The following is a 144,179-nucleotide window of genomic DNA, read 5'->3' on the forward strand; positions in this document are numbered from 1 at the left end:
CCCACACCACGCTGCTTCCTGTATCCCCACACTGGGCTACACCAGCCCATACCATACTGCTTCCTGTATCCCCACACTGGGCTACACCAGCCCACACCACGCTGCTTCCTGTATCCCCACACTGAGCTACACCAGCCCACACCACGCTGCTTCCTGTATCCCCACACTGAGCTACACCAGCCCAGACCATGCTACTTCCTGTATCCCCACACTGGGCTACACCAGCCCACACCATGCTGCTTCCTGTATCCCCACACTGAGCTACACCAGCCCAGACCACGCTGCTTCCTGTGTCCCCACACTGAGCTACACCAGCCCACACCACGCTACTTCCTGTATCCCCATACTGAGCTACACCAGCCCACACCACGCTGCTTCCTGTATCCCCACACTGAGCTACACCAGCCCACACCATGCTGCTTCCTGTATCCCCACACTGAGCTATACCAGCCCAGACTAAGCTGCTTCCTGTATCCCCACACTGAGCTATACCAGCCCACACCACGCTGCTTCCTGTATCCCCACACTGGGCTATACCAGCCCACACCACGCTGCTTCCTGTATCCCCACACTGAGCTACATCAGCCCAGACTATGCTGCTTCCTGTATCCCCACAGTAGGCTACACCAGCCCACACCAAGCTGCTTCCTGTGTCCCCATGCTGGGCTACATCATCCCACACAATGCCCCCTCCAGTGGCCCACTCCATGGCTATGTATGAGTCCCTCTCCAGGTTTCACAGGCCGACTGACTGACTTTGTAGCCTGGCTGCCTCTGAAGTTATGCACTGCTGGTCTGGAAGCCATCGAAGCCACATTCCTGCTGAAGAGCTCTCTTTATCAGGTAGCCTTGAGGACAAACTAAATAAAACGGAGAACAGAAGAAGGGGAAGATAGGGCAAAGAAAAAGAAAATGGAATCTGAACTGACCAAGCCCAGGCACTGTCCACCATTGTATTGCGGTCATATTTTACTGTATGTTTAAGGGTTTATTTTAGAGTATATTTTTGGGGTTTTCTTTAGGGTTTATCAATTGGTAGTTCTTTTGCTGAAGGTGAGCAGATGCCTTCACCTGATAATGTGATTTGTTACTTCAAAGGAGCAATCAAGGCTTGGAGATCTGCTTTTAAATCGAGAGAATGAAGAGATCATTTTGATAATGAGACTTTATTTCCCTCTCCTCTACTCAGCTCATGGATTCTTGTTGGGTTATGTTATGAGCAGGCGCAATGGGAGACTTTGGCTCCCTAACAAAAATTGAAAATGCTGGAAAAACACAGCAGTCCTGTCAAAATCTGTGGAGAGAAACTAGAGTTAGCATTGAATTGAGTTCTGAGGAAGGATCACTTGACCTGAAACATTAACTTTCATGTCTCTCCACAGGTGTTGCCAGACCTGCTGAGTTTTTGCAGCATTTTCGATTTTTATTTCTGATTTACAACATCCGCAGTTCTTTCAGTTTTAATTTGTCTCCCTACCTTTTTCAATTCCCTCTTGTCGGTTGCAAAAAATATTTTAAACTCGTTTTAGCACGTAGCTATCATGCTTCAATTAAAATGTATTTAACAAAAGAAAATTGAAAGAGACAAATGTAAGGTTTTCTTGAGTGAGCTGTAAAATGGATTTTATAACCTGCTAACCCCAAAGATAAATAATAAGGTGAGACATCAAACACAAACATTTACAAAGGTGATAAGTTTTTACAAGAGAGTGTGTCTGGCACAGACAGGAAGAACGAAGGTCATGTAGTCCTTAGAACATCAAACATTACAGCGCAGTACAGGCCCTTCAGCCCTTGATGTTGCGCCCACCTGTGGAACTAATCTGAAGCCCATCTATCCTACATTATTCCAATATCATCCATATATTTATCCAATGGTCATTTAAATGCCCTTAAAGCTGGCAAAGCAGTGCGTTCCACGCCCCTTCTATTCCCTGAGTAAAGAAGCTACCTCTGAATTCTGTCCGATATCTATCACCCCTCATTTAAAGCTATATCCCCTCATGCTAGCCATCACCATCTGAGGAAAAATGCTCTTACTGTTCACCCTATCTAACCCTCATATTATCTTATATGTCTCAATTAAGTCACCTCTCAACCTTCTTATAGTCCTTGAGGTATTGGATTTTTTAACATGAGCCCATGGGTGCTTAATTATTGACTGGTTTCATCAGCAGTGGCAATGTTTGTAGATACTGAGTTCTTGGTGAGTGGTTGATTGCCCTATTTGCTTTTTTGCTGGTTACTGTCTGCTAAGATGATGAAAGAAACAGCAGGGAGAAAGAGTATTTAGTCTTTACTATTGCAAACCCCTTTCTTTCTGGCTTCTCTGTTATTGAAAAATGACCCAGTTGTTGAAATATAGTTCACTGTATCTTTCCAAGCTGGCTAAGTGGTAGGCTTGGCTTTCATCACACAATATGTAAATGTATCCTCTAACTCTGACTTAAAGCAGATGTGGCGATGCTGTAACTTTAAGTACTTATTTCATCCTGGATTCTTTTACAAGAGAGATTGAACAAGAGGTGACAAGTTAAGAACCCTTGTGTAAATAGTGTAGGATATGTTGTGTTTTTTTTTAAAATGCAGCCTGAATGGGCATGTCCAGCTTTCACAGATCTAGATTTCTGGGTTTTGGTTTCTCGTAGCATCAGAAGCTATTGGGGTCTCAACAGAGTTGGAAGCTAACGGGCTTGTATCCTGGCTGTTACTCTCTCTGACTTTTCTCTTAATGTTTCTTCCTCCTGGATGGGACAACTGCATGTGAGAATCTGTGTCTGAATTTGTCTTCTTTGCTAAGGGATGTATTTATGGGATGTTACTGTATTAGTACAGTTAATTAATAACAGTTACTGTATCTTTTATTATTCTGTTAAGTTTCCAATAGAGTTATCCTAATTTCCCCTTTCTTTGGTTGTATTTTAACTAGTGTTTAAATAAATTGTGTTTTGCTTAACATTGATTACTTTGATGAGTTGTATTGCATCTGGTACACGGCACTTCACATTTGCCTTTAAAATAAGAAAACAGTAAGGACTAGGCTACCTTCACAATATACTTTGAGGAGCTCTGGTCTGGTCCATAATATAGGAGATACATATCAAGTTCTTGATGACTGACTCAATTGTCTGATTTCAGTGTTTTTAAAATGATAATTTCTGTGCTGCATTTATTTCACCTTAATCTCTTGGCATGCCTCATTTCTTGTTCAGGCAATCATAACAGCCTGTTCGGTCAGAAAATACTGACCTAACAGGCTCCTATTTTCTATGTTTCTGCCCTTAAGGTTATGGTGGTGAGCTCTCTTCTGGAACCACTTCAGCCCATGCAGCATAGGTAAACCCACAGTGCTATTGGAAAACAATTGACTCAGCAATCCTGAAGAAATGGTGATAAATTTCCAAGTCTGGATGCTGAACATCTTAAGGAGGACTTTGTAGGTTTCTGTGCTCCCATTTATCATGCCACTGCCCTTGTAATTGGCCGTGGTTCCGGGTTTGGAGGATGCAAAAGGGCCTTGGAGTATTTTTTTTCATTGCATCTTATCAATGGTAAACGCTGCTACTATTGAATGATGGTGGAGCTTTGTACCAGGTGGTATCAAGCCTCTTAAGTGCAGTTGGAGCTATACCATTCCAGACAAATGGGGAATATTTCATCACATTCCTGACATGTGCTTTGTAGATAGTGGACAGGTTATGTGGACTCAGGAGGTGAATTACCTTAAATAGGATTCCTAGCCTTTGACCTGCTTTTGTGGCCATGGTATTTCCATGATTAGTTTGGTTCAATTTCTGGTCAATGGTATACTCTGGAAGTTGATCATGGGGAGATTCAGCGATGCTAATGCCATTGAATGAAGAAACGAAGATTAGGTTCTCAAGAAATACCTTAGCTGAGATTCACTATGTCAGGAGAAACCAGCTACAGAACTTCACTTTTTCCTGTCTGTAGCACCAGACAATGGAGCCCTGATTCATTGGAGCATGGGAAAAACTTTAAGATATGACTTAGTGACAACTATGTAGAAGGAACTGCCTTGGAAAGAATTTAAAAACAAATTGAAAGTTTCTTTTTAAAAGGTAAACTTTAATATGAGTCACTGTCAAGGCTGGCATTTGTCATATACCCAGAACGGTCTCCATGGTGATGGCAAGCTTCCTTCTGGAACTGCTGCAGTCCCACCATATTGCATTGGAATATTCCAAAAAACTGGTTGCCTCTGAACTTGGTGGTAGAGTTAAAAATATCAGGTGTGCTCAACAGCTTGCTGCATTGAATCCAGCAGGTAATACAGTTGGCAGACAGTATGGAGGGCAGACATTTCAGACACGTGGAGGGTTGGAGATTTGGGTTAGTGAAGTGGAACAGCTGGGAGTCACTGAGCCAGAGTCTGTTTTTTTTACTCATTGTGACTATTTCCAATCTGAACCTCAGCTCCAGCCAGCTGTCTTGTATCCTTTTGTCCACTTTCACCGATTTTACACCGACATCTCCAAATCCTGACCAATTAAAGAGATTTTGCACTAACTAGTCTAGCAATTCATTTGAAAAGCTTAAACAAATCCAACCAAACTTGGAAATGCACAAGCAAGCAACAGATAAAACCAAACACAGAGACGTATGAAGCATTCACTTTAAGTCATGATATGGGACCAGTAATCCAGAGGCTCAGGCTCATGATCTGTGGAGGCAGGTTCAAATCTCACCTGGGCAGCTGGTGAAATTTAAATTCAATTAAATTAACAAAATGAAATATAAACAGAGTCTCTGTAAGAGTCATCAATTGATGTAAAAAACAGTCTGTTTCACTGCCGTCCTTTACAGAAGGAAATATGCCATCTCCATCGGGTCTGGCCTATACATGACTCCAGACACACCGCAAAATGGTTGACACTCAAATACTGAAATGGCCTGGCCTGACCCCCTGTGCAGGGGCAATTTAGGATGGGCAACAAATGCTGGCCTTTTCAGGAACACCCTGATCATGACAATATCAGGCAATATGAAATAAAGGGCCCAATCCAACTGGGGCAGTGGAACAAAAGGATATAGGAATATGGGAACACAAATCATTGAATGGACAATGTGAGTGGTGAGCATAGTTAATAGAGGACATTAGATCCTGGTCTATATAAATGGGGCATAAAGATCAAAAGTAAAAATAGTTATGATAAACCTGTAGCAGACACTAGTTTTGTCTCAACTAAAGTATCAGATCCAGAACTGGACACTGTTAGAATCATAGAATAGAATGCCTAGAGTGCAAAAACAGGCCATTTGGCCCACTGAGTCCACATTGACCCTCTGAAGAGCATCCCACCCAGATCCCCCACCCCATCCTTGTAACCCTGCATTTCCCCATGGCTAATCCACTATTGGTAATTTAGCATGGCCAATTTATCTAGCCAGTACATCTTTGCACTGTGGAAGGAAACCTATGCAGTCATGGGGAGAATGTGCAAACTCCACACAGACAGTTGCTTGAGGGTGGAATCGATCCCTGGCGCTGTGAGGCAGCAGAGCTCACCACTGAGCATCCCCTGATGTGAAGACATCACAACGGGATCAGAAGTGATTAAGGAGAGCAGTTGCAAGGATAATGAACTTCAGCTATATAAGGTAGATTGGAGAAGCTGGGACTCTTCTCATTCCAGAGAAGGTGGAGTGGAGATTGGATAGATATTCAGAATTGCGAGGAGACCAAGAGGAGCAGAGAGAAACAAATCTCAATGGCGGAGCCTGGAGGGCAGTAGTTAATTTAATTAGCAAAAAGAAGCAATAGCAAAATGAGGAAATCAAATGTTTTTGATGAAGGTGGATTCAAACTTGGCATTCAAAACACAATGGGATTGTCACCTGAAAATGAAAATCACTGGGTTATAAAGAAAGAGGCAGTTGAGTGACACCAGGTGAATTGCACTTGGTAAACTAGCACAGATACAATGGGTTGAATGGCCTCCTCTTGTGTTTTAATTGTTCAATTACTCCATGATTACAGGGAATGCAAACCCTATTTGAAGCAATCTTTCCTCATAAATGCCAACAAGTAGATGCGTCTGCTCTCTCAGGAGTGTACCTCTCTGTAGAAGGGCTTTGGGGATTATAATGGTGAACCATGTTCTACAGAACATCCGGATTTCCACATGCTTCTGCAGCATGTGGTATTCAAAAGCACTGTTCAGTTTCTATCCAATGGTGATCTCCCATTCCCAGGCTGTCATTAATGCGGTTGCCAGCAGATGACAAGGATGATCATTTTACAGATTATTAAGAGTGTATCTGATCCCATTCCTGCAAAAGGTTTGCTGTCCTTCGGTGGTGGGATGAGGGGAATGCCCTTTGAGGTCTGCTTAATGTCCTATAGTGATAAAGAGCTCAGACTGAATGCTGCTTCCCAAACTGTTGATGTAACTTATGTTCATTGTAAATATAAAAACTGCAATGAGGCAGCAATACTCATTTAAATCAACACAATTTGTCCAACACTTCACCCAAATGGAGCTTTCATGAAATGGTTTTGTGTTGCATTTCACTGTCCTTGGTGACACAGAGAGATCACAAATTCAAATAAAATTATTAACCCACTTCTGTTCCTCAGCATTAATGTGGAGTTGCTGGTGTTGGACTGGGATGGACAAAGGCAGAAGTCACATAACACTGAAATAGTTATCGTCCAACAGGCTTATTTGAAAGTACAAGCTTTTGTAGCTACCTGACGAAGGAGCAGCGCTCTGAAAGCTTGTACGTCCAAATAAACCTGTTGGACTATAACTTCTGACTTTGTTGCTCAGCAGTCACATCTATGGCTGCGCAAAGCAGAAAATGGACAGCAAAGGTTGTAAATCAACTGTGTATTTATTAATAGATCCAGAACAATTTTTCATATAAAATATCCAACATGTTTTTGGTTGTGATAATCTGAAACCCATCGACTCTGCCTCAATCCCTACACCTCTCCAGTTTGAGCTTCATTAACTGCTCCAAGAAAGATGTCATATCAGAGACATGTCAAATGGTAAACAGCAAGTTTGACTATATAAAAATAATGTATTTACTGTTGAAGGGCACACTTGAAATATTTTGTCTTGCACTCATCAGAACCATTTGCAAGAATACCAATTCAAATGGAAACCCAACAGTCACAGGAGGAGGGTGGTAAGTAAAGTTTGGCGGTTAACCGTCAACCACTATTAATGGGTGCATTTGCCATGGCAACACATCTACTAGAGCCCACTTGTCACCACTTTCTCATGTAGCAGAAAATGTTGCTTCCCCTTGAAATTGTATTCTTGTGAATTGTCCTGACAAGTGCAAGACAGAAAGCTTTGACAAAATGTCTTTCAGCACCACAGGCTTTATATGATCAATTTGTTTTATTCATAAAAGTTCAAACAATGCTGGTTTATATTGACTATGCCACATAACGTTTATTTATTTGGGAGGGCTGTTTTGTTTTTACGGGTAGTGGGATGGGAATGAGGCGAACAGAGTGCGATGAGCTTAGTGCAATCTCCTACTTTGTATTATCAGTTGGCTAGAGCTGAGCAAGAGAGGCTTATTGCTGCCACAGAATCAAACTCAAACCTGTTCATGACTTCCTGAAGAAAATATTGCATTTAAAAATACCATTAACAATTTAAAAGGCTGCAGTAAAGAGGGACTTTGGGGGTGGGGAATGTTGACATACAAATATTTTAACATGGCAAGACCAGTTGAGATGATTATTATATAAAACACAGAATTCAGGGCTATATCAACAGAACAGAATGCAAAAACATTACAGTAAAGCTTCAAAAATCATTAGTCAGACCTTAGCCAAAGGATTGTGTTCCATTCTAGGCACCCACAGTTTAGGTAAAAGTGAGGACTGCAGATGCTGGAGATCAGAATCTAGTTTAGAGTGGTGCTGGGAAAGCCCAGCAGGTCAAGCAGCATCCGAAGAGCTGGAAAATCGACGTTTTGGGCAAAAGCCCTTCATCAGGAAGGTTCATTCCTGATGAAGGGCTTTTGCCCGAAACATCGATTTTCCTGCTTCTCAGATGCTGCCTGATCTGCTGGGCTTTTCCAGCACCACTCTAATGTAATCCCACTGTTTAGGAATAGTGTGCATTGTAATGGAGAGGAAAATGATAAGAATGGTCCCAGAAATGAAGGACTTTAGTTTCTGGAGGTGTTAGTGAAAATGCAAAAGCTTTCTTTACAGCAGCGCAAGTTAAGGGACCATTCAAAAGTACTTGAAATTACAGAAGGAGGGAGAGAGAGAGAGCGAGAGCGAGATTGCTCCAACTACAATTTGAAATTTGTTTCAGTTTAAAAGCACCATGTTTTAAAATGTCAACTGTATCACCAGATAACTCCATAGCTGGAGAATAAATCAAAATAACTAGTACAGGACAGAATTACGCAAACGACCAGCTGAGGGGATTAGGGATTTACTGAAAAATAAATTTAGTCTGCGGATAGGTCATGCAACAGAAAGCAGAGAAACAGAGCTTTGTCAGAGTGACGCTGCTGTGTACTCAGTACATCAACTTGGGATCCTGTCCTGTGTAGATCCAAGAGCTTGAGGTGACCTTATAGAAGTTTGAAAAATCATGAGGGGTATTGATACGGTTGACGGTAGCTGTCTTACTGAAGTAGTGGTGGATGTGGGCACAAAAGATACATGGATAAGTTCATGATTAGGAAAGACATGGAGCGATATGGATCAGGAGCAGGCAGGTGGGACTGGTTTACTTTGGCATTACGCTCAGCATGGACTGGTTGGACCGAAGAGTCTGTTTATGTGCTCATAGAGAAATGGTCAAGATACAGTAGAACACAATCTGAGAAACAGAGCATCAGCACATACTGAGTCAGCTGTTTCCCCCTGAGAACTTAGGGAAGAAAGGATGGATAATGGATAAATCACCTGCTTGTAAATGTGCACTCAGCTATAATGCTCACAGCTCCCCACCACCCCCCCAATTGTGAGGAAACGACATCCTGCGTGAATTGTGGGAAGCAGGACTGGGGTGCAGGATTTGATGGGAGGTGGAGGCAGAGGGGATGGAATGCAGTTTAGTTCTCTACCCCAATAATGATTTGATTCTGTTCTGACACACAGTCTGTCGTTCAGATAAGATAGGGTGTATCCAGAACGGCCACACCGGCAGATACTCCACCATCTGCGAACTCTGTACTCTTTGTGCGAAGGAGGTGGCCAGGACTTTCATTCATGATCAGCTTCCGGCACTTCCTGCAGGGCAGAAACACACAGAGAGGGTCAACAAAGAGAAGCAAAGGCAAGGACTTCACACACTTGCATAACACTCCATTACAAGGTAAAAACAATGACTGCAGATGCTGGAAACCAGATTCTGGATCAGTGGTGCTGGAAGAGCTCAGCAGTTCAGGCAGCATGATGCTGCCTGAACTGTTGTGCTCTTCCAGCACCACTGATCCAGAACACTCCATTACACTCTACCTTCCTCATCACCACCCCAATTTCCTCCCTTGCTTGAATAAAAATGTTGACTCTTTTCTGAGTCAGTATCAGGTGCATCTCTCCTTTGACACCTTGCCCTGACTGAGGATTCCTCATGTGGGAATATTGACAGAATTTTACCAGAATAACCAAAACAGCAGAAACCCTAGAGAAGTACAGAATGAGCAAGGGAATTTCCAGGGAAATCAGGAGAGCAAAACGACAGTGTGAAAGAATAATAAGTGATCCAAAAGCAAAGCAAAACAAAAACAGAAATTGTTGAGAAAACTCAGCAGGCCTTGCAGCATCCGTGGAGAGAAATCAGAGTTGATGTTTTGGATCAGGAGTAAACAATAGGTGGAGATAGAGCCCAAAAGAGAGAAAAGAACACTTGGACAGACCCCAAAGGGAGTGGATAACGATCAGGCTAGGAGGGTGAGTAGTATTTAATCCAGACTATTAGTGGCTAACAAGGGGTTGTGTGTAATAGTAGACTATGCGGTGTGGTGTGTGGAGTGTTGGGATAAGAACATGGGACAAGGTGGCTTAAGCTCAAACTGTTGAATTCAGTATTGGGTCCACAAGGCTAGAGAGTTCCCCAGTGGAAAATGAGGTGCTGTTCTTCCACATACCACCAACATACCACCTTGTTCCCTGGCTAACACCTGTCTCAGGCTCGCTGCAGTGCTCGGGTGAAGCTCAATGCAGAAAAAAGTATATGTTATTGCTATAAGTTTTCACCCTGCTCTCTCGCTCTCCCTCAGGAAACACACAAGACATAAAAATTGGCCTTTGAAAACCTTTCAGAAAAAGCTGCATAGTCAGAGTAAGGGAGACTTCAGTGGAATGAAACAGATAGAGCCAGGAAGTAACTGGGAATATGGGTTAAAGTGGGAGTTTAACTGGTAAAGTTTAATAATAGTGTAAAAGTCAGATTAAGACTCAAACCAACTGCTTATAAGGAAAGTAAAGCATTCCACTCAAACAGAAAGCTGCCTGATAGTGGTAGGCAGTTATCAAACACCCGAAATTCCTTGTCGAAATAAGGTTTTGATAGCACTAAGCTAAAAACAAGTGTCTCATGAGAGAGGCCATTCAAAACACATGGTCAGTGTAAGTCAGATGGTCAATGTGACGGAGACTTTGCTCAAATTTAACATGTGATAAAACAATCAGCATATCATGTACTTAGCTTGACCAGGTTAGTGGGCGGCACGGTGGCACAGTGGTTAGCACTGCTGCCTCACAGCGCCTGAGACCCGGGTTCAAATCCCGACTCAGGCGACTGACTGTGTGGAGTTTGCACGTTCTCCCCGTGTCTGCGTGGGTTTCCTCCGGGTGCTCCGGTTTCTTCCCACAGTCCAAAGATGTGCGGGTCAGGTGAATTGGCCATGCTAAATTGCCCGTAGTGTTAGGTAAGGGGTAAATGTAGGGGTACGGGTGGGTTGCGCTTCGGCGGGTCGGTGTGGACTTGTTGGGCCGAAGGGCCTGTTTCCACACTAAGTCTAATCTAATCTAATCTAATATCTCGTCTTACACATTGGTCAATATGGTTCTCAGCTGAATTCCCAGAACTACCTGCACTGACCATGGTCTGCCACTAGATGGACACCAGGAGCATAATGTGAGTTCAGTGAGGAGAAGAACCCCGAGGTCAAAGGACACAGGGTGGGAGAATGAGGCAGGAGGTGCAGTGTGGAGGCTGGGGGAGAAAGCACATTGGGCAAGATAAGGAGCAGAAAAAGGTCACTTGGCCGCTTGAGGCTACTCCACCATTACTAAGAGCATGTCTGTTCACATGACTCCACGTTCCCATCTGACACTGATCACCTTTCACCCTCCTGCTCAAAAATCCACTTCCACGTTACAAATAACACTACGTCCATCAGCCTTTGACAAAAACAGAATGAAAGTAGTGGCACCTCTTTAATAATTACATTAAAGTATATCAGGGGTGTCATGGTTATAATAAGGCCAGCCAGGTGGACCTCAGAATAAGAGTTCCCTGATTGGGGCAGTTAATCTAGTCCCAAAAGGGAGCCCTGGCTGACAGACTGAAACAGAGTGTCAGACGTTTTGCTCTGTCTCGGAGATGGTGCTGAGAGCTGGGTCAGTGTAAATAAAGGGCGACTTGGTACTGGGATACCAGCCTTCGTGGAGTTATTTCAGGGGGATTTGCTTTATTTCACAGAGTATGATTCCACAAACAAAGCAGTACGGGGAAATGACCGGATAAATTTCCACCATGACACAGGGAGAACTTCCTGCTCATCTTTGTGTCCCTGACCCATTGGAACAGGGATAGCTGCTGCCTTCTGCCGCCCAGCGCTGGGGCACTCCAGTCCCGGGGACAGGAAATGGCACACCCAATGGTTGAATGTGGGCATGGGGGGAGTATGAGAAAGGTGATGCTATGATGAAGAGATCATGGCCTTTACTCACCTGATGTAGACCCCAAACACTCCCAGCTCAACCACGCAGTCCGACAGTTTTGAAGGTGTTCCTGGATGCAGCAGATAATTCTTCACAGTCTGAGGCTTGATCCTATCCATCAGAATATAAGCTGATCTCTTTGGTCCATCTTTAAAGGTTCCAAGGAGCTGCCTGAGCTCTTCCCCAAAAATGTTATTTCCTAAAACAGAAACACAGACATGAGGATCAAAGATAATACTTCCAACAGGAGGGAAAAGCAGAAAACAAGATCTGCTAACTAATAGACTACATTCACCAACAAAAACTGACATAGCTGGGAAGACTGAAGACTGGCAGCATCGGTGGAGAGTAAAGCTGAGTTAATGTTTCAGGTCCAGTGACCCTTCAGAACTGGATTAGAAATGTTTACTTTCTCTCTCCGCAGATGCTGCCAGACCTGCTCAGTTTTCCCAGCTATGTCAGTTTTTCTTTTTTTATTGCCAGAATCCAGAGAGGTTTGTGTTTTTTTTAATATTGAGAGAGAAACAGAGACACAGAGAGGATAGATAGGTGAGAAATGAACATGGAAAAACTCAGTGGTAACTGAAAGCATGAAAACACTGATGAAGGAAGCAGTATACCCGAGCTTGCTGCTACATACACCATCCTAACACAGTCACCATGCTCTGTATTCATGTCATAGTATGGTATTGAGCATGGCCCAAACTAAATAGGTTCTGGGCACCCTCCTAGCCCTGATCTTTGGAATACTAAGATTAATTTTCATGTCTCAAAATACTGCTCAAATACCACCATATTAAACATCCTGCTTAGGCCAGAATAAAAAGTTTGGATTGACAAGAGTGTTTCGTCTAAACAACATTGTCAAGAATAAAACTATCCTTGTTAAATCACTGGCCAAAAGGCTCTGTAATAAACCTCCAACTCCAAGACAGCTTTGCCAGACCAATAATCCACAGCCTGAATGTAAATCCTGAGCCAAGCTCCAAATTGGAGCACTAATTCCCAATCCCTCAGGACATACCAACCTTTAAGGGCCTCCCAATCCCCTTTGCATTGGTTTCCTGGTCTGTGCTGCTTGCCTTCTGGCTCTGCAACTTCCATCCTTCCGATGCCCATGGACACACACTTTCTACCTCCAACTTCTTCCATTAGGAACTGCCCAATTGGAATTATCATAAGATTATTTGATCCAGACACCCAGGTAATGGTTTGGGGAATCTGGGTTCAAATCCCACACCACAGAAGTGGAATTTGATTTCAAGAACAATCTGGGGTTAATGACCATGAAACCATTGTCAATTGTCAAAAAGCCAATCTGTCCAATGTCCTTTAGCCCCTAACTAGTCTGGCCTACCTGTGATACCAGACCAAAAGCAATACGGTTGACTCTCAACTGCCCTCTGGGTAACTGGGAATGAACAATAAATGTTAGCCGAGGCAGCGGAGATTTTTTTAAAAAACTTCCACCATTTTCGAAACACCTCTTTTCAATGCAAGCTCTTCGAAATGTTTCAGTCATCACTCCTGTTTTCACAACTGCTCACCATCATTTCCATTTCTGAGAAGGGTCTGGGGACCCCCAGATCTCTGGCTGCTCTATCTCAGCTGATCACCCACTGACTTCCTGCTAATGCCTCCATTTAAAAATTCACACCCTGCCTTTCAATTCCAGCCATGGCTTTCCCCTGTCCTGCCCCATCTCTGTAATCACCTCCAGCCCCACAACCAAAGCCTCCCTTCTCTTCCCATTCTGACCATGTCCCTTTCCCTGATTTTCAACACCATACTGTTGGTAGTGTTTTCAACAGCCTAGGCTGGGAGCTCTGGAATTCCTTTCCTAATTATTTCCACCAGATCCACCCTGACAAGGCTTGTTGGCCTGGGGTCAACTGAGAAGTTGATCAGAGGACTTCAGGAAAACAGGAACATTTATCTCGTACAGATGTATACAGAGAGGAAGCCTGTGACTGGGAAGAATAAAGCTCACTCTGGTGGGTTACAGAACTCCTCCAAATTTTAAACAGATCACAGCAGGGCATCACAACTTCCACTCTTCAATGTCCACGTGCCTCATGTTATCTTGGGTTTTCCCACAGCCATGGTATGATCTTTCATTTAAGATTCCGAATGCGACTTCCAACTATACTGGCCTCTTTGACAGTCCGAACGTATCACTTGTTACTAATTTCTCAATACTGGTAGACAACCCTTTACCAGAAATCCGAAAAGCTCCATAAGTCCGAAGGTTTTTGGGAAGTTTTTCCTCATTAACAAGGTTGTTTGGCTTGCAAACAGCTAACCCAAGTCCACACCCACTCGACGTGTGTCACTCAGATGTGGCGTCTTGGGCAGGGGGGGGGAAGGAGAGAGAGGTGGCCCAGCAATGGCAGGCCTCAATTCTGTTTCAGAGCCCGTTTTACTCACAGTGACTCTATTATTTGGAAAGATTTTTTAAAATTTCACCATCTAACTGCCATTTATTCTGAAATTTGAAATATTCTGAATTCCGAAAACTAGCTGGTCCCGAGCATTTCGGATAAAGGATTGTGTACTGGTACCAGCTTTGACTATACGGCTAAAGGCTTAACCTTTAACTAATGACTACTTCTCTCATCAAGTTTTCTTTTAGCTAATCACGACATTGGGACATTTTGGCCTTAAAGATATGAACACATACAAGTTGGTTTAATAAACCACTCACTGAGTGAGTGTTTGGAAATGCACAGCAATATAAAGAAAGAAGGGGGTTTACAAGGTGGGAAAGTTTAGGAATAGTTTGAGACTTTAAAGCAAGGTGGGCGATGGTGACAGGGATAGGGCAAACAGGCAGAGTGTCGACTGGCTTTGGTTTAACCTCTCAACCGAAGGGTGACTTCCCAGTGCCGAAAGTGTCGCTTTGGATTGTGCGCTCCATTCACTGGAATGGGACTTGATCCCACAACCTCCTGACTCTTCCACTGAGCCACAGCTGACATCCAGAACTCCAGTGAACTTCACAGACAGTCCGGACCAGGGGTGGAACTCCAGTCAGGTTCTGTTACACCCGGGTTCTTCCCTCACAGGTGCCCATTTACAAGAGCACACCTTGCTCCGGAATTTAAAAATCACCACCTTACCTCCTCCCTCCCGCTGTGGCTTCAGCACAAAACTTTCCGGATCTTCCAACGCTTTCGTTATTACTTCATCACCTTCAGGACCCTGTCACCATAGAGAAAGTCCCAGTTATACAGAATCTGAGCAGTCGGCCATTCAGCCCTTCAAGCCTGGTCTGTCATCCAACTCAGTCCCCTGATCCCATTTCTCCCCATACCCTTTGATCTCTCCAGCTCTAAAAACTGCATCTAACTTTTTCTTGAACACATTCAGCGTTCCACAGGCTCACCACTCTCTGGGCGAAGCCACTTCTCCTGATCTCTGTTAAATGTTCATCATCCGACGTACAACACTTTTGACTTTCAGGTAGCTAATGTTTCTGCCATTTGCTCTTGGGAATATCCCAGTTTTAATCTTCACACTTATTGCATTCAGGTTACTATTAGGGTGGCATGGTGGCTTAGTGGTTAGCACTGCTGCCTCACAGCACCAGGGACCCAGGTTTGATTCCAGCCTTGGCTAACTGTCTGTGTGGAGTTTGCACATTCTCCCTGTGTCTGTGTGGGATTCCTCCAGAACAGTTACCGGAGGTTGGAATCGAACCTGGAACCCTGGTGCTGTGAGGCAGCAGTGGTAACCACTAAGCCACCGTGCCACCCTAATAGTAACCTGAATGCAGTGAGTGTGAAGATTAAAACTGGTTTTCTCCGGGTGCTCTGGTTTCCTCCCACAGTCCAAAGAAGTGCAGGTCAGGTGAACTGGCCATGTGAAATTGTCTATGGTGGTAGGTGCATCTTTCAGAGGGAAATGGGCTTGAATGGGTTACTCTTCGGAGGGTCAGATTCTCTGTTTCCGCACTGTAGGGAATCTAATCTAACCTAAATTGTCCACAGTGTTCAAGAATGTATAGGTTAGGTCCATTAGTTAGGTGTAAAGTTGAAATAAGGTAGGGGAATGGGTCAGGGGTGGGATATTCTTCGGATGGTTGGTGTGGACTTGTTGGGCCAAATGGTCTGTTTCCACATTGGATGATAACCTACACCAAAAGCAGGTAGAAGGATTCTGGAACTGAGCTTTAGAAATGCCATTTGAGAGCATGAGGGTCAACTGGAAATTTCAAGATGAAGGTGCATAGATGCTTGTTCAAGATGGTTTTGAGGGATACGCTTGCAACAGAAGATGGAGTTATCATATAGATCATCCCTGCTCTAATTCAATAGCTGAGGACTGACAGGCTGTAACAACTACTCATTTGCACAGAACAGTTAGCAAATGCTTTAAGTAGCACTCTTTAAAAAAAATAACATTTTCTATTTCATATTAACATACCCTCCCTTCCAATGCGCTCAAGATATATTTACGTTTCTGTAAACCATTCACAAGATCAGGATCTCACATTACATCAAATCAAGGGCTTCTACCATTAAAATGTCAAGTTTTATTTTCCCATGAGATTAACAGGAAGTTCTCAGTGCCACAGTTGAAATAAAGTGATCAAAAAGCAGGCAGAGCTGCTGCACTGAACGAGTGTCGTTAGTCCCGGTTTCAAATGGTATTTGAACAGCAAACGTTCTACTGCAGAAAATCAGCATGTGTTTACAGATTCTGGATCAGTGGTGCTGGAAGAGCACAGCAGTTCAGGCAGCATCCAAGGAGCAGCGAAATCGACGTTTTGGGCAAAAGCCCTTCATCAGGAATAAAGGCAGTGAGCCTGAAGCGTGGAGAGATAAGCGAGAGGAGGGTGGGGGTGGGGAAAAAGTAGCATAGAGTACAATGGGTGAGTGGGGGAGGGGATGAAGGTGATAGGTCAGGGAGGAGAGCGTGGAGTGGATAGGTGGAAAAGGAACTAGGCAGGTAGGACAAGTCCGGACAAGTCATGGGGACAGTGCTGAGCTGGAAGTTTGGAACTAGGGTGAGGTGGGGGAAAGGGGAAATGAGGAAACTGTTGAAGTCCACATTGAAGCCCTGGGGTTGAAGTGTTCTGAGGCGGAAGATGAGGCGTTCTTCCTCCAGGCGTCTGGTGGTGAGGGAGCGGCAGTGAAGGAGGCCCAGGACCTCCATGTCCTCGGCAGAGTGGAAGGCGGAGTTGAAATGTTGGGCCACGGGGCGGTGTGGTTGATTGGTGCGGGTGTCCCAGAGATGTTCCCTAAAGCGCTCTGCTAGAAGGCGCCCAGTCTCCCCAATGTAGAGGATACCGCATCGGGAGCAACGGATGTGCAGGTAAAACATTGCTGGAAGTGGAAGGCTCCTTTAGGGCCTTGGATAGAGGTGAGGGAGGAGGTGTGGGCACAGGTTTTACAGTTCCTGCGGTGGCAGGGGAAAGTGCCAGGATGGGAGGGTGGGTTGTAGGGGGGCGTGGACGGAGGGAGTGGTCTTTGCGGAAGGCGGAAAGGGGTGGGGAGGGAAATATATCCCTGGTGGTGGGGTCCGTTTGGAGGTGGCGGAAATGTCGGCGGATGATTTGGTTTATGTGAAGGTTTGTAGGGTGGAAGGTGAGCACCGGGGCGTTCTGTCCGTGTTATGGCTGGAGGGGTGGGGTCTGAGGGCGGAGGTGCGGGAAGTGGACGAGATGCGTTGGAGGTCTTCTTTAACCACGTGGGAAGGGAAATTGTGGTCTCTAAAGGAGGAGGCCATCTGGTGTGTTCTATGGTGGAATTGGTCCTCCTGGGAGCAGATACGGCGGAGGCGGAGGAATCGGGATTACGGGATGGCATTTTTGCAGGAGGTAGGGTGGGCCCTTCCCCCACCTCACCCTAGTTCCAAACTTCCAGCTCAGCACTCTCCCCATGACTTGTCCGACCCGCCTAGCTCCTTTTCCACCTATCCACTCCACCCTCTCCTCCCTGACCTATCACCTTCATCCCCTCCCTCACCCACCCATTGTAATCTATGCTATTTTCTCCCCACCCCCACCAGCTTATCTCTCCACTCTTCAGGCTCAGTGCCCTTGTTCCTGATGAAGGGCTTTTGCCCGAAACGTCAATTTCGCTGCTTGTTGGATGCTGCCTGAACTGCTGTGCTCTTCCAGCACCACTGATCCAGAATCTGGTTTCCAGCATCTGCAGTCATTGTTTTTACCTCGTTTGTTTACAGATATACAGACCAACAGCAGGTGGCAGCATTTACTGTTCATGTAGCCATCACAGAGAGCTTCTTAACATCTCTGCTTAGGAGGAATCACTTGGCATTCATTTTCAGTTTACCTCATCGATGCTGTACAGGCCGACAAATGTTGCGCGGATCCGCTGAGCCGATTTCGGACACTCGGTTAGGTATTTCTCTACTACTCCACTGCGTGCTAATTCCTGCTGGACTTTCTTGGTTCCCACAAGGTGGGTGGCAATATCAGGACATTTAATTGCTTTGGAACGTTCAATCAATAACCGAGCTTGCCAGCACTGAAGCAAAACAAAAGGGAAGAAGAAATTTCAACGGGTATAGTTATTGCCTTTCAACACAGCACGTTACCATTTATCCAATGTAAACCACACACCAAACAGTTCACAAACTCCACTCCCTACTCCTCAATTTCTGTCAGTGTTCCTGAAACACAGGGAAGGATTTTCCAATATCCCCACTCCCCGAATAGCCCAGCTCTAGTTTGGGCACCGTACCCGTGTTGCACCAGAGGACGTACTCTTTGCAAATATGATGTGGATGAGCCAGTGTTGGACTGGGGTGGACAAAGTTAAAAATCACAACACCAGGTTATAGTCAAACAGGTTTATTTAGAAATATAAGCTTTCGGAGCGCTGCTCCCTCGTCAGGTCGCTACTAAAAGCGTGTACTTCCAAATAAACCTGTTGGACTATAACCTGGTATCGTGTGAATTTTAACCTTTGCAAATAGTTAGGTCAATATTTCCAATGCAACTCTGCCACCATCAACTGAACTGATGCAGACCCTGGGCACTAGGTGGCCCTGTGGACCATCTTTTCATCAGATCACTGGACCCGAAGATTTTAACTCTACTTTCTCCATAGACGCATCCAGACCTGCTGCGTTTCTCCAGCAATTTCTGTTTTTGCTTTAGATTTCCAGCATCTTTGTTTTATTTATTATGGTATTATCAGACCTGTTGATTGTGGTCGAAGGATAAGGAAACTAAAAGAAAGCCTTATCCTCTGATAAAGCCTTATCAGAAGACAATAGAATATCATAGAATACCTACAGTGTGGAAACAGATCAACAAATCCACACTGACCTTCTGAAGAATACCCCACCCAGACCCATCCCTATAGCCCTACATTTCCCAAGGATAATGCAACTAACCTACACATCCATGGATACTACGGGCAATTTCGCATGGCTAATCCACCTAAGCTGGGTATCTTTGGACTGTGGGAGACAACCAGAGGACACAGCAGAAACCCACGCAGACACAGGAAGAACTTATAAACTCCACACAGACACTTGCCTAAGACTGGAATTGAACCAGAGTTTCTGGCACCGAGGCAACAGTGCTAACCACTGAGCCATCACCTCTACCCAACATTGTTGAGGTAATACCTTTCGTAACCTTAGAATATCTTTAGTAAAGTGCTTCTGTCATTGTAGTGCTGGAAATGCAGCAGCCAATATTCAACACTGCACAAATAACCAATTTGATTAGGGCCAGATTAATCTGTTGTGATAATGGCAGTTGGCGGGGGTGTGGGGGGGTGAACATTGGGAATTATACTGGGGAAAACTTCCTTGCTCTTTTCTACATCCACCTGCGAAGGCAGATGTGGTTTAATTTCTCATCAAGGGCAGCTCCCCTGACAATCCGGCACTGCATCTATGTGTCAGCCTAGGCTTTGTCCTCAAGTCTGCAGTCAGGACCCTGACCCCTCTGATTTTCTCACTCAGTACAGAGTCAGCTTGAAACATCCATCAGATGGTGGCTCAGTGGTTAGCACTGCTGCTTCACAGCACCAGGGACCCAGGTTCGATTCCGGTCTCGGGCAACTGTCTGTGTGGAGTTTGCACGTTCTCCCTGTGTCTGCGTGGGTTTCCTCCGGGTGCTCTGGTTTCCTCCCACAGTCCAAAGATGTGCAGATCAGATGAATTGGCCATGCTAAATTACCCGTAGTGTTAGGTACATTGGTCAGACGGAAATGGGTCTGAGTGGGATACTCTTTGGAGGGTTGGTGTGGACTTGTTGGACCGAAGGGCCTGTTTCCACACGGTAGGGAAACAAATCAAAATGCACCCTCAACCCAAGAGATAAAGCAACTGCCGCAATACTTTTAACAAGTAATTATACAAAATTCACAGAGTTTGTCTGCCAAGAACAAATCCAAGATAATTCCTGAAATTATTTTATCGTGTAACATAGGGCTCTGTAATTCCACTCGATTGGTTAAGGCAGTGAAATGACAAACAACATAGAAACTCAAATAAGCGAAAGAACTGCAGATGCTGGAAACTGGAAACAAAAACAGCAATTGCTGGAAAATCGCAATGGGTCTGGCAGCATCAACATTTGTGGAGAGAAAGCAGGGTCAATGTTTCAGGTCAAGTCACCTTTCTCAGAACAGAAACTCCACCAGTTATGGTCTGAGGGGATTTGAAGTAGATTCAGTGGTAACTTACAACAGAATGGGTAAAAATCAAAAAGAGGGGAAAAATTCAGGGTAAAAGCAAAGTTAACAGTGCAAATCAGATAGCTCTTTCAAAGTAGCAGAAGAGGTTTGATGGACCAAATGTATCACATGAGAATCATAAATGAGACACCTTCCTTTACTCAGTCTTACAAACGTTTTAAATTAACCTCTTCACAGATGTTATTATACTACTCCAGAATAGATGGGACTTGAACCCAGACCTCTTGGTCTACAGATACTCCAGTCTTACAGCTCCTTCAATACAGCAGTCCCACTCTGTTTCCCTCTTCAAATCCGCCCAACCCATTAAGCTCAATCACCTGCTTAACCAAATTGTTCTCTTAACAAAATAGGGCCACTTCTGTACTCAGGGTCATTGGATACCATTCCAACTCAAAAGGGATGTCAGGGAACAAATGCCTCCAAAAAAGGTTTATAGGATCATAAGGGACATGGATAGTATATATAGACACTGTCTTTTCCCTGGGCTGGGGGAGTCCCGAACTAGAGGGCACAGGTTTAGGGCGAGAGGGTAAAAATTTTAAAAAGGGACCTAAGTTGCAACTTTTTCAAACAGAGGGTGGTGCTTGTATGGAATGAGCTGCCAGAGGAAGTGGTGGAGGCTGATACAATTACAACATTTGAAAGACAATTGGATGGGTATATGAATAGGAAGGGTTTGGAGGGATATGGGCCAAGTGCTGGGAAGTGGGATTAGATTAATTTAGGATATCTGGTCAGCATGGACAAGTTGGACTGAAGGGTCCGTTTCTGTACTGCACATCACATCTCTATGACTCTATAAAAAGTCAGCATTCTCTTAATCGCCTTTTGCACTTGTGCTGAAAATCACCCAATGTGCCCTGATTAATGTGATATTTGACAGAAGTCAAAAAGGACTGGCTCTGCATCACTAATCCCTCGCTGTCTGTCACGCTCAGTGTGTTTATCCAGGGATAAATCAGGCCACCTAAACCAGGAGTGTCCTGCATCTGAACTCTGGTCTGCACGGCATCAGATCACCAGAACAAAGGCGTTGCCACTGGACTAGCCCTTGAGCAAACATCAACAGAAAGCAAAAAAGGAATTACACACTCACATTTTCATTTTGGTAATCTTCTGGACTATATCCAGTGCGAAAGTAAGCGACCGCAATTTCATATCCATCTCTAAACATGAGCACAACAGGACAGTTAATATTGCTTTGTAACTGGCTACGATTACAGCTTTCACGTCAGGCATCAGCATCTTTCAGAAATGCTTTGAGCAAGGCAAGTGGAACTAGTCTAGTTTGGTCAGCATGGACGAGTTGGACCGAAGGGTCTGTTTCCATGCTGTTAACTCTTTGATTCTCTGATACTACTTGTACCAAATAGAAGTACAATTGTAACATAACTTTTAAAAATGAAGAGTCAATTAAATTTATTTTGGCAAGAGTTTTCTCTCTGACTCAGTAGTTCACTTGAGTAGGCTAGGCTAAATCCTCAATAGCACAGACTGGAATTAAACTCACACAAAAAGTTTCTTATCATCATCCAGGGACCCCCTCTCATGTATGTCCACAGTCTGTCTTCTTATGACACGAATGTTTCTGTACGGATAAAGAAAAAGTTAACAGAATTACTCACAATGCTGAGAACGTTGGTAATCTGAAATACAAACAGGACATACTGGAGAAACTCAGCAGGTCTGGCAGCATCATTGGAAAGAAGAACAGAGTTAACATGGAGTCCTGGATTCAGAAGAAACTCGATCAGTTTCGAAGAGTCGTCTTTGTTGGTCTTGAAATGTAAACTGTCTCTCTCCCCACTGGTACTGCCTGACCTGCTCAGCACATGTTTTTTTAAAAAGGAGCAATTTTCCTGCACTTGGAAATGGGAGAAAATAGCAGACACACAGTTCTAAAACCTTCAAAGACCAAAGAAAACTACTGAAGGGAGTCAGGTTGTAAAAACTTTTCACCCTGCAGTTTAATTTCAGTCTGAAATACAAATTGCTCCAGAAAGGTAAAGTGTCTCAACAAAAGAAGTGGAAAAACAGGCTGGACAAAGTACTTAAGGTCACTTAACATTATATGTCACAGCAGCAAAATGTTCTGTCAGCTCAAAAAGACTTTCCGCTGGCTTAGTGCCAGGTACATAGTCAGTACAACCGCGTGACACTACCGACATGATTGCAAAGCCAACGATATGTTTTCCTCTGTGCCGAATGTCTGTTGCTTGCTGGTTATCCCCCAGTTCCCAGCAGGCAGTTAAGAGTCAACCCCATCCCTGTGGGTCTGGAGTCACTATGCCCCCTAGGTATAGTGGGTAAGGACACCAGGTATCCTTCCTCAAAAGGACATTAACGTGACAGTGGCTCAGTGGGACCCAGGGAGTTAATGAGCAGAGAGATCAGTTGGAGACTGATACAGTTGGAAAAAGGAGTAGGTCAAATAGTCAGGCACGAACAAAGCAGAGAATAAGGTATGGCTGATAAATTAAACTACAATTTATTTCAAAGCAAGAGGACTAACAGCTAAGGCAGATGAACTCGGTATGGTTGGGAACATGGGACTGGGATATCATAGCAATTACAGAGACGTGTCTCAGGAATGGACAAAACTGGCAGCTTAATGTTCTGGGATATAGATGTTACAGGAAGGATAGAAAGGGGAGCAAGAGGAGAGCGAGTGTGGCATTTTTGACAAGGGATAAACATTATGGCTGTACTGAGGGAGGATATTCCTGGGATATTTAGGTGGATATTCCTGGGATATTTGGGTGGAACTGAGAAATAAGAAAGGGATGATCACCTTATTGGGATTGTACTATAGATCACCAAATAGTCAGCAGGAAATTAAGAAAACAATTTGTAAGACAGTCTCAGTTATCTGCAAGAATAATAGGGTGGTTATGGGAGGGAATTTTAACTTTCCAAACTCAGATTGGGACGGCCATAGTGCTAAGGGTTTAGATGGAGAGGAATTTGTTAAGTGTGTACAAGAAAGTTTTCTGATTCAGTATGTGGATGTACCTACTCAGGAAAGTGCAAAATTCTCCTACTCTTGGGAAATAAGACAGGGCAGGTGACTGAGGTGTCACCGGGGGAGCACTTTGGGGCCACCGACCATAATTCTGTTAGTTTTACAAGTGAATGAAAAGATAGACTGGATTTAAAAAGTTGAATTCTAAATTGGAGAAAGGCCAATTTTGACGGTATTAGACAAGAACTTTCGAAAGTTGATTGGATGCGGATATGCACAGGTAAAAGGTCGGCTGGAAAATGAGAAGCCTTCAGAAATGAGATAACCAGAGTCCAGAGACAGTATATTCCTGTCAGGATGAAGGACAAGACCGGGAGGTGTAGGGAATGCTGGATGACTAGAGAAATAGAGGTCAGTATAGACAGAGATCAAGTGGTTCCCTATAAGAGTTTAAAGACAGCAGGAGTATACTTAAGAGGGAAATCAGGAGGGTGAAACGGCAACATGAGATAGCTTTGGCAAACAGTGTCAGGGAGAATCCAAAGGGTCTTTATAAATACATTTACAAGGACAAAAAAGGGTAACTAGGGAGAGAAGAGAGCCCCTCAAAAGATCAGCAAGGCAGCCTTTGTATGGAACCACAGGAGATGGGGCAGATACTAAATGAGTATTTTGCATCAGTGTTTACTGTGAAGGACAGGGAAGATAGAGAATATTGGAGATAAACAGCGACATCTTGAGAAATGCCCATATTACAAAAGAGGTGGTGCTGAATGTCTTAAAAAGGAGGATAAATCCCCAGGATCCGATCAGGTGAACCCTAGAACTCGGTGGGAGGTGATTGCTGAGAAATTTCTATCACCGGTACCCACAGGTGAGGTGCCAGAAGAGTGGAGGAAGACCTGTGCATATCCGCATCCAATGTGGTGCCACTGTTTAGGAAAGGTGGTAAGCCAGGGAACTATAGACCAGTGAGTCTGATATCAGTAGTGGGCAAGTTGTTGGAGGGAATCCTGTCCCCCAGGATTCAATCTATTGGGAAAGGCAAGGGCTAATTAGAGAGTGTCAACATGGCTTTATGCTTTGGAAATCATGTCTCTTGAACTTGATTGAGATTTTTGAAGTAACAAGGAGGATTGATGAGGGCAGAGCAGCAAATGTGATCTATATGAACTTCAGTAAGGGATTCAACAAGGTTCCTCACTGTAGACTGGTTAGCAAGGTTAGATCATGTGGAATATGGGGAGAACTAGCCATTTGGATACAGAACTGGCTCAAAGGTAGAAGACAGAGGGTGGTGGTGGAGGGCTGTTTTTCAGACTGGAGGCCTGTGACCAGTGGAGTGCCACAAGGATCGGTGCTGGGTCCATTGCTCTTTGTCATTTATATAAATAAATACTATGGAAGTGAACAAAGGAGAAATTTGCAGATGACACCAAAATTAGAGGCGTAGTGGACAGTATCGAAGGTTATCTCAGAGTACAACAGGATCTTGATCAGATGGGCCAATGGCTGAGCAGTGGCAGATAGTTTAAATGTGAGGGGCTGCATTTTGGAAATGGAAAAGTCAGGGTAGGATTTATACACTTAATAGTAAAAAGTTCTAAGGAGTGCTGCTGAACAAAGAGACCTTGGAGTGTAAGTTCATAGCCCTATGAAAGTGGAGTCACTGCTAGATGGGATAGTGAAGGCAGCATTTGGTATGCTTTTCTTTATTGGTCAGAGCATTGAATATAGGAGTTGGGAGGTTATGTTGTGGTTGTGCAGGACATTGGATAGGCCACTATTATAATACTGCATGCAGTTCGGATATCCCTACTGATAGAAAGGATGTTGGGAAACTTGAAATGGGTCAGAACAGATTTACAAGGATGTTGCCAGGGTTGGAGGGTTTGAGCTATAGGGAGAGGCTGAATAGGCTGGGGCTGTTTTCCCTGGAGTGTTAGAAGGGTGACATTATAGGTTTATAAAATCATGAGGGACATAAGGTAATTAGCCAAAGTCTTTTTCCCCAGTGTGTGCAAGTCCAAAATTAGAGGGCATAGATTTAAGGTGAGTGGGGGAAAGCTGAAAAGGGACCTTTTTCACGGAGAGGATAGTGAGTGTATGGAATGAGCTGCCAGAGGAAGTGGTGAAGGCTGTTACAATTACAGCATTTAAATTGCATCTGGATGGGTATATGAATAGGAAATGTTTAGAGGGTTATGGGCCAAATGCTGGCAAAGGGACTAGATTAATTTAGGATTTCTGGACAGCGTTAATGAGTTGAACTGAAGTGTCTGCTTACATGCTGTACATCTATATGACTCTAAGTGACGACAGTGGTTATGTCCCTACGAAGATCACAATGAAACTTTTGTCTGACATTCTAATGAACTAAACCCAAAGGTCACCAACCTACCCCAGCAGACACATACTTATTCCACAGCTCCATTTCCAAGCAGCGTTGGTCAAAGATGTTCCTGGAGACCTTTTCCACTAGGAAGAGAACCACTGCCCTAGAAAAGGAGAGGTACAGTTAGGGCTGGGTTTACACATCATGCAATCATCAAGTACCTTCGAATTGCTGACAAACAGAAGTCTTCGTCTGAAATTGTAGTCTAAAGAAACCAAATGTACTGACTGAGTCAGAAGGTTAGGATGAAGGATTACTGGACCCAAAACATTAACTCTGATTTAGGGTGTAGGTTTGCTCGCTGAGCTGTAGGTTTGATATCCAGACGTTTCATTACCTGGCTAGGTAACATCATTAGTGGTGACCTCCAAGTGAAGCGAAGCTGTTGTCTCCTGCTTTCTATTTATATGTTTGGCCTGAAGGGGTTCCTGGGGTTTGTGGTGATGTCATTTCCTGTTCGTTTTCTGAGGGGTTGATAGATGGTATCTAGATCTGTGTGTTTGTTAATGGCGTTGTGGTTGGAGTGCCAGGCCTCTAGGAATTCTCTGGCATGTCTTTGCTTAGCCCGTCCCAGGATAGATGTGTTGTCCCAGTCGAAATGGTGTTTTTTTTTCATCCGTGTGTAGGGCTATGAGGGAGAGGGGGGTCGTGTCTTTTTGAGGCTAGCTGGTGTTCGTGTATCCTGGTGGCTAACTTTCTTCCTGATGCCGTCTATCAACCCCTCAGAAAATGAACAGGAAATGACATCACCACAAACCCCAGGAACCCCATCCAGGCCAAACATATAAATAGAAAGCAGGCGACAACAGCTTCGCTTCACTTGGAGGTCGCCACTGATGATGTTACCTAGCCAGGTAATGAAACGTCTGGATATCAAACCTACAGCTCAGCGAGCAAACCTACACCCTAAACCTCAACCTGGGCTACAAACCTTCACAAACCTTGCATTAACTCTGATTTCTCTCCACAGATGCTGCTTTTCCACTGAGCTTTTCCAACAATTTTTATTTTTGTTTCTAATATTATTTATTTTACATAGTCATTGTATTATTTTATATATTTGCACAGCTGGTTACAGAGAGCAGGTTATATCAAGCCTTAAGCAGCATGCTCCAGCCAGCCATGGTGTCATGCCCGAGGTTTAAGGGTGTGCAGATCCCTTTCTAGTCCCACTCCGCTGCTGATCATAAAAGGTAACATTTGACCAGAATGGTTGTACTGCATTAAATTACCTGGCACCTATGGGACCAGGAGTATACCCCAACTGATCAAACATTCTGGATAATCAAGAGATCGATGCAATCAATGTAAAAACAAACACTAAGTGATAGAAATGTAATGCAAAGGGTATACCCATCACCATTAAAGTTTATTTACAGCACAAGTCACTTAATTAACTTAATATTTCATGTGAATATACCTGTACATGTATATTCACCCTTAAGTAAATAAATTAACAATTATAATAATTGGACAGAATATATTAATATATTTTGTGGCGTTTGAGAGTTATATAATTTTTGCCGGTTTATCAAGAGTGCCAGGTAAAACAAAGTTTACTTTACACTGGTGTCAGACTTTAACTGGTTCAGTATTGATAATAATTCAGCCAGGATTCTTTTATCTGCAAGTAGTTTATTACGAAACGCACAAAAATTCAAACATGCAAAGATTATTGACAAAGTAAAGCTTAGATGGTACAAAGATGGAGAAGACTTAGCCAGCAATGTCGTCTTTCCATGCCACGAATGAATAAAGACAAAAAGGTCTAACACTCCACAGTCAACAAATCTCTAACACCTCACAAAAGATGTATGATTCTTCATTTTTGATTACTGCCTCCAAAGGCCATTCCATCACAGGCTGCCTTAGTGACTGCTCACAGTTTGGCGGTCCACGTTTTCCTGAAACCACACCTCCCCTGGAACCTTAGAAACTGCATTCCAACACTTTGTCTCTGGCACGACTCCAGCTTTTCACAAACCCCCCTGTCAGCTTCATCAGTCCAGCGCTGCTCCAGGATTTGACTCCTGAGTTCTAGTTGCATGGGGCAAAAACTGCATATAGGCTTTCAACTCCTAGCCTCTGCTGCTCTGAACTATTAACCGTGCAGTGGCTTCTTCAGAACACTTCACAGCTCCTCGATCCTTCAGCCTTCACTACACAAAAGCTATTCAACTGTTCTTGGATTTCAGAGTCCTTGTCACACTGAACCCATGTCTTTCAGTTGCATTTAGCAGCACAGGTAATAGTAGCCCCCCTCATCTTCTCCAAGTCACAGTGACAAAATTTATTGACCCCTGAACTGCCCTGAGGAACTTATTGAAATGCTCACCTCTACTGGTAGGCAGAACTGAATGGAATGGAACGGTCAAATGTAGGAAAACCCTTGGAACTGTTCCACATTGACGGATTGCTAGCTTACGGCACAAAGTGAACACAAACAAAAAAGGAATGCACCACAATTGAGAGTTTGCTGATCTCAGCCAGCGTGCTCCATTGATCGTAGCTTTTCATGCAGAAGAGAAACAAATTGAGCAGTGACCTTACAGAGAATGATAAAATCTTTAGGGGCGTAGATAAAGTGAATAGCAAGAGTCTTTTCCCTCGGGGGCGGAGGAATTCAAAACCAGGAGACATATTTTTAAGGTGAGGGGAGAAAAATTTGAAAAGGACATGAGGGAATGTGTTGTTAATAACACGGTGGTTTGTGAAGTACCAGAGGAAATGGTGAATACAAACAGTTACAGTAGCTCTTCTATACCTGATGGTTGTGTTCTAGTGTAACCTCGCATTATAGAAAAACTGTGCTTAAGAAACAGCGTTTAAAGTGTTGGTGATGTAATCACATTACAGCCAACACATGTTTTAAAAAGTTCACATTTTTAAAAATTCATGCTTTTGAAACAGTAATGCCAATTCGTCAATCTCGTTACAGCAAATTCATGTTAACAAAATGCACATTACAGCAGAATGCCCTGTATAACATTTAAAAGATACTTGAACATGTATATATGAAATGTTCAGAGGGATATGGGCCAAACGTAGACAGGTGGGACTAGTTTAGTTTAGTTTAGGAACATAATTGGTATGGACTGGTCGGACCGAAGGATCTGTTTACATGCTATATGACTGTGACTGTAAGTGAATCCAGGGTCCCCACTCCAGACTGCCAACTATTGTTAGATGTGTAAAAGGAGGGGGAAAAATATCTTGCATGCATGGACCGGGTTGGCAAAATGGCCCCCTTTTCTGTGAGCTGTCAGAACAATTTACATTTCCCTTCCCAAAGGTTCTTTACATTGTGAAGAGTAGCCACAACAACTTGCATTTATATAGCATTTTAACATAAAGCAAGCAAATGTGCTTTACATGTCCTAACAAAACATTTGCAAACATCTACTGCTGTTACATCAGAGGTCGTAGCCAATTTATACACTGCAAATTCCTAGAAACAAGACAACAGCCCAATAATCGGATTTAATGACGATGCCTGCTGGAATTCCCCACGGTATCTGCCAGAGAACACACAAGCAGTTTTGGGTTAGCATGTCGTCTGAAAGACTGCACCTCCAACATTACAGCACAGTACTGAGGGAGTGTTGCACTGTCAGCCTGAAGCTCAAATCATGCAAGTGGGACTACCTGCTGACTCAGTGGTGAGTACGTTACTGATTGAGCTGTGTATTACTGGGCAATGCCAGAGGAGAAAACATAGGGGACCTGGCTAATATTTTTGCATCATCGTTAGCCATGGATGAGGTCCCAAAGACTGGAGGATAGTGAATGTTGTACCATTATTCAAGAAGGGCTGCAAAGAAAACCCTGGGAACTATAGACCAGTAAAAGCCTAACATCTGTAGTGGGTAAGTTACTTAAGAAGATTCTAAGATCTACATGCATTTGGAAAGACAGGGTTTAATTAGGAGTAGTCAGCATGGCTTTGACAGTGGGAGATCACGCCTCCAATTTGTTAGAATTAGTTGAAGAAGTGACCAGGATGGTTGATGAGGGCAGGGCAGTAGACATAGTCTATATGGGATTCGATAAGGACTTTGATAAGGTTCCACATGGTAGGCTGCCCTGGAAGGTTAGATTGCATGGAATCCAGGCCAAGCTGGCAAATTAGATACAAACTTGGCTTGATGGTAGGAAGCAGAGGGTAACAGTGGAAGGATGCTTGTCGAACTGGAGGCCTGTGACTAGTGGGGTGTCTCAGGGGTCAGTACTGGGCCCATTACTGCTTGTTATCGATGTCAATGATTTGGATGAGAATGTACAAGGCATAAATTAGTACGTTTGCTGATGACATTAAAACAGGCGGTATCATGGACAGCGAGAAGGTTATCAGAAATTGCAGCAGGACCTCGATCAGTTGGGGAAGTGGGATGCGAAATGGCAAATGGAATTTAATCTAGATAAGTGTGAGGTCTTGCATTTTGCAAAGTCAAATCAAGGTGGGAGTTTCATGGTGAATGGTAGGGCCTTAAGGAGTGTAGTGGAACAGAGTTCAGGTGCACGGTTCTCTGAAAGAGGAGTCACAGGTAGACAGGGCAGTGAAGAAGGCTTTTGGCACCCTGGCCTTCATCAGTCAGGGCACTGAGTGTAGAAGTTGGGAAGTTATGTTGACATTGGCGACGCCGCACTTGAAGTATTGTGTTCAGTTTTGGACACCTTGTTATAGGAAGGATGTTATTAAACTGGAAAAAGAGTGCAGAAGAAATTTATAAGGATGTTGCCTGGAGTCAATGGTCTGAGTAAGAGAGAGGTTGGAGCGTAGGATACTGAGGGGTGACCTTATAGAGGTGCATAAGATCATGAGAGTGCATTCATTCTATCCATGTCGGAGTTCATTTCCCAGGTTGGGGAATCAAGGACTAGAGGGCACCAGTTTAACATTAGAGAGGAAAGAGTAAAAGGGAAACTGAGGGGCAACATTTAAAAAAAAACCAGAGGATGATATGCATATGGAATGAGCTACCAGCAGAAGTGGTTGAGGTGGATACATTAACAAAATTTAAAAGGCATATGGATAAATACATGGATAAGATTAGATTAGATTCCCTACAGTGTGGAAACAGGCCCTTCAGCCCTCCGAAGAGTAACCCACCCAGTCCCATTTCCCTCTGACTAATGGGAAATTTAGCATGGCCAATTCACCTGACCACATCTTTGGACTGTGGGAGGAAACCGGAGCACCTGGAGATAACCCACGCAGACACGGGGAAAATATGCAAATTCCACACAGACCTTCGCCCAAGGCTGGAATTGAACCTGGGACCCTGGTGCTGTGAGGAAGCAGTGCTAACCACTGAGCTGGGCTGAGTGCAGAGAAAGGGAATTAGTGTGGACAGACATTTTGGGGTAGGCACGGACCAGTTTGAGACAAAGGGCCTGTCTCCATGCTGTAGGAGTCTATTAGGTAAACTCAGAGGTATTAGGTAAATGCCCATAAATGAATGGCCTTCCAGGCAAGGTACCAAAGACCAGCAAAGTATGGCTCCATCAGTAAACAGCAAAGGTTTGCAAGTGGACATTAGAACTAATATACATCATATGCAGGTCCAGGTAGATGCAGGTACTAAACTCAATTTGTCAACCATTAGGTGGTGACTAATGGTTACAGCTTCTAAAAGCCTGAATTTCTTCCTTCATCAGTGGCTGCACAATCCTAGTTACAGCCCAGTCTGGTTTCAAGTTTGAATTTTACTTACGATGGTGATCCATATAATTGCCATGCTTTTGCGATTCCTTCAGCAATGCCCTTTACAGCAGGGTTACTCAAGACCTTGGCTGCTTCATCAGATTTTCCCCAGAAGTTCAGAACATGCCTGATGGCAGCAGAAAGAATAAAAAACAACAACATAAATGCCCACTTTTTCATCAAGTTGTTTAAAAACAGGATAACACGAACAGCACAACTTTGAAGGATACACAACATCAGCAAATTCATGTGCACAAACCCTTAAAAGGCAAACAGACAGCCCAATGGGGATAAGAGAGGTCATCAGCACAGAAAGGGAGGGAATTACCAGACCTTACCATCAATTACCATCAGCTGGGCTACTGAGTTGAAAGAGGACCGTACTCATTGTAGGACACTATGGACTTCATAGAATCCTTACAGTGTGGGAACAGGTCCTTTGGTCCAACAAGTCCACACCAATCCTCAAGACCCATTCCCCTATTTACTCCTGTATAACGTACCAAACCTACACATTCCTGAACACACTATGGACAATTTAGCATGGCCAATCCATCGAACCTGCACGTCTGTGGACTGTGGGAGGAAACCAGAGCACCCAGAGGGGAGGGGGGGAACGAGAGAGAGAGAGCGAGAGAGAACAAACGTGCAAACTCCACAGACAGTCGCCAGAGGCTGGAAGCAGACCCAGGTCCCTGGCTCTGTGAGGCAGCAGCATTAACATAGGAGGTTAGTGAGTAAACTTAGGGCGCATTGTATTGGGGGCAAAGTACTAGATTGGATTGAAAGTTGGTTGGCTAATAGGAAACAAAGGGTAGTGACAAACGGCTCAATTTCGGAATAGCAGGCAGTGACCAGTGGGGTACCGCAAGGATCAGTACTGGGACTGCAGCTTTTTACAATATATGTTAATGATATAGAAGATGGTATCAGCAATAACATTAGCAAATTTGCTGATGATACAAAGCTGGGTGGCAGGGTGAAATGTGATGAGGATGTTAGGAGATTACAGGGTGACCTGGACAAGTTAGGTGAGTGGGCAGATGCATGGCAGATGCAGTTTAATGTGGATAAATGTATGGTTATCCACTTTGGTGGCAAGAACAGGAAGGCAGATTACTACCTCAAGGGAATCAATTTAGGTAAAGGGGCAGTACAGAGAGATATGGGTGTTCTTGTACACTAGTCAATGAAGGCAAGCATGCAGGTACAGCAGGTAGTGAAGAAGGCTAATAGCATGCTGGCCTTCATAACAAGAGGGATTGAGTATAGAAGCAAAGAGGTGCTTCTGCAGCTGTACAGGGCCCTGGTGAGACCACACCTGGAGTACTGTGTGCAGTTCTGGTCTCCAAATTTGAGGAAAGACATTCTGGCTATTGAAAGAGTGCAGTGTAGGTTCATGAGGTCAATTCCTGGAATGGAGCGATTACCTTACACTGAAAGACTGAAGCGACTGGGCTTGTATACCTTGAGTTTAGAAGACTGAGAGGGGATATGATTGAGACATAAAAGATTATGAAAGGATTGGACACTCTGGCAGCAGGAAACATGTCTCCGCTGATGGGTGAGTGCCGAACCAGAGGACACAGCTTAAAAATACGGGGTAGACCATTTAGGACAGAGATGAGGAGAAACTTCTTCACCCAGAGAATGGTGGCTGTGTGGAATGCTCTGCCCCAGAGGGCAGTGGAGGCCCAGTCTCTGTATTCATTTAAAAAAAGAGTTGGATAGAGCTCTCAAAGATAGTGGAATCAAGGGTTATGGAGATAAGGCAGGAAGCGGATACTGATTAGGAATGATCAGCCATGATCATATTGAATGGCGGTGCAGGCTCGAAGGGCTGAATGGCCTACTCCTGCACCTATTGTCTAACCACTGAGCCACTGTGCCAACTTGAAGAGGACATGTACAGGGGCACTTCTAATGTAAACCCATTTTTTCCTTTCTGCAGATGCTACCAGACCTGCTGAGTTTCTCCAGCAATTTCTATTTCTTTATGCTTTAGAAAATTACCACTTTTCTTTAATTGTAGATTTTAAAATTTACTTCAGTTTGTTTTAAAAGCTATTCAATTCAATAAAGTTGAAACTCAACAGTACAAAGTATTTCAATTTCCAAGAGAAAATGATTTATATTCTTCTGGTCCAACTGAACAAAAATATGGCCTTTACATGGAGCAAATCGATTTTCCTATTCAAATCAAAGTTGCTTCATTTAGAATTTTAATAGCCTGCCATCTTTAAATGGCAGTTACATTTTATACACAAAAGTTAATTGAGAAAACCGAATTTGTATGGAAAAATCCAGATTCAGGCCATTCTGCCCAGTGTAAGCATTTTTACCTACAAACCTCCATCTGTCGCAGCTGACAGGCAGCTAGTTCTGTTTATTGTTCATTCATGGGATGTGGGTTTCACAGGTTGAACGCAGGGATAGAGTTCCACCCAGCAACTGTGATGGGACAGCAATATATTACCAAGTCAGGCTACAGAGTGATTTGGAGAGGAACTTTTAAGTGGCTGTGTTGCCTCATATCTGCTGCTTTCTGGATGGTAGTGGTCCTATGTGTGAAAGTTGCTGTCTAAGGAGCTCTGGTGAATTTCTGCAGTAAGTCTTGCAGATGGTACACACTGCTGCTACTGAGCATCAGTAAAAAGAGTGTATGTTTATCGAAATAGTGCCAATCAAGCAGGCTGCTTCGTCCTGGGTGATATCTAGCTTCATGGGTGTTGGAGTTGCACCCATCCAGGCTGGTGGGCAGTATTCCATCACACTCCAAAAACGTGCCTGGCTTTGGGGAGTCAGGGAGTGAGTAACCCTTTGGACGCTGATAGTGGAGGATTCAGTGATGGTAATGCCATTGAATGTTGAGGGTGGTGGTTAGATTGTGTCTCATTGGAGATGGTCATTGCCTGGCACTTGTGTGGCATAAATGTTACTTACCACTTACGAGCCCAAACCTGGACGTTGTCCAGGCCTTGCTGCTTTTGCAACTGGACTGCTTCAGTAGCTGAGGAGTAATAAACAGTGCTGAACATTGTGCAATTATCAGTGAACATTCTAACTTTCCATTGAGGAAACATCACTGAATGCAGCTGAAGATGGTTGGGTCTAGGACATTATCCTGAGAAATTCCTGCAGAGATGTCCAGAAGCTGAGATGGCTGACCCCCAACAACCATGCCCATCTTTGTGCCAGATATGAGACTAACCTTTGGAGAGTCTCCTTCCTCACCAATTTCCATTGATTCTGGTTTTGCTTGGGGCCCTCTATGCCAACCCCAATCAAATGGGCAACCACTCTCACCCTCACACAAAGGAGAGATCAATTTCAATTAATTGTCAAAATCTCTCGTCCAGCTCTTACCTATGTATATCCGGGACTCGCTCAGCCAGTCCTGCGTAACTAGCAGCAATGGTATTAATTTCTATTTGTTTTAAGGAAACGTTGTGATCAAGTCCTCTGTCAAACATGTAGTCAGATCTGTTTATACCTAAAACAATTGGCTGAACAAGAAAAGGGAAAAGAAAAACACATCTCAGTCGATATAAAGAATAAGCAAACGGAGAGGAAATTCCAAAACAAAATGCTTCCTCTTTTAAAACATAACTTACATGGCAGAAATTTTAAAACATGTACAACCCCTTTAGAATTTAATGTAACTCCACATTGTTATCCCAGGTATCCCTAATCTTACCTCTCACTATCCTGAGAGGTCACTCAAACCAATTATCTTACTATCCTCTTATCCAGAGGTACAAATAAAACACACCCTTCCTGAGCTTAAAGTCACCCAAGTTCATGCTAATTATGATCAAAACTAAACTATCTCACAACAACAACCTTCATTTATATAGCACCTTTAGCATAGCAAAACATCTCAGAAGTTCAATTTGTGAATTAACTATCTGAACTAAAGGCGGAGATTTATTTGGAACACATTCCCTGCAAAATAAAAATGCAGATTACAGAAGGACATGATAAGATGCCCCTTATGTTCAAATAGCTGAGAGACATGCTTTTTGTTTTTAAGGAAGACTCCTCTTCAAAATAGGAAACAGGGTAAAATATTACACATATCAAGGTTCCAATCCCTCAGCAATAGCGCCATATTAAGATAGACGAGGGGGGAAAAATGGAACAGCATTTATTTATCCATTTGATTCCCTACAGCCTGTTCCATCACTTACTTGGATTGTGTCTGAACTCTGTTTATCTGAGGAAGGGTCATTGGACCTGAAATCTTTCTCTCTACACAGATGCTGTCAGACCTGCGGAGGCTCTCCAGCAATTTCTGTTTTTGTTAGTTGCAATCTAACTTTCTTCACTGTCCACAATACCACCAAGCTCAGTGCCAACATAGAATAAAACAGAATCCCTATGGTGTGGAAGCAGGCCATCCGGCCCATCGAGTCTCACCGACCCTCCAAACAGCATCCCACCCAGACCCCATGACCCTACCCTATCCCTGCATTTTCCATAGCTAACATCCCTGAACACTACGGGCAATTTAGCACAGCCAAACGACCCCAACCTGCACATCTTTAGACTGTGGGAGGAAACCAGTGCACCCAGAGGAAACCCACGCAGACACTGGGGAGAATGTGCAAACTCCACACAGACAGATACCCGAGGGCGGAATCAAACCCGATTCCCTGGCGCTGAAGCAGCAGTGAAGCACCAGGCTGTCATCCGCAAACTTACTAACCACGCTTTCTATATTCTTATCTAAATCATTGATATAAATTATAAAAGTGGATCCAGCACCAATCCCTGTGGACCACTACTGTTCAGAGGCCTCCAGTAGAAAAAAACTGGCAGTGTATTTTTTAAACATTCAGTCCCTTAATCCCGGGTGCTCAGTAGCAACAGCATGTATCATCTGTGAGACGTATTGCAAAAATTCACCAAGGCTCCTTAGACAGCATCTTCCGAACCCATGCCCACTATCACCAAGGACATGGGCAGCAGATATAGGGAAATAATCACCAATCCTTCAATGTCGCTGGGTCAACATCCTGAAATCCCTTCCCTCATCACATCATCCACGTGGCCTTTTTTTTCATTCATTCACGGGATGTGGTGTTGCCGGCCAGCCAGCATTTATTGCCTGTCCGCAGTTGCCTTTGAAGCGAGTGGCCTGCTAGGCCATTTCCGAGGGCAGCCGAGAGTCAACCGCATTGCTGCACCAGTTCAAGGTTGACAGCTCACCACCACCGCCTTCTCAACGGAGCAATAAACACTGGTGCAGCCTTCACATGAACAGAACAAAACATTACCTCACAACACAAGGGCAATTAATGAGGCATTAAAAATGTTTCTCTTCAGCTGCCCAGCCACTGGGTAATCCCTGGGTAGGTCAATCATCACGCTGCGCACTGACCTCAGAGATCCACCCAGCCGGAAGAAAAATTAGAGGAGCATTGCACAACAGTACTCGCATCTCAATACAGAATTTTTAAAAATTCCACTCAGCGACACTGCACACTGCTCCAGCAGTACAAAGACCAAAACTGTACCGACGTCCAACATAACCCCATAATCCACACAATGGGGTCAAGAAACAGCAATGTAAATTTAAAATAAAGAGAGATATTTAAGTTCATGACAATGTAAACTAAATTGGATCAAGGATGAAAGGTACTTGCAGGTTCCACATTCTAGATACCTTTTTGAAGTGAAGTTGAACATCAGTGTGATAATTAAGGAAGAGTTCAAGTTCAACAATTAAACATGGGATGGAACAGGAAGGGTGAGGTAAAGGTTCCCTCACGACCAAGTGCATAATGATGCGCCACTTAGCCGAGCATGATAAACTAGGGTGCGTCCAAGTGTTCAGTTCCTACCCTGCTCTGCTCTAGGGTGGTAGTAATTAGGATACTATAATTGGTCTAAATTGCCCTTTCCCCACCCAGTCAGCTAAAGAATGTGGTGCACTCAGAGATACTGCATGGAAACCAGCTCTTCTGTGCCGAACAGACAGCCCAAACTGACCTAGTGCCATTTGCCAGCACTTGGCCCATATCCCTCTAAACCCTCCCTATTCATATACCCATCCAGATACCATTTAAATACTGTAATTTGTTATGGACCAGGTCAGATGCCCCCTCAAAATATTTCAAGAAGGTAGCCCAGACCCTAACTTTGCTAAGTGTTTTAAGCAGGTGGAAAGTGGATATTCCAGGAGGGATGCAGCTGCTCAATCCACTTAGTTTTAACCAAAACAGAATTTATTTACAAGATTACTGAATGAAACACAAAGACAACTTGTCTGAAAACCAAACAGATTATCCCAACTTAATGATGCTGTTCCAATGACTTGCAACAATCCCCAAAAATACTCCTTGGCCAAAAAACAAAAAGGAAAAAACTAACAGGTTCTGACAGGAGGGATATCAGAGAGAGGGAGGGTCAGCATGGACCTGCTTCTTTGGGTCCAGCAGCTTTACAACTGCCTGACTGCTTTCAGTGAATAACCGGACCGAACCAGACCAGACCAGAGAAAAGCGGAGCTAGGAGAACTGGCCACTCCCTTTTCATTGTATAAGGCTTTTTTAAAACTTGAAAGCCTTTATTCCAAGGCAGTATCTGTTAGCTATAATCAAATTGACCTTAAAACCCTTCAAATCCAGACTTTTTGGAATCTCTGCTTTCATAACCTCTGTAAAAAAAAACCAAGGACAGCATAACCATGTTATAGGAGCAGCATTGTCACAGATTGTACCAGCCTCCACCACTTCCTCTGCTCGCTCACTCCTTACACACACCACCCTCTGCATGAAAAAGTTGCCCCTCAGTTCTCTTTTAAATCTCCCCCCCCCCCCCGCCTACTCTTAAACCTCTACCCTCTAGTTTTGGACTCTCCTACCCTGGGAAGAAGACTTGGCTATTCACCCATTCTATGCCCCTCATGATTGTAGAAACTTCTGTAACATCACCCCTCAACCTCCAATGCTCCAGTGAAGAAAGCCCCAGTCTATTCAGCCTCTTCCAATAGTTCAAACCTTCCAGTCCCAGCGACATCTTTGTAAATCTTTTCTGCACCCTCTCAAGTTTAACAATTTTCCTCCCTCACCATCTTCAATATTTCAGGGGAAAAGCACATGTACAATTGAGAAGGTGACAGAATCAGGGCAGAATGTGTTACCCCGCTATAGGTGAACAGCTGCTGGCATGTTAAATGGCCCACAAGGATGAGATCTTCAGTGAATGCAGGGCACCTGTACTCCCACAGAATCCTACAGTGTGGAAACAGGCCCTTCAGCCCAACAATTCCACACCGACCCTCCAAAGAGTAACCCACCCAGACCCATTCCCCTACTATTCTACATTTACCCCAGACTAATGAACCTAACCTACACATCTTTGGATTGTGGGAGGAAACTAGAGCACGTGGAGGAAACCCACGCAGACACAGGGAGAATGTACAAACTCCACACAGACAGTGGCTTGAGGCTGGAATCAAACTTGGGTCCCTGGGGCTGTGAGTCAGCCGTGCTAACCACTGAGGCACTCTGCTGTCCCCTAGCCCAAACAAGACCTGATGGAAAGCTAGGTACTGTGGAGGAGCAGAGAGAATTTGGGGATCGGTGTATAAAATCACTTAAAAAGCTAGTGGACAGCTACAAAACAAAATAGCTGGAGTTCTGCCTTTGTCCAGTTAGGGATCTAAAGGAGACAAACCTATGATACAGTTAAATAAATCACTGACTTTTCATATAGATACCTTTTATGGTGCGTACAGTTCTGGACAGTCAACCTCGTATGGACTTAACATCGTAAGGAGCAAATTGCAGTTTCACCAAAAACACAGACTAAAAAGGGTTAATTTATGTGGCAAGATTATATAGAATAGGGTTGTATCTTGAAGAACATAGACGGTGGAGGGGTGATGTAACCATGCATTTGGGATGCTGGGGTACATAAAGGAAGAAATCATTTCTGTTACTTGCTAAGTCGAGAAAAAGGGGGTCAATAATCTTTATGAGAGCTGGGTTGGTTAGGGGGATACCTTTGCAATTCACAGTGGCGGCAATCTGGACCTCATTCCCTCCCAAAACAGCTGAGATTATTGGGGTTTGCAATTATAAAGAATGCATCTTTAAGTTTTATATTTGAGACAGTCAGGTTAAGAGTAAAGAAACGTGGCTAAGTAGATGGAGTTGACAAAGATCAATAGAACCAAAATGGCAGAACAGGCTTGAGGGGCTGAATGGTCTCTACCTGCTCCTTCTCATTATGTACATAAAGGCATACAACATCATTTCACACTGTTCAGGTTAGGATTCACTAACCATAAGATTAGCAGCAGAATTAGGCCATTCTGCCCAGCTATTCAATCATGACTGATGTCCTTCTCAACCTCATTCTCCTGCCTTCTCCCTGTAACCCCGATCCCATTACTATTCAAGAACCTATCACACTCTTAAATCCACTGAAATGATTTGTGGCAATGAGGTCCACAGATTCACCACACTCTGGCTGAAGAAATTACTCCCTTCATTTTGAAGCTGTACCCTTGGGTCCTAAGCACTCTTACCAACTGGGACATTTCTTCCAGGTCCCTCAGTATTCTGTAAGTTTCAATCAGATCCCCAACACCCACCTCGCTCCCCCGCCCCCCCCCCCCCCCCCTCACCCTTCTAAACTCAGAGTACAGATGTTGTGGTTCTGTTCGCCGAGCTGGAAGTTTTTGCTGCAAACGTTTCGTTCCCTGGCTAGGGAACATCATCAGTGCTATTGGAGCCTCCTGTGAAGCGCTGCTTTGATGTTTCTTCCGGTATTTATAGTGGTTTGTTCTTGCCGCTTCCGGGTGTCAGTTTCAGCTGTAGTGGTTTGTATATGGGGTCCAGGTCCATGTGTCTGTTAATGGAGTTTGTGGATGAATGCCATGCCTCTAGGAATTCCCTGGCTGTTCTCTGTCTGGCTTGTCCTATGATGGTAGTGTTTTCCCAGTCAAATTCATGTTCCTGGTTGTCTGAGTGTATGGCTACTAGGGATAGCTGGTCGTGTCGTTTTGTGGCTAGCTGATGTTCATGGATGCGGATTGTTAGCTGTCTTCCTGTTTGTCCTATGTAGTGTTTTGTGCAGTCCTTGCATGGTATTTTGTAAACTACGTTAGTTTGGCTCGTGCTGGCTATTGGGTCCTTTGTTCTAGTGATTTGTTGTCGGAGTGTGGAAGTAGGCTTGTGTGCTGTTATGAGTCCTAAGGGTCGCAGTAATCTGGCTGTCAGTTCTGAGACGCTCCTGACGTATGGTAGTCGTGGCTACCAAATCTTCAACCAGACTTCAGAGTACAGACCCAGGATTCTCAACCGCTCCTCATTACAGCCCCTTCATCTCCGGGACCTTTGCTGTGAACCTCCTCTGCAGCGACTCCAATGCTTGAATATCCTTCCTTAGATACAAGGCCCAAAACTGCTCACAACAACAATCTGAAGAAATGGTGATCGAGGTTTGAAATGGTCAAAATGCTCAACCCAGGATGGTGGCAGGGAAGAATAGAACATAAATCCAGTAACAAAAAAGTGTCAAGACATTCCCAAAACATCAAATTTAGAGGGAACATGCTCATGTCGCACAAGCACAAATTTCATCTGACACATCAATAAAGTGGTGCCATTTTAGTGGGACAACACAGCTGACCATCCTGCCCACAATGACCCAAGGATAAAGGCCAGATTCTATAAACAATATTACTGAAAGTGTCCCACAGTTCAAGAGGACTTTACATTCACACAATAGTCGATATGCTGCTGTTCAAATCAAATCAAACAAAAATAAAATAATCTTACATTTAAAAAAAAGACTCTTTTTCCCCATGCAGCCCATTACAATAAAACAAGATCACTACCTGGGCAATACCTTCTTTGAGCACTTCTTTATAGATGCTGAAGAGACCAGCTGTAAAATCATCCACTTCGACAGTGCTGAAAGAGAAATGGCAGAGAACAGTTACTTGGCATTTCTCTAGCAGGTCATGGACATCGCTGGCTGGGCCAGCATTTATTGCCCGTCCCTAGTTACCCTCAAGAAGCTGATGATGAACTGCCCTCTCGACATGCTGCAGTCCATACACTGTAGGTTGACCCACAATGCTCAGAGGGAGGGAATTCCACAGTTTTGATCCAGTGACAGTGTAGGAACAGTGACACATTTCCAAGTCAGGATGGGAACTGGCTTGACTACAGTAAAGCCTAAAGGCTGCTCACTACACAATCAAAACACAGCCACACTAATGCTCTGGAATTTTTCAAGCACCGTTACCAGTGGTGATTGCATATTGATTTGACGGAGCGAGTGGAGTTGAGTGACCTGAACAAAGGACCTGGTTTCTGAGGTTTTCCACATTACAGCTCATCAGGATCAGAACCCCAACACAAAACAAAGAGTGATATCACAGGAAAACCATAATTCCATCAATTGCTATTAACTGCTACTTTGATGATTATAGCTTACTTTGAGATTGAAGGTAAATAGGAGAACTATTTGCAGGTTGTAACTATAGAAATAGCAGGTAATGTTAAAAAAATTAGTGACTCAGTAAATAAAGTAGATGTCTGTCTAGGTGATGTGTTGTAACTGCATGATACAGGAGCTGGTGGACCACATGGTGGCTCATAGTGACCCCATCTTTACTAAGTGTTGCTTGCTTGAGGAACTCCTGCTCAGAGTTGATGAGCTGGAGTCAGCACTTCGAGCACTGCACCACATTGGTAAAGCACAGACATGAGACGGCTCAGGGAATCCCTTACGGACTCAGACCTGTAAGTCTCTCTCTTAGTTCATCCCGGAGATTGTACTCTTTGGAAGTGTGGAATTAAAAAACCTCTTACAGACAGATTAGTATAATTTTAGCCATCCACATTATTTACCAATAGAATCACTGTTACAACGTAACACCAATACCTAGAAGCTAAACTAACTAGGTCCTAATAACCTAGGAGAGTAGGGTACCAGATCTTCAAGTGCCCCAGCAGCCTACTCCAATGCACTGATACAAAGTGGCTTCCTTTATACAAAAGTTTACAAAAACATTACATGTTCTTAATTAGACAGATAACAGTGAAAGATAATAATTCGTAAGGAAGAAAAATTAATTGATAGGTCTTTGTACGCCTGACTAATCACTCCTATAGGCCCTAAGCCATTCAGCAGGTGGGAAAAACCTACCCAGCCAAGATAGGAGTTTATCTCGCTAGCAGGCGCCTATCATGAAGAGGTACCAGTCTGAGCCAATTGGAGAGTTCATAAGGTAAGCACAGCTTGCATGTCAGAAACAATTATTTCTCAAAATGGCTTCTTAGCACGGATGGCAAACTTTTGACCGTAAAATGACCATTGTGGCACAATCTCTTCAATGTTAGGTTTAGAATAATTTCTAAGCTCGGAGCAGATTCCTGCTTTTTAAGCACCGAATCATTCTGTACCGGAGGCTGAGATGTTACCATTAGGTTACATTTAAACTGACTAATTTGTCTCAAATTAAATGTCCTTTTCTTTCAGGGTTGTGATTCAAACTCAAATAAAACACAAGATCTAATTAGTTAGAATTGACAGTGGGGCAGTCTGTAAGGTCTATAGAGTGATCTGCAAGAACAGCAAGTTAGTTAAAACTTCAACAATATTACCTTTTACACAGAGTTAAAAATCACAACACCTGGTTATAGTGACTATAATAAAAATAATATAAATATAATATAAATCATGACTATAAACTGGTGTTGTGTGATTTTTAACTTTGTACACCCCAGTCCAACACCAGCATCTCCAAATCATGACCTTTTACAGAGTTTGTATTTAATAACAGGTAATGGCTGCTCAATATCATAACGTCCCAAAGTACAACTAAATTCAATCCATAGCAGGTAAGTCACTAATTTTCTACTGACTTCAGCAGCCTCAGCACTAAAATGGTCTCTCTCTGTCTTTGTCCCTCTCTAGTGTCTTGTTGAACTCTCAAGTCAGGGTCTTGTAACAGCAAAGATGTTTTACTTTCTTTGTCTGCCCCGCCTTGCAAGGGGTAATAAGAATCCATTATAATTGACAGGATCTGATGTCAATTACAAGGCTTTTGGTAGTACAGAGTTTCGTTTCAGGGTCAGAATCAAACACGGTCATTAATTTTACACTAACGGCTGTGAATGTTCTCACTTGGTGTCCTGTTCATATAGATTCACCAATGCTAAGGCAACTGTTCTTAATTGCCTTAGAGCATCTCGTTATCACTTGGTGAGCCCAGGCGGCCCTATCTTCTGCATAACTCGAGATCCCCCCCACTCTTTTTCCGAGCCTTCCTGCCTGTCTATTTTCTAGTGCAGTAAATGTGTTCTATAATTCAGCATTATATTTTAGTCTAAATGTTTAAAGACAAGTTTTAAGGCTATAGGCGTTCTCAACATCACAGAAAGGGAAGAGTTATCTGGGTGCTGTGTTTCAGGAGGCAGTCACACCCCTTTCATTATCTCTCTGAAATGTGGTCGGTGGTCAGGGAGAGGAGGGTGTGACCACGAGCGAGACAGGTAGACGGATCCTGGAGATGGTGTTGGAGGAGCCTCACTCATTGAGCTTGTCTAACAGGTTTGAGATTCTTGCTCCACGTGCATGAGCAAATTGACGACAGCACCACGGTACAGGCAACTATTCAAGAGCAGAGGGGGTAGGAAAAAGAAATGTCGTTGTAAATCAGGGATAATATAGTTAGGGGAACCGACATTGTTCACTGTGGCCAGGATGGAGTCCCAAAGACACTGGTGCCCGAGTTCAGGATTACCATCTGGGCTGCAGAGGAACATGGAGCGGACAGGGAAGACCCAGTTGTTGTGGTCCATGTAGGTACCGACGATATCGGCAGAAAAAGAGGAAAAAGAGATTCTGCTGAGGGAATATGAGCAGCTTGGGGTTAAACTGAAAAGCAGAACCAAAAGAAAAAACAATAATTTCTGGATTACTACCCGAGCCACAAACTACCTGGTAAAAGGTCAACAAGAATAAAAAGAGATAAACATATCGCTCAAAGATTGGCAAGGAGGAAACAGGTTCAAATTCATGGGAAATTGGCACCAGTCGTGGGGATGAAGGGAGCTGTTCCAATGGGACGGGCTCCACCCTTATTATACTAGGACCAGAGTCTTGGTGAATCACATAACTAAGGCTTTAAACTAGATAGTTTGGGAGGACCATTGTGGGAAGGGTAATGTGATGAGGGCTCAGAAGTTAAAGGTTCAAGAAAAAAAAGTGTCAGGAGTCTAACTTCAGGCACAGCAGATATGGGGATAACTATGAGAAGGGGCCAGTCAACACAGGAATGAGGGTGTTGTACTTAAATGCACGCAAGATGAGAAACAAGGTTGTAGTGCAACCTACAATAAGATTGTAGTGCAGACGGAAATTGGCAGGTATGATGTTGTGGGCATCACAGAGACATGGTTGGATGGGAATCCGGGCTGGGAACTTCATATCCAAAGATAGGTGTCCTACTGAAAATGACAGAGATGGGCTGTTGAGTAAGAAATTAAATTAAACTGATAGCAAGAAGTGATTTGGAAGGCATAGAATCTGTGTGGGTAGAAAGAAAGGAAAGAGAAAAAAAAAAGACCCTGATGGGACTTACGTGCAGGCTTCCTGGCAGTAGTCAGGATGAGGGAAAGACAATAAAGTAGAAGATAGAAAAGGCATGCAAGAAAGACATTGCTGCAATAATCATGGAGGACTTCAAAATGCAGATGGACTGGGAAAATCAGATTGGTAGCAGATCCCAGAGATAGGAATTCATGGAATACCTACAAGATTTTTTTTGGAGCAGATTGAAGAACCCATGAGGCAACAGGCAATTCAGAATTTGGGGATATGTAATGAGGCAGACACGATTAGGGAGCTGAAGGTGAAAGAGCCCAATGGGACAGTGACCAGGATATGATAGAATTCACCCTGCAGTTTGAGGGGGAGAAGATTGAGTCAGATGTAATGGTGTTACATTTGAGTAACGGTAATTACATGATGGACGAGCTGGCCAGAGTTAACTGGAAGGGAAGCCTAGCAGGGAAGATGGTGGAACACCAAGATTGGTCACTGGATCACTGGAGAATTACATTGGAGAAGTAGTAATAGGGAATAAGGAAATGGCAGAGGGACTGAACAGGTATGCTGTATCAGTCACACCAGAACTTCGAGAGAGTCAGGGTTTTTTTTTTAAGATTACTTACAGTGTGGAAACAGGCCCTTCGGCCCAACAAGTCCACACCGACCCGCCAAAGCGCAACCCACCCAGACCCCTACATTTAACCCTTACCTAACACTACGGGCAATTTAGCACGGCCAATTCACCTGACCCGCACATCTTTGGACTGTGGGAGGAAACCGGAGTACCCGGAGGAAACCCACGCAGACACGGGGAGAACGTGCAAACTCCACACAGTCAGTCGCCTGAGTCGGGAATTGAACCCGGGTCTCAGGCGCTGTGAGGCAGCAGTGCTAACCACTGTGCCACCGTGCCGCCCGTTAGAGGGGAGTATAGTGGCCACCACTAAGAGAAGTGCTGGGGAAGCTGAAAAGGTCTGAAGGTGGATGAATCACCCAGACCAGATGGAGTGCACACCAGGGTTCTGAAGGAGATAGCTGAGGAGATTGTAGAGGCATTGGTGGCGATTTTTCAGGAATCACTGGAGTCAAGGAGAGTTCCAGAAGACTAGAAAATAGTTAAAGCCATTGCAACTCTCTGGAGTAGAGAATTCCAGACATCCACCACCTCTGAGCAAAGGAAATTCCTTTGCATCTCAGTTTTAAATGAGTGCCCTTTTATTTTATAAATATGTCCGAGTCGAAGAGACCCCCACTGTTAGAATTCGCTTCCCAATAGAAGCTAAGGATTAGCAGAGTGGAACTTTTCAATTAATTGGATGGCTGAAAACACAGTATATAATTTTAAGATGAGTTACTTTGGGCTCATGGCTGTATCCTTCTGGAATTCCCATAGTTGGCTAACTTAGGGTTACACTGACAATTTGCTATTCTTAATTCAAAGTGCTGAAGGAATTTGTAGGTGTTCGAATTCATTTTTAAAATATGTACATGTTTAACAACAGCAAATTTCCTGTCGTGTTCACATATCTTTTCAATGATAAACTCTATTTTGGCAGTAGAACGTAAGCTGGCCTGGCTCTTCAGGGGCCAAAACACTTACCTGGATAGTATTTCTAGCCAGAGTTTTTCAGAGTTGAATTAGGAACATGGTTCAGCCATTCAATCCTGCCCTGCCATCCTGTGAAGTCATGCTCTGGCTTTGCCCTTTCATGGGATGTGGCCGGTCACATTTACTGCCCATTTCCAATTATCCCTTCAACTGAGAATCAATCACATTGCTCTGGGTCTGGAGTCACATGTAGGCCAGATTAGTTAAGACAGATTTCCTTCCTTAAAACAAAGGGATTGAGTGAACCAGATGAATTTTTAAAGACAATGGATAATAGGTTTTGTGGTCACAGTTATGGAAACTAGCTTTCAATTCCAGATTTATTAACAGAGTTAATTTCTACCAGCTGCTTTAGTGAGATCCATGTCCCTACAGTATTTGGCCTGCCCTCAGGGCTACCAGTCCAGTTACACTACCACTATGTAATTATCTCCAGGCTGTCCCAAATCCTTCTGGAAGGCACAGTGGCTCAGTGGTTAGCACTGCTACCTCACAGCGTCAGGGACCCATGTTCGATTCCACTCTCGGGCTACTATCTGTGTGGAGTTTACATGCTCCTCTTGTCTTCTGGGTGCTCCGGTTTCCTCCCACGATCCAAAGATGTGCAGGTTAGGTAGATAGGTCATGCTAAATTACCCGTAGTGTTCAGGAATGTGCAGGTTAGGTGTGTTAGCCTTGGGAAATGCAGATAAAGGGTAGGGGGATGGATCTGTGACGGCCTTCAGAGAGTCAGTGTGGACTCGTTGGGCGGAATTGCCTTCCTCCACACTGTGGTGATTCCAAATCTAAGTCTTAAAAATTTGAAGATTTTAAGAATGGTCTGCTTCCACATTGTAGAGACTCAATGATTCCAAATCCACCTGCCTGCCTTAACTCCATATTCTTTTGTCCCTTGGCCAGTTGAAATCTGCCTGCCCATCACTGAAATAGGAAGTTATTGAGTTAACATCTATTGCTTTTTTAAAAATTCGTTTGTGCAATGAGGCAGTTTGCTAACTTAACCAAAGTTCATCATCAAACCCACAATACAAGTAGAGGCCATTCAGTAACAACCATCTAAACAGCATCCCACCCAGATCCAGAACCATACACCCACCCTATCCCCACAACCCCTCATTTCCCACCTAGCCTACACATCCCTGAACACTATGGACAAGTTAGCATGGCCAAACCACCTAACCTGTACATCTTTGGACTGTGGGAGGAAACTGGGAGGAAGCCCATGCAGATACAGGGAGAATGTGCAAACTCCACACAGACAGTTGCCTGGAGGATGGAATCAACCCAGGTCTCTGTCACTGTGAGGCAGCAGTGCTAACCACTGCCCATCCCTAATTACCCAAAGGGCAACTGAGATTGAACTGCACTGTTGTGGGTCCTAGTCACATGCAAGGCCAGAACAGGTAGCAGATTTCCTTCCCGAATGGATAATAGTGAAGCAAATAGTTCTTCATGTCAGTCAGTAATGGTTATACGGTCACTGTTAGGGGAGCTTTTCATTCCAGAATTTTATTGAAATCAATTCCAGGTCCCAAGAACACTAGGCTAGACCTCTGGATTGCTAGGCCAGTGCTAATACCATCATGGCACTACCTTTCACATTACTATTACCCTTTAAATGAAATGCTATTTCTGAACTCCTCTTCAGGTGGCCTGCTTTCAAGATTATCGTAGGATTTCCCATCAATGAGGAAAGCTTCAATGCATACAATTCAAACTCTCAATCTCAATCCCTGCTGAACTTCATATGTTCCATTAGACTACAGGATTATTTATACAATGGCTCTCCAAATCCTGTATTAAGAAGTTGTATAACATAACAAATCATAAGAGTGATTGTTAAGTAAACTAGTGACACTCCATTCAAGGACAATCTGCCCTTGCTACAATGCAGTGTTGTTCGACCAGAACGTTTTGTAGTTTGTAACTTGCTCAGCATTGTCAGCTGGAACATCACAATCATTCAGTACTCACAATATCGTTACATATCTTTTCTTGGAGACACACAACTTTCTAAAAATTGCCTTCCTAAACAGTGGATGATGTGAAACAGAACAAAATGGAGAATAGAGGACTTCTCAGTACAGTAACTCCTCACTTAACATTGCAGCTGTGTTCCTGCTAAGTGCTACTTGGACCGAAACAAAGTCACACGTGTCAAGTGTTACAATCCCAGCCAATGACACTACTGGACAAAATCAGAGCCCAGAATGAAACCTGGTGTGGTGGGTTATGCGTATTATTTTAATGGTGTAGCACAGCAGCTCATAGGTCAGCACTGCTGCTTCACAGTGCCACGGACCCGGGTTAGATTCCACCCTCGAGCGACCGTCCGTGTGGAGTTTGTACATTCTATCAATGTCTGCCCGAGTTTCCGCTGGGTGCTCTAGTTCTTTCCCGCAGTCCAAAGATGTGTAGGTTAGGTGGATTGGCCATGCTAAATTACCCATAGCTTCCAGAGACGTGCAGGTGAGGCGGGAAATGATGGGTTACAGGGATAGGATAAGAGGGTGGGTCTGGGTGAGATGGTCTTCCGAGTGTCAGTGTGGACTCGATGGGCCAACTGGCCTGCCTCCACACTGCAGGGATTCTAACATTTTGGTCATTCACTGAAATACAAGTACATACTTTTCTTCAACAATAGAATGGAAATGTAAGTAAAAAAAACAAACCAAAAACAAGAAAATGAAACTAAATAGCGAACAAAAATGTTCAAAATTTTAAAACTCACAGAAAGACACGCTCCAATGTCATCAGTATGGCCCCACCATCCAGAAATAGAAACCCTTTTGTGACATACCTTTATATTTTATTCAACTGATTCTTCCCAGTTCTTTCCCACGAAGAGCAAAATCTTCTTACATGAATAACCTTAAACCCGAGGGCTTAGATTCTCTTAGCTTTCAATAATATGCAGAGGTCTAACCCAACACTTCCAGCCTAGAAACTGCACAAACTAACTTCCTACTAAAGGTAACTTACAGCGTGAACTATTCTATCTTTTTTTAAGAACAGAAAATATATTGCGCTACTGACCCCAGTAGGTATCCTACAGAAGTGCTCAAAGGCTTACAAACTCAAGTTTTCCCAAACTAAAATCCATTCTGGATTACCTTAAACCAAAAACAAGCTAATGACCATCAACCTTGATCCTTCCAGTCATAAACACAGCACAATACTAACAAGCTTCCATTAACACTCCAGTGTGCCTGCCTCATATCACGTATTGCAATAGATCAGGATTATTCACTCCTTCACAAAAGTATCCAACCAACATGCATGTGTCACTAGTTTGAATTCCAATCTCGAAAAATGTGAATATAATCAAACACTTGTCATCATGTAAGTGAATCAAATTCTTTCACTGAATCAAATACCAAAGCTTCAGTTAAGTTCTGCTTGACCTTTATCAGAAAATAAACGATAAAAAAAATTGAAGTTTAAATACTGTACACGCCTAATATCCTGTTTCTGTAGTCGAAATAACTCAAAAACAAAAGAAAGAGAGAGAGAGAGAAAAGTGGCAAATGGGAGAATGGTTTCTAAATGGCGATAGTGGAAAAAGGTAGCAGAAACAGAAATCCTGGTGCCAAGTACACACAACAGCCCAATTACATACAGGTTTTTCCAAGTGAAACAACGTAGCATGGGGCAAAACCTAAAACGATGACTTGCCATACAATAGCTTTGATCAAAAATCAGAAAATACACCGTCTAGGTTACCAAGTCCAACTTGATAGAAGACAGTACAATTGCCTTACCTTGCTAGGGCTTTGGTTAGAAATTCGGAGTCCTGGCTTATTCTGTCAACCAGCATATTAAAGTCTTGTTGAACCTCACACGCCTGTGTGAACAGTTTCTTCGGTACGGGTGATGGGAAGAGACTAAATGGTGCATAGCTAGTTGCCTTTTGAAAAAGAAAGAAAAATGGTGTCGATCAATTAATTTTGGTGTCTGACACATATTAGAATTCAACAAATAAAAGGATACAAGAAAGATTAAAAACAACTGCTGGAAGTTTTACAACATTACTGGAACCACAAAGATGTTCCATTCAAGTCTGTGATAGGACAAGACCAGTTAATATCGTGGGTGCTGACCTAGTCCTAATGGAAGGTCTGTTTACTTGCACTTATACTGCGTCTTAAAATGTACCAAAGTCTCCCAAAGTACATAACAGAAAAAATATCATCAACTCAGAGGAAGAGATATTTGGATCAAGTGATCATGTTTTTGCCAAACAGTGATCAGTTTTAAGGAGCAAACATCTACACAAGGAGGGACAAGGCAGCAGAGAGATTTCAGGAGGCAATTCCTGAGCAACGTAGCAGAAAAGATAGCGACCAATCAGGGGACAAGGGAAATGTTTGGGGCAGGGTGCAAAGAAATGTCAGAACTGAGAAATTATGGAGTTCTAGGAGGCCCAGAGCTGGAAGAGAAGAAAAATAGGCAGAGCTCATACAGGAATCTAAACGTCAGCATGAGAACTCAGAAATCAAAGAGTTTGAGACGAGAGTGTATATGGATCAATCTTTAGCAGTACATCAGGGTCAAGGATGATCCATGGATTACAGGGTAAAAGTGAAACAGCCTCTTGTTGACTTTCACAAACTGAATTCAAATCCCCAAATTGTAAGAATGAATATGGAGTACAGGGCTGGTTCCTCAACTAGACCCTCCTTGCTCCTGGATTACTGATCCAGCAACATAATCACTAGTAAAGGTAGTCAGTAAATAAAACAATGAGAATGGTTTCACTTAACCGGTTACGGACATTACTTTGGTGTTGGTTTTATGAAAGGCACTACAAAGATGCAAGCTCTTTCTCACGAATTAGGTTGTACGTTTGCTCACTGAGCTGGTAGATATGGTTTCAGATGTTTCGTCACCATGCTAGGTAACATTATCAGTGAGCCTCTGACGAAGCATTGGTGTTCCATCCCACTGGCTATTTATTGGTCTCAGTTTGTTGTGGTGGGTGATATCACTTCCAGTTCTATTTCGGAGAGGTTGGTAAATGGGGCCCATATCGATATGCTTGGTAATGGAGTCCTGGTTTGAATGCCAGGCCTCTAGGAATTCCCAAGCATGTGTTTGTCTGGCCTGTCCCAGGATGGATGTATTGTCCCAGTTGAACTTGTGTCCCTCTTCATTTGTGTCCATAGATACCAGTGACAGTCGGTCATGTCTTTAGGTGGCTATTTGGTGTGCTCATGTATCCTGGTGGCTAGCTTACTGCCCAATATAATGTTGGTTCCAGTCCTTGCAGGGTGATGCTCGTTCTGCTGGCTGTGGGTATAGGGTCCTGTAAATTCATCAGGAACTGTTCCAGTATGTTGGTAGGTTTGTAAGCCAACATGATGCCTAGGGGCCAGAGTACTCTAGTCGTCATCGTTGAGATGTCTTTAATGTACGACAGGATGGCCAGAGTTTCTGGGTGTGTTGTGTAGGAATCGGTGGACTGCGTTTATCAGGTACCCAATGTTCCTGAATATGGATGTAGGTTTGCTCACTGAGCTGGAAGGTTCATTTTCAGATGTTTCATCACCATACTATGTAACATCTTCAGTGAGCCTCCGGACAAAGCACTTCTATTATTTTTTGCTTTGTATTTATATGTTTGGGTTTCCTTGGAGTGGTGATGTCACTTCCTGTTCTTTTTCTCAGGGGGTGGTAAATAGGATTCAAGTCAATGTGTTTGTTAATAGACTTCCAGTTGGAATGCCATGCCTCTAGGAATTCTCGTGCATGTCTCTATTTGGCTTGTCCTAGGATGGATGTGTTGTCCCAGTCGAAGTGGTGTCCTCCCTCATCTGTATGCAAAGGTACTAGTGAGAGTGTGTCATGTCTTTTTGTGGCTAGTTGATGTTCATGTATCCTGCTGGCTAGTTTTCTGCCTGTTTGTCCAATGTAGTTTGTTACAGTTCTTGCACAGTGTTTTGTAAGTGACATTAGTTTATTGGGAAACGACATCACCAACCCAAGCAAACCAAAAAACACAAATAGAAAGCAGGAAACATCAGCAGTGCTTTGTCCTGAGGCTCACTGAAGATGTTACCTCGCAGGGTGACAAAACGTCTGAAAACAAACCTTCCAGCTCAGCGAGCAAACCTACATCCAGAACCTCAACCTGAGCTACAAATCTTCTCAAAACTTCCTGAACATGTTGTAAAGGTGTTTTTCCTCGGCTTCTTATAGTCCCTGGGTGCTGCAATGTGTTGCGGCTCGTTTAAATAAGGTCCTGATGCAGCTGTTTATGGGTGTTGGGGTGATTGCTCCTGTAGTTGAGTATCTGGTCAGTGTGTGGCTTTCCTGTAAACACTGGTCTGCAGCTCTCCATTGGCTTTGCGTTCTACCATGACAGAGGCTGGGAAATCTCTTCCTCTTTGGTGAACGTTATACCGGTAAGGGTGTTGTTTAAAAGTTTGTGGGTTTCTTCTGATTTGATGCGGTTCGGGATGACAAACTTATCATCCACGTAGCAGACCCAAAGCTTGGGCTGGATTATGGGAAGGGCTGTTTGTTCTAATCTCTGCACAACTGCTTTTGCTAACAGTCCTGATGTTGGTGATCGCATAGGTATCCTATTGACTTGTTTGTACATCGTGTCATTGAAGGTGAAGTGACTTGTTAGGCACAAGTTTATCAGAATTTGAGACAGGAGGTGAATTGCAGGTGGAGAACAAGCCGATAAAATAAATACAAGCTGCTGTTTGAGGCCAATAGTCTTGCTTCTGGCTAGTGTAAAAACAAACACTTTCAAAAGGACCAACCTCAGAGCTAGATGGCTCCTCTTTCGTCCTCATGAGAACTCCATGAAGAAGAGCTGCATCCTTTGCTGCCATGATCAGCTGTTGGATAAGGCTGTTGTTGTGGAGCACTTCATCATCAGCAACTGGAGGCAAAAGCACCTGCCAGAAAACAATACAGCCAGAATCAGAAACATTAGAATGTCAACAAGCTTCCAACCTTCCCACCATCTCCAACTCATCCCTCCTCTCAACTCACGTCATTCGGATCCTTGAGTGTTGCTGGACAGAATATGAGAGACATTAGAGAATTGTAGAAAATATTGATCAGGAGGAAAAAATTAGAGTATGACAGAATGCTAGCTGGAAATTTAAACTTGGATACCAAGAGTTTCTGCAAGAGTTTAAAAAAAAGAGAATATGTGACAGTAGTCCTTCTGAAAGGGCACATATGGAGTTATTAATTGATTGCTGGTCTAACACCACCAAGTGGACTGGAGTTGTTGAGGAAGGCAGTTCACTATCTACATCAAAAGGGCAACTAGAGATAGGCAATAAATTCTGGCAAAACACACACACTCCATGAAATATTTTTTTAAAAATGATACTTATGCGAGGTCCCCACCTTATCTTACATGATGGCCACAAACCCACCATATCAAGTGCCCTGGATAAATCTCACATTTCGTTGGCACTCATTTTCATAGACTGTCCTCAGAGCCACAGAAAAAGCCCATCACTCCCACGTCAGTCAAAAGAATCCAACTATTCTAATCCCATTTTTAAGCACGTGGCCCATAGCCTTATATGCTTCGGCATCTCAAGTGCATACTTCTTAAATGTTATGGAGGATTTCTGCCTGTTACCCTATTCAGCAATAGGTTCAAGACTGCCAACATCCTCTGGGTGAAAATATTTTTCCACAAAACTGACTAAACCTTCTGACCTTTTCCTTAAATCTATGCCCCTGGTCACTGATCTCTCCAAAGAGAAAGGTTTCAGTCCATCCTATTTGTGCCCCTCAATCTTATAAATCTCAACCATGCTCCTCCCTCAGTCTCCTCAGCTCAAAGTAAAACAACCAGTTTATCTAACCTAACTTCATAACTAATACTCTCCAGCTGAAGCAACATCCTGCAAAATCTCCTCTGTACCCTCATCAGTGCAATCACATCCCTCCTATGACGTAGAATCACAAAACTCTAGCAGGTGTTTGCAGGTAAAGGGACGGCTGGAAAATGGGAAGCCTTCAGAAATGAGATAACAAGAATCCAGAGAAAGTATATTCCTGTCAGGGTAAAAGGGAAGGCTGGTAGGTATAGGGAATGCTGGATGACTAAAGTAATTGAGGGTTGGGTTAAGAAAAAGAAGGAAGCATATGTCAGGTATAAACAGGATAGATCGAGTGAATCCTTAGAAGAGTATAAAGGAAGTAGGAATATACTTGAGGGAAATCATGAGGGCAAAATGGGGACATGAGATAGCTTTGGCAAATAGAATTAAGGAGAATCCAAAGGGTTTTTACAAATATATTAAGGACAAATGGGTAACTAGGGAGAGAATAGGGCCCCTCAAAGATCAGCAAGGCGGCCTTTGTGTGGAGCCACAAAAAATGGGGGAGATACTAAATGAATATTTTGCATCAGTATTTACTGTGGAAAAGGATATGGAAGATATAGATTGTAGGGAAATAGATGGTGACATCTCGCAAAATGTCAAGATTACAGAGGAGGAAGTGCTGGATGTCTTGAAATGGTTAAAGGTGGATAAATCCCCAGGACCTGATCAGGTGCCGGAAGACTTGAGGTTGGCTAATGTGATGCCACGGTTTAAGGAGGGCGGTAAAGACAAGCCAGGGAACTATAGACTGGTGAGCCTAACCTCGGTGGTGAGCAGGTTGTTGGAGGGAATCCTGAGGGGCAGGATGTACATGTATTTGGAAAGGCAAGGACTGATTAGGGATAGTCAACATGGCTTTGTGCATGGGAAATCATGTCTCTCAAACTTGACTGAGTTTTTTGAAGAAGTAACAACGAAGATGAGGGGCAGATCAGTAGATGTGATCTATATGGACTTCAGTAAACCGTTTGACAAAGTTCCCCATGGGAGACTGATTAGCAAGGTTAGATCTCATGGAATACAGGGAGAACTAGTCATTTGGATACAGAACTGGCTCAAAGGGAGAAGACAGTGGGTGGTGATGGAGGGTTGATTTTCAGACTGGAGGCCTGTGACCAGTGGAGTGCCATAAGGATATGTGCTGGGCCCTCTACTTTTTGTCATTTACATAAATGATTTGGATGCGAGCATAAGACGTACAGTTAGTAAGTTTGTAGATGACACCAAAATTGGAGGTGTAGTGGACAGTGAAGAGGGTTACCTCAGATTACAACAGGATGGGCCAATGGGCTGAGAAGTGGCAGATGGAGTTTAATTCAGATAAATGCGAGGTACTGCATTTTGGGAAAGCAAATCTTAGCAGGATTTATACACTTAATGGTAAGGTGCTAGGGAGTGCTGCTGAACAAAGACACCTTGGAGTGCAGGTTCATAGCTCCTTGAAAGTGGTGTCGCAGGCAGATAGGATAGTGAAGGTGGTGTTTGGTGTGCTTTCCTTTATTGTTCAGAGTATTGAGTACAGGAGTTGGGAGGTCATGTTGCGGCTGTACAGGACGTTGGTTAGGCCACTGTTGGAATATTGTGTGCAATTCTGGTCTCCTTCCTATCGGAAAGATGTTGCGAAACTTGAAAGGGTTCAGAAAAGATTTACAAGGATGTTACCAGGGTTGGAGGATCTGACCTACAGGGAGAGGCTGAACAGGCTGGGACTGTTTCCCCTGGAGCGTTGGAGGCTGAGGGGCGACCTTATAGAGGTTTACAAAATTAAAGGGGGCACGGATAGGATAAATAGACAAAGTATTTTCCCTGGGGTCGGGTAGTCCAGAACTAGAGGGTATAGGTTTAGGGTGAGAGGGAAAAGATATGAGAGACGCAAGGGGCAACTTTTTCATGCAGAGGGTGATACGTGTATGGAATGAGCTGCCAGAGGATGTGGTGGAGGCTGGTACAATTGCAACATTTAAGAGGCATTTGGATGGGTATATGAATAGGAAGGGTTCGGAGGGATATGGGCTGGGTGCTGGCAGGTGGGACTAAATTTGGTTGGGATATCTGGTTGGCATGGACAGGTTGGACCGAAGGGTCTGTTTCCATGCTGTACATCTCTATGACTCAGTGCATCACTTCATATTTACTTGGAATGAGTTCCACCTGCCACTGATCAGCCCATATATACGTTCCAGTTCTTGTAACCTCCTTGAAATTTAACACCCCACTATTTTCAATAGTCAATAGGTGCAGGAAGAGGCCGGTCGGTCCTTTGAGCCAGCATCACCATTCATTATGGTGATCATCCACAAGCAGTATCCTGCTCCTGGCCTTATCACCATAACCCTTGATTCCACAATCTTGAAGAGCTCTATCCATCTCCAGAGACTTGGCCTTCACTACCTTTTGGGGAAGAGCATTCTATATATCGACCACTCTCTGGGTGAAGAAATTTCTCCTCAACTTTGTTCTAAATGGCCTACCCCTTATTTTTAAACTATGTCCTCTGGTTCTGGACTCACCCATCAACAGAAACGCACTTCCTGCCTCCAGTGTCCAATCCTTTAATAATCTTATACGTCTCAATCAGATCCCCTCTCAGTCTTCTAAACCAAGGGTATACAAGCCCAGTCGCTCCAATCTTTCAACATATGATAGTCCTGCCATTCCAGGAATTGACCTCGTGAACCTACGCTGCACTCCCTCAATAGCCAGAACGTCCTTCCTCAAATTTGGAAACCAAAACTGCACACAAAACTCCAGGTGCGGTCTCACCAGGGCCCTGTACAGCTGCAGAAGGACCTCTTCGCTCCTATACACAATTCCTCTTGTTACGAAGGCCAGTATGCCATTAGCTTTCTTCACTGCCTGCTGTACCTGCATGCTTGGTTTCATCGACTGATGTACAAGAACACCTAACAACTTCGTAACAACTTGTCATTTAGCTCAGAAATTGCATTAAGAACACAGGGCTACTGGTATGGCAAACAGAAGTAGCATGCAAGAGACAGAGCTATGCAATTTGACAACTAACGCATCAGATCAAAGCTTTGTAGCGAAATTATGAATGGTGGGGAACAATGAAACAACAGGGTTTGGAGACTCTACAAATACTTCCCATCCTCAATGGGAAGGTGCCAGGACATCAAAGCCAAAGACAAGGCTGAAACATTTTCAGTCAGACGTGGAGGATCCATCATTGCCTCCTCCTGAGATCCCAGCAACACAGATGCTCCTTTCCCTCATCTTATCTCAGTCTTCAGATAAGTCAATTCTCTCTGCTTAATTTCAAGAATCGACTGAAGGCCCTGAACGTGCAAGAACATTCTAGCAACAGTACTGAAGACTTCTGCTCCATAAACGTCAAATAGTACTATCGAGCATCATCTACCCAATGGTCAAAATCCTAGAGCACCGTTCCTAGGGGAGATGCTGGTGTAGTGGTAATACCAGTAGACGAGTAACACAGAACCCAGGCAAATGTTCAAGGACATATGTTCAAATCCCATCATAGTAGATCGTCGTATTTGAATTCAATAGAAATACAGAGGAACCTCTATTATCTGAATATCTATTATCTGAATATCAATTATCCGAATATTGGATTATCCAAAGATGATCTCAAGGTCCCAATAGAAACATTATGTCAAAGAGCTGTTTCAACCGATGGTGTCTTTTGTTAACAGGTACAATGATTAAAAACGAACTCGGCTCACCAAAATACTGCCGAGAACAGTCTTGGACAGGCCAGACACCATCTGTAAATGACTGACTGATCGCCTGTGCTCTCTCTCTCTCTCTCTTCCCCCAACACTTCCCTGGAGTTCTACACAGGGGTGTGCCCTAACTATCCCCCCCCCTCCCCTTTCCCAGATAATCTCTCCCACATTGTCCTGTACAGGGCAAAGGTGCAACCTGTCAAAACACTGTGTGTGTGTGTTGTGTGTCACTATTTGGAGTCTTACCCCACAAAGGCAGCAGCAGTCTGACTGTTGGTGTACAGTCCGGCTGCCCCGGTGGTAGGCAGGGCGGGGGATTTTGAATGGGCTGGGGACAGGGTGGGAGCGGATGGGGGGGTGGTGGTGGACGGGGTTGGGGGCAGCTACGGTTGGAGGACGGGGTTGGGGGTGGGGGCAGGGTCTTGCGCACAGTGCACCTTTGCCTCGTCTTCGGAATGGGGAGCAGACTTCACAGAAAACTCCGAGTCCCAGAAAAAGTCAATGAACCGAATAATTAATTATCCGAAAGAAAGAGTGCATGCCCATCTCATTCAGATAATCGAGGTTCTTCTGTACTCTGGAATAAAAAGCTTTAATGATAACAACCTTATATTGTTAATTAAAAAGGGCAATATCCTTTAGAGAAGGAAATCTGCCATCCTCACCTGGTCTGGCCTACATGTGACTCCAGGACCACACCAATGGGGCAATAGATGCTGGACTAGCCAGTACTGCCCATATCGAGTGAATGACTTTATAAGAAAAATTACATTATATGTCAACTACTGTAAAGCACTGGGGAGGCGTAAGCTCTACTTATGATGCAGGAGGAAAGAGAATGGGGAAAGGAATTGAAAGGATTTATCCCCAATGGACACAGGAATGATTTTGTCCAAAGACAACAAAAAGCATTTTATAGTAAATGCCTCAATACCTGCTAGTAGGTAGGTAACAGCAGATTATATCAATTCCTAATAGCTCCAGGGCACTGTCAGAGGGCTGTCAGTCCTGCCCTGACTGTGGCAAATAAACTTGACCATTCTCCTAAAAAACGTGAAAGCTCTTTGAAAGCATTGGGCAGTCAGTTCAGCAGCACCGCCCTTTCCTTACAGCCTTGGAATTGTTTCCTTTTCAATTTTCCAACCAACCCCTTTGGGAAAAAAAATCAAATCACAAAGGCACCTATCTACACCACCCTTTCAAAGAATGCACTCCAAAACACAAGATTATTTAGCAATTATCACATCGGTATTTGGCAGAGCTGGCTGTGTGCCATTCGCTGTCCCTTTGAACACTTCAAATATATCCTATTTGCTGTAAACCACTGAGGAAAGTCCTAAGGTCACAAAAGATGGAATAAAGTTAAAAACTACACAACACCAGATTATAGTCCAACAGTTTTACTTGTAAACACTAGCTAGCTGATAAAGGAGCAGCGCTCCGAAAGCTAGTGCTGCCAACTAAACCTGTTGGACTGTAACGTTGTATTGTGTAATTTTTAAACTTTGTCCACCAAGTCCAACACCGGCTCCTGTACATCAAGATATAATCAAAAGGCAAGTCTACTTTTAGTTAATGCTCTAATTTAGCTTTTCTGTGATGCAGAGGTAGTAAGGGAGGTAATCATTGATTCTTTGGAGATCATTACTCCTACCTGTTGTACTTTATTCTTTCGTGGTAAGGTCAGCATTTGTTGCTCCCTGTTTATAATTTCCCTTGACGCAAGTGGTTTAATCAGCCATTTCACGGGTCAGTTTAAAAATGAACCACAGTGTGTGTGGACTCACATGTTGGCCAAACCAGGTAAGATTTCTTTCCCAAAAGAGCATTCATGAACAAATCGCTTTTACACCAAATCAACGAGAGAGTCATGGTCAATGTTATGGGGACTAACTTGGTAATTTATATTTATTGTATTCAAAAGGTGGGGAGTGGGGGGTTTGACCCAGTGTCTGGGCAGCATTCATCAGCTTTTGCAGCAGAAGAGGGAGGGGGGTTGACGGCCTCTGGATTTTTTTTTGAAGTGGGGGGGGGGGGGAACCTCTGGATTTTCAGTGCAGTGACATAACCACAGAACCATCGTCACCCCAGTTATCTGAAACTAAATTGTACCAGTAAAACCTGGAGGGATACAGGGTACAAACTGAAAAATTTAGGAACGTATGAGGTAAATTCCTTTCAACTTAAAATTTCTGGTGAAAAATGACAGGCAAAAACCATTCTTTAAGAACGGAGGACATATTATGGGAAGGGAGACGGGAGGCTACTTATGACAGTTTGTCCATCTAGTTTACACAAGTTCCCCATGAAACAATCCAGTCCGTCCCACCTGCCTGCTCATTCCTCACTGACTCATTGGTTAGGCACTTGACGACAATTTCTTTCCAAAATGATTCGTTTCCACCTCTGCACAGAAACTAGGAGTAGGTCCTTCAGTTCTGTCATCGGATCATGGTTGATCCTCCACCTCAATGCCGTATCCTCACTTTCTCTCCATACCATGACACCATTAATAGAGAAAAAAAATCTTTCTAGAATACATTCAGTGACCTAGCCTTCTGTCGTACTGAATTCCACAGATTCACTCTGAGTGAAGAAGTGTTTCCTCATCTCAGCCCTAAATGGCTACCTCATATTCCATGACTGTGACCCCTGGTTTCGACACACCCTAACTAAGGAAACATCCACCCTCCACCTAGTTTGTACAGCCTGTTAGAATTTTATATGTTTCACACCCTCTTGTCCTTTGAAACTCTAGTGAATCCAATCCAAGGCGACCATTGCTTTACCAAAAGTATTGCAATTCAGTTTTTGTATGATATGCATTCTGAAATGGTTGTTAAAATATTTGCACAAGTTAACAGCCATTTTGGATATTTGGGCCCGGTGTTGCTTTTGTATTTTTGATTCAATTTATTCTGAAGCAGGTTACAAATTCTAATGAGCTTCCAATAGAGTTTTCTAATATTACAAAGTGACCTTCCTCAATTGGGCCAATGAGCTGAGGAGTGGAAGACGGATTAATTAAGATAAAGGAGAGGTTTGACATTTTGGTAAAACAAACCTGGGAAGGACTTGCACAATTAATGGTAGGGCCTGGATAGTCAGAGTCAGAGACGTACAGCACAGAAGCAGACACGTCAGTCCAACTTGTCCATGCTGACCAGATATCCTAACTTAATTCTGTCCCATTTGCCAGCACTTGGCATATATCCTTCGAAACCCTTCCTATTCCCATTCAGATGCCTTTTAAATGCTGTATTGTACCAGCCTCCACCACTTCCTCTGGCAGTTCATTCCGTATACATACCACCCTCTGCGTGAAATAGCTGCCCCTTAGGTCTCCTTTATATCTTTCCCCTCTCACTCTAAACCTATGCCCTCTAGTTCTGGATTCCCCAACCCCAGGGAAAACACTTGGTCTATTTATCCTATTCATGCCCCTCATGATTTTGTAAATCTCTACATGGTCACCCCTCAGCCTCCGATGCTCCAGGGAAAACAGCTCCAGCCTGTTCAGCCTCTCCCTGTAGCTCATATCCTCCAACCCAGGTAACATCCTTGAAAATCTTTTCACAACATCCTCTGGATATAAAGGAGACCAGAATTGCACACAATATTCCAAAACTTGCTGAACCAATGTCCTGTACAGCCGCAACATGACCTCCCAACACTTATCCTCAATGCTCTGACCAATAAAGGAAAGCACACCAAACACCTTCTTCACTATCCTATCTACCTGCGACTCCACTTTCAAGGAGCTATGAACCTGCACTCCAAGGTCTCTTTGTTCAGCAACACTCCCAAGGACCTTACCATTAAGTGTATAAGTCCTGTTCTGATCAGCCCATTGGCCCATCTGGTCAAGATCCCGTTGTACGTTGAGGTAACCCTCTTCACTGTCCACTACACCTCCAATTTTGGTGTCATCTGCAAACTTAATAACTGTACCTCTTATGCTCACATCCAAATCATTTATGTAAATGACAAAAAAAGTAGAGGACCCAGCACCTTGTGGCATTCCATTGGTCACAGGCCTCCAGTCTGAAAAACAAACCTTCACCACCACCTCTGTCTTCTACCTTTGAGCCAGTTCTGTATCCAAATGGCTAGTTTCCCTTGTATTCCACGAGATCTAACTTTGCTAACCAGTCTCCCATGGGGAACACCTTCATGAAGTTCATATAGATCACATCTACCGCTCTGCCCTCATCAATCCTCTTTGTTACTTCTTCAAAAAAATGAGAGTTGATTTTCCACGCACAAAGCCATGTTGACTATCCCTAATCAGTCCTTGCCTTTCCAAATACATGTACATCCTGTCCCTCAGGTATCCCCCCCAACAACTTGCCACCACCGTCGTCAGACTCACCGGTCTATAGTTCCCTGACTTGTCCTTACCACCCTTCTTACACTGTGGCACCAAGTTAGCCAATCTCCAGTCTTTTGGCACCTCACCTGTGACTATCAATGATCCAAATATCTCAACAAGGAGCCCAGCAATCACTTCCCTAGCTTCCCACAGAGTTCTCGGGTACACCTGATCAGGTCCTGGGGATTTATCCATGATTATGCATTTCAGGACATCCAATACTTCCTCCTCTGTAATATGGACATTTTTCAAGATGTCACCATCTATTTCTCCATATTCTATATCTTCCATGTCCTCCTCCACAGTAAATACTGATGCAGAATAATCATTTAGTATCTCCCCCATCTCCTGCAGCTCCATACATGGGCTGCCTTGCAGATCTTTGAGGGGGCCCTATTTTCTCCCTAGTTACCATATTGTCCTTAATGGATTTGTATAATCCCTTTGGATTCTACCAAACCCTGATTGCCAAAGCTATTTCATATCCCCTTTTTGCCCTCCTGATTTCCCTCAAATAAACTCCTACTGCCATTACACTCTAAGGATTCACTCGATCTCTCCTGTCTGTACCTGACATATGCTTCCTTCTTTTTCTTAACAAAACCCTCTATTTCTCTAGTCATCCAGCATTCCCTATACCTACCAGCCTTTCCTTTCACTCTATCAGGAGTATACTTTCTCGACTCTCGTTATCTCATTTCTGAAGGCTTCCCATTTTCCAGCTGTCCCAATCAGCTTTTGAAAGTTCTTGCCTAATACTGTCAAAATTAGCCTTCCTCCAATTTAGAGATCTGGTCTCTTCTTTTCCATCACTATTTTAAAACAAATAGAACTATGGTTGCTGGCCCCAAAGTGCTCCCCCATGATATCTCAGTCATCTGCCTTGCCTTATTTGCCATGAAATAGCTTTTGCACCTTCTGTAGTAGGTACATCCACATATTGGAGTGTAGTGAGGTTGAGGGGTAACCTTAGAGAGGTTTTATAAAATCAGGAGGGACATAGATAAGGTGAATAGCAAAGGTCTTTTTCCCAAGTTGGGGGTGTTCAAAATTAGAGGGGATTTTTTTTTAAAAGGTGAGAGGAGAAAGTTTTTAAACAATGAGATGAGGGGCAACATTTTTAATTCAGAGAGAGTGGTTTGTGTGGAATGAACTGACTGAGGACGTGCGATACTGTTACAATGTTTAAAAGACATTTGGATAAGTACATGAATAAGAAATGTTTGGAGGGATATGGACCAAGCGCAGGCAGACGAGACTAGTTTAATTTGGGAACATGGTCGGCTTGGACTAGTTGGACAGACAGGTGTGTTTCCATGCTGTATGACTGACTCTTTCTCCTCACACAACAGTCCAGCCATCCCTGACATCAGCCTGGTGAACCTCCACTGCACTTCATTTACTCATTTAGCAAGTATATCCTTTTTTTAAGACAGGGACACCAAAACTGCCCCCAATATTCCAGGTTTGATCCCACCAAGGCCCTGTATAATTGCAGTATAATACCCCTACGTCTGAACTCAAAACCTCTTGCAATAAAGGCTGTTATTACATTTGTCCATCTAATTGTTTGCTACACTGGCCTGTCTCCTCTCATCGACTGGTACACAATGACTCCTAGATGCATTTGTATATCCACATTGCTCAATATCACTTAAATGATACTCCAGCTTTCTGGTTTTATTGAACTGTATGAATCAACATTTAGCATGCCGTACTGTCTCTGCCCACTAGCTCAACTTGTCTGAATCATCTTGAAGCCTCCCTGCATCCTCCTCACCCAGCCTCGTGGGCACTGAGCTCCAGATTAATAAGGAAACACACAAAAATGTCCTTCAAATTCCTGTTTAAATCTTAAAAATCTGTGCTTCAGTCCTTGCACAATCCGCCAAAGGGAAGTTTGGTTTTCATTTCCTCGCTTACACAAGCCTGTCATAACTTTGCTGCATATACAATCACAGGATAGTGTACAAGTTTGAAGTTCTTGAAGCTTGTAGGGACTAGGGCAAAGACTGCAGCTTGGTTAAACAAATTGACCCTGGCAGCACAGGACAAGTAGTGAAAAGAATTAAAAAGAACGCAGTGGTAGGTCAGGACATTCAGGGAGATAGACACTGTTCTCTGGAGCAAAGAGCAACAGCCCAGAAGGGTGTGTTCCCTACCCTGTGCCAGGATTCAGCTTTGCTCCTCAGGTCTGGAGTGGAACTTTGAATGAGAGGTATAGATTAATGTCCCCCCTGAGCCCCACAGTCACGCAGATGATTCATCAACATGTGCATCCACTGACTCCTCAAAAGGTTGGCACAGTTACAGGAACACCTAGAGGAAGTGGGGGAGGGGTTCCATTTAGACACCAGTGACATGGGCAACACTAGTGAAGAGCTTCTCTTCAAGGAATACGTGCAGGTAAAAACTAAACCACAAAGCAGAATCTCAGAAGGTAATAATCACTGGATTATGTGGGCAAAGTGGCTGGCGCTGTGAGGCAGCAGTGCCAGAGACCCAGGTTCAATTCCCACCTCGCTGTGTCTGCGTGGGTTTCCTCCAGGTGCTTTGGTTTCCTCCCACAATCCAAAAGTGTGCAGGTTAGGTGAATTGGCCATGCTAAATTGCCCGTAGTGTTAGGTGAAGGGGTAAATGTAGAGAAATGGGTCTGGGTGGGTTGCGCTTCGGCGGGTCGGTGTGGACTTGTTGGGCCGAAGGGCCTGTTTCCACACTGTAAGTAATGTAATCTAATCTAATCACTCGAGTCAGGTCCAAACTAGTGAGATACAAATAATGTGCAGGTGTTGATGTTGGTCTGGGGCAGACAAAGTCAAAAGTCATAAGACACCCAGTTATAGGTGAACTTCACCTGAGAAAGGAGCAGCAATCCGAACAATTGTAATTTCAAATGAACCTTTTGCACCAGACCTGCTGTTGTGTGACTTCTGACAAATGTAAATGAAATTTAAGAGATGTAAAAGGTAATGGTAAAGGTACGATAGTCTTATAAGATCCATCTGACTGCTCTATCATGAGGGGGAGTGGTAGATAACTAGTGGCCTTTACCCTGAGGGTCACCCATGCCTCAGTCAAGGAGAGAGATTGAGAAGGACAGTCCTTCAGGGTAACATCATCTGGCATGGGAAGTGAATGCTTGCAGTTGGCATCACAAACCAGCCATCCTGCCAACTTAGCTAACCAAACAGCAGGTGCAACTAGATCGAGTTGGGATACCTGGTTGGCAAGTTGGACCGAAGGGTCTGTTTCCGTGCTGTACATCTCTATGACTCAAACCCCTCAACCAACAGGCTAGCGTGGGGGAGGTGGGTTCTGGTTTGTGGAGCACTGGTACAAATACTAGGGAAAGTGAGGCCTGTGCTGATGGGGTAGTCTTCACCAGAAAGAGATGACCGCAGCTTTTACCTGCCCCAAATCCCTCCATTTCTTCCTCCTCTCCCCCCCCCCCAACTTCTCTAAGTACAATACGTTCCCAGGCTCCATGTGTTCCTGCTGACAACGTGAGATCCCCCTCACCTTCGTGTCTTCAGCACATTTAGCAACCCGCACTCATTGTCATTGTCAATGTCATTGATTATTAATTACCAACAGTTGAAGCCCAACCCCGTGTTCGAAATGGAAGCGAACCACAGTAGAGAGAGTTACTGGAGAATTACCTAATGACGATCAGAGGAACCGAAAATAAAGAGGCACTTTGTTTTTGTTAAATGAATGACACAAGCTCTCAGTTGACCCTGTGGGGAGGCAGGGCGATGCGGATGGAGGAGAGGAGGCTCGGCCTTGCTGACTGCGCGGTCGCTCAGCAGGCCCCGGTGCAAAGGTCGGGCTGGCCTCAGGAGCCCTGCAGTCAATGTTCTGAATGGAAAACCCTGGGAAAAGGAACCAAGGGGCTCGAGTTTTACCTCCCTCAGCACCGAATTCAATCAATTCAACTCAATTCCGGGGGGGGGCAGCTCTCCCTCACCCTATCGGACAGCCTTTAAATTGCCGGAGAAACTCAGCGGGTCTACGGGAGAGAAAGCAATTCTGAGACACCCCCTTCACCACTGACGTTCCTGTTCTTGTTGCTTTTATTTCAAGACATTCATCTTAAACGCTTCAAAAGTTTTTGATTGTTTAAAGCAAATAGAATGAAGAACCATATCGGCATGGGGTAAGGAATATTAAAGGTGTTGGTCAGTAATTACCTCACTCTCTGCCTTCCTGGGCACAATCAGACTGGGCAGCCTCCCGTGCATCCCGCTCCCGCCACCAGCTCTCCGACAACTCGCTACAAAACGTTGTAACAAAAATTTGGCTACATTTGCCTGGCCCCGCCCCCTCGCCTTGCCCTGACTGACAGCGGCCGCGACCAATCACAGGCGGCTCTCCCACGCCGCTCCTCCCCCTATCACCAATCACGGTCGCGGGGCCCCCCCACCCCAGGCCCTGACTGGTGGCGCCTCCGGTCGATCAAGCGAGCCTCCAGGCTCGGCCCCCATCACTTTCACCAATCACTGTTCCCGGCCGACAACCGGCCCGCCCACTCCCCCTACTGACTGACGGTAGTTGCGTCCAGTCACAGGTGACTCCGGGAACGCATTCCTAGCACACCTCTCCGCCAATCACGGGGTTGGACAAGCCCCGACCCAACTGACATTCAGCCAATCATCGATGAAACATGGGACGAACCTCGATAATCCTGGAACCAATCACGACCTTGACATCGCTACGGATCCGCCCTTAGCTCCTGACGCCAAGCGTCTACAGCCAATCATAGGTTAACGATTGCCCCCTACCCCATCACTCAGGCACCAATCCATACCATGGGCGTGTGCCCAGTTTATGATTGATGGCACATCTAGCCAATTACAGATGGATTATGCGAAGACCCACCCGCGACGTCCAACCACGAACCCGACGACAGATTAGACCCGGCCCCTGCTTCATGATTGACGCAGACTTCAGCCAATTACAAGCGGCGCAAGGCACATCATTCCCGCCCCGTGAGGCTGACTGGCGGCATTTGTAACCAATCACAGACGACTCAATCGCCAATCGCGATGGCAATCAGACTCATCCGGACCCGCCCAGGCGTGCGCCAAACCTCACGCTGCCATGGAGACGATGGCGCCGTTCACGCTCCGCCAGGTTCCAGGAGCAGCACGTGATTGAAAAGGGCCCACAGCGCCGCCTCAGGCTGGGCTGACCTCTAGGAGGCAGGGAACTGGCAGGGTGAGGGGCAATCAACCTACTCAGAGAACTATCATAAAAGAAATAGAAACAGCACAACTGGAGAATGAGAGGTGATCTGATTTACACATAGAGGATTCATTGGATACATACAGTGCACAAAGAGGCCATTCAGCCCATTGAATCTGCACCAAACAGCATCCAACCTCATCCCCATTAATCCACATGGAGCAATTTTGTGTGGCCAATCCAACCAACCTGCACATCTTTGGACGGTGGGAGGAAACCTGCCCAGGAATGGAGAAAATATGCAAAATTTACACAGTTAAAAATCGCACAACACCAGGTTATAGTCCAACAGGTTTAAATGGAAGCACTAGCTTTTGGAGTGACGCTCCTTCATCAGGTGGTTGTGTGCTCCGAAAGCTAGTGCTTCCAAATAAACCTGTTGGACTATAACCTGGTCTGGTGTGATTTTTATCTTTGTACACCCCAGTCCAACACCGGCATCTCCAAATCAAAACTTTACACAGGTAGTCTCCTGAGGGTGGCATTGAACCCAGGTCCCCAGTGCAGTGAGACAGTAGTGCTAACCACTGAACAATGCTTAAGGGTCCTGGCAGCGTAACGTTTGAGAGGATGTTTCCCCTCATCTAGAAAATCTAGGACCAGATTGTTTGGTCTTAGAATAAAGGGTCACCACTGTAAGACTGAGATGAGAAGGATTTTTTTTGTCAGAGGGTTGTGAATCTTTGGAACTCCTTGCCACAGGAAGTCATAGAGATGTACAGCATGGAAACAGACCCTTCGGTCCAACTCGTCCACGCCAACCAGATATCCTAAATTATTCTTGTCCTATTTGCAAACACTTGGCTCATATCCCTCTAAACCTTTCCTATTCATATACCCATCCAGGTAGGGAGAGGCTGAATAAACTGGGACTACTTTCCCTGAAGCATTGGAGGCTGAGGGGTGATCTTATAGAGATTTGTAATATCATGAGGGGCATGGATAGGGTGAATAGCCGAGGTCTTTTCCCTGGGATGGGAGAGTCCAAAACTGGAGGGCATAGGTTTAAGATGAGAGGGGAAAAATTTAAAAGGGACCTAAAGGGCAACGTTTTCATACAGAGGGTGGTGCGTGTATGAGCTGTCAGAGGAAGTGGGGGAGGCTGGTGCAGCCTTGCATCTATTTAAGGCTGAGATAGATTCTTGACCAGTACGGGAATAAAGGGCTATGGGGACAGAACAGGAAAATGGACATGATGGACATTGGATCAGCAATGATTCCAATGAATGGTGGACCAGATCTAAGGGGCTGAATAGCCTACTCTTGTCCCTATTTCTTATGGTCTTATATGTCTTAAATGGATGTATGCTCAGCTATATCAATAGACAATAGACAAGAGGTGCAGGAATAGGCCATTCTGCCCTCTGAGCCTGCATCACCATTCAATATGATCATGGCTGATCATCCTTAATCAGTCTCCTGTTCCTGCCTTATCTCCATAACTCTTGATTCCACAATCCTTGACAGCTCTATCCAACTCTTTCTTAAATGAATCCAGAGACTGGGCCTCCACTGCCCTCTGGGGCAGTGCATTCCACACAGCCACCACTCTCTGGGTGAAGAAGTTTCTCCTCATCTCTGTCCTAAATGGTCTACCCTGTATTTTTAAGCTGTGTCTCTGGTTTGGCACTCACCCATCAGCAGAAACATGTTTCCTGCCTCCAGAGTGTCCAATCCTTTAATAATCTTATATGTCTCAATCAGATCCCCTCTCAGTTTTCTAAACTCAAGGATATACAAGCCCAGTCGCTCCAGTCTTTCAGTGTAAGGTAATCCCGCCATTCCAGGAATTGACCTCGTGAACCTACGCTGCACTCCCTCAATAGCCAGAATGTCTTTCCTCAAATTTGGAGACCAGAACTGCACACAGTACTCCAGGTGTGGTCTCACCAGGGCCCAGTACAACTGCAGAAGAACCTCTTTGCTTCTATACTCAATTCCTATTGTTATGAAAGCCTGCATGCTATTAGCCTTCTTCACTACCTGCTGTACCTGCATGCTTCATTCAATGTCATGGAATACTGCACACAGTTTTGGTCACCACATTACCAAAAGGATGTAGATGCTTTGGAGATTCACCAGAATGTTACCTGGTATGGAGGGCGCTAGCTATGAAGAGAGATTGAGTAAATTAGGATTATTTTCATTAGAAAGACAGAGGTTGAGGGGGGACCTGACTGAAGTCAACAAAATCATGAGAGGTATAGATAGGGTGGATAACAAGAAGCTTTTTCCCAGAGTGGGGGATTCAATTACTAGAGGTCACGAGTTCAAAGCGAGAGGGGTAAAGTTTAGGGGAGATATGCGTGGAAGGTTCTTTACGCAGAGGATGGTGGGTGCTTGAAATGCATTGCTAGTGGAGGTGGTTGAAGTGGACATGATAGCATCAATCAGTATAGAAGCAAAGAGGTTCTTCTGCAGCTCTACAGGGCCCTGGTGAGACCACACCTGGAGTACTGTGTGCAGTTCTGGTCTCCAAATTTGAGGAAAGACATTCTGGCTATTGAGGGAGTGCAGCGTAGGTTCACAAGGTCAATTTCTGGAATGGCGGGATTACCTTACACTGAAAGACTGGAGCGACTGGGCTTGTATACCCTTGAGTTTAGAAGACTGAGAGGGGATCTGATTGAGAAATCATTTAAGATGTAACTAGACAGATACATGAATAGGCAGGGAGCAAAGGGATACAGAACCTTAGAAAATAGGCGGCAGGTTTAGATAGAGACCATAAGACCATAAGACATAGGAGTGGAAGTAAGGCCATTCGGCCTATCAAGTCCACTCCGCCGTTCAATCATGGCTGATGGGCATTTCAACTCCACTTACCCACATTCTCCCCGTAGCCCTTAATTCCTTGTGACAACAAGAATTTATCAATCTCTGTCTTGAAGACATGCAGCGTCCCGGCCTCCACTGCACTCCGCGGCAATGAATTCCACAGCCCACCACTCTCTGGCTGAAGAAATGTCTCTGCATTTCTGTTCTGAATTTACCCCCTCAAATCAAATTACAATATGTTAGAGTTGCTTTTTTCCCCACAAACTGCACTCATTAAAAATATGTTCCAACACTACAGCTCAAGTGGTTGGATCCTCACATCTTCGGGATTCGTACCTCCTAACCGGGTCTGCAAAGAATGATCATCTGCCCCTTGATCATCCCATAAATTTTGTTGATTGTCCCACATCCCATGTTACTTCCTCCCAAATACTGGAAATTCAGGCTTTTGTACCGCATTTCAAAGCAAATTGGTAAATGCTAAATTCCTGGAGTGGTGTCTCTACTTGCTCCCAAAATACATTATTTGCTTAGCTGCATTGTGCACACACCAGCCGCAAAACAGCTCAGAGCAGCCAAATTTCCAAGATTCCATTGCACATTCAAATCTAAATTAACTTCAACTTTTCAAATCTGTGGATTCTTGCACTTGGGTATCTTAAACATTTCCTTATGATAAAGTACCATTTATTTTCAACGACACTTCACCGTCAACCAGTAGAATGGACCCCTGAATCCAGGCTAGTTGTTTAAGCCAACTACAAATAAAGATTCACAAAAGTAATCTCCAAACTTGCATCTGGTCTCCCTTTTGGCATGTTTTTATAATGTCTAAAATCAGCAATTCTATAGCAGCCAGTTAAATTATAGTTAATTTATTTTTTAATCTAAACTCTCACCAATCTAATGGTAAGGAATTGAGTAGCTGAGCAACAGAGCAAGATGTTATCAGATCGAAGAGTCTGCAGCAAATTGACAGATTTCATTGGAAAAGCAGAACTGTAAATAACTTCACGTCCATTGGTCAGGAACCCATCACATTACAGATATCAATACTGTGGATGGAGACATTTTCAATTGCGAACATCCTCATTTTTGGCTTCTAGATAGAATTTCCTGCTGGGAAGCACACGTGTGGGGACATCAGGCAAGGATAGCAGCACTAGGGGGAGAACTTCCTGCACACACACAATGGTAGTATCAGTTCACTATATGCATAATAATAAATTAGCTTGATACAGACTGAAGTTCAGTTTCGCATTTTTAAGTCAATGGCAGTCTTTCACGAGTTCTTGTATTTAGTTCACTTTTTAGCAACTGCTCTCTGCAAAACATGTTTCTGATGATTCAGTAAAAGATATTCAAATTAGGAAGTTTCAAAACTATTCTCAAATTTCAACAAAATTAATTGCAATACTAATGTAATGTAGTGATAAGTTTCAGCCAAAATCAATAATAGTAATATTTTACCAATTGATAAATGTGGGTTGTGCAGAAACACCTTGCACAAAGCCTTAACACTAGACCTAGCATCGTGGCGTCGGTATTCAAAATCTTGACAAATCTGGAGATAGACAGTAACTGATTGGATAAAGCTTTTGACAGATCCTGCTACCAATGAAAAAGGCATGAGCATTTGGGAATGTAATGGTAACTGCAAAGTGGGCTGACTAAACATGTGCTGCAAATGTGTTGCTGGTCAAAGCACAGCAGGCCAGGCAGCATCTCAGGAATAGACATGTGCAACTATTTCTGATGCTTTTCACTGTAAACTATCTCATTAACTGACCCAGCAAATGAAGTAACACACAGAAACTTAAGTATTAGATAGTTATCAATGTAGACCAATAAATTCCATCACAACCCAAGTGCTAGAAAGTGATCAACAGCACAAGGATCTGGATCAGCGCAGGCTTGGAGGGCCGAAGGCTCTGTTCCTGTGCTGTAATGTTCTTTGTTCTTTCATCTTTGTTCAATGAGATCATGGCTGATCTGTAAACCTCAAATCTATTTTGCTGCCTTTTCCCCTTAACCCTTGCTCCCTTAATAATTAAAAGTCTGCCTATGGCTATAATACATTCACTTTCGTCATGCAAATCATTAATAATTCTTGTGAATAATTGTGACCTCAGCACAAATACCTTTGGCATTCAGTTAGCTACATGTTGCCATCCTGAAAACACACTTCTCATATCAACTCTCTGCCACTTTAGTTAGCCACTTGTCTGTCCATGCTAATAAACTGCCTCCAATACCGAGGACTCTTTTTTTTAATAAGTTGCCTAACTTGAAAAACCTTATCAAATGCTTTCTGAAATTCCAGATATGTTACATCCACCTTTTCTTGTTTATTATGTCCTCAACAAATTCTAGCAAATACTGAATGATTTTCTCAAATGTCTGCCACTGATCCTCAACTACCTCTGCTGCTAAACTCCTTTAGGCAAAAGTGAGGACTGCAGATGCTGGAAATCAGAGTCTAGATTAGAGTGGTGCTGGAAAAGCACAGCAGGTCAGGCAGCATCCAAAGAACAGGAAAATCAACGTTTCGGGCATAAGCCCTTCATCAGGAATGTAACCCTGTCTCAGTAATGGAAATCAGATCATGTCGATTAACCTGTTTTTGTGCTGGTAATTTATTTATTTTGTTACAAGTTATCAATTTTCCCTTTTTAGTGTTTTCTCTTCCCCTTTTGACCCTATTTACTGCTGTTTATTCTATGTTTGTACACTCTATCCCTTGCAGTTCCACTCTGGGTATCATTATTTAAATAGCTGCCCTGACTGCTGAAGTGTTGGAAGGGAACATCCCTGTCTGACAATTATTGCGCAGTGTCCATTCATCCGTTGTTGTAGCGTCTGTTTGGTCTCGCCAATGTACCATGTCTCGGGTCATCCTTACCTGCAGCGTATGAGATAGAAAACGTTAGCCGAGTCACATGAGTACCTGCCGCGTACATGGTGGGTGGTGTCCCCACGTGTAATGCTGGTGTACATGTTGACACTCTGACACGTCACCTTCATGCCCAGTGCAGCCTAACATCTTCTCATCATTCAATGTGGATGTATCACATACTGGGAAGTCTTGGAATGGCTGAAAAAGTTCATTTTCAATCAGCAATAGCAAAAGAGAAGTGAAGAAAAAACAAACAAAATCTATATTTGTTTCTGGGGCAAACAGAAATTGCTTGCCTTTGAAGTACCAACAGATGTACAGTTGAGAATTGATCACTGCACCTCACATTGAGTTGAGGTGGCACAGTGGTTCAGTGGTTCACACTGCTGCCTCAAAGTGCCAGAGACCTAGGTTCGATCCCAGCCTTGGGTGACTATCTGTGTGCAGCTTGAATGTTCTCCCCATGTCTGTGTGGGTTTCCGCCTCTAGTTTTCTCCCACAGTCCAAAGATGTCCACGTTAGCTGAATCGGCACAATAATTTACCCATAGTGTTCAAGGATGTGCAGACTGGGTGGGTTAGGTATGGGAGATGCAGAGTCACAGGAGTAGGGGGAATGCGTCTGGGTGGTTGCGCTTTGGAAGGTCAGTGTGAAATCAATGGGCCGAATGGCCTGATTCCATGCTATAGGGATTATATGATTGGATTCAGGTGTCAATGTACTCTTGTGCCTGATACTGCAGCACTCTGTTCCTCCTGCTTAATATTCTCACGTTCTTCCTCAGAAGACTACATGCTTCCAGCTCTTCAGAGTCCATCATTGCCTGCTCCATTTGTGCAGAGCACTGTAAGCAAGGATTATGTAGCAAACGCTGTTGAAGTGTACTGCAAGACACACCCATTCTGATGCAAGTATTGGAACCTCACCTTCAGGAGACCTATTGTTTGTCCACCATGGCCTGGTTGAAGAAGAGGTTGCATTGTATCGACATTTGGCCTCAGTCAGCTCATTAAAGAGTCATAGAGACATATACAGCACAGAAACAAGCCCTTTGCCCCAAATCATCCATGCTAACCAGGTTTCCTAATCTGAACTAGTCCCGTTTGGCCCCTGGTATAGTGGACAGTGAAGAAAGTTATCTAAGAGTAGAATAGGATCTTGACTAACTGAGCCAATGGGCCAAGGAATGGCAGATGGAGGTTAATTCAGTTAGAAATGAGGTGTTGTGTCTTGATAAAACACACCAAAGCAAGACTTTCACAGTTAATAGTAGGGCCCGAGGGAGTATTGTTGAACAGAGAGAGGTGGAGATGCAGGTACTTAGTTCCTTGAAAGTGGCATGACAGGTTGACAGGGTGGTGAAGAAAGTGTTTGGCATTCTTCCCTTTATTGGTCAGAGCACTGAGTGTAGGTGTTGGGATTCCTGATGGAGGGCTTTTGCCTGAAACATCAATTTTCCTGCTCCTAGGATGCTGCCTGACCTGCTGTGCTTTTCAAACATCACTGTAATCTTGACTCTCATCTCCAGCATCTGCAGTACCTTGTGTGAGGCTGTCTGTGCTCCAATGTTCAGTCTGATTCCATTTTTTAAAAAGGGATTTACAGAATCTTACTTGGATTCATGCAGCTTTTGAGCAAAATAAAATGTAATTCTTCAAGTACAAATTCACCCCACAAGCTTAGATGTGTGGGTATGCACAAGGGTGTGTGTGTGTGCGGGGTGGGGGGGAAGCGTATGGGTGTCTGTGACAGAGTGTGTGTATGTGCATGTGTGTGAGTCTGAGTGTAAAAGGGTATAAGCCTGTGAGAGGATGCATGTGTGGATGAGAGTGTGGGAATGTATGTGTGAGCGTGTGAGAGAGTTTGTGCATGAGAGACGGTCTGCGTGATTGTATAGGTCTATAGGTGTGGGTGTGTGTGTGTTGAAGTCCACTTGGAAGATGGTCATCCAAAGGTCTGAGGTCAAATGTCGTGGACAGTTGAAGTGTCCTCCAATTGGAAGGGAACACTCCTGTCTGTTGATTGTTGTGTGATGTCCATTCATCCGGTGCTGTAGCCTCTGCTCGATTTCGCCAATGTACCATGCCTCAGGACATCCTTGCCTGCAGCATATGAGATAGACAACGTTGGCTGAGTCACATTAGTACCTTCCACGTACATGGTGGGAGGTGTCTCCACGTGTAATGGTGGTGGCCATGTCCACACTCTGACATGTCTTGCAGCACCTACCGTGACAGGATTGTACGGAGTTGTCCTGAGAGCCGGGCAGTTTGCTGTGAACAATGATCTGTTTGAGGTTCAGTGGTTGTTTAAAGGCGAGAAGTGGAGGCGTGGGGAAGGTCTTGGCAACGTTCTTATCCTCATTGATAATGTGTTGCAGTCTGCGTAGAAATTGGCATAGTTTCTTGGCTCCTGGGATGTACTGGACAATGAAAGGTACCCTATTGGTTGCAGCTCAAGTCTGTCTCCTGAGGAGGTCATTACGGTTTCTCGCTGTGAAACGTCGGAACTGGCGTACGATGAGTTGAACATTGTACTCCGTTCTTATCAGAGAATCCTTGAGCACTTCCAAGTGCCTGTCATGCTCCTTCTCATCTGAACAGATCCTGTGTATGCGTAGGGCTTCTCCATAGGGGATGGCTGTTTCAGGTGGAAGCTGAAGATGTGTAGCATCGTGAGGTGATTTGTGAGTTTGCAGTAGAGTGAGGTACTGAGGTGCCTATCTTTGATGGAGATGCATGTGTCCAAGAATGAGACAGATACTAGAGTAATCCATGGTGAGTTTGATGGTGGGATGAAACTTGTTGATAACACTGTATCATTGTTTCAGTAACTCCTTGCCATGGATCCAGAGGAAGAAAATATAATCAATATATCTGTTGTGTAGTTTTGGTTGGAGGGTCTGCGTAGACAACAATTCTTGTTTGAGCTTGTGCATGACAATGTTGGCATACTGCGGTGCAAATTTGGTCCCCTTGGCTGTTATAGAGTCATAGAGAGGTACAGCATGGAAACAGTCCCTTTAGTCCAACCCATCCATGTCAACCAGATATCCCAACCCAATCTAGTCCCACCTGCCAGCACCCGGCCCATTCCCTCCAAACCCTTCCTATTCATATACCCATCCAAATGCCTCTTAACTGTTGCAATTGTACCAGCCTCCACCACATCCTCTGGCAGCTCATTCCATACATGTACCACCCTCTGTGTGAAAAATTGCCCCTTAGGCCTCTTTTATATCTTTCCCCTCTCACCCTAAACCTATGTCCTCTAGTTTTGGATTCCCCGACCCCAGGGAAAAGACTTTGCCTATTACTCTATCCATGCCCCTCATGATTTTGTAAACCTCTATAAGGTCACCCCTCAGCCTCCGATGCTCCATGGAAAACAGCCCCAGCCTGTTCAGCCTCTCCCTATAGCTCAAATCCTTCAACCCTGGCAACATCCTTGTAATTTTTTTCTGAACCCTTTCAGGTTTCACAACATCTTTCCGATAGGAAGACCAGAATTGCACACAATATACAGCCGCAACATGACCTCCCAATTCCTGTACTCAATACTCTGACCAATAAAGGAAAGCATAGTAAACACCTTCTTCACTATCCTATCCACCTGCGACACCACTTTCAAGGAGCTATGAACTTGCACTCCAAGGTCTCTTTGTTCAGCAATAGTCCCTAGGACCTTACCATTAAGTGTATAAGTCCTACTAAGATTTGCTTTCCCAAAATGCAGCACCTAGCATTTATCTGAATTAAACTCCATCAGCCACTTCTCAGCCCATTGGCCCATCTGGTCAAGATCATGTTGTAATCTGAGGTAACCCTCTTCCCTGTCCACTACACCTCCAATTTTGGTGTCATCTGCAAGCTTACTAACTGTACCTCCTATGCTCACATCCAAATCATTTATGTAAATGACAAAAAGTAGAGGGCCCAGCATCGATCTTTGTGGCACTCCACTGGTCATAGGCCCTCAGTCTGAAAACAACCCTCCACTACCACCCTCTGTCTTCTACCTTTGAGCCAGTTCTGTATCCAAATGGCGAGTTCTCCCTGCATTCTGTGAGATCTAACCTTGCTAACCAGTCTCCCATGGGGAACCTTGTCGAACGCCTTACTGGAGTCCATATAGATCACAGCTACCGCTCTGCCCTCAATCCTCTTTGTTATTTCCTCATAAAACTCAATCAAGTTTGTGAGACATGATTTCCATGCACAAAGCCATGTTGACTATTGCTAATCAGTCCTTGTCTTTCCAAATACATGTACATCCTGACCCTCAGGATTCCCTCCAACAACCTGCCCACTACCGACATCAGGCTCACTGGTCTATAGTTCTCTGGCTTTTCCTTATGACCCTTCTTAAACAATAGCGCCACGTTAGCTGACCTCCAGGCTTCCAGCACCTTACCTGTGACTATCGATGATACAAATATCTCAGCAAGAGGCCCAGTAAACACTTCTCTAGCTTCCCACAGAGTTCTATGGTATACCTGATCTGGTCCTAGGGATTTTTCCACCTTCTGTATGTCTGGATGAAGGCCTGCTTGTCAAAGGTGAAATTATTGTAGTCGAGGATAAAACGGATGAGTTGAAGGACGGTGCTTGGAGATTGGCAGTTGTTGGTGTTGAGTACTGAGGCCGTTGCTGCAATGCCATCACTGTGGGGATGCTGGTGTAGAGTGCTGAGACGTCCATTGTGGTGAGGAATGTTCTTGGTTCGACTGGTCCGTGGGTGCTGTGTTACAGTAAGAAATCTGTAGTTTTGCGACAGAAGCTGGGGTTCCCCTGTTCAATGGGTTTACAGATGCCTTTGACACAGTCAGAGAAGTTCTCATATAGGGTCCCATTGCCTGATACAATGGGATGTCCTGATGTGTTGGCTTTGTGTATATTCAGAAGACAGTGGAAGTCACCTATGTGAAAAGTACGTGGGATGTGAGTGCAAGGAAACTCTGCAGGACTGGATCCAAAGTTCTGATTAATGTGTTTAGTTCACGGGTGTGCTGTTTGGTTGGATTGGCCAGTAATTGCTTGTTGTGTTCCTGGTTGTTCAGTTGTCGGTACGCTTCCTTGCAGAAAGCTGTTCTGTTTTGAATGACGATGGTTCCTTCTTTATCTGCTAGTTTGATGACAATTTTGTGATTGGTTTTAAGAGCCGGGATGGCATTGCGTTGTGATGAGGTGATGTTTTGCTCTGCCTTGTGGGTACGGCTGATGAACCTGGCATTTATATATTCCCTGACGGTTTGAGCATACATGTCAAGCCCAGGGCAGTGGCCCTCCTATGGGGTCCAAGTTGATTCCTTCTTTGGTCACCCTCTATGGATCTTTGTGATGACTGTTCCGGTTCCTTGGTGGGCTTATTGGGATCACTGCTGGCATCTTGAAAGAATTCCCAGAGTCTCATTCGTCTGATGAAATCCTCCATCTGTGCTGCAAGACTCATGAGGTCTATTTTGGTTGTGGGGCAGAAATTGAGATCCCTGCTAAGAACTTAAATCTCCTCCAGTTGAAGGGTGTGGTCTGAAAATCACACAACACCAGGCTATAGTCCAACAGGTACATTTGGAAGCATTAGCTTTCAAAGTGCTGCTCCTTCATCAGGTGTTTGTGGAATATAAGATCGTAAGGCACAGAATTTATAGCAAATGTTTACAGTGTGGAGTTATGTGGGGGTGGTGGTGGAGGGCTAGATAGGCTAAGACTTCTACCCTGGAGCACAGCAGGCTGAGGTGTGACTTCAAAGAGGTTTATAAGATCAAGAGGGACATAGATAAGATGAATAGCCATGGTCTTTTCTCCAGGGTAAGGCGAAAACTGGAAGACATAGTTTTAACGTGAGAGGGAAAAGATTAAAAGGGACTGGAGGGGTAACATTTTCTGGGTGGTATTTATATGGATTGAGTTGCCCGAGGAAGTGAAAGAGGTGGGTGCAATGGCAACAGCTAAAAGACATTTGGACAGGTACATGGATAGGAAAGGTTTAGAGGCAAGTGGGTTGTGTAATGGAGTCATCAGCCACGGTCACAGAGGGTAGCCCTTGTCTCCTAGTAACCACCCTGATAAGGCATCCAGCCTGGAAATGAAGCAGGAACATGGCAGTTCTCAAAGGATAGACACCATGGCACCTCCTGGAGTACCCAGTGCAGACGTCTAAAGTGTGGTGCTGATGATCACAGATGATTGTACACTTTCTTTGAAATACACTTCCTTTGATAAAGTCAACTGGTGCTCTCAATGTATCCCACTGTCTGACTTCAGACTCTTAACCCGGTTCACAGAAGGCAATTGGGAAAGGGCAGGGAAACCCAGGTTAATGGTGACCCACTGCTTGTTTGGAGGTCTCAGAGGAGCATCCATTAATCCCACTGGGGTCCTAGCTGTATACTTGAAGAAGACTGAAGTTGCTTGATACAGGTGTCCCACTCTGCTGCTCGGTGCAGCGTTATAGGACGACTTTTCTAGGACTTACTATAACATCAAGAAGTACCTGTGAAGAAAGATCAGTCACTATTGTGATGTACAAAAACAGCAGCTAATTTCTGCACAGCAGGATTCCACAACAGTAATGTGATGAAAAACCAAGTAATTTATTTCAGTGATGTTGATGGAAGAATAAATATTGGTCAAGATACTAAAGAGATCTGCTGGTCTATAAATCTGTGCTGTGAGATCTTTCACTTCCAGCCAAGAGGATTCAGTTTAACACATCTCCCAAAAGACAGCACCTCTGACAGTGCAGCTTTCCCTCACGTCTGCACTGATATATCAAATAGTCTCTGGTGGATTCTGGAGTGGAACCTGAACTCATAGCCTTCTGACTCAGTGATAAGACTCTAATCCCCTGAGCCATAAATGTTTGAAATCTGAAAAAAAAAGTGAGAAGAACACAGCAGGCCAGACTGTATCTGTAAAGAGCAGCAGTTATTGCTTCTCAAACAAAAATAGAAATTGCTGGTGACACTCAGCAGGTCTGACAGCATCTGTGTAGAGAAATCAGCATTAATGTTTTGGATTGAGTGATCCTTCCTCAGAACTGTTCCTTAGATTTCTCTCCACAGATGCTGCCAGACATCTCAGCATTTCCAGTAATTTGTATTTTTGTTGCAGATTTACAGCAGCTGCAGTACTTTTGGTTTCCTTTCAGTTATTGGTTCTCATTTGTGACCCCTCTGACAGAATGCCTAAGTAGGTAGGCAGCAGGAAGGTAGGGGAATCAGATGGGATACACATGCCTGATTTTAATCAAAAACACCAAATGCTGGAGATCACAGTGGGTCAGGCGGGCTCTGGCCCTAAACATCGAATTTCCTGTTCCTTGGATGCTGCCTAACCTGCTGTGCTTTAACCAGCAACACATTTTCAGGCAGTATCCATGACAGCATACAGAGCTGAGGGCTCTGATGAAGCATCATCTAGACTCGAAACGTTCACATGCTCTCTCTCTCTCTCTCTCTGTGCATGCTGCCTGACCTGCTGTGATCTCCAGTATTTGTTGCTTTCAGGATAGATTCCAGCTGAAAATGTGTTGCTGGTCAAAGCACAGCAGGCCAGGCAGCATCTCAGGAATAGGGAATTCGACGTTTCGAGCATAAGCCCGGATTCCTGATGAAGGGCTTATGCTCGAAACGTCGAATTCCCTATTCCTGAGATGCTGCCTGGCCTGCTGTGCTTTGACCAGCAACACATTTTCAGCTGTGATCTCCAGCATCTGCAGACCTCATTTTTTACACTAGGATAGATTCCAGCATCTGCAGCAATTTGTTCCGACCATGATTTTAGATTCCCCACATTCTCCTACCCTCTCCCAGTTTTCACCAGCCAGTGAGTGAACGTAATGGTCATAGATGTTATCGAGGGTCTCTGTGGATGTTTTCTGGACTATATGACATGGATTTCAGTCTTGTATAGAAACGTTCATTTTGAACCCTTTGCTTTCTTACCAGTGTGACGGTGCTGCTCCTTTAACATGATTTGGAGATGCTGGTGTTGGACTGGGGTGTACAAAGTTAAGAATCACACAACACCAGGTTGTAGTCCAATGGGTTTAATTGGAAGCACTAGCTTTCAGAGCCCCGCTCCTTCATCAGGTGGTTGTGGAGGACTCAATTGTAAGACACAGAATTTATAGCAAATGTTTACAGTCTGGTGTAACTGAAATTATACATTGAAAAATATTTGTTAAGTCTCTCATCTGCTAGATTGACCATGTTAGTTTCATATGTAAATCACAAAACGTTTTTTGGAAGTTACATTCTCAAGTAATGTAAGTAAACTTTAACAAGGTTATGTTGTCCTTGCTTTTTTCTCTAGAGAGATTGTAAATGACACAGACAACAAAAAGTCTAAGTTGAAGGGTTTTAAGGCTAATTTGATTATAGCAAACAGATACTGCCTCAGGCAAAAAGGCATTTAAGCTTTTTAAAAACACACTTGCACAATGAAAGGGGAGTGGCCAGTTCTCCCAGCTCAGCTTTTCTCTGGTTTGGTTTGGTTTTAGCACAATAGTGTTTGGAAGCTAGTGGACCCAAAGATGCGGGTCCATGCTGGTACCCTCTCTCTGACTTCTACCCTGTGTTTGATTTTACCTTTTGTGCCAGGGTGTTTTACAGAGATTGTTGCAAGTATTTGGAACAGCATCATTAAAGTGGGATAATCTTTCGGGTTTTCAGGTCGGTGAAGTTATTTGCTATTCTATTCTCTTTTGTTGAAATGCATACAGGTGGAGAAATCCCCAGGACCTGATCAGGTGTACCCTAGAACTCTGTGGGGAGCGAGGGAAGTGGCTGCTGGGCCTCTTACTGAGATATTTGCATCATCGATAGTCATATGTGAGGTGACAGAAGATTGGAGGTTGGCTCATGTGGTGCCACTATTTAAGAAAAATGGTAAGGCAAAGCCAGGGAACTATAGGCCAGTGAGCCTGATATCAGTGGTAGGCAAGTTGTTGGAGGGAACCCTGAGGGACAGGATGTACATGTATTTGGAAAGGCAAGGACTGATTAGGGACAGTCAAAGTGGCTTTGTGTGTGGGAAATGACGTCTCACAAACTTGATTGAGTTTTTTGAAAATGTAACAAAGAGGATTGATGAGGGCAGAGCAGTGGACATGATCTATATAAATTTCAGTAAGGCGTTCGACAAGGTTCCCCATGGGTGACTGGTTAGCAAGGTTAGATCTCATGGAATACAGGGAGAATTAGCCATTTGGATACAGAACTAGCTCAAAGGTTGTAGACAGAGGGTGGTGGTGGAGGGTTGTTTTTCAGACTGGAGGCCTGTGACTAGTGGAGTGCTATAAGGATCGGTGTTGGGTCCACTACTTTTCATCATTTATATGAATGATTTGGGTGTGAACATAAGAGATATAGTTAGTAAATTTGCAGATGACACCAAAATTGGAGGTGTAATGTACAGCAAAGAAGGTTACCTCAGATTACAATTGGATCTTGATCAGATGGGTCAATGGGCTGAGAAGAGGCAGATGGAGTTTAATTTAGATAAATGTGAAGTGCTGCATTTTGGGAAAGTAAATCTTAGCAGGACTTATACACTTAATGGTAAGGTCCTAGGGTGTGTTGCTGAGTTCAGGTTCACAGCTCATTGAAAGTAGAGTCACAGGTAGATAGGATAGTGAAGAAGGTGTTTGGCATGCTTTCCTTTATCGGTCAGAGCATTGAGTACAGGAGTTGGGAGGTCATTTTGCGGCTGTACAGGACATTGGTTCGGCCACTGTTGGAATATTGCGTGCAATTCTGGTCTCCCTCCTATTGGAAAGATGTTGTGAATCTTGAAAGTGTTCAGAAAAGATTTACAAGGATGTTGCCAGGATTGGAGGATTAGAGCTATAGGGAGAGGCTGAATAGGCTGCAGCTGTTTACCCTGGAGGGTCAGAGGCTGAGGGGTGACCTTATAGATGTTTACAAAATCATGAGGGGTATGGATAAGGTAAAGAGACAAGGTCTTTTCCCTGGGGTAGGGGAGTACAGAACGAGAGAGCAGAGGTTTAGGGTGAGAGGGGAAAGATATAAAAGAGACCTAAAGGGCAACCTTTTCATACAGAGTGTGGAATGAGCTGCCAGAAGAAGTAATGGAGACTGGTACAATTGAAAATTTAAAAGGCTTCTGAATGGGTATATGTGTAGGAAGGGTTTAGAGGAACATGAGCCTAGTGCTGGCAAATGAGACTAAATTAGGTTGGGATATCTGTTTGACTTGGACTAGTTCGACCAAGGGGTCTGTTTCATTTGTATGTACATCTCTATTCTATGATGCTATGTTTGTGTTTCATTCAGTAATCTTGCAAATAAATTCTGTTTGTTTAAACCTAAATGCCTTGACCAGCTGCATCACTCCTGGAATATCCATGTTATACCTGCTTGATGCAACTAGCAAAGTCAGGGTCTGGGCTACTTTCTTGAAATGTTTTGAAGGGGTCTGGCCTGTTCCATAACACCAGGACTGATTCAAAGTCACTTGAGACCAACTAATACAAGTCGGGGGAATGTCTGACTCCCCCACCCACTTTATCAGTCTGTCCTCATAAATAACTGAGATTAAAGCACAAGCAAAGAGTTGAACACTTCAAATGCTTTGCATTTACAAATGCTTTTGCACTGACGCTGTTTCAGTTTACACTTCAGGGTCCTTGAGTTGATTGCTGGTTGATATGCTGCTGAATTTGGCAATGGTATGCTGTCTACCACTTTACTTCCCCGCTCCTAATTCCCATTCACTTGACTCAACAACAGACCCAGAGACACAACTTCTCACAGACCTTTGATCTATTACCATGACAAAACAGCTGAATTTAACAGTATTAACAACTTGGAGTCGTCTAACAGATGTTGATCTTCCCGACTCTATACGACAGTGGTTGCAGTGTGATTGTGGTAATAGTGTAAAGTACTCTGATTTCAGACCCACATAAACCTCAGCCCACACTGACATAGCTAAAATAGAAAACACTTGGCAGGCAGGTCATCATGTTTAACATTAGAGTCATAGAGACATAGAGGCATAGAGTCATAGAGACATAGAGTCATTGAGACGTAAAGTCATAGAGACATAGAGTCACAGAGGCATAGAGTCATAGAGGCATAGAGTCATGGAGACCTAGAAACATAGAGTCATAGATTCATAGAGTCATAGAGGCATAGAGACATAGAGATGTGCAGCATGGAAAAAGACCCTTTGGTCAAACCCGCCCACGACGACCAGATATCCTAAATCAATCTAATCGCATTTGCCAGCACTTAGCCTATTTCCCTCTAAACCCTTCCAATTCAGGTACCCATCGGGATGCATTTTGAATGTCATTGTACGAGTCTCCACCACTTCCTCTGGCAGCTCACACCATCCTCTCCATGATCTTATACACCTCTATAAGGTCACCCCTCAGTCTCCACGCTCGAAAGAAAAAAGTCCTAGCTTGGCCAACCTCTCCCCATAACTCAGACTGTTGAGTCCGGGCAACATTCTTGTACAGTTCTTCTACACTCTTTCCAGTTTAATAATAACCTTCCAGTAGCAAGGTGACCAAAACTGAACACAATACTCCAAGTGTGACCTCACCATTGTCCCTTATAACTGCAACATAACTTTCCAACTTCTACACTCAATGCCTTGACGGATGAAGGCCAGTGTGCTAAAAGCCTTCTTCACTGCTCTGTCTACCTGGGGCTCCATTTTCAGAGAACTGTGCGCCTGAACTCCAAGGTCTCTTTGTTCCACTACACTCCTTATGGCCCTACCATTCACCATGAAACTTCCCAAAATGCAAGACCTTACACTCATATATGTTAATTTCCATTTGCAATTTCTCAGCCCGCTTCCCCAGCTGATGAAGGTTCTGCCATGATACCACCTATTTTAGTGTCATCTGCAAGCTTACTAATTATGCCTTGTACATTCTCATCCACGTCATTGATATACATAAGAAACACCCACTAGTCACAGGCCTCCAGTCCAACAAGTATCTTTCCACTATTATCCTCTGCTTCCTACCATCAAGCCAATTTTTGTATCCAATTTGCCAGCTCCACCCTGGATTCCATGTGATTTAACCTTCCAGAGCAGCCTACCATGTGACCTTATTTGTATGACATATTCAAGGGGAAAACATACTGAAGAAAGGACTAGAGGAAAATGTTCAGTCAGGCAGGAGCTACAGAATCTTGAACACACACACACACACACACACACACACACACACACACACACACACACACACACACACACCCCAACAGGTTCAAGAACAGCTTCTTCCCTGCTGTTACTAAATTGCTGAATGGACCTCTCTAACGTCAAATAATGTAGATCTTGCTTTGTGTGCCTCCTATGCAGTGTAACCTGTATACCTCACTCTGTCTCAGCCCCCTATGATCTGTATGTCCTTGTTTGCTATGACCTGCCTGTACTGCTCGCAAAACAAAGTGTTTCTCTGTACTTAGGTATATGTGACTACAATAAATTAAATCAAGTCAAATCAAAACAAAGTTAATAGGATTAGATGAAGAAAAAGTGTGAAGCATAAAAACTGACATAGACCAGATGGACTGAATGGACTACTTCCATGCTGCACAGTCTATCCAGCCTCTCGAGAAACAGCATCATTTCAGTTTTGAAGACACTGCTTTTGCAAAGAATCTCACATCCATTTTGTTCTGTGACATGGCTCAGTGTGGCTCTTCGAATGTGTGAAAATATTGCATAAACAACAGGGTTAGGGAAGCTTTCAACTAATGTACGTGCCAGAAATTGACGTCTGAAGGTGAACAAACGCATGGATTTGTTATTTGAGAATGCCACAGATGGGTCATTTCCAGAACACGGGTGTCAATTTCGATTTATGCTACTGGCCTTATCAACCAGCTTGACTCATCGGATAGGCTACATTCAACAAAAGATATTTGACTAAGCTTGGGGAGAAGTCACACTGACTTATAAAATATATGCCAATTTCAGGCAGCAAGCCTCTCCACAAATTCTACATTGGCTAGGTCTGCATCTGTCCTGGCTGCTTTTATTAATGCATTAATGACAGCTCCAAGAAACAGTGATGAACCAATATAAATTTGCACTGATCCTGCACCGAGGAGAAAGTGAGGTCTGCAGATGCTGGTGATCAGAGTTGAGAGTGTGTTGCTGGAAAAGCACAGCAGGTCAGGCAGCATCCGAGGAGCAGGAGAATCAACATTTCGGGCCACAGCCCAACATCGATTCCCCTGCTCCTTGGATGCTGCCTAACCTGTTGTACTTTTCCAGCAACACACTACTGATCCTGCACCTGTCAGGAACTACCTAAAGCAAACTCTAAATACCTTGTCCAATTTCATCAAGGTCCAAATAGCTGCCCTTAAGAATCTACCCGCAAACAGAAATTAAAAGGTGCAGTTCCCCTGGGATGTGAGAAGGAAGACCCAGGGTATTCCTGTCACAGTACAGGCCACACAGTACAGCCAGATGAAACTGTTCTTCAGGCACCAATATTATCAAGTATTCAAAAAGAACACAGACCAATTTTCTTAGGAAACCGTTATTCGTTAACATAAAGCTATGCTGCACTGGTTTTGCAACATCCAGGACCTATGTGTCGAGGGACATACACACCAAGCACCACCATGTACTGAGATTCCACTTTCTCTGGGTGTTCTGAACGATGGGTCTGGCCAAGTTGCTAAGGACGGCTCCATTCTGTCAGACCATTCCATCCTGACTTGTCTCAGGTTGATTGATTGGTGTAGAGAAGCACCAGGTCAGGTATTAAGTCCATCCTCAAAACTCTGAAGGAGATGGAAGTAGTGAATTCTGTTGACTGGTTCCCTGATCAGACCAGTAAAACACATTGGTAATCTCATCCCCAACAAATGCCAGGATGTAGGTTGGCAATCTTGGTAAAAAAGGGACAAAATTAGAAATTGCTGGAAAAGCTCAGCAGGTGTGGCAGCAGCTGTGGAGAGAAATCCTAGTTAATACTTCAGGTCTGAGTTCTGAGGTTGAGTCACTGGATCCAAAAGGTTTACTCTGATTTCCCTCCACAGATGCTGTCAGACCTGCTGAACGTCTCCAGTAATTTCTATCTTTGTCTCTGATTTATAGCATCTGCAGTTCTTTCGGTTTTTCTTTGGTAAAACAGAGTCTTCCCCATCAGATTCTTTCTTTGCACTCAGAGTCTAACATTGGCTTTGAAATGGCTGTGGTGGGGAACCTGTAGCCTGTGCAACGTCAGTCTGGAATGAGTCGCTGCGCATTCTGGTGACGTTCACCCTGAGTTGCTCTGTGACGCACGACTCTGGGCTCTGTAGACCCTTCCCTGGGATGCACACCAAGGTAACTATCCATGCTTCTGGAAGACCATCAATTCAGTCAAAGCCCTTCTAGGTTTGCCCAAAAGAGCTCATAATGGCCTTATGTTGTAGACAACAGGCACATGCCAATGTGTAAGTGTGTGGAAAGATGTAAATTATTCAGAGGGTGACCCGCTCATAGCAGTCCAATTTAGAAATAATGCATCACACGAGCCTTGAGTATTGACTAGTTTATTTGTGAGTTCACAGGGAGAAACAAGGTGACTAGCTCAATTGGATGACCTCAAGTCACTCCGATGAAATACAGAGTTGTGTGATTTTATAGGTTACAATCGGCTAATAATTAGCAAACTGCTAATTGCAGAACAATGAGCAAGTTAAGGCAATATGCCCAGCATTAGCTCCAGTCACATAATGTCTGGACAGTGTTGGTTAGTAGTTGCTAAGCAGGTGTTAGTATACAATAGGTCCTTGCAAAGAGAATAATGGTTCCATGCAAAGAGAGGAATTCGTTTATCAGGTATTGGCACAGCTGCAAGGTGAACTATTTCATGCAGGAATGGGAAAACAGGCTTTTAGCAGGGCAGGCACTGAATATAAAATAAAATGGTCTCTAGACTGTAATATGTGACAAAAATGGCTGCCACAATTCTGACAATTCTCTGACAGTAGGACTACATGATGAAGGGTACCTTAGGGTAGCCACTGCATAGGCTCAAAGGGAAAGGGCATCGACTGTGAGTGGCCTGCCTTACACAGCGAAGATTGGAACCCATATATAATACAGCTCAGGCCGCTTGAAGAAAAATGTAATCTCATGAAATGTAAATGGGCACATTGTGAGTATTGAGAGAAAGTGAACACTGCAGATGCTGGAGATCAGAGTTGAGAGTGTGGTGCTGGAAAATCACAACAGGTCAGGCAGCATCCAAAGAGCAGGAGAAGTGACATTTCAAGCATAGGTCCTTCATTGTGAGTCCTTACCTATAATGGGAGGTTTCCATTGAATGTTGCGTAATGTCAAGTTTGAATTTTTATGTAATATACTTCAGTCATAAAATTTGCAAAAGTACATCTTTTAAAATAAGAAAAAGTGTTCTGCATCAGATTAAAGCTGATAACCAAATGGGCTACGTGTGGATAATTTTCCCTCTATATTGCAGTGAATATTCTATGAAGGCTCGGGATTCATATTTTTGAAAGCATTTTAAAAATTCTAAAGTTCTCCTTCTATTTTTTCAAAAGTTTTCCTCGGTTTTGCCTTGCCTTACATTAATAACTTCTTCCAGCACTTCAGCTCTCGGTGATATTTCTGGGTTGTTCTAGTTCTGGCCACTAGCATGTCCCAAATTTAAATTAATCCACCATTGCCTTCAGCTCCACTGTTTTCAGGTACCTGTGCCCAAGCTGTGGAATTCTCTCCTTACATCTCTCCACTTCTACCTTCCTTGAGAATGTTATTTAAAACATCCCCCTTTGGCCACGGTTTAAACATCTACCATCGGGGAGAAGGTACAGATCCCTGAACACAAGCACCAGCCATTTTCGCAACAGTTTCTACCCTACTGTTGTTAGAATACTGAATGGACTCACAAACTGTTAGCATTCGCCTGTACCTGCATTTTTGTTTTTGCCGCTGTTTACCTATCATTTACTATCTATGCTACTTAACTCTGTGATCTGCCTGTATATTGCCTGAGCAAAATGGCTCAGTGGTTAGCACTACAGCCTCACAGCGCCAGGTTTGATTCCAGCCTCGGGTGACTGTCTGTGTGGAGTTTGCACATTCTCATGGTATCTGCATGGTTTTTCTCCAGGTGCTCCGGTTTCCTCCCACAATCCAAAGATGTGCAGGTCAGGTGGTTTGGCCATGCTAAAATGCCCACAGTGTTTGGTACGTTAGTCGGCGGTGGGGGTTTTGGGGGGGTGGGGAGGGGGTTGCTCTTCGGAGGTTGGTGTGGATTTGTTGGGCCGAATGGCCTGTTTCCGTACTGTAGAGAATCTAATCTATTGCTCGCTAGGCAAGGCTTTTCACTGTGCCTCGGTACACGAGACAATAAATTCAATTCAATTCAATTCAATTCATGTGTCCTATTCTCCTTGTATGAGTTGGTGACAAATTTTGTTTAATAAGGTTCCTGTGAGGTGCCCGGGGATGCTTTATTCTGCAAAGGTTGCTATTCAGTGTTATTATTAAAGCAGCCTGAGGTTTTAACAGGTTCCAGAGAATTACAGGTTCTTTCTTTTAACACTGTGTTTGGGCAGCTGCAATGGGGTTGATTTGACAGAGGTGAGGAGATTTATTTTCTCTTCCCCACAAATTAATGGAGGCAGGGTCTTTAAAATAATTCAACTGAACTGACTTTCTGTAGACAACAGAGTCATTGATTATGGAGTGGGGTGCAGACAGGAAAATGGAATTGAGACCCTAACCAGACCAGACATGATCATGTTGAATGGTGGAGCGGGCTTGAGGGGCTGGATGGTGGAATCCTGCTTCTGTATTCCATATTACAATACGGTCTAGCAGCAGGAGTGAGGTAATGTGGACATGCCAGTGTTGGACTGGGGTGGACAAAGTTAAAAATCACACAATACCAGGTTTTTGTCCAACAGGTTCATTTGGAAGTATAAACGTTTGGAGTGCTGCTCCTCCGTCAGGAGAGAGAAACAGTTAATCTTTCAGATCATGGATCCTCTGTCCGAACTGAATATAAATGCTGTTGCTTTAATACTGAAATTGCTAGTGCCCCTTCCCCCGCCTTGTGAAAATGGAGCAGAAAGTAATGTTAACAATGAGTGTCCTAGGGCTTGGTAAATCCAATGGTAAACCAAGCCAATAAATGTTTTATAAGGCACTGCTTGTGGGTCAAGGGCAGCAGAAATGTTTTGCCCTAGCCCTTCAAGCAAACCTTTCCCTTAGGGCAATTATGTGCACTGTCATAAAACCTTCCTACACCATTCTCCTACAACTCAGCTCAACTTTGGGAGTCTGATACCATCCTCATTCAACAGGCTAGACCCCACCATTCCATTCCAACTCGGATCTTTTTCCCTCCCCCACACCTTTTCTGGGTTTTGGTAAGGCCTATTATTCCCCACACCCCACTGAGTCTTGATCTTTCTAGCCTTTGTGACCTTCTGCTGTTAACCAGCTTGCTGAGCACTAGACCTGTCCACCCTCCTTCCTGTCTATCTGCTCCACCCTCCATTCCAACCTATCACCATCATCCTCACCTCCAGCTATCTATCGTATCCCCTGCTACCTTCCCCCAGCGCCCCCCCCCCCCATTTATCTCTCAGCCACCGATCAACTGTGCTTTTCTGGCACCACACTTTTTGACTTGCACTAGACGCAATCTGTCACTCTGATTGGCTCCTGGGCAGGAAACAAACCAAGAAAGTGACAACGGGGTCCTGCTGTTTAGGTGCATCAGGACCTCCGTGACCCTGCGCTTCCCTGGAATGTCATTTGGTGGCTGCGAGAAGGGTCAACTGGAGAACCAGTGAAAATCCTGCATTGCTCTTTATTAATGGAAGAGCTGCTGAATCCTGTTCTGGTCTGGCACTTTGGTGGGCCTTTCCATGGGTTGAAGGACCCCAGAAGGTGGGGCTGTTGCACTTGCGAAGAAATGCTGACTCTATTAACAGGAGCATAACTAGAAAGGCTGCTGGTACCTATGTCAAGGAGGGATATAGGCAGAGGTGATCACTGTTAGAGGGAGGGTAGGGTTGCACAGATTTGGCATAGGTAGCAAGGGCAGGGGAACTGCTGTTCATGGATCCCCAACCCCTTCTATTTCTCAATTTCAGGTCCCTCAATAAAACAGTGAGTTCCTTTGAATAAGGGACCCCCCTCCACCCCTGTTCCCCCACCCCACTGGAAGCCTGTAATGACTGCATTACCTCACACATACCTTCCCCTTCACCACTGGGTAATACAGCAGCAACAAGTCAAAGCCCTTACAGTGGCATCAGTGGTTCACTTAATGGACTCAGTGGTGGAGAAGGAAGGCTGACTGAGAGTAGACATAGGAAGGTAATAGGGTCTTGCATTCTCCCACTTGAGTAACTGACCCCCACCCCCATCAAACATGCTATGGTATGGTACCACAAGATTCTTCCAGCTCTTTGACCCCTACCCCCCATTACTGCATACTGTAACCACATCCTCTCCGTGAGTACCATGACCCGTGTGGCAGTGCTCCTCAGCAGCTACTGTAAAGCCGTATACTCAACATAAACCCTGACTGATCCTTTTTCCTTGCTCATCACAGAATCCCTGGGGTGTGCAAGCAGGCCATTCAGCCCATCGAGTCCACACCGAACCTCCGAAGAGCAAACCACCCAGATCACCCTGTCCCTGTAACCCTGCATATCTCACCTAGCCTGCACGTCCATGGACACTACGGGGCAATTTAGCATGGCCAATCATCCAACCTGCACATTTTTGGATGGTAGGAGGAAAACAGAGCACCCAGAGGAAACCCATGTGGACACAGGGAGAATGTGCAAAATCCACACAGTCGCCTGAGGTTGGAATTGAACCCAGGCCCCTGGTCTTGTGAGGCAGCAGTGCTAACGACTGAGCCACTGAGCTAAACTAACAGGCTTCAGGTTTAGCAGACAAGAAAAAGGTCTGCTCTCAGAACATATTTTCTGTTCGAGAATTACCTGTTTAAAGACAAAGAAACTGCAGATACTGGAATCCAAAGTAGATAGGCAGGAGGCAGGAAGAAAACACAGGAAGCCAGGTAGCATCAGCAGGTGCGGAAGTCACTGTTTTGGGTCTAATCCGAAATGACGACTTCTGCACTTCCTCTTGCTGCCTAGCTAGTGTTCTTCCAGCCTCCTGCCTGTCTGTTGAGGATTACCTGCTGACACTCCTGGGAGGAGGCTGATCAGAAGAGGTGAAAATGAATTAAAAACAACGACGAGTGTAAATTTAACATTTCTTTGTCAGTGATGGGATGACTAAGGATAGCAGTTAGAAGATAATTAGTACATGGGATGTAAATATGTTTGGCCTTATCCCAATTTGTGTGAGATCCATTGTTAACGGGAGATTGAAAAACTGGGGATTAAAAGTGTGACCTTGATGACTCTCAATGCTGAATGCTTCACTAATCTGGAGCTTTATTATGTCAGTATTCAGTCTGTTAAAGAAGTGAATTATCTTGACATGTGTCCCTCAAGTTAGTCATTTGAATGCAAAAATCTGTTTTTTTTGCTCTGAAAATTATACAAAAGGATATGCACAAAACTGTTTAGTGAAACCCTCTTGTACTGCTGACATTTCCACTCCTTTCTCCTGCTTCCATCTGTTCCTGTAGTTTTTTTTTACTGAACCACAGAAGTGGTTCATATTTCCTGCACCAGCATGTTAAATGAGAAACTGGTCCAAACCTCTCCTGGTTTGTTTCAATAGTCATTGCACTTTTTTAAAAAATCCAAATAATCATCCAATGCTTCAATTTAACCTGCGTCCAACACATTTCCAGGCAGTGGATTCCATACCCTTGTGAACATCTGTGAAACATTGCGTTGCCAACTCTGGCTGGCCACATTCTTTCTGCTTTTTCCTCACACAATCACCTCAAGAGCTCCTTCAAACACCATGTCTGTCCCATGGTCATTCCCACAAATTCTTGCTCCTCTACGGGTACCCCTGCTGCTGTAGCCCTCCCACCACTGACTCCCTGCACTGCAGATCGAGGCCATTCAGAACATCAAGTCTGCATTGACCCTCCAAAGAGGATCCCACCCAGAACCACTCTCCACCTTATCCCCATAACCTGATATTTATTGCAGCAAAACTCCCTACCTTGCATATCCCTGGACGCTATGAGGCAATTTAGCACAGCCAATCCAACCAACTTTTGGACTGTGGGAGGAAACAGAGCACCTGGTGGAAACATACGCAGTCACGGGGAGAATGTGACAGTCACACAGACAGTCACCTGAGGCTGGAATTGAACCTGGGACCCTGCTGCTAATCACTGAGCCATTGTGATGCCCATTCTCCAGCCAAAATTCACCTGACATATCCATCCTCACAAAGGGTTGACTGCCCGCAGCCAATCAGATAGCCACCCATCTCAACTCTAGTAACTGATAAACACAAGTATTTATAGAAAAAATATATTTAGGAATGTAAGACAGAAACAAAAACAGAAATTGCTGAAAAAGATAGATAGATCTGGCAGCATCTATGAGAGAAAGCAAAGTTAATGTTCAGAACTGGATGGGAGTGGCTTTTATATAGAATCAGATTGGGTAAAGACAGCAGATCTCCTATCCTATAGGATGAGGAACCAGAGCTTTTTAAAAATATAATATGGCACTCTCTTTATGCTGCCTATAGTTGGTGCTTATACAACTTGCAGCTGTACATATTTATTAGTTGTAATACTCACAAACTTTTAGCATTCGCCTGTACATGTGTTAGGTTTTTGCTGCTGTTTACCTGTTATTTACTTATCTATGCTATTTAACTATGTGCTCTGCCTGTATTGCTCACAAAACAAAACTTTTCACTGTGCCTCGATACACATGACAAATAAAATTCAATTCAATTCAATTCAATTAATATGCATACAAAGTCATACAGCATAGAAGAGGCCCTTCAGTCCATCAAGTCTGTACTATTGACACTAATCCCACTTTTCAGTATTTTGCCCATGGCGTGAATGTTATGCCATTTCAACATTTCAAATGCCGACTACACACTTTAAAGGATAGGAGGTTTTCCTATTATGCACAATTTCCCCCCCAAGCAGTTCATTCCACATTCCAAATTACTTCCAAAATCTCCTGTCCTTTACCTTCAATCTTTGCCCCCTCAGTATTATAAGTGGATATATTATTGTCATTGTTTATCTGAAGACAGGAGCATTAATGAATGCAATTCCTGCCATGTTAGTCAAGCCTTGGGCGATAGCACTCTTGCATCTTCAACCAGAAGATTATGGCTCAGTTGGAACTCTAGAGAACTGTGTAAAAATCTATGCTCACCTTGCAGTGCAGTGTTGAAGGAGAGCTGCACTTCTAGGAGATGCTCTTAAACCCAGGCCCCGATGCTATTGCTGGATCTCCTCATTTAAGACACTTGTCAAATCTAACTCCTTGTCAAAAGGTTTGGTCATCTGTCCTGACATCTCTTTACCTGGCACGGGGTTGTTTAAAAACACTAGCAACGTGCCTCCTGCCTGACTGTACCAATTAAATCAAGCTGCACCTTTTATTGGAACCGACTATGGATTGTGACATTTGTTTGTTTTTCACTGTTACTATGCCAATGCAATGGATCCTTGTAGGTTATTTTAGGAAGGTCTATTGCCTCTGATAATATAGAACTGGAATGTTCTGTAAAAAGAACCAAGCTGTCCAAACAGTTCATTCATCAGGGCAAGTTCACGCTTGTCTCTGCATACTGATGACTGCGTTTTGAAAAAACTTGAAAGACTGTTGGTTGTCACAAAGTTCTATATTCTAATGTTGCTAGATTATGTTCAATGCAGATAAATGTGAGGTGATTCACTTTGGGAAGAATAACGGGAAGGCAGAATACTGGATCAATGGAAAGCTTCCTGGTAGTGTGGATGTACAGAGGGATCTTGGAGTCCATGTACATAGATCCCTGAAAGTTGCCACCCAGATTGATAGTGCTGTGAAGAAGGCATATGGTGTGTTAGGTCTTATTGGTAAAGGGATTGAGTTCTGGAGCCGTAATATCATGCTGCTACAATATAAAACGCTAGTCCGGCCACACTTGGAATATTGAGTACTGTTCTGGTCGCCCACTTACAGGAAGGATGTGGAAACTTTGGAAAAGGTGCAGAGGAGATTTACCAGAATGTTGCCTGGTCTGGAGGGAAGATCTTATGAGGAAAGGCTGAGAGACTTGGGTCAATTCTCATTGGAGAGAGGAAGGCTATGAGGGGATTTGACAGAGATGTTCAAGATGATCAATGGATTAGATAGGGTAGACAGTGAAAGTGTTTTTCCTCAGATGATGATGTCAGCTTGTACGAGGGGAATAACTACAAATTGAGGGGTGATAGACTTAAGACAGATGTCAGAGGCAGATTCTTTACTTGGAGAGTGGTAAGGACGTGAAATGCCCTGCCTGCCAATGTAGTTAACTCAGCCACATTAGGGAGACTTAAACAATCCTTGGATAAGCATATGGATGATGATGGGATAGTGTAGGGGGACGAGCTGAGAATAGTTCACAGGTCAGTGCAACATCGAGGGCCGAAGGGCCTGTTCTGCGCTGTATTGTTCTATGTTTTATGTTCGACATTTCTGAAGATTTTAACATTAACTCTTTCAGTTCTTTCCAACAATGTTCATGTCGCACCTTTCAAGTGGAAGAATTCCAAGACGTTTCTACAGCAGCAAAATTAGACAAACATCAAACTGAACCAAAGACAGTAATATTAAATAAAAGCCAAATGCTCAATTGCTGGAAATCTGAAACAAACTCAGATGCTGGAGAAACTCAGTAGGTCTGGAATTATCAATGGAGAGTGAAATAAAGTTAATGTTTAAGATCAACAGACACAGGAACAGAATCAGGCCATGCAGCTCATTGAATCTGCTGCACCATTTGATCATGGTTGATAAGTGTCTTAACTGAAAATATGTTGCTGGAAAAGCGCAGCAGGTCAGGCAGCATCCAAAGAGCAGAAGAATCGACGTTTCGGGCATGAGCCCTTCTTCAGGCCTTTCAGTATTCTGCATGTTTCAGTGAGATCTTCACCCCGTATCTTTCTAAACCTCATTGACTACAGACCCAGAATTCTCAATCATTCCTCATATGACAAGTTTTGAGTTGGTATGACATTTCTTCAGAACTATTCTAAACTAAAATTAGGTAATATTAAAAATGGTGACTAAAGACTTCAGTGGCATTAAAACACGCTTAACCCGTTTCTTCCTAAATTACAAGTTACAATGAACATAAAGAATCTCAACTCCATCACTGCATAACTTTGATTCCTCACAGACTGTCCAGGTATCTATTGGAATAAGGTATAAAACTGGTTCCCTGAGTATTCTGAGATGATAAAGTGCGGCATTGGAAAAGCAGGTCAGGCAGCATCTGAGGAGCCAGAGAGTCAACATTTCGGGTATAACACTCCATCAGGACTAAATGTTCTCCAATGAGATGTGTCCTTCCCTCGGCCAGCTGCCCTCACTGCTGCTCCGGAGAACTGTGAATCAGTTGGTGAATCAGAAACTATGGAGCTTTGAGAATGAGGAATGAAAGTTTGCAAATGGGAGTTGGGATTTGCAGATCCAGGTAGAATGAATTGAATATAGGAAGAAAGGTATTTTTATGAAAAAAATTATATTTTCAAAATAAAAAAGAGTGAAGAAAGCAGAGAATTATATATCATGTAGAGAGATTCCTTTGAGGAGAGAAGGCAAATGCAAGATGTTCAAAATTATGAAGTGTTTTGGTAACATAAGTAAAGAGAAACTGTTTCCACTGGCAGGAGGATTAATAGCCAGAGAACACAAGTTCAAAATGATTGGAAAAAGAACCAGAGAAGATGAGGGGAATTTTGATGGTATATTTTGGGGTGACAAATCAGTGGAGTACTGAGAGAACATTGCACCATCAAGTTAAGATGAGACATTAAACCGAATTAAAAAAAGCCAAAAGAACTGTGGATCCTGGAAATCTGAAGCAAAAACAGAAATTGCTGGAAAATCACTGGACTTGAAACATTAACCCTGATCCCTCTCCGTAGGTGTTGCCAGACCTGCTGAGTTTTTCCAGCAATTTCATTTTTGTTTCACATTAAATGGAGCCCAGTGTGCCTTCTAAGGTGGAAAGAGATCCCCCGGCACTATTTCTAAGAACAGCAGGAGAATTACTCCAAATCCCCTGCCTGATGTTTACCCTGCCCTGTTGGTAACATCTGGTCAATAATACATTGCTGTTTGTGGGAGTTTAATGTATGCTAGTCATCTGACGTATTTCCTAAAGTATAAAGGTGACTAGACTTTAGGGGAGACAATGGCCTAGTGGTATTATCACTAGACTGTTAATCCAGAGACCTAGGCTATGCTCTGGCCTCAAATTTTTTTACCCTGTTTTTACCTACTCATGCTGCCAGGGCAGATGATGAAATTTGAATTCAGTTTAAATAAAAACCTGGAATTAAGAGTTTAATGATGACCATTAATCCACTGAGCACTTTTTTGGGGAAAAAAACCCATCTGGTTCACTAATCCCTTTAAGGGAAGGAAATGTATCATCCTTACCTGGTCTGGCTGACATGTTACTTCAGACTCACACCAATCAGCCCCACCGCCCTGTAGCCGAACATTTCAACTCCCCCTCCAACTCTGCCGTGGACACGCGGGTCCTGGGCCTCCTCCACCTTCGCTCCCTCACTGCCCGACGCCTGGAGGAAGAACGCTTCATCTTCTGCCTCAGAACACTTCAACCCCAGGGCATCAATGTGGACTTAACCAGTTTCCTCATTTCCCTTCCCCCACCTTACCCCAGCTCCAACCTTCCAGCTCAGCACCATCCTCATGATCTGTCCTACCTGCCAATCTTCCTTCCCACCTGCCTGCTCCACCCTCCTCTCTGGCCTATCACCTTCATCCCCACCTCCATTCACCTATTGCACTCTTAGCTCCCTTCTTCCCAGCCCCACCCCCTCTCATTTATATCTCTACCTTGGGGGTTCCCATCCTCACACCTGATGAAGAGCTCCTGCCTGAAATGTCAATTTTCCTGCTCCTCGGATGCTGCCTGATCTGCTGTGCTTTTCCAGCACCACTCTAATCTTGACTCCGATCTCCAGCATCTGCAGTCCTCGCTTTTGCCAAAGTGGTTGACTATCAATTGCCCTCTGGGCAATAGGGATGGGCAATAAATGCTGCCAAGCCTACCTTATCCCATGAACAAAAAAAGACTTCAACTGTAATTAACTGGCTGTAAGGAATTCTAGACGTCTGAAAGACATGAAAGATGGGTTAGCAATGCAAGTCATTTGTTTCCTAATCTCTAGGAAGTTCTAGTTAAAAGACATTCAACAACACTGTTTCAAAGGACAATTCAGGAAAACCCTTGAAAACTTATGATGATATTAGAGAAAGAGGGGGCAAGGCGAGGTGTTCATAATCATAATGGGGAGTATTGCAGGTGGCACCAAATATTCCAGCCGATTTAGAAATGCAAATAGGAGACAGGACTGCAGATGCTGGAGATCAGAGTTGAGAGTGTGTTGCAGGAAAAGCACAGCAGGTCAGGCAGCATCCGGATGAAGGGCTCTGGCCCTAAACGTCGATTCTCCTGCTCCTCGGATGCTGCCTGACCTGCTGTGCTTTTCCAGCACCGCACTCTCAACTTTACAATTGCTTTATTCCTGATGAAGGGCTTTTGCCCGAAACATCGATTTCGCTGCTCGTTGGATGCTGCCTGAACTGCTGTGCTCTTCCAGCACCACTGACCCAGAATCTGGTTTCCAGCATCTGCAGTCATTGTTTTTACCTACCTTTACAAATGCAAGTGCCTAGTCCCGTTAGGATTTTCTCGGTTTCTAACAGTTCCCCAGATTCCCTTCAAATTAACCTACGTCGGGCTGATGTGTTGGTACAGGGAGCATTGCCACTTTAACTGGGGGGGTGGGAAGAGGGTTTGATTGTCAGTGCAAATGCATTCAGTGAAGCAATGAGCGGTCAGGGGCGAGCCTCTTCCGGGTTTGGCAGCGATTCAGCAAAGAGGGACAGTCTCAGTGAGGCCGGCAGCAGCTCTCGCACACACACACGCAGAGAGAGAGAGAGCGCTGAGTGCTGTATAAAGCAACCCAGCAGCATCGCGGAGACCGGGGGCAATGAACCAAAGCGAGAGCCGAAAGAGGCCGAGAGACGCTGGGGCAGACACCAAGCCGGTGACTCCAGCCAAGAGAGTCTCCCGGCTCAAATTCAAACCCAATTACCGAGAGTGGGACGTGGAGGATGTCTGCTGTTATCTGCGGACACATGGATTTGAAAAGTTCGAGTCGTTGTTTAGAGGTGAGTGTGCAATCTTTGGACAGTGCAAGGAGCTCATTCGACCCCGCGTGGCTGAGCATGCTGTATGGACCTCTCCAAAGTCCCTCTCCCTTTGCCCTTCCTGCAGATTTACCCCATCTCTCCTGTAAAGCAAAGTGAAGGCAGGAAAAGGGGATACACTTCCTCTTAGAATTACCTCATCACCTTGCTATTTTGTTTCGCTGAACTAAATACATCCAAGATGGGGACTGTTCATAGTTTGTAGATCCTGTTTCGGAAGAATCCCTGCCAACTCACATTTACTAGGATGTTGCCAGGATTGGAGAGTTTGAGCTATAGGGAAAGGCTGAGTGGACTGGGTCTATTTTCCCTGAAGTGTCAGAGGCTGAGGGGTGACCTTACAGAGGTTTGTAAAATCATGAGGGGCATGGATAGGATAAATAGTCAGGGTCATCTACCCGTAAATAGTCAAGCCACTACTCCCCAGGATAGTGGACTCCAAAACTACATGGCATAGGTTTAAAGTCAGAGGGGAAAGATTTAAAAGAGACCTAAGGGGCACCGTTTTCACACAAGGTGCTGCATGTCTGGAATGAGCTGGAGGTTGGTCCAATGACATAAAAATCATCTGGATGAGTATATGACTCACAAGTGTTTCAATGGATATGGACCAAATGCTGGCAAATGGGACTGGAATTATGTAGAACATTGGGTTGGCATCAACAAATCAGACCAAAGGGTCAGTTTCTGTACTGTGTGACTCTAACACTCTAGCGTGCGAGATCCTCCTGTGTCATTGTTGGCATCATTTTTCTTCCTTTACCAGTGGTCCACATCAGCATTCCAATTAGATGTGAAATATCAGAAACATATTCACTGTGCTATCTATGTATGTTGTGGTTCCTTTTTTGGGTGTTACCATTCTGTAATACATGGGATATGCATCTCTTTGTGGGTTCTCAAACTGAACCCTTGTTTCTCTAGTGGGAGATGGGTGGAAACTCCATTGAGGTGTTCTTGAGATCTGACAAAATCACAGCAGCATAGAGGGGAATAAATGTGAGGACTTTTGACCCTTGAGTTGTACCTGCAGCTAAGTGTTACCGTGGATGGTGAGACCATAAAATTGAAATCCTATGCACAGAGGTAGGCTGTTTGGCCTAATGGGTCTGTACGATCATTCAATGGAATTGTGACTGATCTGATAAAACTTAGCTCCACCTTTTTGACTTTTTCCTCTAACCCTTTGATTCCTTTCCTGATTAAAACTATTTTTATCTCACTCTTGGTGCACTTAACAACAGCGTTCCCTCTAATTCTTTTCCTCACCAAGTGGATTTCTGACATCTGAGCAGGCAGAAGTGTCTGGAAGCATCGGTGTGTTGTGGAGCTTCTCACTAGCTGTGTAACTGCATGGCTTGGAGGGAGCATTGCTGAACAACCCTTCACGGTAAGGAGTTCCATGCATTCACTCTGTCTGAGAGAAGAAATTTCTCCTGCGTTCTTGCAGGGGTGACCCCTTTAATATGAGATTACGCCCTCTGCTCCTATACTCTACCACAAGGGGAAACACCTTCTGAGTCGACCCTGTCAAGTGCTTGAAGAAGCTTGCTTGTGTCAATAAGGTCACCTCTCATTGTTCAAAACCCCAAAGAGGAAGTAGGCTCTCACAGTCTTGGCAAAAGCGAGGACTGCAGATGCTGGAGATCAGATTCGAGATCAGAGTGGTGCTAGAAAAGCTCAGCAGGTCAGGCAAATCAGGAGGAGCAGGAAAATCAATGTTTTGGGCTGGAGCCCTTCATCATTCCTCTTGCGGTCTTGATCGTACTACATCTTCGGTTGTAGACTAAAAGACAGAAGGGAAGGAGGGACATGTTTTTTTTTGTAACTTTAGGAGGTAGAAATTGAAATTAATTGCACACATTGCAATGGGTTGAGCTGTTAATTGATAAACATAAAAGCAACGTAAAATATTTTTCATGCTCTGTGCTTACTGTGCTGTAAAGCTGTTTTCCAAGCTACTTTCCAATATGACTGCATTTTGAGGTTTAAAAACTAACAAATGGCAATAAACCAGCATAGTAATGTTGTATAAATGATTACTGAAGTTAGGGTGTTATTGATCAGATATATAAAATGATATATGAATATAAAAGTTTGAGAAGCCTATAGTCTGTAACCCCTGTGGAAGTCATGAACCACTGTTAGCAAACTTCTGCTATTAAAAACACTTTTACATACTTAAGACAACAAACAATTTTAAGAAATAGTCCAGCTCTGATAGAGGCTTACATAAGTTCTATTAATTTATAAATAAATGATCAAACAACGGGAGGTATTCCCAGATTATTGGGTTCAATAAAGTTGCACATTATACTGTTATAGGTTCCACTTATGTCGATAAGCAACTAAAGTAAAAAAAAAGCTAGTCTCAAGCTAATAGAAAATACTGACAAAAATGCAAGGCAAAGCAGACAGCAAGAGCTGTTAAAACAGAAAGAGAAAGTAATTTATGAAGTAGGTGGGGAAGGGAAGAAAATCTAATTTGCCAGGTTTTTATCCATTACTAAGCGAAAAGGAATGCGGGCCAATTTAAAAATAGATGAGGTTGTAATGCACAATAGGAAAGATGCAGACCTGATAATGGGCTGAGGAGTAGCAGATGGAGTTTAATTTATATAAATGCGAGCTGCTACATTTTTGAAAAGCTAATCCGGGCAGGTCTTATACACTTACAGGTAAAGTCCTGAGGAGTGTTGCTGAATAAAGAGACCTTGGAGTGCAGGTTCATAGCTCCTTGAAAGTAGAGTCGCAGGTAGATATGATAGTGAAGAAGGCGTTTGGTATGCTTTCCTTTATTGGTCAGAGTATTGAGTATAGAAGCGGGGAGAATGTGTTGCGGCTGTACTGGATATTGGTTGGAAAGATGTTGTGAAACTTGAAAGGGTTCAGAAAAGATTTACAAAGATGTTGCCAGGGTTGGAGGATTGAGCTATAGGGAGAGGCTGAACAGGCTAGGGCTGTTTTCCCTGGAGCATCGAAGGCTGAGGGGTGACCTTATAGAGGTTTATAAAATCATGAGAGGCATGGATAGGATAAATAGACAGTCTTTTCCTTGGGGCGGGGGAGTCCAGAACTAGAGAGTATTGGTTTAGGGTGAGAGGGGAAAGATATAAAAGGAACCTAAGGGGCAACTTTTTCGCACAGAGGGTGGTACGTGTATGGAATGAGCTGCCAGAGGAAGTGGCGGAGGTGAGGACGATTGCAACATTTAAAAGGCATCTGGATTGGTATGTGAGTAGGAAAGGTTTAGAGGGATATGGACCCAAGTGCTGACAAGTGGGATGAGATTAGGTTAGGATATTTGGTCAGCACGGATAAGTTGGACCGAAGGGTCTGTTTTTGTGCAGGGAATCTCTGTGACTCTGTGGTAAGTTGGTTTTTAAAAACTGATTTACAGTGGAGGAAGGGGCCAAAATAACATTGGTGCAAAGGAGTCTAAGAGTAAGCCAAGAGGAAGGGTTTTGTGGATTCATTGTAAGGTTGGCAATGGAATAAACTTTGGCTGCTAGAATAATTAACAGAAAATCACTGATATATTAATCATGACTTGTTTCCTTAATTAATTTATGCGATATGCGTGTGGTGTTGACAAAATGACACATTTGTCTATTCCTTCAACCTTTGGTTTACTAGGTCATTGTAAGAGTCAGGAAGATTGCTGTGGAGCCTGGTGTCAGGTCAGGTTCACATCATATTTGCTTCCTAATGACTCTGGGTTACCACTATGTAACTGCCTTCTCTACAATAACTTCCTAAATTTAAAACAGGTTATGAAATTGCGCAATGCAAATTGCCAAATTTCTTTAGAGTAAAAAAATCAGTATATTAGAAATTCGTTACATGTTCATGGTGTCACATTGCAACGAATATTCTTTTTCTTTATTCTTACATGGAAATGTGAGCGTTATTGACAAATCAGTGTTTTGACACCATCCCTAGTTGCCCTTGAGCTGAGTGGTATGTTAATCATTAGAGAAGCCAATGATCAATGGACTGTTGTTGACCTGGAGTCACATGTAGGCAAGTTCGGATACGTATGGCAGACAGATTTGAAGTAAAGACACAACTGCTAGAGAAACTCGTCGGTCTGGCAGCATCTGTGTAGAGAGAGAGAGAAAGTTAACTTTTCAAGTCTGATTTAATAGTTCTTTTGAAATGAGCAGATACCTTCGCTAAAGGAAATTAGTGAAATGGATGGCTTTTTACGACAATTGATGGTCGTTTCATTGTGACCATTGCCAAACCTAGGTTTAAATTGTAGGTTTTCAAAAATGAATTGAATTTAGATTTCACAAGCTGCCCAGGTGTGATTTTTGAACCCAAGAGCACCAGTTAGTGTCTCTGAAACACTAGCCCATTGACATTACCACCATCTCACCATGTCTCCTATCCTTCTTGTTGTGCTATGTGACTGATTTGGGTAGGAAACAACAACTTTCTCAGGAATTGGGTGAAGTGTAGTGGGGCCAGAAAACAAGTGACTTATTGCCTATATCACAATTTTGTTTGTTTATTCTGAATTTGCGAGATGTAGATCTGCCTGGCTAGACCTGCATTTCTTGCCTATCCCTCATTACCTTTGAGGAGATGGTGATGAGCCATTGCCTTCTACTGCTGCTGTCTGTGGTAGTTCACAGTACTTTTAGTGAGTGAGATCCAGGATTTTGACTCAACGACATTGCAAGAATGGCACTATAGTTCCAGGTCAGGTTGGTGTGTGATGTGGAGGGTGACATGTAGGTGCTGGAATAGAACCTGTCATTGGCACTTGGTAAGGGCTAAAAGTTGAAGAAACTTATAGCTTCATGATTCATTTTCTTATCCTCATTCTCTAGATGAAAAACTAACCGGATGCAAACTACCTTATCTAACAGAATCTGATTTGGAGCAGATTGGAGTGAGGTAAGTGTTGCAATGTTATAATTAAAGGCAATACTCTTTTGTAAATTCAGGGCGTTGTGACTACCTCTGTAACTATTTTTAATTCTGAAGAAAAGAATCGGGAGCTTTCCCCAGAATCAAAAGCAGTGGACAGAGAGCGAACATTCTCACAGTCTTGCTCTTGTTCCTCTAAGCAATCAGTATTTCAGTACCAAAGAGTTTAATTTGTTCTATAAGTACAGAGTCATTGAATTGTTACAGTGTGGAAGGAGACCATTTAGCCCAATATGTCTGTACTGGCTTTCCAAGTGACCAGCTCATTTCGTGATTCCCCAGCTCGGTTCCCTGAAAAGACAGCGCATCCTTTCTCTTCAGACAAATGTCAATGATTTCTTGGATTGATTGAACTTGCTTTCATTGTATTCTCAGGCAGTGCATTCCAGAACGATAACTATTTTTCTTTTCTCCTATTCCTCAGACCAGAACTTTGAGGGTTGGGGGCAGAGGTGAGTGTAGTGGTCATCACTAAAGAGAAGGTGCTGGGGAAGTTGAAGGTGGATAAATCACCTGGACCAGGTGAACTACACCCCCAGGGGTCTGAAGGAGATAACTGAGGAAGCTAGAGAGGCAGTGGTGGTGATCTTTCAGGAAGGGCTAGAATCAGGGAGGATCACAGAAGATAGTATCCAGTAATATCCAGCACTTTTTGTAGGTATAGTTTTTGGTTTGCGATGCATTGAATCTGGATTTCACTTAGAGTCATAGAGATGTACAGCATGGAAACAGACCCTTCGGTCCAACCCATCCGTGCCGACCAGATATCCCAACCCAATCTAGTCCCAACTGCTAACACCCGGCCCATATCCCTGCAAACCTTTCCTATTCATATACCCATCCAAATGCCTCTTAAATGTTGCAATTGTACCGGCCTCCACCACTTCCTCTGGCAGCTCATTCCATACCACTCTCTACCTGAAAAAGTTGCCCCGTAAGTCTCTTTTATATCTTACCCCTCTCACCATAAACCTATGCCCTCTAGTTTTGGATTCCCCGACCCCAGGGAAAAAAACTTTGCCCATTTACTCTATCCATGCCCCTCATAATTTTGTAAGCCTCTATAAGGTCACCCCTCAGCCTCCGACGCTCCAGGGAAAACAGCCCTAGCCTGTTCGGCCTCTCCCTGTAGCTCAGATCCTCCAACCCTGACAACATCCTTGTAAATATTTTCTGAACCCTTTCAAGTTTCACAATATCTTTCCAATAGGAAGGAGACCAGATTGCATGCAATATTCCAACAGTGGCCTAACTAATGTCCTGTACAGCCGCAACATGACCTCCCAACTCCTGTACTCAATACTCTGACCAATAAAGGAAAGCATATCAAACACCTTCACTATCCTATCTACCTGCGACTCCACTTTCAAGGAGCTATGAACCTTCTTGATTCTCTGTCTGTCAGTGGAGCAAAGGAATTTTGAGGGCCAGGGTGAAGGAAGAGTAGTAACTAGTTTAATTGGTGATTTATGTAAATATTTCCAGTTGGGTGATAAGTAGATTTCTCCAGCTTCCTCATTTCCCCTTCCCCCACCTTATCTCAGTCCCAACCCCCGGATTCAGTACCGCCCTCTTGACCTGCAATCATCTTCCCGACCTCTCCGCCCCACCCCCTCTCCGGCCTATCGCCCTCACCTCCTTCCACCTATCGTATTCCCAGCGCCCCTCCCCCAAATTCCCTCCCCACTACCCTTTATCTCAGCCCGCTTGGCACGCCAGCGGGCTCATGCCCGAAACGTCGATTCTCCTGCTCCTCGGATGCTGCCTGGCCTGCTGTGTTTTTTTGCAGCACCACATTTTTCAACTCTGGTATTCCAGCATCTGCAGTCCTCACTTTCTCCTCCCTGATAAGTGGGCATTGTCTGTCACAGATTGGCAGCTTCTTTGTAAGCTAAGACTCGTAACCTTTGTGGTGATGCTGTTTTGTTTGTGTTTTTGCAGATCTCTTGGTGAACGCTTGGATTTGATCAAGTGTATCGATTTGCTGTGGCAGAAACCTATTGATATGAAGGTAGGTATACAGCTGAAGGAGAAATTGGACAGCCTTAAGTCTGTGTTGTGATTCTGTTCGCCGAGCTGGGAATTTGTGTTGCAAACGTTTCATCCCCTGTCTAGGTGACATCCTCAGTGCTTGGGAGTCTCCTGTGAAGGCTTCACAGGAGGCTCTCAAGCACTGAGGATGTCACCTAGACAGGGGACGAAACGTCTGCAACACAAATTCCCAGCTCGGCAAACAGAACCACAACAATGAGCACCCGAGTTACAAATCTTCTCCCAAACTTTGAAAGCCTTAAGTCTAGTTTCCCCTTGTCTGGCTACTCACCACAATGAGGAGGATTGGAGGTTTGGAGGAGGATACTGTAGCGAGTAAGGCGGTCAGCCAACTAACTGGACCTCAGAGTATGAGTTCCCTAACTGGGGCTGTTAATCTGGTCCAATTAAGGAGTTCTAGCTGACAGATGAAAAGGTGAATGTCTTCACTGTGTCCCAACACCTGCACACATGCGACATGGGTGCTGGGGAAAAATAAGCATTACCGTTATCGGGCGGTAATGTGGGAGGGAAAGAAATAAAAAGAAAATCTGACAATTTGATACTCTTCGAGTTGGCTCTGAGGGAGCTGGATCAGTGAGAGTGAAAGACTCTCCACTTTTCTCTATTATGGAGGAGAGGAGACTGAGGGGAAATAAAGATGAATGTCAGTGATACTGACAATCCAGTACCTGGCTCTGTATGAGGCAATACTGTTCATGTGTAAATAAAGGATGACTAGGTGATGGGATACAGCGCTCTGTAGAGTTATTTTAGATGCCACAAGAAAAGTGATGGAGGGGGAGGGTTATGGATGAGGGAGTAGAATGTGGTGCTGCTTTGTTATGGGGGGGGGGGGTTTGTGACGCATTGGCCACTTTTGCTGGATGGAATCTTATGGGTCAGAGAGATTTGTGGCAGCTTTGGGTGAGAAGTCTGGTGAGACCCATCGCAACCTGGAGCAACTCATTTCATCTCTTGTGCTTTCTACATGCCATGCTGGGCTTCTCCCTAACTAGTGCTGCGTTGCCAGTTAAGGGGGATTATTGTTTGTTAACCACCTTCTCCACAAATTAGAGTCACAGAGATGTACAGCACGGAAACAGACCCTTTGGTCGAACTCATCCATGCTGACCAGATATCCCAACCTAATCTAGTCCCACCTGCCAGCACCTAGCCCATATCCCTCCAAACCCTTCCTATTCATTTACCCATCCAGATGCCTTTTAAATGTTGCTATTATACCAGCCTCCACCGCTTCCTCTGGCAGCTCATTCCATACGTACCATTCTCTGTGTGAAAAAATTGCCCCTTAGGTCCCTTTTATATCTTTCCCCCCTCACCCTAAGCCCAATGCCCTCTAGTTCTAGACTCCTCCATCCCAAGGAAAATAAATTGTCTATTTATTCGATCCATGCCCCGTATGATTTTATAAATCATTATAAGGTCACCCCTCAGCCTCCGATGCTCCTGGGAAAACAGTCCCAGTCTATTCAGCCTCTCCCTATAGCTCAATAATATCCAAAATGAGCTTGATGTCGAAAACGCCTGACCTGGAAACCAGAGTGGTTATCCAGTCATTTTACCTCCCATTTGCTCTGAGCAATCTCCATGTTGGGCACCAGGCGTCAATGTTTTGGGTCATACTCCATGCACCCTCTGTGTCCATAGACATTGGTATTTGATGAGTGTCAGCTTCTGCAAACCCTTCTGGCATATCTTCAGTCTGTTAACAGTTTGCTTCTGTACCACAGTGTTGTGCCAGCAACTATCATTGTCATACTGCATTACTCAGTGTGTACTCCGCAACGTCCACTCAGCTCATGGACTGCGCACTCACTCTGAGCCTAGCGATGCTCACAGCATCCTTGCTTTGTCTTCTCTTGCCTTGCTTTCTTGTGTTTTGCTCTCACAGCCAGAGATACCAGGCTGATATAACTTTTGTCTTGCCTTGCCATTTGGTGAAGGTACCAAACCAGGAAGCTCATCGTGGTTGTCGGCAGGGCCTCTGACAAGTCATGGTGCATAGTTTTCTGTCAGGGGCTCGTGGTCCAATGAGTCAAAGGCTACGTCTGGGACCAATCCAGCAGCTTGGACATGGTCAGTCTGCCACTTAGAGTGTTCAGAATTGGGATGCTGTCCACGTCAGGTGTGAGAGGCTAAATGTCGGGCAGTCTCAGGAGTTAGAGGTGAATTTGGTAACATGCAGCGAGAAAATTGCTAGGCTGCATCGTGGAAATTTCTTCAAACAAAGCATGTCGCAATTCAGACTTGGCCAAAACAAAGTAAATTTGGTTCCTGTCCAAGTGCCAGAAGCTCTGAGTTCAAATCCAACCCCAAGACTTGATGGCCATGGTAGGTGTATTCATAAAGTGGCCAAATAAGCTGACAAAGAACTGGTGGTAAGAGTGGGAGAGATTCCTGGTCAGCTACGTGATTAGCAGAGAGTTGGAACCTCTTCTATTGTAGTCCATCAATGCAGACTGCAATGTGTATAAAAGTGGAAACTACCACAGCGACTCGAGCTCTGTGAGTGAGCTACAGCACCAGCATTCAGCACAAAGATCTCGTCACTATACTATTGTGTTTTTGTAAACTCTCTCAACAGTCTGAGGCTGGACAGGCAAGGTTTATTTTACCTTTCTCGAAAAGAAAAGAATGAAATGTGACCCAGTGAAGGTCGTTGATGAAGGGATTCTGTAGGGTACGCATAGAAGAGGGTTTTCCACTTGTGGGGAATTCCAAAACCAGGGCCCCAAATCATGAATCAAACCAATGGCAAAATCCAAAGTAACCCCTTTACCCAGAGAATGATTGGAATGTGGGGACTGTCCTGCAGCGAGGGGCAGATCTATTTAACCAGATGCTAGATAAGTATGTGAGGGACAAAGAAATAGAAGGGTATGTTGTTGGGGTGAGATAGAGATGATTGGTGGAGACTCCCAGACATCCTTAACACTAGCATAGAACATCTGGTCTGAATGGCTTGTGCTGTGTTGAGAAAATACATGTTCTTATAACAGGTCTGTGTAATTTCAAATGACTCATTAATTTGATTAACCTGTGTGTGGGATTTGTACATACAGTCACGCTTGTAACTCTGGCATGTAATGTGAGGTACTTGGTTTTCCCTGCAGGTATTCAATGACCCGATCCACGGACACATTGAGATGCATCCAGTCCTCGTCCGGATCATTGACACCCCACAATTTCAGCGGCTCCGGTTCATTAAGCAGCTGGGTGGGACCTATTTTGTCTATCCTGGTGCTTCACACAACAGATTCGAGCATTCCATCGGGTGAGGAGCCCAGGAAAATATCTATCCTAAAAGTAGAAAGTGCTTGATGAGAACAAGTCGATTGCTAACATTTCTCGACCTGCTAATAGTGCTCCAGTGAAACTCAATGCAACAACATCTCATTTTCCACTCATGCACATAAGACTATTTAAAACTGAGACTCGGCTCAGTACCAATCTCCAAAACATGTCGACTAATTGTTGGAGCATTTCTAGGGGGAGATTCCCTAGGCTCCTGGATTTCAAATTGTTCAATAAGATTTACTTCTGGACTTCTGTGTTTTATTAGTTATTCTCCAGTCAGATCACTGGATAAATAAAACGATGTCAGGGAGCTTATCCACCTCCCTATCGCTGCTGAGCATTCATTAGTGATGCCTTTTTAAGTTATAACTTTCTGCTTGAAATTGTGATCAAAATATACATATTTCCATAACATGATGGGGACGTAGGAATATATTATATCCATTTGGTGATCAGACCCCACTATTTTAACACACTCATTGTTGGCCTTGGATCTTCCATCCTCCAAAAGCTTCCAATTCTACAAGACTCTGCTGTTTGTACCATATGAAACCCACTTTAACCCCTGATTCTGTGATCATTGACCTTTTGAACTGTCATTCCAGCGATTTTTAAAATTTCCATCCCTCCAAGGCCACCCCTTCTCTTCCTCTTGTCTGCTCTCCTCCACTTCGATATAACTGTCCAACATCATTGCACTTCACTAGTTCTGCCCTCCTGTGCATTCCTGACTAACATTACTCCAACCGTCAGCTGTTTAGGGAAGGCAACAAGGTGCTGGTGTAGCTAACAACACTTAAATCCCATGAATGCATTTAAAAAGAAATGATCTGAAGTTCTGGAATTGACCCCTGAAATTTGTCCACTTTTTTTTCTTTTTCCTGCTTTAGTATCTCCCATATGCCTTCGTTCAAGCTGCTGTAACTTTGTCCTGATATCTCCTTTTTTTAACTTTGGTGTCACATTTTGTCTGGTTTATGCTGCTGTGAAGTGTCTTTGGTCTGTTTACCAGACCCGGTAAGGATGGCAGTTTCCTTCCCTAAAGGACATTATTGGACCAGGTGGGTTTTTGCAACAATGGATTCATGGTCATCATTAAACTCTAATTTCCAGCTATTTATTGAATTCAAATTCCAGTATCTGCTGTGATGGGATTCGTAACCAGGTCCCGCCTCAGCTGACTGACTGTGTGGAGTTTGCACGTTCTCCCCGTGTCTGCGTGGGTTTCCTCCGGGTGCGCCGGTTTCCTCCCACAGTCCAAAGATGTGCAGGTCAGGTGAATTGGCCATGCTAAATTGCCTGTAGTGTTCGGTAAGGGGCAAATGTAGGGGTATGGGTGGGTTTCACTTCGGTGGGTCGGTGTGGACATGTTGGGCCGAAGGGCCTGTTTCCACACTGTAAGTAATCTAATCTAATACCATAGATGGTATATGCGTGCAAGCAATTGGATGCTTCTTTTTCAGTGGGATATGTGTTCGAACTGGTCAGAATTCTAAAATCAAAGTAAGGGATTCTTCTAAGTATTAGTACAGTGTTTAGTCTGGAGAAACTAAATAGATAAATATTTCTGCTCCTTAAAGGTTGTATAAATTTTACTAAACATGATTTGGAAACTGAGATCACAGCAATGAGAGTTTTGCATGTTGATGTTTTGAACCTTTCATATTAGCTTGGCCTAATGATAGCACTAGGCCCCTGAGCCTGAAGGTTGAGAGTTCATGTCCATTCTAGAAGCTTGAGCTAGTTTGGGGCGACTCGGTGGTTAGCACTGCTGCCTCAGCACCAGGGCCCCAGGTTTGACTCCAGCCTCTGGTGACTGTGTGGAGTTTGCACATTCTCCCCGTGTCTGCGTGGATTTCCTCTAGGTGCTCCGGTTTCCTCCCACAGTCCAAAGACGTGCAGGTTAGGTGAATTGGCCATGCTAAATTGCCCGTAGTGTTCAGGGATGTGTAGGATAGGTGCATTAGCGAGGGGTAAATATAGGAATAGGTCTGGGAGGGTTAATCTTTGGAGAGTCGGTGTGTGGACTTGTCTGTTTCCACATTGTAGGAATTCTATGTCTGCTATAAAAGATGGTGGAAGCTGATTCCATATATAATTCCACAAAGGAACTGGATGTTCTTTGATGAGGAACTTGCCATGTTACAAACAAAAAGTGGATTGAAACACAATTGAATGCAGTTCAAAAAGCCAGCTAAGAATGACCACTGGGGATGTAGGTTTCAGTGACACTGCATTCTATTCCTGACAGAGTGATTTAAAGTATGTGAGGTATAGTTCTTTGACAAGTACCTGCCCAAGAGGCACCAGCTTTCTGCCAAATTGTTGTTCATTCAGCCATCCTTCATAAACTAATTGTTTGTTTCATTGCTGTCTGGGTAGGTACAAATGGACTGCTACAGAGGAGGCAACAGTCTAGTGTGTTATCACTGGAAAATTAATCCACAGACCCAGGAAATGTTCTGGGGACCTGGTTACAAATCCCACCACGGCAGATAGTGGAATTTGAATTCAGTAAATAGCTGGAAATTAGAGTTTAATGATGACCATGAATCCATTGTTGCAAAAACCCACCTGGTCCAATAATGTCCTTTAGGGAAGGAAACTGCCATCCCTTACCTGGTCTGGCCTGCATGTGATCCCAGGCCCACAGCAATGGGGTTGACTCTTAACTGCCCTCTGGGCAATAAATGCTGATCAAGCTGGAGATGCCCTCATCTTGTGAATGAATTTTTAAAAAATTACAGCAGTGACAATTGTTCAAAGGTAATTCCTCACCTTTGATTTGATGCAGACTACCTCCATATGAGTGTAGCTTCATTCTGAGTAAAATCTTGGATTTGGATGGAGGTTTGATATTTTGATTCCTGGATTAAAATTCCCTGAGGCCATGAGGAATATGTGCATAGTTAGGCTAATTGGCCCATTGAATCCACCCTTCCATGGCTGAACTGATCAACTTTGACTCCATGGCTGATCTTTTTGAGATGGTTTTCTGTCACACTACTCTGCAGTAAATTCACTACTCTCTGAGGAAAGAAATTCCTCCTCATCTATGTCTTAAATGGGCAACCCATAGTCTAAGAATATACCCTCTGGTCTTAGTCTCTCCCCCCAGGATTAACAACTTCTCTGCATCAATCTTTAATCTGAGATTATACCCTCTGGTCGTAGCCTCTCCCTCCAGGAATAGCAACCTCTCTGCATCTATCCTTAGTCTGAGATTATGCTCTTTGGTCCTCCCTCACCAGGATTAACAACCTCTCTGCATCTATCCTGTCAAATCCCTTTTTAATGTTCACTCATATGTTGCAATATGGTCTCTACTCACTCTTCGAAACTCTGAGTATAAACCCAATCTACTCAATTTCTCCACATAACTCTGCAGTTTTGTAAAAATGAAGCCAATCCTATATTTTATGGGCCTCACAAAATCATGCAGGATCCAATAATGATTGTGCATCAATCTGCAGCTCCTGCAACAAAAGCAGAAATTGCTGGAGAAACTCAGCTGGTCTGACAGTAAAGAGGAAAATGTGGTACATGTGCTGAAGACCAGAGATGGGGGAAGAGTGAGAGTTGGAGCTGGAGTCCAGAGAGAGAGAGAGAGAGGGAGAGGGGGGAAGGAGACACTTGAGCAGAAAAAGGGATGGGTGATAGCATGAAACCAAAAGAGAAAATGCTGGAAAATCTCAGCAGGTCTGGCAGCATCTGTAAGGAGAGAAAAGAGCTGACCGTTCCAAGTCTAACTGACCCTTTGTCAAAGCGGGGGCGGGGCGGGGGGGGAGCCTGTCAATGTTGTGGGAGGGTAGAGAAGGGGTGAGGGCAGAGTGTGGGAGATGTGCCAGAGCCAGAGTGCAAAATCCTTGGCTGAGGAAAAAGCTGAGTATTTCTGAGGCCCTCACCTTTACAGGAAGCTGGCATTGTCAGAACAGATGAAACAGTGATGGAGAAACAGGTAACTGTGGAAGTTGGGAGGTGGGGGTGGAGGGAGGTTTGTAGAGGATATCACTGACCAGCTTATCCCCAGAACAGGAAACTGATGTTGAAGTAGGGATGGGAGTACTCGGATATAATCTGTCTTTCAATCTGACTCCAAAAGGTAGTGTACAAACATCCATATCTCATCTGTATTTACATTCAGGAGACAATCGATTGCTTACCTTATTGTAAAAAATCAGATATAGAAAAGCTGGTTGCATTTAATTAAGTGATTTTCACAAAGAAAATTCAGGGGTGTTTAGTCTATTAGAAACCTCATGATTCACAATGCTTTGTACATTAACTATGTCCTTGTTAAGTTTATTCTGGTCTGTTGCCCTATAGTGTGGGATACCTGGCAGGCCAGTTGGTTAAAGCTCTTGCTGAACGGCAACCAGAACTGCGGATTAACCATCGCGACATACTGTGTGTGCAGATTGCAGGACTTTGCCACGATCTGGGTGAGTGAGCTGCTCTATAGGAGTTATTGCAAGAGGATGCTACCTCTGTGTGAGCGCTTTTTTGGCTTTTGAGCAAGATTTTCATGTTCTATTTGCTTCGGAGTTAGAAGTTTCATATGCAAAGTGTGCAGTGGGTGAAAACATCACTCTGCTTCAGTTCTACAGGATTGTTTAATTTCTAGTCTTGTTTAGGAAATGTCACAACTGGAGGCTTCAGTATTCCAAAGCAACATTCACCTGGATATGTGACTGGTATCCAAACTATTAGCAGGACATTGACTGATATCCTGGCAGGGCTGACTGTAAAGTTTTAAATGTGAAGAGTGAAGGCTATGTGTGTTAAGTTATTATTGATGGTACTGGTTCCTCCAGTATCCCAGTGTCCCTTTAGGAAATGGAATGTGATCTGCATTCTTACTAACTGTGAGACTCAGTTTATGTCCTTTTGATGTAGCCGCTGTTCACAACTGCATGGTTTTGTGGAGTATTGTGCAATACTGATTAGTGGGATTGCCTTGGTCTGTTGCGAGACACAAGTTGTGGTCCAAACTGGACAGACTTCAAGGTTAGCAAAATATACCACTGTTAATCTTTAACAATATCTCCCTCCACCATTGCAATCTGGACTGACCACCCTGCTTGCACCTAACCTCTAACCTTTGTCTCTATCTCGGGTCGTGACTGTGAAAATTAAGCATTTCATAGTAAGAATTCAAGCAATTCTCCCTACTTTTGTAGTGTCATTTTAAATGTTAGCGATGAAGGTGCAGTTTCTACTTGAGCTATAACGTGAGAAATGCTAATAATTTAGCTCCTCTATAATTCTCAATAAGGCAAAAACGGTTATCATAAAATCATAGAAATTCTACAGTGTGGAGACAGATCATTTGGCCCAAGGAGTCCATACTGACCCTCTGAGAGTCACCCACCCAGACTCATTCCCCTTCCCTAGACTGTGCATTTCTCCTGAATAATGCACGAAACCTACACATTCCTGAACACTATGGGCAATTTAGCATGGCCAATTCATCTAACCTGCACATCTTTGGACTGTGGGAGGAAACTGGAGCACCCGGAGACAACCCACGCAGACACGGGGAGATTGTGCAAATATCACACTGACAGTCGCCCAAGGCTGGAATCGAACCCGGGTCCCTGGTGCAGAGAGGCAGCAGTGATAACCACTGAGCCACCATGAGTCCTTGCAGATACCGTTACTTTGACTTGGTTTCCACATTTACACCTCTCAGTTTACAGGATTTAAGACGTTGCAGTCTTTTCCCGAGGGGAGCTCATGATAGAGGGCATAGGTTTAAGGTGAGTGGGAACGGATTTAAAAGGGACTTTAGGGGCAACTTTTCGCATGCAGAGTGTGGTGCATATATGGAATGAGCTGCCAGAGGAAGTGGTGGATGCTGGTATGATTACAACATTTAAAAGGCAGCTGGATGGGTGCATGAAGAGGAAGGGTTTGGAGGAATATGGGCCAAGTGCTGGCAAATGGGACTAGATCAGTTAGCTCCAAAACAAATGATCTCACATTTGCTGACTTTGAAATCTACTTACCACAGTTTTGCATTTAAAATTACAAATAAGATATTTGTGGATTTAGTTGATAACCATCTAAAACTACATAGCTTTGTGCCATTGGCAAACTGGATATATGCTTTCTATCTTATTCTCTTAAGTTGTTGCTGAATGCAATGAATAGTTGATGTTTTAACATTGATCCTATTAACAAAACATACCTTCCCAAATGAAATTCTTGTCTGTTATCCATATTCTTTGTGTTTCCACTTCCTTCCCTCTGTTCCTGCTCCTTTTTCACTTGTACCCTTTGTTTATTTCCATGTTCTACCTATTAAAATCTCTCCATTGAACCTCATCTTTCTGCTCAGTCTACCAACTTAGTTATGTCCTTTTGAGTTCTGCACGGTTCTCCTCAAGGTTTACAATTTTTCATGTCCCTGCCCACCAAGCTGTAGAAGATAAATATATTTCAGGAAAAGGAAGCATCCCAGTACTGATCTCTGGAAAACTCCACAACAAACTACCTTACAGCCTGAAAGACTAGCATTGACCATTGCTTTCTACAATAAAACAAAGAACTGCCAATAATGAAGATCCGAAACAAAAACAAATTGCTGGAGAAACTCAGCAGGTCTGGCAGCATCATTGCTTTGTGTTTCCTATTACCCAGCTGATTTTGTCATTGCTGCTGTCATCTTTATTCCATGACCTATAACTTTACTCAAGTCTGTGTTTAAAAAGTGAGGTCTGCAGATGCTGGAGAGCAGAGCTGAAAATGTGTTGCTGGTTAAAGCACAGCAGGTTAGGCAGCATCCAAGGAACAGGAAATTCGACGTCTCATTACCATTCTCGGTAACATCATTAGTGAGCCTCCGATGAAGCGCTGGTGTTTTGTCCTGCTTTCTATTTGTGTGTCTTGATCTATTAAGGTGGGTGACATCATTTCCGTTTCTTTTTCTCAGAGGTTGGTAAACAGGGTCCAAATTGATGTGTTTATTGATGGAGTTCCGGTTTGAATGCCAGGTCTCTAGGAATTCCTGTGTGTGTCTCTCTTTTGCCTATCCTAGGATGGATGTGATGTCCCAGTCAAAGTGGTGTCCTTATTCATCTGTGTGAAAGGATACCAGTGAGAGTGGGTCATGTCTTTTGGTGGCTAGTTTTTGGACTCCACTTACCAACCTCTGAGAAAAAGAACCAAACTGACACCACTCACATTAAAAGACCAAGACACACAAATAGAAAGCGGGACAGAACACCAGTGCTTCATCAGAGGCTTGCAGATGATGTTACCTGGCATGGTGACCAAACATCTGAAAACAAACCTGTCAGCTCAGCAAGCATTCTTACAACCTGAGCCTCAACCTGAGCTACAAATCCTCTCGAAATTCGCAAGGTTTTCCCACTGATTCCCAGGAACGGCAATGTTTCCCTAATGTTTTCCCTGCTGCTATGCAAAACTCTGAGACCAGTCTGTGGCAGAAACCTCCAGAACTGAAAGTCGCAGGACTGACCCTCCAAGTGACTGCAGCTCCGAGGCAATGTCGATGGAGGGATTATCTTGTGGGGCAAGTTGGACAGGCTACAGCTTTAACAAGTTTGGAAAAATAAGAGGTGATCTGACTGAGACAAGTAAGATCCTGAGAGGAGTCATGATGTGAAGGTGCCAATGCTGGACAGGGGTGGACAAAGTCAGAAGTCACATGACATCAAATTATAGTCGAACAGGTTTATCTGAAGTCCAAAGCTTGTGATTTCAAACCTGTTGGAGTATAACCTGGTGTCTTTTCCCTGGAGCGTCAGGGGCAGATGGGTGACCTTTACAAAGGTTTATAAAATCGTGAAGGGCATGCATAAGATAAACAGACAAGGTCTTTTCCCTGGGGTGGGGGAGTCCAGAACTAAAGGCTATAGGTTTAGGGTGAGGGGAAAGATTTCAAAGGAACCTAAGAGACAACGGTTTCACTGGGAGAGTGGTGCATGTGTGGAATGAGCTGTCAGAGGAAGTGTTAGAGGCTGGTGTAATTACAACATTTAAAAGGCATCCAGACGGGGACATGAATAATAAGGGTTTAGAGGGATATGGGCCAAGTGTTGGCAAATGGGACTAAATTAGGTGAGGATATCTGATCGAGTTCGACTGAAGGTCTGTTTTCGTGCTGTACACCTCTATGACTTGATGACTTTGGACCCTGAGATGTGTTGACAAGGTGAATACTGAACGAATTTTAACCTTTTTCTATGCTGTATGACTTTTGTGGGAGAGGTGAGAACATTTTTCAAACAAAAAGGGTCAAAAGATGAAGGCGAGAAATGATTTCTCAGAGAGGTTAAAAGGCTTTGGAACGCTCTTTTGCAGGGATATTTGGAGGCAGTCACTAAATATTTTGAATGTGTAGCTTGATAACCTTAATTAGTGATGATCGAGCAAGTCAATCAGAGATAAGGGGGAATGTAGAGTTGAGGCCATGTCAAGACCAGGCAGAATCTTAGTGAATGGGGGAGCAGGATTGAGACGTTGAATCACTGACTATTGTTCCTAATTCATGTGTTTGTACGTAATCCAACTTCCAATCGCTCCTGTGAAGCAGCTTGTTCGCTTTTAATGGTAAATGTGTTCTATAAGAAACAAGTCACTAATTCAATGGTTGTAGGCTGATAAAGGATTATCAAAAAGCATTTAATAAGATCCTTTGAACATGTGTGGAATTGATGGCGATGGGTGAGAGGAATATTCTTTGACTGGAATTTTTCTTGAAAAGAAATCTCTGTGCAAAAATGGTCTGGATGGCTCGTTGAAAAACCTGTTGAACTTTGGCCTGAAAATGGGGCATGTGGCAATTTGTGATAATGACTGTGTAAAACTGCAGGAAGAGATAAATCAGCAGAGAAGTGGTAAACGTGCTGTTCAGTGTCAAAGGTCATGACTGTCTTAGAACTAAGAAATAGGAAAAGGAAATCCACTTTTAGTGAAATCAAGAAGCAAAGAGAAGTCACACAGGTTGTTAAAAAGACAGCAAAATGAGATCCGGCTGTAAAACAGCATAAAACATGAAACAGTGTGTGCTGAAACTGTTCAGGGACGTCACTCACTTAAGATGACAAAGTATAAGTTGGTTTAAAAAAAAATTGTTGCGTTGAAGTGTTACCAACTGTTGAAGCAAAATTCGTGGATTGTTTCTAAAGGAAATTATTTCTTTACTTGGCAAAGACGAGGAATAAACGAAGTGAGAGAGCAGCAGGAATTATTGTGGTTGCCTTACAGCATTCCAGCACTCCAACACAATTGGAACTTGGAGTGAGTTACACAAACTTACAGACTGCAGAGTTGTGGCCGACAGATTTGTGGGAATGAAATAAGGGTTTGATCAGAAGGACGAGAAACAAAAAAATTGGTTTGAGAAAACATGGTCAATCACCTGGTGTGGAATTGCAGAGCTCAATTATTGTTAATGTCACAAATCACTGGGGTAGCAAATCCAACTTCACTAGAATCATTGAGTCCCTACATTATGGAAGCAGATCATTCAGCCCATCGAGTCCATATGACTCTCCAAACAGCATCCCACCCAGACCCACACTCTACCCTACCTTTGTAACCCTGCATTTCCCATGGATAATACACTTAGCTTGCACATTCCTGAACACTATGGGCAATTCAGCATGGCCAATCCACCCTACCTTGCACATACTTAGACTGTGGGAAGAAACTGGAACACCTGGAGGAAACCCACTCACACACTGGGACAATGGACAATGTGCAAACTCAACACAGACAGTGGCCTGAGGGTGGAATCGAACCTAGGTCCTTGGTGCTGTGAGGCAGCAGAGCTCACCACTGAGCCACCAGGCTGTGTTAAACCTGGAGTCATCACAGAAGTTAATATTTCTCCAAGCCTCATGATTTAAGACTCCGATTGATAGAAAGCATAGACCAGGTTTCAGTACTTCACAAACATTAATATTTATTATAGATAATTAGATTCTAGCTCCAGGTGTACTGTTATGAAAGGATTATGTATAACACTACTAAAGAAATCTCAACTCCTTTATAAATTAAGCAGGTCTTCAGGTTTAACGTGGCTTATTGCAGAGAACTGAGGGAGAGAGTTTTCTGGCTGCTGCAGACCTACTGGTTTCTCTTCTGGACTTGAACTAGCTTCACACTGTCTTAAGGTCTTCGCTGTTCAGCTAACTAACAGTTGTTGGCAGACTGAGAGCCTTTGTCGTTGGTTTGTGAATTGGGACTGATCATCAATCAGCTTCACTTGTAAACAGCCGCTTGACGCCAGGTCATCTGCATATTGCTGGAACTCACAGCTACACAAACTGGGTTCGCAATAGGTATCAAATTCCTTGCTTTCAAAACATGCAACCATCTGACAAATCACTGGCTTTCAAAATGGTCCTTTCTCATTTCAGTCCACTGTGTTTTAAAAAGCCCAGCAATAGAAGGTATTGGCTTTGCACTAAGTACTTAGTGTATTGATTAGTGTTTTAAGAGATTTTGAGTTTAAACAGTTAATTAAAGGTAAAGGCACCATAGTTTTACCATAGTGCTCCTCTGTCATTAGGAGAGATGACTGGTCATTTGACCTGAGGCCAGTGCTCCTCAGGTGAGGGGAGAGCTTGAGAAGGAGCATCCTTCATGGTAACCTAAGTCAGTGTGGGAAGTATTAGTGTCACTGTGTATCACAAACCAGCCATCCACCCAACTGAGCGAAGCCTAGCACAGTTAAATAGCCATAGGGCATGCATATAGCTGTTAACTAACACTGCTGGCCCCATGCGGAAACTCCAGAGCACCTTGGTACTCTGAAAGTGCACACTTCCAGGAAGTACCACCAGCCTTACTACTGTTGAGGTGACACTGGCATCACAGCAGAACATACAGAAAGGCACATGTTTCATGGTTATTGTTTTTATTTTCAGAATTATCCTGTAGCTACAATGACTTCTACAATGGAAGTTCTGGTCACAACTTTACAGGAAGGATATGATTGCTCTGGAGAGGGTAGAGACAACATTGACTAAAATGTTGCCAGGACTGGAGAACTGTAACTGCGAGGCGACATTGGAAAGGTTGAGGTTGCTTTCCTAGAACTGAGAAGGCTAAGGGGAGACATGATTGAGGTATACAAAATTGTGAGAGTAGAGACAAAATGGACGAGAAGCCTTTTCCCTTGGCAGACTGTGTAAAAATCAGGGGTTATGGATTCGAGCCAAGTGACAGAAGGATTAGAAGGGATGTGAGAAAAAGCTTTTTAACACACAGGGTAGTGCCTGTGTTGTTGGTGAAGGTGGGGGTTCTAAGTACCGGGATGTACACTTTAAGAGCAATAAGCCTGCAGGTTTATGCAGGACGTTTGGATTAGAACGGGCATCGGGGTTGTCATGGACAGGATGGCCAAATGGCCCCCTTGTGCACTGTATTATTTCTGTAGTTTTGTGGTTTTAAGTATGGGTAACTAGTTCGACTAGAAGTGACACACAGGCCATGAAGGATATTTGCCAGAGGGTAGACTGTTGTTCCTGCAGTCACAGGGATCCATTCTGAATGGTGCCTTACCATTTTAGTGCCTCATAGAAAAGACCCGAGTGGGTGCAAGACATTCCACAAGGTTAGGAGGGGCAACAGCCAGAAAAATCATGGTCCATGTGGAAAGTGGTTTTATTGATGAGAAAAGCTTGAGGTTTAATAAAACTGCAAACAACCAGTAATAATATTCCACTTCCACAGAGGGATGAGGTATCATATTACAAAGGCTGGCTTTGTTTTGGTTTCAGTTCAGGAACAGAAAAGGTTTTTCTTTTCTCTCATCACTCACTTTTTTCAGCAGGTTTAAAGTAGTGAGAAGGAAATGCAAGGGAAAGATGACTGGTAATCTCAGAGAAATGTAAACATAATAGGGCAGTGAAGTCAATCTGAACATTGATAGGAAACTTGGAAGTATTAGAAACTGTGAGGAAGATCCCCACTTTGAGAGCCTTGATCTAAATGGTGTCTTTTGGATAGGGTTGTCAAGTACTCTGGGGAGGTGCAGGATGTGGGTTGTGGGATCACAGATCTCTGGTGACACACCAAATTGATAAAGCAGTTAAAACATAAACATTTTTTCAGTCCTGCACTGAATTAGATTAGATTTGCTACAGTGTGGAAACAGGTCCTTCTGCCCAACACGTCCACACCCACCCTCTAAAGATCAACCCACCCAGACCCATTCCCCTACATTTACCCCTGACTAATGCACCTAACACTCCGGGCAAATTAGCATGGCCAGTTCACCTAACCTGCCCATCTTTGGATAGTGGAGGAAACCAAAGGAAACCTATGCAGACTCGGGGAGAATGTGCATACTCCACACAGATAGTTGTCCAATGGTGGGAATTGAACCTAGGTCCCTGGTGCTGTGAGGCAACAGTGCTAACCACTGAGCCACTGTGCTGCCCCAATTGATTGATTTGGATTTCCAAAAGGCCTTTGACAAGGTGCCACACAGAAGGCTGCTAACTAAAAGACAAGCCCATAGTGCTTTGTGTTCATGTCTTGGAGTGGGCTCAGAGCCCATAACCTTGTAACCCCTTTGTGTCACTGAGCTACAACTGTCAAGTATGAATACTTGGCTTTGTAAGTAATGGGCTTTGAATACTAAGCCATCAAGTTAGATTGAAAGTTTACAAATCTCTGCTTAGGCCTTGGTTGGTGTACCATGTGTGATTTTGGGCACTGGTTATTTTTAAATGGGATATGACCTTTGGAGAGGTCTGTAAGAATCATAAAGATGAGGGACTTAGTTATTTGGAGAGTGTTAAATAACATTGATACAATAGATTTAACATTTTACCTTTCATTTTTCCAGGTCATGGGCCATTTTCTCACCTGTTTGATGGAAAATTTATCCCTCTTATTCGAAAAGATTTAATATGGACGGTAATGGCTATTTGTAGAATTTTAGGAATATTGAACATTGCAAGAAATTCTGCAGTGAGCTTAACCTCATTGTTACAGTAACTTTAATGATAAATGGGAAATAGATTCTGGTGCCCGGTTGGTTGAATGTTATATTGGCATCCTTGTCACTTCTCGTTCTGGTGTTTGCTTCGTAACTCTCTGACATTCAGGCAATGAAAGCTTTCCATCTTCTTACTCAACCAAGCTGAGCGGTTTTGACTCTGTTTCAAGAGAGTTGGGCCTATGCCATTCAACTGAGTTATAAGGAGAGGTTACATAGGACAGGACCTTTTTCCCTGGAGTGTAGGAGACTGAGGGGTGACCTTTTATAGGGGTCTGTAAAATTATGAGAGGCATAGATCAGGTGGATTGCCAATAACTTTTCCCCATGGTAAGGGAGTCAAAAACTTGAGGGCAAAGGTTTAAGGTGAGAGGGGAGAGAATCAAAAGGGTCCAGAGAGGAAATGCTTTCTCTCAGAGGGTGGTGAGAATCCGGAATGGGCTGCCAGGGGTGGTAGTGGAAGCAAGGACAATTTTGTCATTTAAGAAACAATTGGACAGGTACATGGATGGGATAGGTGTGGAGGGATATGGACCAACTGCAGGCAAATGGGGCTAGTTTAAATTGTGAAAACTGGGTGGCGTGGGCATGTTGGACCATCGGGCCTGTTTCCATGATGTAGACCTCTATGACTCTAACTGCCTCTATTTTGTGTAAATGCAACATGATTCCCCACTCTACATTGAATAGAGAGGTGGACAGTCCAAAAGTGATAAGCTGTCAGAGTGTGTTCTCTGGGTTGGTCTTCACTGTTTCCACTGTCTATTTTTATCCTGTGCAGCTACACTCTCTGATCCCCATTAGCCACAGTATTTTTGTTTTTACTCTATCTCTGTATCAATGTGAGAATCAATTAAACTGACTAGTATTTCAAGCAGTTCAGAAAGCTCTTGCTTTATAGGTATCTTCTAAGTTAAAGTCTGTTTCAATGTTTAATGCTGACTTCTGTCTCCTATGATCTCCATTGATGGTAATACTGGGCAGGTCAGATTCCAGAATGAAATTTGACTTGAGAGATCTGTTTGCATTTGGTTAATGTGATGGTTAATTGGTGAAATACGTTCACAGGAGGCTGCAATTGTTTCTTTAACAACAAAATATAGGTTCATTACACAAAAGGAAAGAAAAAAACCAAGATATTAACACACAAACATGAAATCAAAGCTTCCTTATACTATCTGGTACAATAGCTCAAACGTGGAGAAATGCCATTCATATATCAACTTTTAAATTCTTGCTTAGCTGAGGCTTTCCCATTTTTTTTCAAATGGTTCCTTTCTAAGTCAACTGATACAAACCTCTTGTTAATTCTGATGCCTAAACTTTCCTCAGTTCTAACAACTTGCAAATTTCTATGCAAACTTTCTTGGCATGGAAGTTTCACAGACTACAAACCACATCTGCTGAAGTTCCCCTGAACTGATTTGGTTTAAAAAAAACTTTGTTCTCCTGCTAGCAGAAACCATTCTACGGTTTCCACTGAACTTCAGATTTTTCTCAACTGACTTTGACCACACTGTTCTGAAATTAAAGCTAAACTAATTTCTTTAAAGTGTTTGATCTGCCTGTCATAACCCGAGGGAATCAAACTTTTTTCCCATTATTACCACAGGGATCTGTTATGCAGGCAGCTGAAGCTGTGTGTCTTCTTGTAATGAATGTATTTAGGTCATTGTTCCAACTGGACTTCAATTGTTTTTAAAAATAATCACAGAATTGACCCAAATGATCTGCCTCAATTTTTAATCCTACTTTCGAAAATGATAAAAAATACTCTTCTTTCATCACTTTGTGTATAGAAATAGTCAATTGAACTGTCCAGCTGTTGGTAAAATTGGCAAATCTTCAGCACTATAAAGACTTTGATTAACTTTAGATGCAATTAGATAAACAGTCTGTCCAGTTGCTTCATGTTAGTGTTATCCTCTGTATAGCCACCTTCAGTCCTTTTTGTCTAGCTCTGTCAGTTATTCTTGTATTCTGAGCTATAATTTGTTGTGAATTCTACCTTCTGATAGCTGATCAGGGAATTAATAGTCTTCTGAATTCCCTAATGGATTTATTGGTGAATACCATGTATTTATGGCCATCTAGTTGGGAATTCACAAGACATTGCCTTTGGGATTGGGAGGCTTGAGTGTAAATATCTGTGCTCTGATTTTGGGGTGTGTTTGATTTTCATTTGTTATTCACCTGCATAGCATGCTGAACCTAACTTTCTCCTTGAAACTAGCATGAGGATGCTTCGTTGTCCATGTTTGAGCACCTGATCAAATCGAATGGCTTGGAAACTCTTCTGATAAATCATGGGCTGGTATTACCCACTGACCTTGTATTTATAAAAGAACAGATCAGAGGCCCAATAATGGAAACGAGGAGCAATGGAGAGGGTTGCAGTACAAAGTCCTCAGTGGTAAGTGACCCCATTGAACCAAAGGAAAGGGAGGAGGGATGGTCTCTCTGAAGTAACAGGTTTTAAAGTTATAAATTGGAATATGGTGTTTGTTCTTTTGTGCCCAGTAATGGCACAAGCAACTTTATTTAGAAAATGATTTGGAGGTGCCAGTGTTGGACTGGGATGGACAAGGTCAGAAGTCACATGACACCAAGTTATCGTCCAACAGGTTTACTTGAAATCACAAGCTTTTGGAGTGCTGCTCCTTCATAAGGTCACCTGATGAAGGAGCAGTGCTCTGAAAGTTTGTGATTTCAGATAAACCTGTTGGAGTCTGACCTGGTATTGTGTGACTGACCTAATTTAAAATCGAGATAAAAAAGCCTGGCAGACAGTTCATAGAATTGAACTATGTAAAATTGGGATGCTATTGGCTAAATTCCGGTTTCGTGCTGAAAATGTAAGGTTATGCATATTGGCAGAAAGAATAGAACAGTTGAATATTATTTAAATGGAGGAAAGCTTGCAGAAGGCTGCAATGCAGAGGGATTTGGGGATCTTAGTGCCTGACTCCAAAAAAAGCATCCAAGATGATAGGGAAGGCAAATGGAATGTTGGTCTTTATTTCAAAGAGAATGGCATATTTTAAAAAAAAAGACAGTCTTGCAAAAATTATTTAAGAAAAGATACAGGCTTTGGATACAGCACAGAGAAGGTTCACAATGTTGATTCCAGGTATGGAGGGATTTTCTTCTGAAGAGAAATTAAGTAGGTTGGGCTTGGTCAACTGGTGAGGAGACCTTATTGAAACATAAGATTTTCAGGAGGCTTAACGAGATGGGCAACTAGATGTGGAAAGGTTGCTTCCTCCTGTGGGATTTTTAAGATTAGATTCCACACAGTATAGAAACAGGCCCTACCAGTCCACGCTCACCCTCCAAAGAGCAACCCACCCATTTCCCTCTCACTAATGCACCTCACACTACGAGCAATCTAGCATGGCCAATTCACCTGACTTGTACGTCTTTGGACTGTGGGAGGAAACCGGAGCACCCGGAGGAAACCCACGCAGACATTAGGAGAATGTGCAAACTCCATGCAGACAGTCTGCCTGAGGCTGGATTTGAACCTGGGAACCTGGTGCTGTGAGGTAGCAGTGCTAACCACTGAGCCACTGTGCTGCCCAGGATAGTCTAGGACCAGAGAGCATGATCTCAGAGTAAAGGATTACCCATTTAAGACTGAGATGTGGAAGAATCTTTTTCTGAGGGTGGTAAATCTCTTAATTAAATATATTCAAGGTTGAGTTAGACAGAGCTTTTAATCAGTGAGGGAAATCAAGGATTATGGGGTTAAAACAAGTAAATAGAGTTGAGGATTATCAGATCAGCCATGATCTTATTGAATGGTAGCGTAAAAAACAATAAACAATAAACTGCTCCTGCATCTTCTGGTCATGTGGAGTGTGTTAGCTGATTGGTGATTAGGATGAGAAGGTTTGGTTGTGTAATTCTTGTTATTGTGTCAATAATCCAGAGAATGAGAGGACAAATCCCACCATATCATGCTGAAAGTGAATTCTGTTCAATTTAGCAAAAAAACTAAAAAAAAATTAGAAAAAAAACTGAAAATAGAAATTCGACAATTGTTTCTCTACTGTCCTCTTTAGGATAAAATCCAATGTCCTTCCCAGTCTGGGCTACAGGTGACTCCAGTCTCTCAGTGATTGTTGTTGGTTCTCCGATCCCTTCTGAAATAGTTGATTCTCAATCTTCTGTCCTCTGAGGTGCCTTTTTTGTGAATCTAATTGTGGTGTTCTTGTCTTTTCAGTGGCCATACAAAGGCCGGCCCAGGGAGAAGGGCTTTCTGTATGAAATTGTTGCCAACAAGAGAAATGGAATTGATGTTGATAAATGGGATTACTTTGCCAGGTAAACCTGATCTCTCAATCTCTGATCAGTTGATGATGAATATTCATTTTATCCATGTGGTTTTACGGAAGACGCAAAGTTGACTGAATATGAGTGAGGCAGATTTGTTGCTAATGCTCTGTTTAAACAACAGGTTTCATTGTGAACAACATTTTCTTCTCATTTTATTCCTCCTCCTCCTGAAATTGTTGGTTCCTATTGGTATGCAGTTACCACAGGAATTGGTTATCCACTGGCGCCTCACATGAAAAGTGGGTGGTTGTAAGTGTGTAGATGTTGGCAGATTGCTGTGCTACAGTTGAAGTCTAACCAGGTCTTTGTATGTCTGTGGCAAAACTTTCCCTCATGATTTTTGTCCTGTAGGTATAATAGCAGAAATTAAGTCAGTCTTTTATTGTACTTTGTTCATCTTTAGCTGCAGCATTTTGGTGATCTGTTTACATGGACCCCTAGATCTCTCTTCTTGTCACTGTCCACCAAGTGTCTACACGTACCATCGCTTTCCCCTTTAATTTCATGGACTTGCATCAGTGTAATAAACCTCCAGTGTGTCAAAGCTTCCTGAAGGCCCATATCTGTAACACCTTGTAGATCACCCTCTGTTACCTCATCAAAGGGGTCAAGCAAGTGAGTCAGACATAAATCCATCCATCTTTCCTGATTTTGAAAAGTTTATTTTGAGCCTGCAGTTTTCCCACTGCTGATGTTAGGCCAGCTAGCGTTTATCACTCTTCTCTTTCACAAATAATGGTCTTTGTTTAGAAGATCACCAGTCACCTGACGTTGATGCAGTTTGAATCATGATGACCAATCCTCACTGCTTTGTTCTCTCACATTTTGCACTTATACAGTCATACAGCACGGAAACAAACCCTTTGGTTCAACTCATCCATGCTGACCAGACATCCCAATCTGACCTAGTCCCATTTGCCAGCATTTGGCCCATATCCCTCTTAAACCCTTTCTATTCATTCACCCATCCAGATGCCTTTTTACCGGTTGTAATTGTAACCACCTCCACCACTTCCCCGGTAGCTCGTTCTCTGGAAAAGTTACTCCTCAGGTCCTTTTCCTTCTCACCTTAAACCTATACCTTCTCGTTTTGCACTCCCCTACCCTAGGAAAGAGACCATTTCCCTAATGATTTTCTCAATCTCTGCAATATCATGCCTCAGCCTCCACTCCTCCAGAGGTAGATAGTCCCAGTTTTTCAGCCTCTCCCTGTAGCTGAAACCCTCCAACACTGGCAACATCCCTGTAAATCTTCTCTGCACCCTCTCAAGTTTGGCAACATCTTTCCTAAAGCAGGGAGACCAGAATTATTCTTTCAGTAATTTCTAATGCGTCCCACCTGGAGCAGATGAAGAGTGCTACTGGAGTCAGAACATAAATTTGGATTCTCTTTTCACAGATGTTGCCAGACCAATTGAGTTTCTCTAGCTGTGTTTTTTAAAATTTCAAATCTCCAGCAATATTTTGTTTTTATTCAGTCATGGTGATATTCTGAGTGCGGGTCTCTGCCTATTACTGTCCAGTTCAAAATGCTCCTGTCTTCTCTTTGTGTACAGTCCACGTGCTTTATGAAGCCAGTTCCAAAGTAGGCACGTTCAAACTTTGATCATCTCCTCCAGATTAACATCTTTCTTTGCGCTCCTAAGATGCTCAAAATTTTTCCTGGCTAATGACTTGCTCTCATCTTTATATAATTACAAAATTAAAAGATTAAAATTCTCCACAACCTAAATGGCAATTCCTGAATTGAAGAATCAAGCAGATAGAATATTAATAGATTTAAACCATTTAGAAATGAAAATGAGGATGTACATCCCTCTAATGGCAGTTTATTTACAATTTTATGGAGTATATGGAGATGTAGTTCTTCCTTTTGCATACAGTAGACTTTTTGAGACCATTTAATAACTCCTTACAAAAATAAATTAATCTGCAATTCACTTCAAGTGGTCAGGTAATTTATTATGCTTAAAGCTATTTTAAAAAATGCTGAATGAAGTTTCACTTCTAACATACAATTCAGAAATGTGATGTTACAACTGATTATCTCAGAATATTTTTAAAAGATTTTGAAACATTAAGATCCAAGGCATTAAATTGTACCTTCAATTTCTTGAGTAGAGGTGTAGGATATCTTCTGTCAAAAATATCACCGCAAGTAGTATTGTTTGAAGACGATGAAGATATGTAAATGTCCAGCCATTAGATTGTTAAATTCTTAACTAATTGCCTATTCTGTTCTTCATCTAATGCTCTCATACTTTGCAAGTGTGGCCACTAACTCTGTGCCGTTTTTATTCCCCCTTTGTGTTGTCCAAAAAGCATTGGATCATTCAATATTATTAATTATTTAAATATTGAGAATGTGTTATCATGAAGTTGTGAGTTTTTAGCTGCTCAAATTGTTTGTACAGTCGTACCTTTATAGCAGTCAAACTGATTTTCGTTTATGGATTCCCATCAGTGCCTTATATTAAGTAATTACCCATTGTGCCAAAATGGCTGCCACGCTTGCAGATGAAGCTTATCCAGTCACTAAGCTGCAGGAGGGGTCGGTATCTACGTGTGACCTGATGTCGTGAGGCAGGGATGTGGGGGAGACTGGGGATGAGGGCACAGTAGACTGAGGGTATGTAGGAGACAGCTAATGAAGCTGAGCTTCATCTCCCCAGCATCTGGCAAAATGTCAGCAAAACCTCACCCTCGCACTCCCAGATTGTGTTTTTTTTCTTATTCAGTATGTGATGTGGGTGCTACTGTCTGGGCCAGTATTTATTGCCTGTCTCTTGTTAATCTCGAAAATGTGGTGGACAACTTCCTTGAGAGTTGGCAATCCATTTTGGTTTGAAAGTGGAGGATGTTTGGTTTCAGATTCAGGTCAGAAGCTGCACTTATAAACTCCACCCTTGCCCCTCTCTTCTAGATGTGGCCTGGGTGATTGAAGGGAGCTGGGCTGGAGGACTAATGGTGAGCGCTGGTCCTCTAACCAATTAGAGTGAACAAAGGGCAGAGCTGAGCTGATCCTTCTCCTTGTCCAAATGCCAAAATGGCTGACTATGCGTTTGCAGACAGGACTGTTGACATCTGCTGGTCATGACACTGTTTCTACAAGTGCATGTTCATTTTTTTTACCTGGTTGTGGTCCTCAAAAGAACTAATTCACCGGATTGTAGGTACAAGTCTGTTCCACATACAACTTAGTTACTGTCCAATGTGTGATATCCAATTGTATTCTTTTAAAACCTGTTTTAGCCTAAAGGTGAACTCTTTTCATGCACATTTCAATGTCACAGAAATGGTGGGAATGACTTTTATTTAACAGGGAATTTTGTAAACCTTGGTTTTTGAAAGAGATTGGTTCAAATTTTATATGTATTAAATGAATAGTTTCTTCTTAAGCCTAAAGTTTAAGTACAAAGAATAAAGAACAGTACAACACAGCAACAGGTCCTTCGGCCCACCAAACTTGCATTGACCCATGACACCTTTCTGAACTAAAATCTTTTTGTCTTGAGACAGGCCGTATCCCCCTCTTTTCTGCCTATTCTGACAATATGTCTCTTAAACATTGCTATGGTATCTGCTCCTACCACCTCCTCTGGCAGCTCATTCTAGGTACCAAGCATCCTCTGTTTAAACAAAAAACAAAACAATTTGCCTCTCACACCTCCTTTCAAACTTTCCCCCTTTTACCTTAAACCTGTACCCCTTATGACTGATGTTTCTACTCTTGGGGTAACGATACTTTGACCATCCGTTCTATCCATGACTCTCATAGTTTTGCAAACTTCTATCAGGTCGTCCCTCAGCTTCTGATGTTGAACTAAAAATAAACCGAATTTGTCCAATTTCTCTTCATGGCTCAAACTCTCTGAGCTAGGCAGCATCCTGGTAGTCCTTTTCTGTGCTCTCTCCCAAGTCCTCCACGTCCTTCTGGTAGTGTGGAGACCAGAAGTGTACATTTATATTCCCAGTGTGGCGGAACTAAGGTTCAATACAGCTCCACAGCTGTAAGTCCTTATTTCCAAAGTGAAATGTTGTAAGGATATTTAGTAATATTCTTTTCTAATTGTATGTATTTGTTTCTGAAGGGACTGTCATCATCTAGGAATTCGGAACAACTTCGACTTTGAACGTTTCCTCAAGTTCGCTAGAGTTTGTCAAATTCGCAAAATGAAGCATATTTGCACTCGAGATAAGGTAAAGCATATCTTATGATGAAATAGAGATTTTGTTTTGAAATCACAAGCTGACTCTCTTTTTTAGCTAAACCAGATAAACATTAGTTAACTCAGGGCTTGGCTAGTTGGCTGGAAGGCTGGTTTGCAATGCAGAGTGACATCAATGGGTTCAATCCCCACACTACCTGAGTTTACCATGAAGGACTCTCCTTACCTCTCCCCTCACCTGAGGCAAGGTGACCCTCAGGTTAAACCAACAACAGTCTTGCTCTCTAGTGAAAGAGCAGCCCTTTTCTGTCCTGATAGCTTGGAGGATGTCAAAAATAATACCATTGTTCAAAAAAATAGAGAGGGAGAAAACTAGTTAGCCTAACATTAATAGGAAAAATGCTGGATAACTAACAGGATAACCAATAAAAATTAACAGAAAGTCAGCATGGATTTACACATGGGAAATCATGTTTGACAAAACTTCTGAAGGTTTCTGAGGATGTAACTAATAGAATAGATTATGGAGAACCAGTGTATGTGATGTATTTGGATTTTCAGAAAACTTTTAACAGTATGAGGTTAAAATAAAGAGACATGTGGAATTAGGGACAATATGCTAGCATGGATTAAGAATTGGTCAGCTGACAGGAAACAGAGCAGGAATAAATGGGTAATTTTCAGAGTAAATACACTGACAAATGGAATACGGTAGGGATCAGTACTTGGGCCCCAGCTATTCACATATTTGGATGAGGGAGTTAAATGTAATGTTTTTAAATCTGCTGATGACACACAACTAGGTCAGAATGGAAGTGATGAGGAGGATGTGAAGAGATTTTGGGGTGGTTTTGACAATATTCTTGCCAATAAAACATAACATGCTCACTTCAGTGCAAAAACAGAATGACAGGATATAATTTATTTAAATGACGAGAGATAAATTGAAAATGTCGATATATAAAGGGACCTGGGTATCTTTGTGCATTGTTCATTGAAAACTAGCGGTGCAGGTACAACAAGAAATTAGGAAGGAAAATGGTAAGTTTGCCTTCATTGAAAGAGGGTTTGAGTACAGGGACAAAGAGATTTTATGCAGCTGTACAGGGTTTTGGTGACTTGGAGTACTGAGGATATTCTTGGTCTCTTTGTGTAAGAGAACGTATACTTGCCATAGAGGGAATGCAACAAAGGTTCATCGAAATGATGCCTGGGATAGCAGGTCTGTTGAAGGAGAGATTGAATGGATGAGACTTTGAAACATGTAAAATTGTGACAAGGATGAACAGACTGGATACAGCAATGATGTTTCCCCTGACCAGGGGCTCTGAAATAAGGAATCATAATCTGGTTATGTTATAGGCCATTTCAGACTGAGACAAGGAGAAATTTCTTCACTGAGGGTGGTCAACCTGTGAAATTCTTACCCATTAAAGACTATGAAGGTAGAGTCACCAATACTTTTAAGAAAGAAATACATAGGTCTCTAGAAATTGAAGGTTTTGGGATGAAGATTTAGGCCCAACGGGAGGTGCCTCGGTTCCGTGATCAGTCAAATAAGCACTGGTAGCTCGGTCTGATTCAGCAAGATTTAATAATTTATTATGACGCCGGGCAAAGGTTATCCAGCAATGCAGGGGTTACACACCTATATGTACTCTGGAAAAGCTGTGTGCCTTAGCTTAAAACACAGACAACTTTTTATAGGTTTCTTAACAAATAGAGCAGCCTTAATTGCGAAATTAATCCAATAAAATGACAAATGGACATAAAATTAAGCCAATGATATTTCCTTGGAACTGACTTGTCTTGCGCGTCTTTATCTCTGGGGACACCTGGTTTCCAAGGTCCATTTAGGATACTTTAATAATGTCATATCTTACTTTGTTAATTAATGCTATGAACAGGGCATTGTTTGCTAATCTCTTTCAATTAGTTCAGGAATGCAGTTTTCAGCAGAGTTAGATGCCATTATAAACAAAATGATTAATTTGCTCCGAGAAGCCATTTTGTTATGTTATTTTATGTTACTTGCATTAAGAAGCCATTTTGTAGTTAAAGGCATGCATGAAATGGTTGCTCCTGACAACAGCCTAAATCCAGATTTTAAATCCTCAGGGAGGAATGGGAAAGAGGAAGAGTATGGCATTACAATAGAGGATCAGCCATGATCATGATCGATAGCAGAGTAGGCTGAATAGCTTACTTCTCTAATTGTCTACGTAAATATGACAACTACACTCACTCGCTTGTTTTCCTTTTTCATTAAACCTGTTCTTAGATCCTTTTGGAAGATAAGGCCCATCATAGAAACTCATAGCACAAGGAGTTGTGGGCCAGAATTAGTGATGTACAACCAAAAAAGCATATGTTAAATTCATGTTCTCTTTATTGATGTGAGTACAGCTTCCAGGATGGGCTGTAGATGTCTTTCAAAAAGATGGTGATTTCCTCCCTTGAACCACTGCAGTCATGTGTTGAAGGTACTCCTTCAATGCTGTTGGCTAGATTGTATATGTCTAAGTCATAATGACTTGGAGGCGATGGTGCGCCCATATGTCTACTTCCTTGGCCTTCTAGGTTGGGTTGAATCCATCAGGATTCTGTGATCTAGTTAAGGGTGTGAATGTATTTGTGCAGACAGAGATAAAGGATTGATACCGTGAGCGGAAGGTGGTGAAAATAGGGTAATGCAGGGATTGACGCTTGAGCCCGTATCTATTCACATATTTTGATGAGGGAATCACATCTCATCCTTCTCAATACCAGGTTTGTTGACAACAAGGCTAGCTGGGAGTGAGAGTGGTAAGAAGAACGTAAAGAGGCTTTAGGGTGATTTAGACAAGTTGAGTGAGTTGCCAAATATATGGCAGGTGCAATCTAATGTAGATCAGTGAGAAACTGTCCACGTGGTAGAAAAAACAGAATGGCAGAGTGTTATTTAGAGAACAGATTAGGAAAAGGTTGATGTACAAACAATTATAGAGAACTGATGCCACAGACTAGAATATGAACCATGTGAATCCCAGTATGAGATTTTAGATTAATCTGCCCCATTTTATTTATTGTGGGTGTGGGTGCCTCGAGGGAATGGTTTTAGAATCTTTTAGAGTGGTTGGCAGCTCAACTTTGTAATGTATGACATGATGTACATTAATGACAACAAGAGAATCTTATGATTGCAAGTCTGAAAATGCTTCATTTTTAATTTTGTGTTATCAAATGTCTGAAACTTGGTAAGTATTTTTTGCCAATTTTTAAACAGCTTTCTTTAGTTCCTGGGAATTCTGACTGTTAACATCCTGCTTGCTTCACCCACTATTATCAAACTTATTAACCTACCCTGGCTTCTGATCCAGCAACAAATTAACTTTAAAGTTCTCATTCTCCTTTTCAGATCTCTCCATTGGGTGGCCCCTCCCTATTCCTTTAGCCTTCTCCAGCCTCCAGATCCATACATTCAATTGGATTGAAAAACTATGGGTTAAATGGCTTTGACTTCTGTAATTAACTTAATCAGTAGCTAAAGTTCAATTCTGGCCTCTATTGCAATGCCCTGTTTTCATTGTTCCAACATTGGTGGCCATGTTTTCAACCACCTAGTTTGGAAATTTTTAAACTTCTTTCCTAAATCTCTCCGCCTCTTTTCTCTTTTTAAGATGCTTCTTAAAAGCTGCTATCTTTTAAAGCCAAACTTATAGTCACTTGTCCTAATATTTCCAGATCGTTGCATGATGTCACTTTTTGCCTGAGGGTACTTTGTCTCTGTATAGTTTCTTTAATAGAGTTAAATTTCTTGTCTGTTTTCACTGTGCACCTTGTACCAGGTGGAGTTGCTGTTTATGTAAACCCAGTTCTGGCATGTAATAGTGTGGGGGAAAAAATTGAGATATTTTTGTGAAGTGTATTTCACTTTAAATGTTATGGAAAAGGTAAGTCCCAAAACCTTTGATTGAATGGAGTAAGATAAGGAGTGTGAGTAAAGTTGAGTGAGTAAAGGACCAATGGGGATGAGGTTCTTATCAGTCAACATATACAAAGGGCGATGAGCTAGCTAACTGAACATGAAAACCCTCCATTCATCACAGAAACAATTAGAATTTGTGATAGTTGCTTTTCCTTATTCAAAGAGAATGTGGGTGTCGTTGGCTGGGCCAGCACTTGTTTACCATCTCTTTGCTCCTTGATCTTTGTGTCATGCCAGGAGGGCATTTAAAATTCAGCCAGATTATGAAGTCCCATGTTGGCCAGACCAGGGTACGACCCAAAGGGACATGAGTGAACTCCATAAGTTTTTATAAAGTTTCAAGCATTTAGCTTTAAATTCCAGATTTTTAAAATTGAGTTCAAATTTCACAATCTGCTATGTGGGATTTGAAAACATGTGCCCAGAGCATTGACCTGGGGTCACTGGGTTAGTAATCCAGAACACTGCCACTATGTCACTGCCAGCCCTCCTTACAATCAGTAGATGAATGGCTCCCTTCTTGGTATTTGTCTTCATTTGTAAATAAAGTTCAATCTGGTGTAATTAAGTACCCACTGACATTTTTGGCTGAATTACCCAATGTCAAATTCTGCTGCAGGATATCTGTCCATAGACTTTATTGTACTCTAATGAACTAGAGTTTATTCCAGTTTTATGTTTTCCCTTGCAGGAAGTTGGAGACATGTATAACATGTTTCACACACGTAACACCCTGCATCGTAGAGCCTATCAGCACAGAGTGTGCAATATTATTGAGAGCATGTGAGTATAGCTACACTGAAGCTGTCTCTCTCTGGGACATCGCTTCAGTTTTATCCCTTTCATTCTGGCTTAAGGTTTTTCTTTCCTCCTGAAGGGACTCCTGCTAAGGTAAGAGTCCATGCTTTCGGTAGTCCTCTGGCACATCAAACCCTGAGTGTGAATGTGTGTTGGTGAGAGTTGGGAGTTGATCAGCTCTTCCCAGGCAACCTCTAAGTCAGCCTGTGTACCCTTCGCTGAGGGCAATGTTTTCACATTTCCTAGAGCCATACAGCTTGGAAACAGACTCTTCGGTTGAACCAGTCCACACCAACCTTGTTCCCAAACTAACTAGTCCCACCTGCCTGCGCTTGGCCCATATCCCTCCAAACTCTTCCTATCCATGTACTTAGCTGAATGTTTTTTAAATGTTAGTTGTGACTGTGTCTACCACTTCCTTTGGCAGTTCATTCTACACATGAACCACCCTCTCTGTTTTAAAAAAAAAGTTGTCCCTCGTGTCCTTTTTAAATCTTTTCCCTCTCACCTTAAAAAATATGTCTATTGTTTTGAAGTCCTTCATTCTAGGGAAAAGATCTTTACTATTCACCTATCTATGCCCCTCATGATTTTATACACCTTTATAAGGTCACCCCTCAACTTCCTACGCTCCAATGAGAAAAGTCCCAGCCTATCTAGCCTCTCCTCCTAACTCAAATCCTCCATTCCCAGCAATATGCTGATAAATCTTTTCTGAGCCATCTCCAGTTTAAATAATATCCTCCTGATAATGACCAGAATGGCACACAGTACTCCAGTAGATACCTCACCAATGTCCTGTACAACCTCAACATGAAGACCCAATTCCTACACTCAGTGGTCTGAGCAGTGAAGGCAAGTGTGCTAAATGCTTTCTTAACTCGCCTGACTACCTGTGATGCAAATTTCAAAGAATTATGCACCTGAATCCCTAGGTCTTTCAGTTTCACAACCCTACCCAGGGCCCTACCATTAACTGTTCCAACCCTGCCCTTGTTTGTTTTACCAAAATGCAGTACCTTTGCATTTATCCAAATTAAACTCCATCTGCTGTTCCTCAGCCCATTTGACCCAATTGATCAAGCTGTATTTGTGATCTTAGATAACCTTGTTCATTGTCCATTATACCAACAATTTTGGTGTCACCCACAAACATACTAATCATGCCTCCTGAATTCTCATCCAAATCGCTTGCAACCATTTTCTGTCATTTATGTAATTTCTATCACATTCTCTTGGTCAAGATTAGGAACCCTAGCTGGTTTATATTTTCCTTTTATTGCTCCTGTTACACCCCATCTTATGGATACTGAGACCAATAAGATACAGTTGTGGTTGTGTCTGATCAGCTATCCAACCTCAGTACAGACCAGCGATTAACCCTGAGCTATAGTCTGCTCCCTTCCAACACAGCGAATGGACCCACTGAGCTATTGGATTCCTGTTGCTGACAGACGTTTGAAACAATTTCACCCTTCAGGATCACAGAGGCACTGGTGCTCGCAGATCCATACATCGAGATAAGCGGCATGGATGGGAAGCTTTATAAAATATCTGAAGCAATCGATGACATGGTGGCTTACACCAAACTCACAGGTGAGCACTATGGATTGGAATGTTGTGAGGGCTACTGATCTCGTTGGATATCACAAATAAAATCAACACCACTCCTCCCCAACACCCCTGTACTGCCACCACCACCCACCACCAATGGTTCAGGATTATTATGGGAGCCCAAAGCGAGCTCCCCTTTATCAGTGTTGTTCTGGAATACACATGCCCAGCAACCATGTTTTAATGGGCTCTGTTGAAAGGTGAGTATGTAAAGTCATTGTGAGGTTTGGGTAGCTGTAGTTTAAGGGATTAGAATGCGAGTAGTGGTGGGAAAGTAGAGTGAAGTATGATACCAGTGGAGCCTGTGTACGAAGTGGCTGCGAAGGGTAGGGGAAGGAGGTTTTGGGTGTTTGAAGTTCAGGGAGCACCTGGAATGGGAGGGAGGTTGGTGGGGTAGAATATGGCTGGGGAAGGCTAACTTTTCCTGGGTAACTAACTGGAAGCGTAAGAATACAAGAAATTGGAGCAGGGATTAGCAGCATTCCAGGTAGAGAAATCGCTGGCTGCAATGGGATTCATCCTAGACTGATGAGAGAGGTAAGGGAGAAAATAGTGGGGTTATTAACAGAAATTTCCCAGGCCTCTCTAAACACAGGAGTAGTACCAGGGGACCAGTAACTCTCCAAGGCCCCTCCAACAGCAGTCCTGTAATCGTTACCAGCTAGAAGGACAAGAACAGCAGGTCCATGGGAAATCCAAGTTCCACCATCCTAAGGTTGGGCAGTAAATGCTGGCTATCAGCAATGCCCATGTCCCAAGAGTAAGTCAACAAACTAAAGGACTGTAAAGTTGCAAAAGAAGGGGCAAAGGTTAACCCAGGTAAGTACAGACCTGTCAGCTTGATATTGATAGAGGGAAATCTGACAGAGGCCATAAAACAGGATAATGTAACTTATTTTTCTCCAAGTGTACAGTTAGCGCTAGATAGTTAACATGGCCTTTGTCAAGGGCAAGTCATGTCTGACAAACTAAACCACGTTCTTTGAGGTGACACAGACAGTGGATGAGGGTAGTGCTGTGGATGTTGCATTTTTGGACTTTCAGAAAGTATTCGATACAGTGCCACATGGAACATGGTTAGCAAGTTAGAAACATTCAGGATTGATGGATGCTTGACTTCGAAGTTAGCTGCAGGGTAGATAGAGGTGGACATTTCTCCGGTTGGAGGAGAGTTGAAACTGTTGTTCCCCGGGGATCGATGTTGGGACTCTTGCTTTTTTCTAATTTGTATAAATGATTTTACGATGGATGTTGAGGGCAAAATCTCTAAATTTGTAGCTGAGACTCAGCTGGGGAGATTAGTGAATTGTGAGCATGATGGTCGCTCTGACAAGTTGGCCAAATAAACAGAAACTTGGCTGATAAATTGCAATGCAGAGAAATATGAGGTAATGAATTTTGATGGAAGAAACCTGGAGAGACACTACAGGCTCGATGGTGCTTGAGGAGGGGGGAGCTTTGAAGGGAGAACAGGAGCAGAGGGACCTTGGGGCTCAAGCGCGTAATTCTCTGACGGTGGCCAAGCAAGTTGATATAGTAGTTAAGAAGGCTCACAGGATCCTTGGGCTTATAAAATAAGACATAGAGTATAGAAGCAAGGAAATAATGCTATACCTCTACAAATCATTGGTCAGACCACATTTGGAGTACTTAGGAGAGGTCACTTGAGCCAAAATGTTAATCTGATTTCTCTCCACAGATGCTGCCAGACTTGCTGAGTTTTTCCAGTGATTTCTGTTTTTGTTGGAGTATCGTGTTCAGTTCTGGGCACCTTATTTAAGGAAAGCTGTTAAAGTCCTGGAGAGAGTGCGAAGGAAGTTTACTAGAATTATGCCAGGAATGAGGGATTTTAGATACAAGGAAAGATTTGAGAATACCCTCTCCAAAGGCTTAATGTTTCTCTGACCTGTGCTGGAATGTGATATTATTTATGTCTTGGAGCATTTTGTTTCGATAATCACTGTTTTATCAGGTGCAGAAGAGACAAGAGTGTCCTGAGTTGACTGACATTTTGATTGTTACTTTTTGCAGATGAAATCTTCCAACAGATCCTGAATTCATCTCGACCCGAACTGAAGCCTGCGCGGGAAATCCTGAACAACATCCTTTGTCGGAAGTTGTACAAATGGATTGGTCAAACCCAACCTGAAGCTGAAACGACCATCCAGCCAGTAGGTATTTTGCACAGTGTAGCATGGTCAGCATAAAAACTGATCAAATTGCTCAACTAGTCTAAACCAGTTCTTGTAATTCTCATGAATCTCCTCCCAGTCAACCCTTGCCCTGCCTCCAATCCTGTTTCCTTTCCCCTCTCTACCGTATTAATGCACCCTGTATTAACGCTTTCAGCTTCAATCATTCCATCTGACAACACATTGCACATTCTCATTGCTTTCTGTATAAGGAAAGTCTTCTAGTTTAACTTAATTTGCTAGTTGCTGACTTCTACTAATTCTTCCTTGTGTTGGTCATAGAGCCTAAAGCAGGGAAATAGACTCTTTGTTTCAGCTCATCAATGTCGACCAGGTTTCCCAAACTAAACTAGTCCCAATTGCCTGTGTTTGGCTCATATCCCTCTTATCCATTTCCTTTTCATGTAGCTATCCAAATGTATTTTAAATGTTGCATCTGTACCTGCAACTATCACTTCCTTTGGCAGTTCATTCCACATACAGGCCACCCTTGTGTGAAAAGGTTGCCCCTCAATTTCGTTTTAAATCTTTCTCCTCTCATCTTTAAACCTAGGCCTCCTAGTTTTGGACTAGTTTTGTTTATCCTGTATATATTCCCTTTCCCAATTAAGTCATGACATCGCCCCTCCCATCCTTGGGAAGAGACTCTTACTATTCACCTTCTCTGTTGTGTCTCATGATTTTATAAACCTCTGTAAAGGACCCTTCAATCACGCTATACTCCATTGAAAGATGGCCCAGCGTATCCTGCCTCTCCTTATAAACTCAAAACCTGCAGTCCTGGCAACATCCTAGTAAATCTTTTCTCTGCCCTCTCCAATTCAATAATATCCTCCCAATAGCAGGGTGACCAGAACTGCATACAGTACTCCAGAAGTGGCCTCATCAGAGTTATGTACAATTTCAACATGGTGTCCTAACTCCTGTACTCAGTGGTCTGAGCAATGAAGGCAAGCGTGCTAAATGCCATCTTAACCACCCAGTGATGCAAATTTTAAAGAACCATTATCCCTGAACCCTTAGTTCTTTGGCTGACAACACTACCCAGGGACTTATCATTAACTGCATAAGTCCTGCTTTTGCTCGTCTTACCAAAATGCAATACCTTGCAATTATTCAAATTAAACTCCATCAGCCACTTCTTAGCCCATTGGCCCAATTGGTCAATATCCCTTTGTAATCTTAGCTGCAATTACGGTCTACTAGACCACCAATTTTGATGTCACCCACAAACTTACTAACTTTGGCATCTTCCAGTGAAGTCATAGAGATGTGTGGCCTGGAAACAGACCCTTCAGTCCAACGCGCCCATGTCGACTAGATATCCTAAACGGCACTTAGCCGATTTCCCTCTAAACCCTTACGAATCATTTACCTGTTCAGATGTATTTTTAAATGTTGTAATTGTACAAGCCTCCTGCATTTCCCTGGCAGTTCATTCAAATCACCCTCTGCATGAAAAAGTTGCCCTTTGGATCCCCTTTAAATCTTTCCCCTCACACCTTAAACCTATGCTGTCTGGTTTTGGACTCCTTACCCTAGGAAAAGACCTTGTTTATTCAATCTATCCATGCCTCTCCAGATTTTATAAGCTTCTGGAAGGTACCCCCCTCCTCAGTGTCTAACATTCCAGGAGAAAAGCCCCAGCCTATTCAGCCTCTCCCAACTGCTCAATTCCTCCAACCCTGACAGCATCCTTGTAAATCTGTTCTGAGCCCTTTCAAGTTTCACCAACATCCTTCCTATTAGCAAGAAGGCCAGAACTGAATGCAGTACTCCAACAGTGGCCTAACCAATGTCCTGTAGAGGAACAGTGTGACATCCCAACTCCTGACCAATAAAGGCAAGCAAACCAAACGCCGCCTTTGCTTACCCCGTCGAACTGAAACTACTTTCACAGTGTTAGGAACATGCATTCCAAGGTCTCTTTGTTCAGCAACATTCTCCAGTCATTTTGGGAGATTACTTTTACTGTTTTAACTCTCCCAGCTGCATGCCATATGTGGTGTAATGTACAGAGACAGGTAAGTTTGTTCATCTCTGCTACCTAGTTACTCCTGTAGTAGACCTTGATGAATTACCCACGGGTGGAAACTGGCCTCATTTCTGCTTTCTTTTGAACTTCTCCAGCTTTAATGCATGACTATCACTCTGATATCTGGATCCTTGTCAGATGTCATGACTTAATTGGGAAAGGGAATATATACAGGATAAACAAAATTTTGACTTTGATTCTTGCTATAATTAGATTACTTAGTGTGGAAACAGGACCTTCGGCCCAACAAGTCCACACCGACCAGCCGAAGTGCAACCACCCAGACCCTGATGTTTACCCCTACACCTAACACTACGGGCAATTTAGCATGGCCAATTCACCTAACCTGCACATTTCTGGACTGTGGGAGGAAACCGGAGCACCCGGAGAAAACCCACACAGACACGGGGGGAACGTGCAAACTCCACACAGTCAGTCGCCTGAGGCGGGAATTGAACCCAGGTCTCTGGCGCTGCGAGGCAGCAGTGCTCTTGCAAAGATTCTGTTATCTGTATGCTGATGGTCATCCTTCAGTTGAATGGGTGATCAGATGAATGAGAATGTTGTATGAATTCTTTCTTTTAGGTGTGTGTCCGTTTGCCCACATGGAGAAGGAGAGGGATGCTGTATGTCTGTAGCATCTGGGCATTTTTCACACTCTGGCACTGGCCCCTTGTTATTAGCACTCAACTGATCAGGGTTTGTTGCCGGGTCGAATTTCCTTAACACAAAAGATCCTTGGTGCTTTTCAGTTTATCTCCTTCCTTCCAGCTCAAAAAATGTGTAAAACTTGATTTTCAAGTTGCAAACAACTTTCCTAGTCTTGCAGTTATAGCAGTCCAACTCCTACTTTAGGTTATAGCTTTTTGAATAAAAAATCAGCAAACCAGGGCTCCCACAGGAAAGTAGTTGAGAATGAGTTTGAATAGAACATAGAAAACTACAGCACTGAACAGGCTCTTTGGCCTATGATGTTGTGCTGAGATTTAATCCTAATATAAAATATAGTAACTTAACCTACGCACCCCTCAACTCATTGCTATCCATGTGCATGTCCCGCAGTTGCTTAAATGTCCTCAATGACTCTGCTTCCACCACCACAGCTGGCAACACATTCCATGCATTCACAACTCTCTGCATCAGATGTCTCCTCTATACCTTCCTCCTAATATCTTCAAACTATGACTTCTCGTACCAGTCAATCTTGCCCTGGGGAAAAGTCTCTGGCTATTGACTCTAGCTATTCCTCTCATTGTTTTGTACGTCTCGATCAGGTCTCCTCTCGCTCTCGCTCTCGCTCTCGCTCTCGCTCTCGCGCTCTCTCTCTCTCTCTCGCGCTCTCTCTCTCTCTCTCTCAAGAGAAAAGTCCGAGCTTATTCAACCTTTCTTCATAAGGCAAGCCCTCCAGTCCAGGCAGCATCCTGGTAAACCTTCTTTGCACCCTCTCCAAAGCCTCTGTATCTTTCCTATAGTAGGGTGACCAGAACTGGACACAATATTCCAAGTGTGGTCTCACCAGGGACTTGCACAGCTGCAGCAAAACCTCGTGGCTGTTAAACTCGATCCCCAGTTAATGAAAGCCAAAACACCATATGCTTTTTTTAACAACTATGTCCACTTGGGTGGCAACTTTGAGGGATCTATGTACTTGCACACCCAAATCTCTCTGTTCCTCCATACTGCCAAGAATCCTG

At 43.5% G+C, this 144,179-nt stretch overlaps 2 protein-coding genes across 2 annotated transcripts in view; one reads left to right on the forward strand and one right to left on the reverse strand.

Moving 5' to 3' along the window:
- Nucleotides 1-8,026: 8,026 nt before the first annotated feature.
- On the reverse strand, nucleotides 8,027-67,075 carry gss (glutathione synthetase). The gene is made up of 13 exons (XM_060836516.1): nucleotides 66,978-67,075; nucleotides 53,614-53,751; nucleotides 50,602-50,747; nucleotides 41,504-41,579; nucleotides 35,017-35,156; nucleotides 31,661-31,777; nucleotides 25,969-26,049; nucleotides 22,100-22,177; nucleotides 21,686-21,755; nucleotides 18,202-18,396; nucleotides 15,022-15,103; nucleotides 11,912-12,101; nucleotides 8,027-9,241 (listed from the first exon to the last, which is right to left on the reverse strand). The coding sequence occupies exons 1-13, from the start codon at nucleotides 67,026-67,028 to the stop codon at nucleotides 9,118-9,120; spliced, it is 1,488 nt and encodes a 495-aa protein (XP_060692499.1). The 5' UTR covers nucleotides 67,029-67,075; the 3' UTR covers nucleotides 8,027-9,117.
- A 32,709-nt stretch (nucleotides 67,076-99,784) lies between these two features.
- The window catches only part of LOC132822997 (deoxynucleoside triphosphate triphosphohydrolase SAMHD1-like), a 60,476-nt gene continuing 16,081 nt past the window's right edge, over nucleotides 99,785-144,179 (forward strand). The window contains exons 1-12 of the mRNA XM_060836517.1: nucleotides 99,785-100,061; nucleotides 104,939-105,005; nucleotides 106,980-107,049; nucleotides 110,207-110,367; nucleotides 114,717-114,832; nucleotides 123,220-123,290; nucleotides 125,606-125,785; nucleotides 127,598-127,698; nucleotides 131,802-131,910; nucleotides 136,538-136,629; nucleotides 138,125-138,240; nucleotides 140,290-140,429. Of these exons, the coding sequence (XP_060692500.1) occupies nucleotides 99,881-100,061; nucleotides 104,939-105,005; nucleotides 106,980-107,049; nucleotides 110,207-110,367; nucleotides 114,717-114,832; nucleotides 123,220-123,290; nucleotides 125,606-125,785; nucleotides 127,598-127,698; nucleotides 131,802-131,910; nucleotides 136,538-136,629; nucleotides 138,125-138,240; nucleotides 140,290-140,429 (1,404 nt within the window). The 5' untranslated portion in view covers nucleotides 99,785-99,880. The remainder of the gene's footprint in view (nucleotides 100,062-104,938; nucleotides 105,006-106,979; nucleotides 107,050-110,206; nucleotides 110,368-114,716; nucleotides 114,833-123,219; nucleotides 123,291-125,605; nucleotides 125,786-127,597; nucleotides 127,699-131,801; nucleotides 131,911-136,537; nucleotides 136,630-138,124; nucleotides 138,241-140,289; nucleotides 140,430-144,179) is intronic.

Source organism: Hemiscyllium ocellatum, chromosome 15, assembly GCF_020745735.1.
Source record: "Hemiscyllium ocellatum isolate sHemOce1 chromosome 15, sHemOce1.pat.X.cur, whole genome shotgun sequence".
In the NCBI taxonomy this organism is placed as follows: Eukaryota; Metazoa; Chordata; class Chondrichthyes; order Orectolobiformes; family Hemiscylliidae; genus Hemiscyllium; species Hemiscyllium ocellatum.

Excerpts from the sequence above, each read along its gene's own strand:
- gss (XM_060836516.1), bottom strand. The coding sequence starts at position 67,028 with ATGCACGGGAGGCTGCCCAGTCTGATTGTGCCCAGGAAGGCAGAGAGT. Across the intron at positions 31,778-35,016 it reads CGAGTCCCGGATATACATAG|GCATGTTCTGAACTTCTGGG; the intron begins GTAAGAGCTGGA and ends TGCTGCCATCAG. Across the intron at positions 18,397-21,685 it reads AAGATTACCAAAATGAAAAT|TGCTGGCAAGCTCGGTTATT; the intron begins GTGAGTGTGTAA and ends GTTTTGCTTCAG.